We start from the raw sequence: 144,179 nt of genomic DNA on the forward strand, positions 1-144,179 counted from the left end.
TCTAATAGTTTGCCATTTTTATTTTTTCATGTATTGTAAGACTTGTTTTCTAGTCCGTATATTGAGAGGCTTGTCATTTTTGTTGCTTCTTTTGCAAGTACGTCAACCATTTTGATGTCTACATGGTTGGAAAGTCATGCCAGTACTACCCGATTTGTGAAGGTTCGAATCCCAATATTTTATGCATGTAAGGATGATTTTTAATTTTCCCTCATCACTATCAGATTAAACGTCTGAAAAATGATGTATTTTCATAGGCCATTAATCGTTTCTAGCTTATAGTTGAGCTGTATAGATGGAAGCATTGCTTGCAATCTGATTTGCGTAGTTTGATTTTTTATTCATTTGTGTAAAGAGCAGAAAAATCATGGTATTTGCCAGATTTGGAATTACAAAGACCAGGCTTTCATATATATATATAAAAAAAAAAGTAAGATTGTCAAAAATCACTTGTTTATATTAAGAATCTTTGCTAATTTAGTCAGATCAAAACTAATGTGGTCTGAATAAATTCTTAATCCACACAGATATCTATTATATTAAAGCAGTGAATTAACATCCGTTTCACATATTTTAATAACTATTCGTTAGTTCTGAGATTGAGATAAAAAAAAAAAAAAAAAATCATTGTCTAGTCTGATTTAGCTGAAATTTGCAATTAACTCTTGCTGTATACTGATTGAAAGCACTTCAAAAGCTTTTAATGTTTGGGAGAATTTAGAGACAGATGACGCTCTTCAGCTAATTCACAGTAAGTTTGTAAATACATGTAAATTAGATCAGTTTCTACTTTTATATTATCTATATAAATAAAACATGTGTGTAAATATTTAACTGATAAACTCTTAAACTACTGGTCACATAACATTGAAATTAACAGGAAATAGTAATCATACACAAAGGATGGTTTATAACAAATGAAATCTTTAGATGGATGAATAACATGTACAGAAATATGCCGACAAGTTGAGATGCAAAATGTTCATTTATTTCTATTAGTTTTGCACGTGCACAAATTCAATCGCAGCTTTAATTTTAAGTCTTTCTTATCTGTTGGGTTAACCCAAACAGTAGGGAATATGGCTAGAGCACTAAATGTTTGGATTTCAATTCTAGCTGAAGGCATCCAAATCATTTTTTTTTAACTTTTGAAATCAGTAGATATTAAGTACAATAAAAGATTCAATACAGAATTATCTCTGTAATAATAAATACAAAATCTGTATGAATTAAAATATATTTAAGCGTATTTTACAACCAGCAAAGATGTGCCCCCCTCCCTTGCTAGTGCATAACATCTTTTCTACTTTTTGTGGTGACATACCAAGAATCTAAGTGCTCACATAAATGTTGTCACACTGATGAAGACTGCAGATATTGAAGAGTCTTGTTTTCTCAGAATATCACTCTGTCCACGTTGTGTAGATCATGAAAGTACTCTTCCGGCATTACTCATCAGTTGTATCAATGAAAAGCAGAAGTCATTCTTTTTAAGCGATTATTCCTTTTTTGTATAAAAATAATTCTTTGAATAAATGTTAAAATATTGAGGTGAGGGGGGAAAAAAATGCATAATTATACTTTCTAAAGTGTTTTTTAAATTGGCTTTTTGGTTTTTAAGTATTCAAGTTCTAGACAATTTTAGATAGCGACAGCAACCCCAAATCCAGGGGCTATCTCGGCACGACACGGATTACTCAAGCAAGCAAATTTTTTCTTTGCTTTTGCTGATACTTTCTGCGACTTGTTCTTCCCCTTTGCATACAGAAATTACAACCTCTCTTTTCCAATTCAGAGATATGCCAGTGTTCTCAGACTCTACTTTTTGACAGTCATCCATCATGGTGTTTATTGACTTCGGTGACCCTATGTATAAACAATTTTAGCAGGATCACAGGTCACAAGTGTTATTCAATATATCTCCATTGTTGGGAAGAATTACATTTTGCATTATGTCTAACACATTTGCAGATTTCTTTTCTTTTTTTTTTTTTTTTTTTCAATCTAACAATATCGTCACAGGCCACCGGCATTGTCCAGGGCACAAATCTTGTTATAGAAATAAAGCAGAAAGAATTTAAGATCAATCAGTTTATCAATTTTTAAAAAAATAGTGGAACAAATAAATGAAATAGAAATTGATTTAAACAAACAACAAAAAAAAGAAACCAAGTCAAATCAGGGTTTTCAACTTTTTATTTTCATCTCTTTTTGGTAGAAGCATTTAACAGAATCTAAAGCCAATCTGGGGAAATTGTAAGATTTCTATTAGGTGAACTTAAAAATTATACATGTTTATCCCAGATGTTTGTTCTTAAATCATCATGGAGTTCTTTGGTTAAATCATATATAGTTCTTAGTTCAGGTTTAGCTCTTTTCCAAACGGATGATCTCGTTGACTCCTCTCATCATTTCTGTCACAGCCTCAAACTCTGTAAGACCCATCCTACGTTTGTTGGAGATATCATAGACACCACCAACACTTTCTGTGTGTTCACCATGGATACCTGTAAACAATGGAGGAATCATTAGTAATTTTTTTGTAGCAAGAAAAAGTTTGACAATACAGATAAATGAAGCCAATGCTACAAAAGAGAGGGGGGGGGTAATATTTAATTTACTCACCTCTGGCTTGGAGATTGAACTTGTCGCAGATTTCCTTAAAGTCAGGCATCTGTGAAACTTTGGGGATCCTGATATGCACACTAGCTCTCATGGTAGTACCCAAGTTGCTAGGGCAGAAAGTAAGATAACCCATGTTGTCCTTCTTAGCAAAGGTCAACTTCTTCTCCATCTGCTCAATAGCCTTAAAAACAAAAAACAAAAAACATTATTAATATTTTTTTTCTCCCTCTCTTGAAAAGAAATCTACATATCCGAATTTATTAGTACCCAATCATAACTTCGGAGTAAGGTGGAAAAGTCATTTCAGTTAACAAAAATAGATTTTAATTTTATCTTATTAAAAAAATAAAATCCCACTCATATATGAATCCTCTTTCCTTCTCGTAAGCACTTTGCAGCATATTTCATCTATACATTATGCATGTACGACAAAAATGGAAGATAATTGTCAAAAGATAGATAGTACCTATTTACAATGTCTCCCCACGGGACAGTTAAATACCAGGGTCGTTTTTTAACGTGGAGAAAAGGTACAAAAAAAATTGTCTCAGTCGTGAAGGATTTCTCCTCCACTGAAAGAGAACAAGAAATGGAAATGCCGCATCTGAAGAACAGATACTACACTTTGATTTTGGCCAAAAGGCCAAAGAGAGTAGCCGGTAAGATTGCTAACCATAATTGGTAAAATGAAAAAAAGTTACATGAAAATGTTGAAGTGAAAGAAAGCAATTTTGTCAACTAAAGTAAAGAACCGTCTTTTTTGCATCATTTATTTACTTCAAAAACTTCAGAAAAATGGTTGAAAAGAAATTAAGGGGGGGGGGGAACAGAGGCCATTAATATCTAAACTAACATGAATCCTTTGGATGTAATTTTTTTTTTAAATATACATATTTTGGAAATGGCTACTTTTAATGTCGTCTACATAAAATTTATACCAAATTTGTTAAATTGTTATTATACATTAACCAAAATAGAGTGGATCTGTGCTATTTACTAATTTGATTTTTTTTGTGTAGATTTTGTTCCAAGCAACTAAATATTTGATTCTACATTGTCTTTCGATAATTCACTTATAACCAATCTTTTTCACAAAATAGAAACTAACAAGAATCCAAGAATCACTTCTGAAGTATTTGATTACATGGATAATTTTGGTAACGTTCAAACTTTTAATAGAAAAGTAGTTACACTATGTAGGACCCTACCAATAATAAAAAAAAAAATTAAAAAAAAAAAAAAAAAATTCAAATATCACCAAAATGAAAAGATATAACAGAAATGAATAAATCTATTAATGAAACTGCAATCAGTGTGTTCACATCTCTTCTGAATGCCGCTTATATTCATTGACTGTTATGTAAATAAAAAAATCAGATCAGATATACCTTTTTGAAGGTATTTAAATTGTCGAATGGAAAAAGTTTTAAAACTCTTTAGACCCAATAATTTTATAGAAAGTAAAACATTAGCTTAATAAAATTATAGCTATATAACAATTTCATCCAATTTATCTAATGACTAAACAATATAATTGTATTTAACTGAAAATCTTAAAAAAAAAAAAAAAAAATGAATAAAAAAAATAAACAGAAAAATAAAAGCTCACTTACTTTGACCAACCTCTTGTAAACTTCAGCAAGGTTGCCTCCCTTTTGCATGGAGATCAATCTAAGATGATCTTCCTCATTCACCCAGCACAAGAAGGTCTTGTCGTTATTGAAGTAAATTCCTCTGCCAGTGGGCCAATCGTCGTAGCCACTAGCAGCCTTCAAAAACCTGAAAGAGACAAGTTTTTGTATAATTTGGATTGTTCAGACAACTGTTATCTTGATTGGTGAATGGTGCAAAAAATGTTTTTTTTTTTTTTTTTCTGATAAACCATAGTGGTTAGAATTCAAAGTGCTATGTTCTTATGTAATGAAAAGAACATGGTTTCCATTTTTTGGTATTAATTCAGAAACAGGTTTTTCTTATTTTTATTTTAATGCATGCCAACAAAAATTCCAGGTGATCTATTTGTGATAAGGGCAGATTTTCAAACAGCAAGGTTTGAGTATTTCTTGTGAGTTTTTTTTTTTAAATCATAGTCTATTAGAATGCTTGACTGAAAGGAGGTGCACATGTGCAGCTTCTACTTTGAGTACATGTATGTTAGATGTGTATGTCAGATTCTGACTACTTAATACTAGATGATGTGACTGGTCACATTTTCTTTTCCAACTGTTTGTTCATATAGTGCAAGGTGGTGTATGGAGGGAAGAAAGATTAAGGGACTTAGTATGACATTTGTAGATGTTAGATATAGAAATGTGTGCAAATTACATGGTATTATGTCTGTTTTTTTTTTGTTTTTTTTTGTTTTTTTTTTATAAATCTTAATGAAGTACAAAGCTTCACTCAATGTAATCAAATGCATTTAAATGTTTGCCAATAAATGATTGGGATTATTAATCTTAGTTGTTGCTTTAATTGTAACAATATTTTTTTTAAATAGCTATAAAAACAAAAAACTAGTTCTTGTGCACAATTTTTAGCTTATTTTATGTTGTAGCATCCTGTTCTAGGATAGGCAAGAACAGAGCGGTTTTGTACCACTTTTGTGTCCTGTTACTAAGATTAAAAATCAAAACAATACTTAATCTACTAACAAATCCTTATTTCAATTTTGATCAAAATCCATCACATGATTTTGATTCTAAAAAATGCCTAAAATCTAAGGCTTTAGCTGAAGAGATTTTAAAATTTGAAATGCAGGAAATGTTTTTTTAATTACTGTCGAATGCATTAAATCAATGGAATCTAATACTTAAATTCTTAAATGAGAGTTTGTGCCATAACTAATCGACTAAAATATCTTAGCTCAGCTTTACTAATGTGTTTGTGTTATTTTTTACTGATCTGTTTTCATATTTACCCATTATTCCATCAATAGTTCACACATATACTAAAATTAAACCAGAATATTTCAGTCAATTTGTTTAACAATTTTCATTTGGCATAAATTTAATTTATATCAAATATATATTTGAGTCTTTTCAACTACCAGGTTAAATAGTATTACTGGTTGTGGTTATATAACCATTTTCTTTTAATGGACTTAGTAGTTCAATTTGATTATGTTTGTACCCATATTAATTATTAATCTATTGCCATGCTTAGTTACTATTCCATATACTAACATTTTCATTCAGTCTAAAATTTAATATTTTATCTTCGAATCATTTTACATATATATATATATATATATATATATACACACACACACACACACACACTGTGATTAGGTCTGAATCTTTTGATCAGCAATAATTATCACTTTCTACACTGATATGGAAGCATGAAACAGTAGTGTTTGTACATAGTATAAAAATATTTAGTTTAAAATATTGCAGTCATAGAAGCTCCTTTAAGAAAATAAATGCAATTAAGAAAAAAGCTGTCAACTTTAGCGTGAATGGAAAATTCAGACTTTTGGTTGTTGAACCATGACTATTTACTATGAATGTCCATTGACATGACATTTTTAGATATTTAATTTCCTTCAATTTTTGTGTTAATCGCTGGTGGCCTTGAGCTAGCCTACAAAGTCTAGAATGTCTTTGTGACTGAGTTTGAAACTCTTGACCAGCAGTAATTATCACTTCCCACACTAATGATTGCAGAAGTATGAAATGCTAGTGTCTAAGTAGAAAAATAATTGTTAATGTTTATTTGAAAAATATTGTGTAAAAGAGCAGAAACGTGCTAATTTTGAATTTTGTTTGACGTTTAACTGGTTTTACAAACCTTTTCCTGATTAAAACTATTTAAATTTCAATGGGTAACTTAGAAGGTAATAACTTTGGAATTTCCATGGTGCTTTCTAAAATAAGAAAAAAATCTGTCAACTAAATATTCTTTAAATTAAATGAAAATCTTTTATTTAAAATTGTAACAATTCTTTTTACAACAAATATTTCCTGTTTTCTTACCATAAAGATACTATTAACTAGATATTTAATTCAATAAATTGAATGTCACTCCAATGAAATATATATATACAAAATTCTACTGCTTTAATCGACAGGATGACAATTTAATTTTGGGAGAATTCATCTTAAAAATGGCTAAAGTTAAAGTATTTTGTATCTTAATAACATCAAATTAATATTACTTATTGTGTTACCTAGAATATATATTCCAAAAAACAGATTTGTTCATTAGTTTAGGATATTATCCCGTACATAGAAATATGTACATATACCTAACCATATATGGGTATATATTATGATTGTAATTCTACTGTTAATAGAAATTTGTATTTGTTTGTTTGTAGTTGAATCTATACAATTCTAATAATTGTACTATTTTTAATGCTCAATTCTCCTTTTCTTTGGCAAGATGTTAGTGTCTGTTATTTTGTTATAAGAACACTCTCCCAGGCATTACCTCCTCCTTTGGTACCTGTTCTGTTGTAATGATACCATCCTCCCAGGCATTACCTTCTCATTGAAGAGGGGATAGTTTATCATCATAAATATACAAGACAATTTTTTTACCTCTGATATCAGATTAATCAATCATATTTTTGCCTTCTATCCAATTACCTACTATACTACTAAATGTGTCAAAGCATTGATGACTTATGACTGAATTAACTGAGAAATTGTTACTGATGATGATGTAATTTCATTTGAGAACTTACCTATCAGAGTCGTTGAAGAGAAAATGGTCAGCAGTCAGCTGCATTTGAGTAGCGGAGTCCATTCCTGCGAGAGGATGGTATTTACCAGACAATTCACCTTCCAAGGATTTCAGAGCTTCAACTGAAACCTTCTCCATCTGGACACGATCCTACAAGAGAAGAAACACATTTTTATTTTTTCAAGATAAATAATTATGTCAACTAAAAATAATTTATTATATTAAATGTAAATTAATCAACAATTGTTTCCGTAAGGTGCTTTTTGTGTATACTTCAATAACATGTTAAATATAATTTAATCCTGGGATTGAGTTATGTTTGTAAAAAAATAAAAGTTTAATTATTCTAATTAACCATCATTTCTAATTAAATGAACAAATCGGTCATCTATTAGTTATCTATATTGATACTACTGCCACCAACTAAGTTAAGCTGTCTGAAGATTTCCTAACCTAAAAATTGTTTTCCCTACCTAAAACTCAATCATTTTTTGAAGTCAAAAATAAAAATTTTCCTCTGCAAAACAACCAAACCAACCACCATGAATAAATATTTGAAGATATAAAGAATTTGAGGCGTAAATTTTTTTTTACAAAACTAACTAGTTCCAGCATTAAATAGCCCGAAAAGGGTTGATATGCTGTACAACAAAATCAACCAATCACAATATCAGTTCAACTACTCTCTCATATTTCTATCTCTGAGCATCAAGAGAAAGAAAACAGGTCTTCATATCATTTGGATTCTTCAAACAACTGTTCTCATCTTGAGTGCTATTTTCACGTTTCGGTTGATGTAACCTCCAAATATCTTCAGGTGTATTTTGTTGAACTTAGGAATCTTTCTGTTGAAAAATCCCACATTCGGCAAGATACACTTTAAAAAGTTAAAGGCTGCATTAACCACAATGTGAAAATAACAGTAGTCCGAATAATCAATCCTCATCTCTAAACTTCAGAAACAAAGAAAACTAGTATGTAAAATAATCGGAATCTTTGCTTGTACGGATAATATAGAAGTAAAGAGATTAATTGTTTAAAAAACATATTGCAGTTTATACATTTCTAAATTAAATCTAAGTGGAAAAAATAGTATTTGTGACCTAATGTGTCACAGGTCACCTAATAATTCCGTTCTAACCTTATCCACTTTTGTAAAGAGTAATGCCAGCTTAAAAAAAAAAAAAAAAAAAAAAGTGTTTGTTTTGATACACTAAATATTATACAAAATTTCTTAACAAAAAATGTACTCCAATTAAATTTCTTTGAAGTAATTAATCCGCCCAGAAAGATTCTAAAAATGAAACCATTTTTCAACAATGAGCTAGATAGCATCAACCAAGTTACAAAATTGCTTCAAACTACAAAATGTCAACTATAATAGGTCAGTTAGAAGAGGATGAGATCAACAATTTAAAGGATTTTGTCCTCAATTGAAGACCTCAATATTTTTTCTTATAGATCTATTATATACTATTTCTACATTTTTTTTTTATTAAAATTAAAAATGACAAGGTACAAGAACAATGCATTTCAGTTTCTCCAGAAGTCAGTGATTTTTATGTTAGTTAGAAAAAGTGTTTGAATTTAATAAATTCAAATCAAAATTTCAGTATTTCTCAATTTTATTGCTTACTAGCAGTTCAGCCCAGCTTTGCTCGAGCCCTAGGTACTGTTCATAACTTTGTATTAAACCCCCACCCCCCAAAAAAAACACCCGATCTCCAATATCGTTGAAAAAAAAAAAAGAAATCAACAAAATCTGTGTGAGTGTGTGTGTGTGTGTATATATATATATATATATATATATATATATATATATGTTTGACTCATGTTCAGGTAACCTACATCTAAAATTTCAAGTGTTTAGACCCAAAATTGGCGGAGGAGTTTGGTAGAATCTGCAAAGGTCAACTCTTTCAACTTTGACCTCTTGGCAGCCAAATTTTCGCCCAAAAACTGATTAAAAAGCTTGTTTGAATACCCTTAATGTAAAATTTCAAATGTTTAGACCCAAAATTGGTTGAATAGTTTGCTAGAGACTACAAAAGTAAAATCTTTAGAACTTTAACTCCTTGGCAGCCAAATTTTCGTTCAAAAACCGATTAAAAAAGCTTGCCCTATGTCTGAATACACTTTATGTAAAATTTCAAAAGTTTAGACCAAAAATTGGCTGAGTAATTTGGTAGAGACTGCAGAGGTCAAATTTTAAAAAATTTTGACCCCCATAACATTTGTTTTAGGCTTAAACCAAATTAAAAAGTTTGATCCATAAGTAACCTACATCTAAAATTTCAAGTGTTTAGACCCAAAATTGGCGGAGGAGTTTGGTAGAGTTTCAAAGGTCAAATCGTTGAACTTTGACTCCTTGACAGCCAAATTTCTGACTGAAAACTGATTAAAAAGATTTTCCCAAATCTCAATACCTCTTATGTCAAAAATTTTTTTTTGTCCCCTGATTTTTCAGTGGCATCCGTCCATGCATCCGTTAGTCCGGACAATTGCCAGATAAACCGTCCATTAGTTTTTTTCTGAAATTTTGGTACAAATTGTATTTTATTAAATAGATGTGCACAGTAAAAAAAATCTTTTTGCAAAAATTCCTGTTGCGTCCCCAAGAGATAAAAAAAAAAAAAAAAGGCCAAAAATGACATGTTTTGCCCCATAACTTTTGATCCATCCATTAGATTTTTGTGAAACTTGGCCAAAATGTGGATCCCATTGTTCTTAATATAAATCCAGTATGGGTGACCCTGGCAAAATTCTGCTAGTGCTAAAAGTGCCCCTTTTTGTCGCTCTTTTTTTTAATTTTTTTTATTATATATTTCTCAACAAAAACTTTATGTCTGACTCGTGGTCAACTCGAATATACACGTGTTAAGGCCTGAAACTGCATGGTTATCTATTTACACTGGGATTCGGCATCCTCAGGGGCTCAAAAGAGGTCCAAAATGGTCAGAAATGACACATTTTTTTTGCCCCATAGCGTTTGATCCATCCATTAGATTTCCCTGAAACTTGACCAAAATGTGATGGCCATTGTTCTTATGGGTGACTCTGGCAAAATTCTGGTTTGCATCCCTCTAGGACTTTTAGGGCTAAAAAAACATGCCTTTCTGGAGCTCTTTTTTCATATTACTCAAAAATTTTATATGTATGTTATATAATGATTTTCCATGGTTCTGAATTCAAATATACATGGCAAAGCTGGCATGACTCTTGCCGAAACGGACACAGGTGGAGACACACCGGTTCTCGCTGGATCACCAAAGTTAAGCAATGTTGAACCTGGTCAGTACTAAATAGGTGACCATTTGGGATTTCCAGGTGCCGTATGTGCTCTCCGCTTATCTCGGCATTGTTTCCAGTCATCCTGGATTTTTCCTTGCCACTGGACTCAAACAGTGCCGATTCAGAAGAGGTGTGGTTGGAGATTGCGCAATCCTTGCCTCACAATTACACGCCCAACTGCCCCTACAGGGGGTATCCTTTGTCTTTTGAGACTGAACGGAGGCATCACGAATACATGTCTTAAGGCGCGAAACTGCACCGTTTGTCCATTTTCACTGGGATTTGCCATTCCCAGGAGCTTAAAAGGGTCACAATTGCCCCCAAATTGTAAAAAATGACACTTTTTACCCCATAACTTTTGCCCCATCCATTAGATTTATCTGAAACTTGGCAAAAATGTGAAGGCAATGTTGGCCCTTCACACTTCTCACATTCATCATTTCTTTACTATTTTTTGTGGCATCATCTTACATGCACATACTGTCACATACATACTGTCTTATTATTACAATGATGAAAGTTCTTGTATTGTTCTTTGTGAGAGTCTTATGAGAGATTAGTGTTGAGTAAGAGATGTTTATGTTGTAAGAAGAGATGGAGATATTAACATATTGTTAGAGAAGAGATGTGGACATTAACGCGTATATACAAAGAGAGTGCTTACATATAAATACGCTTTGAGAGGTGTTTTCATATCTAGATAGATAGACCGATAGGTTGGCATTTATGCTTTGACAGTTCGTATGAACGGGGGGAGTGTTTATATAACATAAATAGAATGACATATACTTTCTAAACATACATTTTTTAGATGATGAATTTCGGATAGTTCTTATATATAAATTGACAATACCTTTTTCATGTAATGATGGGCACAGGAGACGGCAGTTATAAAAACATGATCATTTATTCCTTCAATTGACCGGCCAATGGCTTTGCATCCAGGAATTCAAAGTTTCTTACATTTTCTTTCTCTGTTTAAAACCCTCTCGCTTCCAGACGGGCCAAGATTCGAACTGGTCGGACTCTCGTCTGACTCCCTTCTGACTTCTTCCTCTTAACTAACTCTCACTTCCTATATTGAGAAATCCATGCATGTCCGGCCAACGTGACCACAACTCACATGACCTGCACGCTTCGAAACATTCTGATTTCCCATTTTCCTTTGTTGTTCTCACAAAGGAATTCAACCTACATATCTAACTCATTTAACCCATTTTTTATCTAACATTCTTTCTACAATGAACAGATTCCAGCCAAAATTATATTTAATATTTATTTTATCAGAATCAACAATTTACTGGGCATTCCATTTAAAACCTATTGTTCTTTAAAACTTATCTCCAGGGTTCGATTCCCGTTTTCTCTGATTTTATTTTCATTTACTAATTCTCTTTATTTTTAATTACATGAAAAAGGGAACACGCCTTTTCATGTAACACACACAGCTTGTTTTTATCATATTTTTGCAGAAAATGGTTGACATAGAACTAAGCTATTTAGAAGTAATTTTTAAACCCATTTGACCCATAGGATTTAAGAGGCTGGGGATTATTTTATGTAAATATTGGAGTTGCAGACTTAGTTTTAGTTTTTCTTCTGTAATTTATGGACATTATGTAGTGATAATATAGAAACAGTTCAGGGTTATTAGGGAGATAGAGAAAAAAAAAGTCAAGCCTAAAGAATATTCTTTTTCTTTATCTTTTTCCCACAGTGGTGGGAAGATTGACACAAAGTTATGAAAGTGGGATTTAAAAAGTCAGCACCATAATAAAAGTTGGTTGGGCAACTCTGTTAGCATTTCTCAGTAGGGGTGCCTCAAGACAACTGCTAATATAAATCCTTTTAAAATAATCATCTAAAAATAAAAATCAGCAAGCAGAAAAATTCACTTTAAGTTGTCAACCATAATATAAGTTTAGAGGAAACTGATATAAAATGTCACTGCCTCCTAGGCAACACCAGATAGACAGCTTCTATATATTATTTACCGAAGCCACACAAAGCACGCTGTGGCCAACAACAAAAAAATGTCTGAACAGTCTCATGTGCATTCTCTGGTAGGTGTGTTTCAGGCAAATAACCTGAAACCCCTTCTGAGAGAGAAAGTGAAACCTGGGAGGGTGGTAAATAAAAATATCAGAAATATAATGTCGGAGATGTAGAACTTAAAAAAATAACTTTGCTACTAGATATGAAGTTATTTTTAGAACAGATACAAGTTGCCAATTGCAAATATGCTTCTGGCCCACTATATGTGTAGAGAGAAGCACAAAAAATAAGTAAAATCATGGACGAGTGGGAGGCAAGAGGTTGTCAGATGTTTGAAGTTAACACTCAATTTTCAGAGACCTGTCAGGAGAGGGAAAAGGAAATATAGCCAGGATGGGAAGAGGAGGGGGGGGGAGCTAGTGGAGTAAGAAAGAAAAGGCAAACAAATAAAACAGCTAAATCGTAACAGAAAAAATAAGCAAGGCTTTTTGACAGAAATCAGCCTTTTCTTCATTAAAAAAAAAAAAATTATGAAACTAAGATCTCTTAACATCTTATTAAAATAAAAAGTTGGAGAACATTACCTCCTTGGTGAGGACGGGAGGGAAGCCAAAGCTGGCATGACTCCTGCCGACACGGACACGGGTGGAGACAATCAATTGTCCACTTGGATCAAGATCACCAAAACCCAAGTTATTGACATCGCCAAAGCTGGGAGATGGATGCTCAACTTTGTCAATTTTGTGGTAGTCCATGATGACAGCATCAAGGACTTCAGCAAAGGTGGTGTATGCATCAGGGTCACAGGCATAGATTCCAACACCACTGTCTGGGTTTTTACAACCTGCAAGTAGAAAAGACAAGAAAAGGGTTGTAAATTTAAGTTATCCATCTCCCTTAGCTAGCTTCAATTTATTTTACTCTAAATAATATACATGATTGAAAAAGGAACACCACTATCACTTGATTTACTATAATGAAAGTACATGTTAAATTTTTGTTAAACTTAAAGAAAACTGCTCCCTCCAACAATAAATTATTATTAAATAAAAATCTTGAATTTCTTTTACAGATTACCTATTTATTCAAATATTAAAAAAATGATCTAATCTTAAATTTTGCAAAAGGAAAAAATTTCAAAATAAAAAGATAAAGTAGCTTCCATTTGTCATAGGAATCAGTTTAAGGTAAATTCGTAAATTCAACTTCAACGTAACAACTTTAGTGAAATCAGTATTCTCCTTCACTGACTTAATACATAAAACAAAGTACAGTATTCAGAACAGATACTACACTGATAATTTTTTTTTGAAAAGAAAAAAAAAAAAAGAAAAATGTTTTAAAACTGGCAAATATTCAGAGTAAATAGATTTTCTTTAATTTCAAATGATTGTCATTGGTTGGTTGAGTCACATGAGAGAAGTCTTTGATAATTGGTGGCGGGCATAAAAAGTGCTAGACTTTATTGTTTAGATTTTACATTTGTTGAAATAAAATTAGAACACAAGAAGTCTCTATTCTATAAAAGTTTCACTCTTTCCAAATTAGTAATTTTGCTCCCCCATCATCCCCAAACTCGGCTAAGAACAACGATTTTTGAAATATTTGGAAAAAATTGTGAAAACTAGTGTAAATAACAAGTAGGCATGTTCAGCCGTGTTAACAAATAATAAATTAAAAGTACTTTGTGGCATTAAAAAAAGTTTTAAAGGGTTTTGAAATGGTGTCAAGCAATATTTTATGATTTTCCTCAAATTGAATGGAAATTACTTTCAAATTTAGTAGTCACAGACATTAAAGTGTAGTATCTATTTTTTTGTCAGCGAAAATCTGTGGGAAGGCAAGTGTATGTAAGAACATTAGCGCAACATTCAGGGTAATTTCTCTGCTGCCAATGGAACAAAACACGTTTCATTTAAATTTATTCACTTGCGACAAACTCGCATGAATTTTTGTATTTTTCTCCCTCATACAATGAGAATGAATCAGTTCTATGGCTACTACTCGGTAAAGTCCGCTAACAAGACAACCGAAAGGAAACCACAAAATGAAACCTAGGTTCCTGAAAAGAATAGCTATGGCCTTGTTTTGCATTTTATTTTACCAATATATTTACATTGATGCATTATTTTTTGTAAATTATTGCTTTTAGTACTTCTACAGAATTTGAACCTGTTTTATTCAAACATAAATTAAAACATTTTAGTTTGGCAAAAGTCGGCTTGGTAGGAACACTCTGATTTTTTTTAAAATGCTTTTATTTTATTTCTACTGTAATTTTTTTCTATTTTATTTACTTTTTCAGTAACTATAAAAACAAAAATATGTACGTGATTAAAATTTTTTTTTAAAAATGCAGTGATTAAAATTTTGTACAAGTCGCCTTTCGACTAACTTGTTTTCAAATTTTATTGAACCAATATGAAAAGCCACTTTTCTAGCCAGGAATCCACATCGACTTGAAAGTTTCAAATTGCAGTACTTATGCAGTTTATGTTATAGCAAGTTTTGGAAATGTGTAGACAGAGCTGCCTAGAAAAGTGATAGTTCTGTAAAAACTGAAAAATCCTTACTCTACATATAAATTATATAGATAATTGATCATAAGTTTACTTCACCCCCCCCCCCCAAAAAAATGTTTGTATTAAATGATGAAATCTATATTTTGATCATTTCCATCTTCAACCATCAATTGATTGCGAATAACAGTTCAATGCACTTGGTGAATTACAGATTTCATATTTCCAAGAATTGACTATTAACCGATGCTTGGACATCTACTGAATAGTTTTGAAATTGTCAGCCAGCTTCATGACAAATTGGAATATTGTTTGTCTTCAATTTGCATAAAATCATTGTCATAAACATCATTTAAAAAACTTGTTCAATGCATTCTAAGAACTCAGCGACCATTTTGTTTCTACATATTACCCAAGTTTTCATCTATGTGAAATGCTGAAATGAAAACAATGACTGAAAAAAATTTCCACCTTTTTATAAACAAGGTAAGGAAGAATAACTTGTTCATAGCTCAGTACATTAATAATAGTCTGCTTTGAATATTAAAAAATCTTTAATTTTATTTTTATGTCTTTGAATATTTGTCGATTATATAATATTTGTGCTGTATTACTTTTCAAAATACAATTAATGCTAGTGTTTTGATACTATAATTTTTTTGTCTTCTGTCAGTGAAGGAGAAATCCTCAGAATGTGGTGATTTAAATTTTTTTCACAATCTTACTTTTGTAAACGTTAATTCTATTTTGAAAAGTAGAAAAATGTAAAATCGACAAATATTTAAATCGAAGAGATATACAAGGTCGGTTTTTAATGTGGGAAACATCTATCCTCAAAGGGGCACACTAGATTGGAAGAAAATAAAATTTGAGTACTAGTTTATTTTACTTTTTTTTTTTTTTTAATTGTACAACAGTTATGATATTTTTAATTGAATAATCTATGTATCTAAAAGCGAAAATGTGTATGTATGTTCGCTTTTTGTGTATGTCCGCAAAAGGATTTTTTTTGGCGGCTTCTTGAGGCTGTCACTCATTTTTAAAACTTTTTATATCACGTCAAAATCATAATATCTATGAGTTACGAACGGGGATCGCGTGCGTATTTAATTTGCCCGACTTTCAAAAGCTAAATATTCAACATTTTTTGATCAGCACATGTAGATTCGCCTTTTTCGTATAATAAAAGCGAAACTAATACGAAAGTTGTTGCATCGTTCCCAGTGCGATCGGCAGGAATGTCCAAAAGCAATCAGCTTTGATCAATGCGGTTTTTCCTTATATCAAACAACTGCTATTAAGTTTGGACAATCCCCTTTCAATGGGGAGTTGCCCCCCTCCCATCATCTTGGGGAAGCCCAAACTGCCCCACAGTAAATGAAAAAACGGTCCCGCAATGAAAGAAAGTAAACAAGCGCCAAAAAACTGCCCCGTCATCATAACGCTCCCGCGATGACCTCATTAAGCGGCCACCTGTCAATCAAACCTCCTTGACAACGAATCTGATATTCAAACCCGTCGCAAATTTACCGTTTGTATGGTATTAACCTCTGAATCCAGAAACTATTTTTCGCCATTTTACAGCTTCCGTTTACGCTACGCGCATGCGTGCGGTAGCATAAACGATGGCTGTTAAATGTGCCTTCGCGTAGCGAACTGCCTTTTCACATGGCGTACGAATCTTCCATGGACAGTTTAAAATTATATAAAAAAAGAAATAAAAACAAAAGAAAAGCACTCCAAGTGGGAGGGGGGATGTCGGAAAGACTTTGTTTTTTTGTTTTTGTTAAACAGAATTTTCGATTTCTTTTTCATTATCGGAGAATTTAAAATTAGAAAAAGTTGTCTAAAACGAAATTTTTAGAAATAGCACTTGGGGGGGGGGTTGTCTTAAGTAGTTTTTAATACATTTTAAATGATCTAAAACAGTTTTCACGTGCGGTTTACAAAAACATAAGCACCAAACATTGGGGGGAGGGGGAAGGGGGGGATCAATTATAAAAAAAAAAGGTACTTGCTTGTACAGTTTCATCAAGACATTCAAAAATGAAAATATCAAAAAAAAAAAAAAAAAAAAAAAAAAAAAAAAGTTGTACGCATCCGTTTTGGACTGAAGATCTAAAAAAAAAAAAAAAAAAATAATTTAATTTCGAGTATTTTTTTTTTTTTTTTACAGCGGAAAAACTTTCTTATGAGAAAGCATTAAGCACGGCCACCAGGCACGGTTGAAGTCAGCCATTATGGAATTTGTTGAACACTCCATGGGAGATGATTCCATGTAATACGCCGAGACTCCCTCCCCATCTTTATTACTAGCTTTTCTTCATAAAAATCGAACCTTTTGCTCGGCATCATAACAAATTGTTTTTTTTTTTTCGCTATAAAAAAAAAAACAAACAAAAAAACTACTTGATGAAATTAGGTGAATTTTTTTTTTTTTTTTTCGGAGAACTTCGTTCCATAACGGATACGTGCAATATAACCTTTTTCGATATTTTCATTTTTTTAATGTCTTGATTAAACTGTACAAGTACCAAAACATTTTATTATTCTGTTGTAGTTAAAGTAAACATTTACCGAATTAAAAAAAAATTAATAGTTCTATGAGGTTATTCCATAGAATGTTGAAAGGGTTATTTATTTATTTTTTTTTTTTTTTGCCCCTACACCGATCACAAAGTATGAAGTAACCCACATTTACCCCGAACTCAAAACGAGGCTGGATCGTTAAGTCCGACAAAGTTTTTTTGTTAAATTTTCACGACGTGCCCCCGCGTATTATCAACGCCCCATCCTCCCCATGTTAAGAACAGCTTTCGGAATACCCCCTCCCCCAACATCGAAAGTAGTTCTTAACATGGGGAGATTGGGGGGGGGGTATTCCGAAAGCCGTTTTTAACATGGGTGGTTGGGGTGTTTATACTACGCTGGGGCAGGTCCTAAAAAAATCTTTTTCTTTTGTTTCTGATAATTTTTTTTTCTTTTGCAAAATTATAGAAAATTTTTTTTTTTTTTTTACGCTGATGTTTACACGTTCATGCGTGCAAGGAAAATATTGAAATATTACATGTAAAATTTACGCTAAAAATGTTACCTTGTTACCCTAACATGAAATATTTTTTGCAATAATTTTTTGTGTGAAAATATTGAATAAATAATGGTTACTTTGATGATAATGATATCATTAGTTCAAGAAAATCAATTTTTTGTTACTCTTGCATAATTTGACCCAAATCCTCGTGATTTCCCGTAAAGCCCGGATCAGGCGAGACCAGCAATCATCGGCGTCCGCCGAGCGTTGTTCAAATGTTGAAACGCTAATCCGACTTTAGTTTTAACTGTAAGCAGACGACAATCGAATTAGAAGAAAGTAACTACTGAAAAGAAAAAAAAATGACAACCATGGAAATAAATCTGTGCAGGCATGATTGAAAAACAAATGGAAACGTCGATGCAGACAATTTCCTGTCAGTGGGTGTCATTGTGCTCAGGAGCGTTTTTGCACGTTTCAATTTGGATATGACAACTATAGTGAAAATCATCTATTTATGGGCCTTTGAAATGGCGACACTAAAAAATATTAAGAGAGAATGCGGTGTTATATCCCAACACACGTACACGGATTGGAAGAACTTTCCGAGGGAAATTTGTCAGGAGTATTCCTTGAGGAATCCCCGGCAGATTCACAGGGGCAGGGCACATTGTAGAAATAGACGAATCCTTATTCAACCGGAGGAAACGTAACGTTGGGAGAATCTTCGAACCACTCTGGGTCTTTGGTGGCTATGATATCACCGACAAGGAGGGTTTTGGGTCACTGTCCTAAATCGAAACGCTGAAACCCTCCTTCCAATGATAATAAAAATATATTCTGGAAGGTACAACAGTCGTTTCCGAATAAAAACAGTCCTCTCGTGACGTCGTGACCTGATTTACTTTAAATAGTTGAAAAACCAAACAAATTTCATGTACGTCGCGTTAGCTCAGTTGGTTAAGGCCTTGGTTCATTATCTAAATGTTTTAGGTTCGAATCGTGGTGTGAGATTTTTTTTTTTTTTTTTTTCGATTTTTTAAACTTAAATATTGAACCAGTGTTATTTAAGCCATTTTTCATGTAAGTTCGTTTTTCTGCTTTTTTTTTTTTTTTTATACTTCGCTTAGTCTTAGCGACACCCAAAAACACCCGGGTACTCACCGATTTTTAAAATTTTAAGATCGAAACAGGCTTATTTAAGCCATTTTTCACGTGTTCGTTTTTCTGTTTTCATCGTTCGTTTGCCTTACGTTAGTTTTTTTTTGTGTTTTGTTTGTTTGATCGCCGCATAGCGGGGAAAACAAACTGGCTTCCGCAACTTGACGTTGTCGCACCTGCTAATTTCAGTTTATAAACGTCAACTTAACACACTCCTCAATTCATCTGTTCCCGTAGTCAAGATGGTTAGGTCGCAGGTTTTTTTTTTTTTTTTTTCCTATTTCCTTTCCACCTCTGCGTCAAACGTTCGGGATTCAAGCCTACCTTTATGCTAAAATCATTTTTTTTTTCTTTTACACCTCCAAACAACCGGCCAACGTTTTTTTTTTTTAATTTTTTTAACAGGGTTATTTTAATCTACACACAAAAAAAACACCAACACACACCTCCAAACACTCTGGCAACGCCGGGTACCCCCTCTAGTATTTCTGAAAGCTCCTCCCATTTCCTCTGCCCCATCACCTCTTTCTTTGCTGTTGATGGCCGATCAACAGTCGAACGAAGCAAAAAATTTCTAAGGAAATATCCTCCTCTCCAGAAAGTTCTTCCGCCAGCAAATAACAACGGTTAAAAAAAAAAAAAAACAATTAAACAAAAAAAATTGTACTTACACCTAACAATTATACGGGTAAACAACCCTCTTTTTTTTTTTTTTTTTTTTTTTTTTTTTTTTTTTCAGATAAAGTAAAAAAAAAAAAAAAAAAAAAAAAAAAACTGGTAAATATCCAGATACGCCGACCACTGGTCGGCGTATCTGGATATTTACCGGGTTTTTACTCTAATTTGTTTTGTTTTTTTCTTATAGGTAATTGAGGTCGCTGACAACGAATCTGATAGTCAAACTTGGGGCAAATTTATTGTGTGCATGGTATTAACCCCTGAACCCACCAACTATTTGCAGCTCCCGTTTACGCTACGCACGTGCGCTGTAGCATAAACGACGGCTTGCTTCACCAAGCAAACTACCTTCTCACATGGCGTATCAATCAAAAAATTACGGACAGCAATTTTTTAATTGCTTACAATTAAAGAAAAGTACAACAAATTGGGGGGGCTTTTTTTTTTTTTTTTGTCTCACGTAGTTTTTAATGCGGTTTACAAAAACCTAAGCACCAAACATTTTTATGTTTTTCTTTCTTTATTTTGTGGGAGGGGGATTCAATTATAGAACTTATGTGGCTTAATAGGTGCACTGCTTCTGCAGTTTAGTTAATCGTTTTTCCGTAAGTAACGCACCGACATTTACCATTTAGAACACCATTTAACATTTTTCGAAGATTTTACTGTTTACATTAGGAGCGCCCCCCCCCCCCCCGCTCGCGCTCCTAATGTAAACAGTAAAATCTTCGAAAAATGTTAAATGGTGTTCTAAATGGTAAATGTCGGTGCGCTACTTTTTGAAAATTTGAAAATTCTCTTCCAGGAAAAAAAAACAAATTACCCCCCTCCTCTCTCCCCAACTTGGAGTGCTTTCCTTTTCTTGTTTTTATTTCTTTTTCAGCTAATTTTAAACTTTCCACCCAAAAAGTGCTATAATATATTTTTGAAAATTAGAAAATTCTATGTTCTGGCAAAAAAAAAAAAAAAAAAAATTAAATCCCCACCCCACCCCATGGTGTGCTTTTCTTTTCTTGCTTTATTTCTTTTTCATCTAATTTCAAATTTTCCACGGAAGATTTGTACGTCATGTGAGAAGGCAGTTTGCTTGGTGAAGCAAGCCGTCGTTTATGCTGTAGCCTACGCGCGTGCGCTGCAGCACAAAAGAGCAAGGACCAAGGTTTCATTAAAAAAAAAAAAAAAAAAAAAAAACGTTTTAAACTTCGGACTTTACAGGTAAATTTCTAAAAAAACAGTTCTTTTTTGTTGTTTTAAATTTGAATATATTATTTATTGAACTTTTCTCTTCAATTTATGATATATAAGACTTTGGTACATAAATTAATTATTTACTTTTTAATAGACATTTCAAAATGGGAGGCGTGAATTATTCGACACCCTGTCTTTCCAAGCTTATAACTCCTCGAAAAATGTAATTCAAGTCCTAATTTTTTTTTCAATTAAAGGAGCAAGGACCAAGGTTCCATTAAAAAAAAAAAATAAAAACAAATAACGTGGTTTAAAAAAAAGGTTTTAAACTTAAAACTTTACAGGTAAAATTCTAAAAAAAACACTACTTGTTTTTTTGTTTTAAATTTGAATATATTATTTATTGACCTTTTCTCTTCAATTTGTGAGTAAATTAATTATTTACTTTTTAATAGAAACTTGAAAATGGGGGGGGGCGTGAATTAAAAAAAAAAAAAAAAAAAAGTTATATATTCGGTTTATTGGAAAGAACATAAAATTTCACATTGACCCTGAAAATATCGTAAAAAATAGAATCAATAGAAAAATTTTGATAGATTTTTAAAGTTTAAAAATTGAAAAATATTGAGTTCGGAAAATTCATTAAAAAAAAAATATTTCTATTACTTTTAAAACAACTTTAATAGTTTATTTTGGAAGTATAATCCATAAAGAAAATAAATAATCCACTTATAACAGAAATTACGAGATTTTTATATTTTATTTGCAGTTTCGTGTTAGGGGTGTCAAAATTTCCTACAAAAATTCTGATAACCTCGCGTAGCGTAAACGGAGGCTGCAAAATGGTGGAAAGTAGTTCGTGGGTTCAGGGGTTAATACCATGCAAACGGTAAATTTGCCCCAAGTTTGCCTATCAGATTCGTTGTCAGCGACCTCAATTACCTACAAAAACAAATTAGTGGTCGGTGTTCTGTTGTAGCGTACCTGGATATTTACCAAAAAAACTTGTTGAAAAATATTATGCAAAAACAAATAATAAAATGAAAAAAAAAATCGTACTTACACCTAACAGTTATACCGGTAATCAACCTTTTTTTGCAGATAAATTATAAAAAAAAAAGATTCTTGTTGATAATTATAAAATAAAAAATACTACAATAAATTAAATAAACATATTTGTTTTTTAAAAGGTAGGTTTCTTGTTATTTGAAAATTTTCAGTTTTTTTGTGTTTTTTGTTTTGTTTTTTTTCCTTAGCCTGCGTCTGTTACGCCGCTCGGCTGTCACCGACGATGCTGGTCTCGCCCGATCCGGGCTTGATGGGAAATCACGAGGATCCGGGTCAAATTATGCAAGAGTAAATAGTTATAACGACATAGACTTCAGAGGCTTTTTTCGCAATGTTCCTGATAATTTTTTGTTACAAGCTACGATGCTCTATTTTCACACACAAAAAAATAATTTAATGCATTTTTTTTTTTTAAAGCATTTAAAGCTATAACTTTAGTAAAGGTGTTAATTGTCTACACAAAATATTTTCAGTCAGATCTAAAAATAATGGGTTCATTATATTCCGTGATCATTAATTAATAAATATTGAAATATTGTTCAAATAATTAAAAAAAATTTTTTAATTAAACAGTTCAAAGAATTATGTATATTTTTTAATTCAACGGTTCAAACCATTAGACTTTTTTTGTCAATTCTAATTTTAAACAGTTCAAATAATTAGAATATTTTTTAAAAAATCATACAGTTCCAAGAGATTAGTTTAACCCGAAAAATTCTGTTATTTTAAGAATAAATTAAAAAATTTTTGGGTTTGTATTACCGTACACATAGATTCGAAAAAGTTGTCAAAAAACAAATATATAACAAATAAATGTTATCAAAGGAAAGATAAGTTACTTTTCTACCTAACTGGATATATTTTTCGTGTTTTTATTCAATGTAACATGTTTATTCAGCTCGAAAATCATACAGTGTTTACCGATGTATTGGAAAATTCAAAATGGCGCCCGACACTCTCTTTAACACGGTAAGTTCAGGAAAAGATGTTATAAATAATAAACTAGACAAAATACTGTTAGAAATTCGCTCATTATATGTTACCGTGACATAAGTTGACATATATTCGGTGTTTTTAATAGTATTTTGTCTAGTTTATTATTTATAACACCTTTTCCCAAACTTGCCATGTTAAAGAGAGTGTCGGGCGCCATTTTGAATTTTCCAATACATCGGTAAACACTGCATGTTTTTCGATCTGAATAAACATGTTACATTGAATAAAAACAAAAAAATACATCCAGTTAGGTAGAAAAGTAACTTATCTTGCTTTTGATAACATTTATTTGTTATATATTTGTTTTTTGACAACTTTTTCGAATCTGTGTACAGTAATACAAACCTAAAATCTTTTTAGAAAAATAAAAAGTTCAAAAATTAGAATTTTTAAAAAATTAAACAGTTAAAGAATTATATATATATTTTTTAAATTCAACGGTTCAATCAATTAGACTTTTTTTTTACAATTAAAACATTAAACAGTTCCATGAGGTTAGTTACTTCTAAGGCACCGCCAAAACAGGGGGGGGGGGAAGTACTTTTTGACGGACCGTCTTTTTAAAAAATCTACCAAAAATCAGTTAATTATCCAATCAATACGAAATTTTCAGCGATTATTAACTGTACTTATTTTTCATAAACGATATATATATATATATATATATATATAATTTTGCTTACACCCCTTCGTTTTGAGGGGGTTCCAAATATGCTTAAATAATCATCTGAAATTGAATAAAACATATTGTCTTGTTATAAGGGACAGGATTATAGTAAAAAAAAAAAAAAAAAAAAAAAAAACAGCCTTGTTTGCATACCTTATTTTGACGTCTGAATTCAATGCTTTAGTTTGAAGAATCGATACAAAAAAAAAAAACGATTTTGATCCCGTTTGAAAACGTTTGCCGCCTTTCGACTACAGTGGACCAAACGCGCTGAAATAATTTTTTTTTATTCTGCTTTAACCCCCCCCCCCATTTGGGGAGCCTGACCCCAACACACATACATATTAAAAACCAAACTGATACAAATGGTCACCCAAATGTTGAAAGGGTTAATTTTTTTGCCTCGACACCGGTTAAAGTGGATGACGTAACACACCTTTACCCAAACTCAGAACGAGGCTGGATCATCGGACCCCATTATCTTCTCCTCTCCCATTGAATTTGGGCCAAAGAGGACAAGTCTTATTTATGACCCCCCCCCCCCCTCCAAACGTACATTCACATTTACTTGCATCCCCACTCAGGCAGGCGCAGAATAAACTTAGTCCTCCAAAAAGAAAAACTTTGAACTTTGAACAGATAATTACCTAAGCCAAGAATTTCTCCGTCATTGATCGTGACCATAAAAAGCTATGCTTATATATATATATATATATATGGCCATTCGGAATCTTTACTCGTTGCCAAAAAGAGGTAACTATTTTACTAGTTGAACATTTTTTTACAATTACTCGAATGTTTTTAAGAAAAATTATAATATCGTCGCGTTTTATATTTTTATTATTAATGTTATTGTTATAAACTTTGTTCAGATTAAATAAAATAGTGCTTATTAAAATAGTTGACAGATTTTTTTTGTGGGGTTTAAGCAAAAACAACAGTACTTATTTAAAAAATAATAATATATCCCAAAATTCATCGAAAAGAAAATTGTTTATTGTTGTATTGTATGTAATTTTAGGGGAAATTGCATTTTACGTAAATGTGAACATCTTGAAGATTGTAAATACAGGGAGCACTTATCTCCCTTTATAGCGATAGACTTTTTTTTTTTTTTTTACTAAAAGCACAAAAGCAGTTGTTTTACTCATTTTTGGCTCTATTAATATTTCCATGAAAATTTTTAAGTACTGTTGTTTTTGCTTAAAACCACACATTCAAATCATCGATTTTAGTTCATATTATTTCCATTATTCTCATCATTCTCTTAAAATGGAGCTTCAAACTTTAAAGCAAAAGATGCAAAAATACAAGAAGATATTAATCGCTGCCAACACCCACAACAGGACAACTTTTCTGCTTAAATGTATACAAGAAAAAATATTTACATATTTTCCAGGATTATATTTCTAATGTCCTTCATTTGTGATCGTAGGTTGAAAATGGGGAAATGGTTTAATATTGGTTCACGGCAGGACCGGTGTCTGTATTTTTTTTCTGTTCCTTTATTGGTTTATACAATTTCCATTACGATCATCATAAGGGTCTAAACATAAGATTTTCGGTATTATGCAGAATATGGGATGTGTTAAAATAACATTATTTAGAAACCCATTCTTAACATGACTAGTGGAGAGGGCGTTTTTTTAACTATTCTGTACTTTCACTTTACAATTTAATAAACATTGCATCCATGTTTACTTTTTCAGGCGATTACGCGTTTTTTTTGTTTTTTTTACCTTTCCTGTCGGACTTAGGGTTAGTGATAAAACAATAGTAAATAAGATCGAATGCTTAAACAGAATGTCAAACAAATGTGTATATGCGATAAAGATTTATTTGAAATATTATTACATAGGGCACCATTTTAAGTTCAGATATATTTAGTATTGTGCATGAGCACGTAATCCGAAGAAAAACACGTTTGAAATGTCTATAAATATAGAGCGCCATTTTGTTAAAAAAAAAAAAAAAAAAAAAACAGGAAAAAAATTTGACAGCGTTTTATATAAAAATAGCTTATTTTAGTAGTATTTGCACATTTTAAACCTGATTTTTTTTTTAGATTACGTGCGTAATAACTAAATAGATGTTAAATTTAAATAGTTTCATAAAAACAAAATATTGCCTATACACAATCATTTGATCACATTGTGTTTTAATCTCATTATTTACCCCCCCCCTCCAGGCTATCTTCAAACTTTAGAGTGGCCCAAAAATGAGGAATCATTTTACGTTACATTTATTTACGTAATTGATCCTTCACTATAAATTGTAAAACAATTATTTTCGTATTCTTTCAGCAAGTTTTTTTTCAGGATGCTCATACATAATCGCTGATTGTGTATAAGCGATTATGATAATCGCCTAAAAGTTTTTGCAGACACGGCTGAGAGTAACTGAAGGCGTGTTAATCTACAAATTTACTCATTTTTCAAACTTCAGAAATTTAATTTTAAAAATTAAGCAAAATTAAATTTTTAAATCTCTGAGTGTCCCTTATTTACTTGTCTCCCAATGAGATAAAGACAAAAGATCAAATTTTATCGTGAAGGTAAGACAAAAAATGTAATTTCATCTCGGCTTTCTATTTCATTCAATGTGTGTGTGTGTGTGTGTGTGTTTTTTTTTTTTTTTGAATCCTTGTTTAAAAAAGTATTTTATTTAATTAAAAAGAACATGGAATATAAGTATAAATATGGATAAATTCATAACAATGAACAATGGAAGTACACATTGAATAGTATTTTTTATAGGTAAGTGATTTTTTGGAATTTATATATTTTTATAATCGAAGTAAGTAAAATTTCGTTGATTTTCTTTAAATCTTTTTTTTTTTTTTTTTTTAAAGAAAACCGATTTAAAAAAAAAACAAATATTGCATAATTTGCTATTAAACCTGTTATTTTTTTTAATTTGGTGTTTGCCCCTTTAATTGAAAACAAAAATTAAGGTTTGAATTACATTTTTCAAGTAGTTATATACTTCGAAAGATAGTAAGTTGATTTATTCAAGTTCATATACGGCATTCTTAATGGCGGCTTCTGATACACCCAGCCAAAGTATGCACTTTTTCACTTAAAACTTGATGCTTATTTCTATTCAATATCACTTGAAAACTGTAGAGTTTGATTTTTTTTAATGTAGAAAAGCTATAATAAAAGTGTAAAGTTTTTTTCATTTTTGAATAAGGAGTAAGATTAGAATTCAGTGGCCGACTGGCCGGGTGAAGTGGATCATCCTGCGTTCGAATCTAGCACGAGAATGGTATACAAACTTCAAAGCTGCATAATTTCCATTCCCAACTAAAACGGGTTTGTATTACTGTACACATAGATTCGAAAAAGTTGTCAAAAACAAATATAGAACAAATAAATGTTATCAAAGGCAAGATAAGTTACTTTTCTACCTAACTGGATATATTTTTTGTGTTTTTATTCAGTGTAACATGTTTATTCAGCTCGAAAAACATGTAGTGTTTACCGATGTATTGGAAAATTCAAAATGGCAGCCGACTCTCTCTCGGAGAGGATACGTTTGGGAAAAGGTATTATAAATAATAAACTAGACAAAATACTGTTAGAAATTCGCTCAATATATGTTACCGTGACATAAGTTGACATGTATTCGGTTGTTTTCTAACAGTATTTTGTCTAGTTTATTATTTATAATACCTTTTCCCACACGTATCCCCTCTGAGAGAGAGTCGGCTGCCATTTTGAATTTTCCAATACATCGGTAAACACTGCATGTTTTTCGAGCTGAATAAACATGTTACACTGAATAAAAACACAAAAAATATATCCAGTGGCAGTTAGGTAGAAAAGTAACTTATCTTGCCTTTGATAACATTTATTTGTTCTATATTTGTTTTTTGATAACTTTTTCGAATCTGTGTACAGTAATACAAACCCACCAAAACTCCGAATTGAAGGAGTTTTGTTTTTATTTATTTTATACAAGTCACCCCTTATCAAGGACCTGAATGCCAATCGAGGATAAGGATTAATGAATGTACGGTGGTCAACAATGGAACTTCGTTAATCAATGGAAACTTGAAGACGACCATATTGTAGTTAGCTAGAAAGCAGGCCAGCGCCGCCAGCGGAACAAAGTACCACAGACGGTCAGTTCTAGGAAAGATTTGTTCATGAAATCTGCGTTTAGATTTAGGCACAAATAATTGGAGAAATCGTAGATAGTGGTTGTAGAAGATGAGTGATTCTTGGAAAAGTTTAGCGAGAGGGGGGCATCTCAGACGAGTATTGTTATTGAATATTCTAGGTATGACTGTATTATTAGTTCATTTTTACGTTTCACTGTGACGACTATGTGTAATACTGATTTTTTTTTTAATAGGATTTAATGTATGCAAAAAGTAACTTCACCTAACATACATGTGTTGAAAAAATACTTCATGCTTTTCTTTAATAAGTTTGAAATTTTTTACCATAGGTGACAATTCACGTAGGTATATATTTTTAAGATACCTCATAAAAGTTCATACATTTTAATTAGCGACGAACAAAATGGAAGGGTTGGTTCAGGTTTGTTTTGACGGAGTCTCTTTTTTAAAATCTACCAAAAAATCAGGTAATTATCTAATCAATGTGAACTTTTCACCGATTAAGTGAAGAATTAACGTTATAAAGGTGTATTGTTTTTTCAAAATCTCTCTCCGAGATATATATATATATATATATATATATATATATATATATATACACATACACAAACACACCTAAATACGCCCTCATTATAGAAAAAGCTATTTTTAATGATAAACTGCAAGGTTTTTATCTTTCTGGAAAAAATAAGTTGTTCGGAAAGAATACCTTTTAATTAAACCAAATTTTTTTTCTTGGTCTATTGGTCGTCGGTAATTTTAATGCTATTTTCTTCGAGTGCTGTGGTGTGATCTCATTTACTAGCCTGAGCAGAGCACATTTCCACCTTCACGCGTGCAGAAAGATGTCAGATGTAAAAAAAAAACTACCTCCCCAAATTGTCCATTTCAGTATTTCACCCCGTTTTAACCTCTTTGTTTTAAAAAGTATTGATATTTATGAAATTAAATTGTATTTCGACTAAAAAAAATAATAAAAAAAAACATACGGACGTCGAATTCAATGACCTTTACCCTATATATTCACCGCGCACGCTGCATGACGTCAAGAGATGTATTACGTCATAAAGCCATTACCATTTCTTTGACGTAAATATAAGAAATGTCTTAAAAAATGGTTGATGTCGTCATCCATTAAACACTGACCCAAGGTGTCACAAGTAGTCTAGTTAAATATTAAAAATTAGTATAGTAGTAGTAGTAATAATAATAATAATAATAATAATAATAATATGCCAGAAAAATGACCTTGGAAATCATTATCCGAGACTTTACTCCACTTGACCTTTAAATTGTACTATTTGAAAAAAGAAAAAAAAAAAAAAAAAAATGTTAAAAAATTGCGAATGTCTCCGCACAGAAATTGAGTTATTTGTAGGAGATAAATTTTAAAAGGTAAAAAGACAAAAAATTAATTGGTAAAATTTTACTTAATTATTTCGTAAAAAACCAAACGAAATAACAATTACAATTTTTACTTAATGTACTTAAATTATGAAAATTTTTAGACTGCTAAAATAAGTTATTTTTTTTATTTTATTTTTATTTTTGTAAGTGGTTTTGAGAAAGTAAAATTTTATTTTTTTTAAAGAAATCAACCAAAGTTTCATTTTTGACAGAACGGTGGTAAAAGAAAGCTTTCAATGGAAATTTTTTTTTTTTTTTTAGCTATTTTCTTTTAAAAAGAAAAAAGGAAACTTTCATTTTCGCCACATCCACAAAACCTTTCAGTCTCCCCGAATGGGTGAGGAGGGGATGGCAAAGTGAACACTGAGAAGGAGGGGCTGTGTGAAAGAAGAAATGGGATTTATTTAGACAATGAATTTGCAGAGGAAATTCAGAAAATGTCGATTAAAACAAACGCACACAGATATGCTAACTGTCAGAAAAATAAAATCAGAAATGGCTTGTTAAAAATTAAAACGCTTCGAAAAGAACAAAAACGCTACTTAAAAATATCGACATTAATTCAACCCTACTTTTTGCCTTTCACTAACAGCAATTTAGTTGTTTTTTTTTGTACAATCCGATTCGTGCTGCAATAATAACGTTATTATTTAAAACTCCATTTAACATGACGATGGGAGAGCATTTTTTATTTTTTTTATAACTATTATGCACTTTCACCTAACAATTTAACAAAAAAGATATACAAAATAGGCGACACGAAGTCGGCAGCAAACGGTGTCAGATAAAATATTCGCATTATACTTACTTTTTGCATAAAATAAATAAAATGTTATTGTTTCATTGTTTTGAATTTTTTTTACTATTATAAAAAATGTAATTATAAATCCAATGAAACTACTCTATGGATTAAGTAGAATTAATGAAATGTGGGTTTATTCAAAATATATACACGCGAAATATACACACATTTGTGATAACTAATGGAGTTTGTATTAAATAACCAGAAAAAAGTTATGTCGTAAAATAAAAAAATGTTATTTCAAAGTATATAAAAGAACTATTTTTGTATTTTTTTCTAGAAGAAACATGGAATTGCTATTGAAAGACCGTTAAAAAAAGTTTCAGAATTTGCGATGAGTCTTTACTCTTTATCTGAGTAATATTCTCATCTGAATCGTTATATTGGCAACTTTTGTTAGTCGCAGATTTCAGAATCTAAAAAAAAAAAAAAAAATCTGCACCAAGGTAGCGTGGAGGTTAAAGCGGCAGAAACGTCGTGAATATAAAACGCAGATGAAAATATTAATAAAAATGCTAATCACGAGTTTTTTTTTTTTTTTTAATATTATGGTGAGATGGTCCCGTTTTTTCTTTCTTTGGTGGGAGAAAAAGGAATGATATTATCATGAACAAACGAATGAATTCATTTTTAGGGATTGGTTATTTAATTCTGGAATGCTGTATCATTAAAATACAAAAATGGAATGCTGTATCATTAAAATACAAAAATCTTTCTCAAGAAACCCTCACCCTTTACCTTCTTCTCGGATCTTGATCGCCCATACTGAAATAATCGCCATAATTTACATAATTTTTTTTTTAAGATGGATTCGTTTAAGAACCTTTTTTTTAATGTAGAATAAAACGGCATATTTTAGGGGGGGGGTTACTACAGATGAGAAGGGCAGACTGCTAATACCAATTTCACGAGGAGTTAGATCATAGATTGGATTTATTATGGAGCTATTTATTTTCTTACCGGAACGAATACAATCTGCTAGGGTTCCTCCAAATTTGGACTTTAGGCCCTTCAACTTTTCATACCTAGCAGGCGTTAAATGTTTTTTTAGCAATGATTTGCTAGTGATGGCTTCTTGTAAATTTTTCCAGAGCTCTTCACAATCAGACATTTTGCTTGTTTTAAATGAATGACAGTTAGTGTAAGTCCTTTCCTTTGTGATGGAGAAAATTGGTGATCTGATAATGGACGTCTCTTGAATTCGACTACCACACGGCACGATTTGGAAAAGGCTTTTAACCGAAAACGTCATAGGAAATGGACGCATTTGGTTGGTTGATGCGATTAATCGGACACTTTTGATTGGTTAACTTGATCACAGACTCTAAGTTGATTGGTCAGTTGAACTACTGTCGGTGTTTCTTTTTCTTTCTTTTTCTCTTTTGAAATGTTTTTGCAATAAAAAAACACTTTTACTAATCTCTTATACGCAAGCCTTATTTTCTTTTGATATTAATTAATCCACTAACTTGTGTTTTCTACAACTGCCTCATCCAGTGTCTTGCTTGATCTTCAAGTTGTTCTCAAGGACATCCTCTCTTTTCAATACAACTTGAAGAAAAAGCAAGTGAAAGATAATTCCTATTTTAGTCACGTAAATTAGTTATAGTCAAATGTGTAAACATTATGTACCTATGCCTCCCCACGGGACAGAGTTAGACACCAGGGTCGTTTTTTAACGTGGAGAAAAGGTACAAAAATAAAAAATTGTCTCAGTCGTGAAGGATTTCTCCTCCACCGAAAGAGAACAAAAACATTATGTACATAAACCATGTTTTAACGTGTTAATTTCGAATAATAATATTGTAGTATCGGCGTCGAGAAGGATGGAAAAATTGAGACCCCCCCCTCTCCCACTGGATGCGTGCAGCGTGCGAAGAGGACTGGGGGGGGGGGGTTATTGCTATTTAAATTCCAGTGATAATCAATGCCAGCCAGCGCGGAACTGTTTTTGCGATCATGCAAATTAATTTGCAAAGGTAATTGAAAGGGGGAAAGGGGTGCAGAGATGGGGAGACTTGTCATTCAGACCCAAGGAATACCAACGGTTGTTGTCAGTGAGTAATCTCTGCCTGTACTCACACTAAGAGTTTTTCTTCACGAAAAAAAAAAAAAAAAAAAAAAGTACAAATAATAATAAAGCTCAGAAACTCTGAGGGTATTAGTATCTTGTCACCGTTCACACTTCACTTGTTTAATGAAAGCTTTAGATTGAGACAAAGTGCTAAGAATGTCATTAAAAGGTGAATGATAAGAGAAATGGAATGATGCAAATTTATAAGAGGGTGCCTAATTCTGGCTTAGTAAAATTCTTGTAGAAATATGATTATCAACCAATTTCCAAGTTAAAGTATATATTTAATAATATACTAAACCACCAGTTACGTGTTAGGTCAGTCTTGTTACATTATTAAGTATATAATTCCTTAACTTTGGTTTGGAAAAAGCAGCAGCAGGCATTTACGGCTTTTGATGCTGCTTTCGACCACACATCCTATTTACAATGCCTCCCCACGGGATAGAGTTAGACACCAGGGTCGTTTTTTTTAATGTGGAGAAAAGGAACAAAAATAAAAATTGTCTCCGTCGTGAAGATCCAGCTTTCGTCACCCACCATTATCTTTTATGACGTTAGACTGCTTTGACAAACAAAATAAATAACAAAAATAACAAATGTATAGGCATTAAAAAAACCCATTTTTTTTTCATCCCAAATATGGCATATTCAATATGTCATATGGGGATAATACTGTCTAACAGGAAACTATGGGGAGTTGAGCAGCGAGATATCTGTTCACTGTTCAGTGTTCACAGTACGCTTAAACTTTTGCAGTTTAATACAGTCAGCTAAATAGGAAACAAGGCGGGAATTCCAAAGTAGTCCGAAGGCTTTCTGGCTCAATAGTGAAGGTGTGGAAGTTTGCTGCTTGTGGGGAGTATGCACGTCGAGGAGGCGCAAGTGCTATGAGTTCATAACATTCCATAAAAGTACCTGTATGTGACATTGCGGTGATGATGAGCCACCGAGCCAGGTTTTAGCCGGGGCCTATTAGATTTGAGACTTTTGGACGTTTTTGTCAGTAGTTTAATTTAATAATTTTCGTTTTTAATTATATTAGAAATTTAAAAAAAAAAAAAAAAAAAATTCAATGCTCTGAGCGAACTTTAGTTAGATATGCAGCTTATATTCCCCCCCCCCCCTTAAGTCTTTGTGTCCTTCTAAAAAGAAAGAAAGCAAGTTTTATTTACTTCTCTCCCGGGTCAAGTTTTATGGTACTCAGTTTGAACAAACGAAACTCTCCCAGTAGTGGACCTTGTTTATGTTTACTTTCTGACAACTTTGTGACTTCATTTGGTGCTTATTCAGATTGGCAAAGAAAATATAGAAAAGTCTGTATGATGTATGTACCGGTCGGTCACGGAACGAGGATGAATTTGATCAAGTAGTTTAAAAAAAAAAATTTTTTTTCTTTTATTATTCGAGCAAATCAAATTTTATGACAGAGCAAGTTGTAGTGTTTTCGTCGGTCATGATTAAATTCGATGAAATAAAAAAAAAAAAAGGGGGGGGCACTCAAATCGAAGCTGAGAGGTCGAAAATCAACCTTCTGTTAAAACAGATTAATATAGTAAAATCGTAAAAATTCGTAAATTTTTATTTTCTTATGAAAATAAATTAAACTACTTGATCGATTTACGTAATTTTTGGAATATGACATCTTCGTTCTGTAACGAGTTCGTACATCATACAGATATTTATGCATTTTCTTTACTTTTAATTACCGCCATAAGTGCCAATGTGAATAAGTACCCTTTTCCTATAAACTCTCGCTTACCCCTTATTTTTTCTTTTGGTATTCTCATTTCCATCAATAATTACCTAGCACTGGCCAGGATATTTTTGCCTGCTTCAAGATTGCCCCCACACGCACATTAAAATCGACCTTGTATCACATTTGTTTTAGTGGGGTAGCAAATAAATACATTCATTTTCATCAGCGATGTTTTCGGAAGAATTGCTGTTTTCCGATTCCGCTATTGTATGTGAAGATTTTTAACTCTCTGCACCAGTACAGTGCACCAGTGCACCACTAGTGCACCACTGCACCACTAGTGCACCACTGCACCACCACTATTCAACTGTCAATCAATCGACTTCGTTAATTTTTATCCTCGAGTGGTTTTACTCCCTGATAGATCATTAGTTGAAAAATAAATAAATAAATAAATAAATACTAGTTTTGTTCTGTTTCCGGGTTGATCGGCGATCTAGTAAAGAAATTTTTGTCTTCATCCGTTGTCCCTTTTTGAAGAGTTGGGTGTTCTCCGACATTAAAAACAGACCTTGTAATCTATCTCTGCCTTCGTTGGAGGCAAATAAATAAAGGATCTTCTGACCGAGGATAGAACACTGAGAACATACACTACACTTTAATCATAACCTGAAGACCGAGAAATAAGCTGGAAGCAACCCCTTTTAAACATGCTTCCATTTGTACCTATTATATACTTTAACCTTACAATTGAATAAAAAACAAAGCTTTAATTAAACTTGGAAATACGATTTAAAAAAATAGCGCGGATCAGCACCATAAAAATTGCCTTAGTCATGAGGGATTTTTGCTTCACTGACCGAGGACAGGAAAGATGAAGTATAGTATCAGAACAGATACTACACTTTGCTCTTAGCCAAAAGGCCAAGTGCATTTTTCAATAAATATTTGATTACTGATAAATAAAATTTCCGTTGTAAAAAGAAATTAAATAAAAAGTAAAAACGAAACTAAATACAATGGCTAAAGAAGATTGCGTGTGCGTTCTTCACTGTGATATCTTTTTTTTTTTTTTTTGTAAGAATAGGTTTTTCTTGATTAAAAAAATCTATATTACTGGGTGGACGCGGGGGAGGAAAAATCTATAAAATTATCGAAACGACAATTTGTTTAATCGTAATGAATGAAATAGTACATAAAATAGTTATATATTATTGCCTTCTTTCTATTTTTCTATGTAACTCTAGATAAGCCCCTACCTCAAAAAGCAAAGTGTTCTCCCTCACAGATATTCTTTGTCTCCCTCTTTCTTGTCTGGTTATATCCGCTGTCTCTTTACCTCCCCCTCACTTTCTCTTTCTCTCTCTCTCTCTCTCTCCTTCTCTCTGTACCATACCTCTCCTTCTTTTCTGTACCTCTTCTTCCCTATCTCTCACTAATTCTCATTCTCTCGTTACATCTCCCTGTCCCGCTCTTTTTCTCTTTATCTTCGCCTCTCTCTTTTAACTATTCCCCCTTCTCTCTGTACCCCCGACCCCTTTCTCTCGCTAATTCTCCTCCTCTCTTTACTCTTTGTAACTCCTTCTTCCGCCCTCTTCTTATACCTCTCTACCCACATTCACTCACATCATCCATTTCTAGATGTCCTTTCTTTTCCCGTCCGATGCGTTTTTCTTCTTCAATGTTCCCTTTTTGTATGTCTCCTTTTTTAACCTCCATAACGAGAATTCCTCTTCAATTATTATTTAAGCTATCAGACAATAGCTTGTTTGTCTGTGTTTCTCGTCCTTTCGTAAATTTGACAAATACAATTGAATTATTTTATTAATTGAATTTTTAGCGAAATAAAAAATAAAATAAAGAACTAAAATAAACGTAAAAAAAAAAAAAAAAATTCAATTGTCAACACAGCTCGTTGTTTCGACTGTATTTTTGGGAGCGCCCGCCCGCCTCTCAAGAAAAAGTTCATCTCCATAAGACAATGTGTTTCGTGAAATACACAATAAATTTTATTTTTTTTATTATTATTAATGGTAGAAATGAAAATCTTACACTGCAGCCACGTCTTCTGTAGATGTGCAAAATGCCTGGAGATGCATGCAGGCCAACGCGTTTACCCTCTGAGCCAGTTTGCCCGCAACCGAGATTTAAAAAAAATTCCGTGCAATCCAAAATTCAACCTAATTAAAAATACAGAAAATTCGTTACTTACCTGTAACTGAATGAAAATGGCATATTCCAAAAAATCATATAAATTGATCGAGGAGTTTTTTAAGTGATAAAAATTTTATGAGGAAGTGAGACATTATGCTTTGATCACCATATTTAATAAGGGATAGACAACTCAATTCGAACTACCGATATCAAAAGCAGCCTTGTAATGGCTACAAGTTACTATTTAAATCGCTAAAAATCATAAAAATTTCTGTGTGTATATAACTACTTTTGATCAATTTTTGAAATATGACTTTTTCGTTTCTATATTTTTGCTTAGTAATTAGGTGGAATTCTAGATAAAAAAAAAAAAAAAACAACAGAATTACACATCGCTTTTAAACGATTTTTTTTGTTTTCGTATTTATTTATTTATTTTCACGACACTACCCGCAGAGGAAAACTTTATATATATATATATATATATATATATATATATATATATATATATATATATATATACTCGCTACTGCTTTTAATAACAAGGTTTTATTTGCATTCCATGGCAAGACAACATGGCATTCTTGCTAATCTGGAAGAAAGAGAGAGCCTGTTTCCTCCGTTTTACTATAGGTGGCGTATGTCCACCCAGTCACGGAAGCACAAAATGTATATAATGGCACCCTTGAAATAAAAATGTTTTTGTTATATTTTAATTTTAAACATGTTCTTTTTTTTTTTTTTTTTTTTTACGTTTCTAAGAGAACATGCTTTAAGGAATACTCAAGAAAACACACGTCACTTAGAGGTAAAATGTTATCAACAATTCCATCCATTATGTGATTTGGCCAGCAAAGATCGTAATAGATTGCGCATGTTTACAAAATAAAAAGATATAAAAAAAAACTATTTGAAAAAAAAAATAATAATAATAACAAAACAAAAAAATGTTTACAAAAAAAAAAGAAGAAAAAACGTAAATGTGTTCGGAAAAACAAAAAGAAACGTAAGTCTCCAAAACAAACAAAAAAAATATGAAAAACGAAAAAAAAAAACGTAAATGTTTGAAAATAAACAAGCAACAAAACGTAAATGTTTGAAAAAAAAAAAAACTTAAATATGTTTGCAAAAAAAAAAATGTTTAAAATTAAAATATAACAAAAACATTTATTTTTATTTCAAGGGTGCCATTATATACATTTGTGCTTTCATAACTGGGTGGACAGACAGTAACACCACCTATAGTTAAACGGAGGAAACAGGCTCTCTCTTTCTTCCAGATTACCACATTATTTTGATAAAGAATAATAAGTCGATTATTCCTAATTAAAAAAAATATCCCTGAACGCCCAGTCGCTTTCTTTCCTTCCTTTTTAGGTTCTTCTTCACACAGACAGTAGTCATACAGAAAGAAATCAGTGCAGATACCGAGACAAACGGTTGGCGGACATTTTGGGCAGCGGACACGCCGGACAATGTACCATTTCAGAATGATATATCCAAGAATAATCGATTTTATCCAACATTTTTGCGAATAACAAGCGGAATAAGTGAAACATTCCAACAGACTCGTTAGTACACTTGAATCCGATAATTTAATGACTGTAAAGTTGTACATTAACACCCTCAACTAAACCACTTCTTCAAAACGATATTTCTGTCTTTCTTTCTTTTTTTTTTTAACGTGTAAATAGTAACATCCTGTAAAACTTGTGGGAAAAAAGAAAAAAATATTTTTAGAATTTAGAATGGAAGATCAGTTTTTATAGAAATTTAACGTAAAATGAGCCTTAATTTCTGGACAATTCTAACTTTTCAGAATAGTCTATTTTTTTCATCCCTAACCCTAAAAAGATCGTAAAACACCGCACGCGGCACGTGCCTTAAAAAATAGATTTCTCTCTCTCTCTCTCTCTCTCTCTCTCTCTCTCTCTCTCTCTCTCTCTCTCTCTCTCTCTCTCTCTCTCTCTCTCACACACACAATAAATAAATAAATTCTAGTTAACTGTCCTAAAATGCTTGAACGGCTCGGAAATGGGGGACCATTTTATGTTGAATTATATATATACATACTAGCATGGGTACCCAGCGTCCAGCGACGCCAGGGTCGACATGAAGTTAAGTTCGATTTGGTCACACCTCTGCTATACTAAGAATATTGATCAGTCAGTTTTTCATTATTATGTCAACTCCATCGTTATCCCAACAAAAATAAAAATAAATAAAAAATAAGAGAACGAATGAAAACACGAAAATGTACCCCCCCCCGGAAAAAAGCAGAAGTACGTGACAAACCCTCCACCAGATATTTCGGCAGAAGGAATACGAAGAGAAGCTATTCTCCGGATATTGAGCACCTTTTTATGACTATCTTCCAGTTTAAGCGAATTTCTTTTATGCTACCTCAGTCTAGAAAGATTTGTAAACGGTTTGTTGCAACGAAAACAAAATGTAAATAATTCAGTTTCAAAAATACCAAAATAGAATTTGTGTTAACCGAAATACACGTTTTTATGCTATAAAATGATGAGTTATGACTTATTGTGTTATTAAAAAAAAAAAAAAAATAGCAGTTACGATGTCAAAAAAAAAAAAAAAAATGTGAAGAAAAAAAACGGGTAAAAAACGTAAATGAAAGTCTTTTGTTTGTTTTTGTTTTAAATAAAGAATCGTAGTTAAATTGGATTGTTTGTTTATTTTAAAATAAAAATCCACTGGACCAAAAGTTAATTGCAAAATCACGTAAATTATTTTATTTGAACTGATTCCAAAAATAATGCTTGAAAGTTTGTGTGAATTATTTTTAGTTTAATTATCCACCGAAAAAGAAAACAAAAAGAATAAAGTTAGCGTCCAAGGGAAATGACTTAAACCGTTTTATATATAAAAAAAAATCTATGTTGGTAAAAATAAATTAGATTAAATACGTTATCAATATAAATCAAATTTGAATAATAAACTTAAATAGAACACTTAAAACCATTCTCTCACTATGAACAACAATAACTAACACACCGCTATTTAATAAATCGATTTCCCTTAATATTATATGGAAATGACGTCATCTCTCAATCGTCTATTTTACAAGAATCATACTATGTATAGAAATGAATGAAGCATTAAAGTAATGCCCCTTTTGTATATATCAGTCAAATCGTGAACAAACAAACAGGAATACGAATTTATATATATATATATATATATATATATATATATATATATATATATATATATATATATATATATATATATATATATATATATATATATATATATATATACGAAATTGATCCTCAACTCTAAATTTTTAAATAATTGTACTTTGTAACCAAGTTTTTCAGAGTATTCACATATAATTGCATAAAGCATATTGTGGAGGTGGGGCGATTTAACTGAGAGTGTTAATCTTCAATAATACCTTAATAGTATTTGCAAAAAAAAAAAAAAAAAAAAAAAAATTGTAATCGACAACAAATTTTAGTAAAAGTAGTAATTTTTATACATTAATAGCAAACTAATTTTATTTCTGTACAAAACCAATATATTTTATCCAAAAATGTATGCGAAATAGACAAATATTTTGTCGATCCCTATAGTGGAATTGAACCAAGAATTTAAAGATTATAAGTTTTGAAATCACTTTGTACAAACTTTGGGCGATTGTGCAGTCTAGTTAACTAAAAACAAAAGGGGTTGAAAAAAAATAAATAAATAAAAAATAAAATGAAATAACTGTTACCAAACGCAACGAAACTTGCTATATGATATTCATGTGTACATACTGATTATACAATTTATTATCAATGCATTCGTTATCTTTATTTGTACTTAGGCAAGCAAACGTAGTTTCCAACATGGCCGCTAAGTTTTGGTAAACTTGGTCGCAAATTTCAGATTTAAAAGATAATAATAAAATAAAAAAACCTTGCCTTAATTCGATTGGTAACTACTCTCAAACTTAGGATTACCGTTTAAGTAACTCCCTTAAAATTTTTTTCGTTATTATTTTTTAAGCCTGAAATTTGTGACCACATTCCACCCTCCCCCTATTGGCGGCCATGTTAGAAACCATGCTTGCTTGGCTAAGTAAAAGTCACGATAACAAATGCATAAATAATAAATCATACACGCAATAAACACCCATGAAAATTATGGCGGTAAGTAGAAAAGTAAATTTTCTTGCGTTTGGTTACAGTTATTTGTTTATTTATTTCCTTTTCATCTCTTTTATTTTCTCTTGTTAACTATACTGCCAAACTTTGTATGTTTTTAATTAATTCATTATTAATGACTAAAAAAAGTTAAAAATGAACACTTTTAGCATTTACATGTAATAAGCTTATTTTAGTATTAAAAAAAAATAATTTAAATATTATTTTACTTATTTCACTCACAAAAAAATAATTGGCTAAAACGTGAGATGGCCCAAGTTGTCCTAATCTTTTGTATTCACATGAGCGAGAGTAGATATTTATGACCTTCCCACCACAAGATGTGACACTAGCTCATAAGGTGGGCATTGAAAAGCCAGTGTGCAAGAGGCGCATGCACTGTGGCCTATAAAAATACCTGAGCAACACCATAGACATTCTTCAGCATAGGCATAACAGACAATTAGCAATAAACTAACCTATTTTCAAAGTGAGTAGATCAAGCCTGGATGGGTGGACCTCCTAGAACTGCACAGAACAATACTTCATCCCAATAAATGACCCAGACTCTGTCAAGGACACATACTCGATGGGTATGAACAATGCTTACTTAGGCTGTGCCGGGTTAAACAAAAAGAACATTCCAAAAATAGACACACAGATAAACCAATAATACTTTGTCTTCCCAAACCTGCATAGACATGAATTAATTTTTTGTTATTGCTTTTTTTTTTCTTTCCTCTGGAAAAAATAAGCTCTTAAAAATGATAACAGTACGTATCATCATTTGCCTTTCAGTCTGTTGGGCCAGGATCAATCGTGTAGCATTTTGTCTGTCCTCAGTTAGAGTAGGAGAAATCCTCCTGGACTGAGGAATTTTTTTTTTATTTTTGTTCTCTGGCTGTCCCACCCCCGCCTCTTTTTAAGTGTGAGGGAGGGGTGAGCTGGATTTTATTTTCCCCACATTAAAAAAACAAACAAACAATAAAAAACAACGATTTTGTGTCAAACTTTTTTTTTTATCATAGTAGAATTTGGGCATCCAAATTGGGAGAAGGATTCAATCATATTCAAACTATCTCCCTTTCTCTTAATATTTCTCAGTACTAGAACTTATACTTGAGACTTTAGAGTTTACTGTTTAGGAGTTGATCCTGGACATCGCCAGACTTCTGAACGTCACTGCCTCATCAGTAGAGGCAAGTAATTAGAAACACCGTACAGCAAAATTGGCTAGGATTAAAGTCTAGTATCTGTTTGGTCTCAGAGGGCCATCCTCCAAGGCATTATCTTCTTGTGTTTTTTCAAAGATCTTAATTCTTTGTTTTAACAAATTATTTCTGAATTCATCAGATCATAGAGAAATGAATAGAAGAGAAACAAAGTTGGTTGGCTACCGAAAGTCTTCTTGGGGTGACATATATATATAATGTCTATATTAATATATTTAATATACTATAGGACGTTCCAAAAATAATGCCTCCTATTTTTTTTCATCAGAGGGGATTACAAATTATATTGTTATGATGACTGAATTTATGCATTCATCACCAGAAAGTTTCATCTCTCTGTTGCAGAGATTGATGGTGTGAGACTCTAAGAAAGCAACCCCTGTCATGAACGCACATCAGAAACAGAGATACGTCATTGAATTCCTACATACAGAAAAAAAATTGAACCGATCAACATTCACTGTAGCCTGTTGAACGTTTATGAAGCTGATGCAGTTAATGCTAACACTGTTAGGTCGATTCCAGAGTGGCAACAAAGCAAGCTCAGGACTTTTACAACTGAGACATCAAAAGAGGCTGGCAAGACTGCATTGAGAATGGTAGTAACTTATGTAGAAAAATATATTCTGGAGCACAAAGATTGCTCGTTTTAACGTTACTACTCCCGTTTTCATAGTTGTTTAATGTTTTAGTTTTAGAGTTAAAAAATAGAATGCCTTACTTTTGGAACAACCCTCATATAAGTGAATATTCGTTCTGTGTCTGGGTGACGTAGGCAGGACAGAGGACGTCTTTCTTTGTTGATGCCTGGAAACTCTATGAGGCTTCTGTCTAAATCCCTAGAGGTCTGAAAGTAGTTCTTCAAAGGTTCAGTAGAAATTATTATGCCCTAGAATTTGATTCATCCTCCTGTGACCAAACCACCTCGCAAGGGCTGCTCTCCACCAGAGGAAATAAATATGACTGATACACACCATAGTCAGAAATCCTTATAAGTGCCAATTAAATCTCATTGAACCAGAAACTTACTTTTTTATCTATGCATAAATTATTCTCTGCAGAATAGTCATAAATCACTTATTATGCAAATTCTTTATATTGTAATCATATTCAGTTTAACGTCCGTTTACATCCGGGCATGTGTTGCATGACTTTCAGAAATTCCTTCAAAATTAATCTATCTTTGGTCAAGTCTTTATTTATCTTTCTTTCTCTCAAGTCCATCTTTATCATTTCCTCCCGTGTTTTCTTTCTTTTTCTTTGAAGTTCTGTTGCCAGCTAGTCCTGCTAACTCAACGGTTTTATGCATACTCACTCTCATCCATTCTTTCAATGTGGCCATACCATCAAAGTCTCCTGTTCTGTAGATATTTTCTATACTGCACAGATTTAATTTTTCTCTGAGGTTATCAGATCTAAACCTATTTTTAAGACTCACATTCATTTTATCATTCTCTTATCATTACTATCCATGCAACACATGTCCTCAACACTCACTGGCCAGGTTTCACTTCCATACATCATCACACTGTGTACACATGCCTGACAGACTCTTCCCTTGGTTAACAATGCTTACGCTGTTGATTCTTTGGCATTTTGGTTAAATATTTGCGACCAAGGATGACCAATGACATCCATTTTTCCCCACATTTTTTAATGGTCTTGCGCCTGATTTGTTTAAATGTTATTTTTTTTTAAAAATATTTCTGCAAATAAATATTGCAAATTGTAGTATCTGTTCTGATACTATACTTCATCATTTTTGTCTTCAGTTAGTGAAGGAAAAATTATTCTAAACTGAGTCGGTTTTTATTTATTTATTTTTTTACTTACATTCACCCCTAACAAGCCATATCACGACTTAGACGTAAGGGGCTACTATTTGCAACCATGCCTAGGAAAGATTAACAAGATGTCAGTTCACATTTCATTTAAACTTCTGCATATCAGTACAGTCAGGGAAGCGGGTAGCAGGAAGATAATTCCAAAGTCTAGCTGTTCGAGGGAAGAAACTATTAGAGTAGGAAGCTTTCTTGCATTTAGCCGCCTCAACAGTAAAGGGGTGAGATTTTGTTGCTAAGCAGGTTTGTTGGAGATATGCACATTGAGAGAGCACAAGTGCAACAAGTTCATCAGAGCACATTCCATTAAAATATTTGTAAAACAGGCACAAAGATGCAATATTGCAGTGATGGGACAAGGGTTAGAGCTTGGTTGACAAAGTGGGACCTATGAGATTAAAGACTCTTTTTTTTTTTTTTTTTGGACCCTATCAAAGAGGGAGAGACTAGTAGTAGCCAAGATCAGCCAACAATAAGTACAGGATACTCTGAAGTCTTCTAGCATGATAGAGGGAACCCACCTTCTTTGCAGCAATCTTTGCAATGTCCTCAATGTATTTGTTCCAGTTCATATTGCTCGTGAACGTTTAGCAGAGGAGTTTGAAGAAAGAATTCTCAGGTAGAATGTTATTTGTCATGGATATTGGTAGTTGGAGAGGCATCTTGTAATTGTTAAAGGAAAGCATCTTAGTCTTACTAACATTAAATGTTACCATTTATTTACGGCCCTATTCCACTACGGTTTGGAGATCATTTTTTAATGATTCTGTCATTGTCTTAGATTTGTGTACATCTGTTCTTCCCTTGTGCATGTTATAGTGCTGTATCAGCAATAAATATACCCATCTCAGACAATATTGTCAGGGAGGTCATAAATGAATATCAGGAATAATAGTGGTTCGAGGATCAACGCCTGAGACATTTCCACATTAATGTACTGCTTGGATGTATGTCCATCAATGATAACTTGGATGGTCCTATTGTCTTGGTTTCATCCATCTTATCCAGTGTATGGTAAATGCATTCAGAGATGGCTGTTAAAATATCTGCAGTAGAATGACATTGCCTAAATCCATACTTCTTCCAATCCAGAGTACTTCATTTGGGAGTGCTATGAATTTTTCCCACAATAAAAACTGTAAAGAGGAACACTGTTGGTTGGTTCAGAGAACTATTACTAATTTCGTTTCATTTAATATTTTCTCATGCTCTGTTGATTTTTAAAACAAGAACAATAATATAATGAAAACATAACACAAATATACTCAATCTGAATAGTCTCCCATTGTTTTTAATGTTGGAGGATGAGTCTCGTTGCTGCTTTGGTTCCTTAGAAACTGAGTAGAAAGTACCAGTCAAGAATCTGTTTTTGGCAATCAATCCGACAGATGCAGAGCCAGGAACTAACCCAGTACCTGTCGGACTGAGATGCGCCATCTGGGTATTACCAAGAAGGTCCACCTTTCCAAGCCTTGCCAGTTAGCTTTTGGGTGGGGCATATTTATTGCTTACTGCCTAAGGCGCCCCTATTGGGAAATACCCTTGTTTATGGGCGCTGACTGAACATTTCCACTTTCCAGCCTGGTGTCACATCTTGCTGAGGTGGGTTGCAAATCAATATCTACTCAATCTGAATTGGATACAACTGAAACGATTACTGGGTAGCACTTATTTCAGCTAAGTGTTGGGAGTGAAAAACTTCTCCAAAGGTAGATTCATGTTCCTGTTGATTATGTTGTATGCTATAATCAGGTCTTCCTTGCATCCTTTGCTGCTTAAGTGGGGACAGATTTAGTCTTTGTGGCTATTCTTTGAAGGTAGGTATAAAGAATGTCATCATCATCTTGGCCATCAAGTGTTGAACAGATGCTCCAGATGCCTCTTATTTCTGTGGTGTTCTAGATGAACAAAAAGCTCTTTGTAAAGACATGAAACAAAACTGAACCTCACAGGCAACTGCGGTTGTCAGTGAAGAATTTGACGATCCAGATGATCACAATCCATCCATGGATTATGTTGACACCAACATCAGTGCAGAATGACTAAGAAGAAATGTAAGTGCAATAAAACTTTCTGTTCTTTCTTAAACTTTATTACAATATTGATACACGCAATAATAACCCATTGCATTGTAACCGTTCTCATAATAATCATCATTGCATCACAACCATCATCATTATTGAAATGAACATGACATGATATGATAGCTTAGGTGTTAAACTTCATTTTAAAGCAAGCCCCAAACAAATATCCCTATTTATTCTTGAGATACACGGATTACAAAGTTGCAAGACTTTGAACTCCTTTTCTGCCTTTTTTAAATGCGTCATTTAGTGCTGTATGATTCTGGAAACCTCATATCAACTAATGACTAAAAAAAAATTAGTCTACAAGCCATTTGTATCCAAAACAGAATTCATTAAATATTTTCAAATATTAAGAACTTGAAGCATCAACTTTTTTACTAAAATAATAGGATTCAGCTTTCAATAACATGAAAAAGGGTTAATTGTTGTGCTATTTCAATTAATTCCTTCTATCCAACTATGGATGGCTAACCTTGCACTTTTGGTTATAAAATGGCTGCACACCTCCCCCTTTCTGTCTCTACAACCTTTTTTTCTCTCTATTATTTGCTGACCACCAATTTAAATCATTGACCTTAAATTGAGACAACGTCCTTATGTTCTGAATGTCAATTGAGGACCACTTCTGTGCCGGCTATAATGTCAATTAGATTCTGACAATGACCCTCTGGTAAATATCACGCCAGTTGACCAATCTAATTAACTGATGTCAGATTTCTTAAGGCATGGTAAACCTAGGTTCAGGTTTTGTGTTTTACGGCATATCAGCCTCTTTTCAACCCCCCAAAAACAAAACACAACTTTATATAGATATATGCTAGTGTGTGTGTGTGTGTGTGCCATAAAAAAAAAGTATCATACCTTTTATATTGATTCCTAACTTTATAATCCAAATCACTTGAAACATCCTCCAAAAAAAACCGTTGTTGTCTTATTTACAAATAATACTAATATTTCAGTCAGCTGCTGCTAATTGATGTTAGCGTTTGCTTGAATATAAACCGGATTACCTCCCTTAGAGTTACATGTTATAAGAGATGTTGGAGCAGACACAAAGCTTATTTTAGTCGAGATAAGAGGAGTTAAGACATTTATGATTAAAACTGGCACCAAATCTTAGACTTCCACTTTTTACAATCATTTTAGTAAATATGATGATGAAAAATAAATAGGATTAGATTGATGAATTTGATTGAAATGTTTTTTTTTAAAAAACATGGACCGATATTTGACATATCAATCTACTGAAACATATTGTTCTATGTAGTAATAAATCTATTCCTGTCAAAAAAAAAAGAAAAAACTTAAAAAAACAAAGGAAATTTTTACTTTATACATAATATAACGTTAGTCCAGATATCGTTACAAGTAATACTACACTTTCTATCTTGAGTTAATGAAGGAGAAATTCTATCCTTTTAGACTCAGTCAATTTAAATTTTTGTTCGTAGATAACATTGCTTATTGTTGAAATCGACAAAAAATGTAAGTAGTTAATATTGTGTTTTTAATGAAAAATCAACTATTCGACTGTTGGATTTCGCTACAGTAACAAAGAAGCACCTTTTTTATCGGGCGATCAGTACAATGAACACCCCCACCTAAAATATTTTTGGTACTCTTACAGAAGTTGACCTGGATCATCAAGATTTTCCGTCAATTATTGTTCAGGCTCGACCGGCAGTCATCCAATGAAGCCGAGCAAAGTAACAGATGCAGACAAACAACACTAACCAAAAAAAAAAAAAAAAAAATAGAAATACACTAAGTAGAAAATTAAAATCTGTAAATTTACTGAATATATATATATTCATTTTTCTCAAGAAAAGTTGCATTTTGCATTGTTTATTTACATTTCAACTGAACACATGCACACAAGAACCGTTAGTGAAGGGAAATACGTGCAGTGAAAGAAAGAGGGGTGAAGAGTAATCCCTGTACACACAGAATAATAAGGAAAAGCAGGCTGACAGTTACAAAGCAAGTAATAGAGTGATTTGTATCATACACAAGAACACACACACACACACACACACACACACACACACACAAACGATGGTAATAATCTAAGCATTAAATGAACTTGATGCTGAGAGAAATAATGTTTCTTAGTGATGCCATAATTTAATTTTAGTAACCGTTTGTTTATAAAGGGAAGAATTGGATTCCAGAATATGAAAATTTTCAGAGCTCAGCCAATCAGAATGCGCAGACTTTGGCGAGAGAGCCTTTATTATTTATGGATTTTAAATTGGAAAGATTATGTTAGGTCTATGTATTTATTAGCCAGTTATGGTCAGGGAAATCACAGAATCTGTGGAACGTGTAGAATTCGTCCTGGTGACAACTGGTAGCAATGGTAGTACTAAATATTTAGAGAGAAAAATAGGGACTCCTTCCTCTATAGATGTTGTGATTGTGATGGTGTTGCTCATAAGATGCAATGTAGCATTTTAATATCACTACTGAATGGTGTTCGAAAGCTACATAAGATAGTGGCTATTAGGCTAGATATATTGAATTTGTATGTGTCATCTGTTATTGCAAACCTACTATATCTTGGCCCAGAGAGGGATTTCTGCAACCATTTTATTATATATGGAGATACATGATAACATTGGTACAGTTACCATTATAAGTAATACTGCAATTCTGTCTTTAGTCAGTGAAAGAGAAATCCTTCTAGACTGAGACAATTAAAATTTTTGTTCCGATCCAAAGTGCCCCTTTTTTTTGAGGAAGCTGTATTTTCCCCACATTAGAAACCGACCTTGTGTCTAACTCTGCCCTCATGGAGAAATGAGTAAATAGGAACACTACAATAATATCAAATAAGGGGAACATTTCAATGATTAAATTAATTTCTTTTTCTCATATATCAATTACTTATCCAGGCATGTGATTCTAATATATATATATATATATTAGTAATGAGACGATTACAATATTTTTCTTGATTCCGATACAATTGCCGATTCCAATTCTCTATAAATGTCTAAATATTTAATTATAAAGCTGCGTTTTTTTCCGATTACTGTAAAACATGTGTTAAATGTGCACATATTCTCTCAAACATAAAAATGCACTTATGCAGTTGTTTGTGGGGGGGGGTGATCTATAGATTTTAGTGTCACTATTAGTTTTAAAATAAGTATTTATTATTTTATTATTACTGCCAGCAATGGAGGATTTTGTTTTAAACAGAATCAAATCAAAGCAAAGAAAAGAAGATAATTAAAAGAATCGTTTTGGCATCGGAAAATATGCACAAATTTTTCTGACACCTATTCCGATACCCCAAGAAGTTCCGATTTTTCCAATTTCGATTAATCACCCTAACACTAATATATATATATATATATATATATATATATATATATATATATATATATATATATATATATATATATATATATGTATAAGCGAGATAAGTCACAGATTAAAAGTCAAGTGAAATATCCTGCTAGATATTACACTGAGGTAATACTTTCAGGGTCATCCTAGCCATAAAGGTAAAGCTCAATATTTAAAGTGTTTATATGTGTTTATATTTCGATTTATTTTGATTTATTATAATTATGTTTATATGTGTTTATATTTCGATTTATTTTGATTTATTATAATTATGTTTATATGTGTTTATATTTTGATTTATTTTGATTTATTATAATTATGTTTATATGTGTTTATATTTCGATTTATTTTGATTTATTATAATTATGTTTATATGTGTTTATATTTTGATTTCCAGAATTTAACTTTAACCACTAAACTATATATATATATTGAGTATAAAGTATAAAGATTAAATGTAAATTATGAATCAGTTTCATAAAAGATAAACAAACAAAATCAAAGTCAAAATCAAATTGATTTTGTTTGTTTATCTTTTATGAAACTGATTCATAATTTACAATTATGAATCTTTATATTCAATATTGATATAGCGCTAGGATACATATACCTATTGAGCTTATTATATATCTACAGTACTATGGGCAATGTTCTTTTAAAAGTATTAATGCATTAGAATAAACCTTGCTCTTTTTTGACTCCAGGTCTAATTCGCTCGATGATATATATATATATATATATATATATATATATATATATATATATATATATATAATTTCTTCTCTCTATTGATACAAACATTACATACATGTGCATACATGTTTCAGCTGTGATTTCTTTCAAAATCCAGCATCATCTGGTCAATTAAGACTAAGTACCTGATGATGCTGAATTTTGAAAGCAATCACAACTGAAACGTACATAGTTGCGGTAAAAAAAGATTTTATCTTGACCACTTTGAAATTTGAAAATAATTTGGAAGTAACTAATTGCCGAATAGAAAGTAATTTTTGGCTTTAAAATTCTTAACAAGTTTATTTTATTTCTCACTAATAATTCATCATGTATCAAGGTTAGAAGACACTCGAGTATAAGGGTTAATCAAATGGATAGACTGACAGTTGAATGATACTGTGAGAAAATTGAAAAATTTCCACCTACCACCCATTCAAAAACAGCAGCCGAATGAGAAAATAACAATTCTTCCCCCTTTGTCAGAAACATTGTGTATAGAATGCCAGGATTAAAGGATAAAATAAAGGGGAAAGTGAGTTATGGGACTGCTAAAAGTAAACCCAAGGCTTTTTTTTTTTTTTTTAACTCTCCACGCATTAAAAGATTAAAAAAAAACATCTTCCAAACCTTTACAATCATTTCATAACTGATTTAAACAGGAGTGAAATAATAAATTGAATTATATATATATTGTGACGTAATCCTTAAATTGGATTACATATTTAAATAAAAATTGAAATGTTCAATTTTAGGCCAACGAGAAATGTATAATTTTTTTTGGTATTCTTATATTATTTGGTATTATTATATTACCGAGGGAAAATGTATAGAGAGAGAGAAAGAGGCAGTAAAGAAGAAAGAGGGGAAAGTAAGAAAATATATATGAAGAGAGAGAGGTGAGAAAGACGTTCAACGGAAAAATCAGCTAGCGAACTGATTGGGTCATTTTCTCAGAAACATATTTTATGACCTCTGCTAGTTGCTTAGTTGCTAAGCAACAAAGCAAAGAAAGATAAGAAATGTATAGAGGAGAGAGAGAGAGAGAGAGAGAGAGAGAGAGAGAGAGAGAGACAGACAGACAGACAGACAGACAGACAGACAGACAGAGACAGAGACAGAGAGACAGAGAGAAAAGGGAGGAAGAGAGACATTTTGGTACAACAGTGACCGCCTGGCCACTGTGCTGGGCAAAAAAAATTCCCACCCCAGCGACAGAGAGAGCCATGTCGTCGAGATAGAAGATGTTGACACCCCCCTCCCCATCAACAACGAAAGAAAAGAGATAATGCCAGGGAGAACAAACCAGCATCGTCGAAATACACAATATTAATTCCACGGACACAGGAGACACGATACTGCAAGAATCACCAAAACGTCGGATGGATATGATATAGGAATATCGCGTGTCATGAACTGTCACTCGAGGCGAATAAAATGATGGTTAAAGTTCACTTTAAAAGTTAAAAGAAGAAAAAAAAAAAAGGAGAAAAGAAACACAAAAACCGTGAGTTACCTCTCTCTCATATATTTAAGTCAACGAGTTCATATTGCCATTGTTTCATTTGGACTAATATATTTTTTTTGTATTGATGTATTTCTCATTGGTATTTTCAGATAGTAGATGAAGACACCTCTTCCATATCCTCGTAATTTGTTTTATTTTTTATTCTATTTGATCCCATCCCCTCCCTACCATAGTTTAAATTATTATAATAAAGTTGATTTTGAAAATATTATTACTGGTGTTTCTTGTTTCGTTCTTTCTCGTGTTTTTGCTTGGGTTCGCCCTTGTGTCTCATTCCTTTATTTTTATCCGTGTCACATGTGCGATAAAATACTGGGATTTTGCTTTTCCGTAAATTCCCTTATACCCCCCCCCCTTTGGTAACATGTTACAAAGATAAACGATATTTGCTTTTATCGTAAGTTTCCTTTCATACCATTACGTCTATTTGTTACTTAATTCCCCACCTTTTATCACATATGTTACAATATATATATATATATATATATATATATATATATATATATATATATATAAATTCAATAAATAATTTAATAACAAACGATATCGAAATAATTAAATTTAACTTTCAAAAATAATATTTTAAAATTTGATAAAATAAACAAGCGGCATAGTTCAAAGTAATAACTAAAAAAAAAAAATATGAAAGTAGAAAGGACTTCCGAGCAATGCTGAATAAGTATAGCTAGTCATAATGATAACCGTAAAATATTTAATCAATACTAGAAGGTCACCCAGCGTTGCCTGGTGGTAAGATACGCTTATGATTAAATATGATATTTTAATTTATGCAAATTTTGTATTTCTTATTATAGAATCAATTCTATATATAGTATTGCCCCCTCCCCTGGTATGACCCGGTTGTAAAATATGATTAGATATATTTTAATTTGTGCAGATTTCGTATTTAATATTATAGAGCCAATACTCCATTGATTATCATATTGTACCCAATATATATTAGCGATTTCATTTCAGAAGTTAAAATAGAAAAATGTGATTTGGATGCCATCAACTAGAATCGAAACCAAAACATGTAACGTTCCAGCCTTAGTCGTTAAGTTTTAAAAGTTTGCTAGAAATGACGTCATGGCTTTCAAATTTGACAAACAAATTTAGACTTTTAGTATAATAATAGAAGATAGATAATTGGGATACTTAGTCCAACTATAAATTACTCCCCCTTCCCCTTGAATGTTTATCAAATCTTAAGAGAGGTTTTGGAATCTTTTTTTGGTAAACTATGGAACATAGTTTGAAAGAAAAATAGCAACCAAATGGTACATATTCTTACTAGCGTGTCTGATAAATGAGCATATATTACAAGGTAGAGGTAATGCCAAGGATTGTATCATGATGAACGAACATATACTACACTATTTCCCTCTCTAAAAAAAAAAAAATGAAAAAGAGGTCATTCTTGGGAAGACAGAGAAGTGAGAGAATTCTTAGGGAGACAAAGCAGATGCTACACTAAATCCCCAAAGATGGTAATGCCCATATTATGTATTATAACCACAAAACAGAAACTATGTTAGCCCCTTCCAAATAGGATGAGGTAAAGCGTGGGAGAACGGTACTCTGACCACTGACCAAATACTATTCTACTCTCCAAAGATTGAAGCAATCTTTGTGAGGTTGGTGTCATGTGTACTACACTAATCTGCACAAAACCTGTGAAAAGGTTTGTTTAGACAATCTGACATGAGGATACATCACTCTATAAATAAACCTTGAACAAATATTCAAAATAACAATATTCAAATCCCAAAATAAGATCCTCTCTACACGGCAATACAATGACTCATACAAGGAATGGTGCACCATTCTCCTAGTAATGTTACATCAAGTAACAGCACTTAGCTAGACACTCCACCAGACTAGATGAATTCTTGTCCTGGAATCCAGCAAAATTCAGAAATGACCACAATAAAAATAAACTATTACATAATTAAGTGGTCAATTAAGGAAGGGAAAATTAGTATCATTCACTGCTTTAATAACTCAGTGTTTGAGATGCGAAGAGAATATTGACTGAATACTAGGATATCTATGTATCTCACATATATATATCAAGTGTAAGCCCGGAAAGAGGTGCCCCAATTTCTGCAAACTTATTGAAGTAAAATGAAATATATATATATATATATATATATATATATATATATATATATATATATATATATATATATATACTAGCCTAGGTTCCCGACGTTGCCCGGGTGTTTGGATGTGTGTGTTGAGCAAAAAAAAAAAAGAAAGTAGTTGTAGACAGGCAGGCTCGAACCTGTACTGCAAAGGAGGAAAAGAACATGGAAAAAAACACGGCATCTTTGCTGTTTCACCCATTGCCAAACCGGAAGTAATGTAGGTTTAAATTAAAGCTAATCAATCGAAAAGAGAGGATGGCTTTTGAAAACATCGACGAAAAAGTGCCCAGTTGAGAGTGAAGTGATTAATGTTTTTAGCCAATTTTTACGTATTTGTCGTCCGAAGGGTCGGCTTCCTAACGATACCAATCTCGTGCAAATCCGTCGCCTGTTGAAAATTTTAGATGGACAAACATACACACATATATACATTTTAACAAACAGGTGAGATTTATATTATGGATTATATTGGATGCAATATATAGTAATGATTTAAATAGTTAAAAAATAAATTAATTAAAGACTCGTGTGCCACCACCGAGAATCGAAACCAAAACCTTCAGCTTATGACTTATTTTTGCTTCTGCCGCGAATGGCTGGGTCATAAAGACATATTTACTGCAAGGTTTTAAACCATGAACCAATAGCTACTACGGTAGGCATTCGTAATGGCGGCAAATATTATGCAAGTATAAATCATGTAGAACATCTGCATTAATATAATTACACATAATAGTTAACTAAAGATGATCATCCCACAAAAAACGAAGAAACTAATAGGGAATTAATCAAAATGAATGTTTAAAAGAATATGCAAATTTGCTAGATCTTCTGCTAGTGAATGCAATTCCACGCTCCATACATAACAAAATTGTATTTTCTTTTTAAATAAATAGAGAAAGGGATTTTAATATGAATATCAATACACACGCTTGAAAAACAAATTTATAGGAGTGTATATATATATATATATATATATATATATATATATATATATATATACTAGCAAAAGTACCCGTCGTTGACTGGGTTCAAAAACAGTCTACATAAAATAGGCTCTGATTTATGAAAGTATGATAGGTTATGAAAAGGAAGGGTTGTAAAGAGATAGCTTCCAATTTGGGGGTATCAAAACCATAGCAAAATATGATGAAAGTAAAAATAAAATAGATAAACCCCATAATTTATCATACCATACCTGTTCACACTGAAACACTTATCACAATATTCTGTGGATCTATATTAAAAAAAACTTGCTAAACTTTGTGACATATTTGCATTCTATGGAGGTCAGGTGTGAACGAACACCCAATAATTTTATTATACTATATTTCTTCAAACTGAAACATAATTATACTTACGCAGATAGATATGAAAAGTCTTTATTAAAGTTTGTGCCTATTTCCATTCTATGGAGGCCAGGCGCGAATGCAGACCCCACAATTTTATTATACCATCTCTATTTAAGTTGAAACATACTTATCAAAGTATTATTATGTACATCTATATCAAAAACACTTGTAAACGTTTTTTTTTTAATTTATAAATTTTTTATTTCCATATTTTATTTGTGGACCATGTGCGTACACAGACCCCACAATTTTAATGAACCACCGTTCTGCCAGATCAAACATACCCATTCCTGTGTCTCGATACATCTTCTATCATTATATGTAATCAGTTTTTTAAAATAGTCATCCATATAGGAGCCTATTCGTGACCAGACACATACATACACACACATACACACACAGACATTCAGCTTTATATATATATATATATATATATATATATATATATATATATATATAAAATCATGTTAACACTGATTGAATTTCTGCATTAATAAAACTATCAAACTATCATGTGTCTCACATATAGATTATTCTGATATTATCATCTATTAGTTTTGTTGTTGTTTTTTTTTTACAATTAATTGAGTATTTATTGAAATAAAAAATAAAATAAATAGAAAAAATAGAAAAAAATGTAAGCATGACTATATTTTGAATAATCTTACACTAAGGCCCCAGCAACCAATATCTTCAGCCGAGCAACTCCAGCTAAATACAGCTAGTTGATAATGAAGGATATTACCATATTTGGTAATGAGGTAACTAATATGATTCAAAAGTTCTCAATACTGTGAAAAATAGAGCAATAATAATGATAATAATGATAATAATAATAATAATTTGTATGGCTCATATTAAAACTGTTATGGCTTCGATCTAATGGCCTCTTCAGAGCAATTTCGAAAAATTAGGTGAAGGATCTGAAAAGTTTATTAGGTGTAAACCTTAGTATCGCTTTAAGTCATATATATATATATATATATATATATATATATATATATATATATATATATATATATATATGATTCACAAATGAATATGATAAAATTGACAGATGTACAATCAGCATCTACCTCAACAGATTTGATCGACATGTGATGCAGTAGGAAATTCAAAGGTAGGTAGTTTTTCACATCATTATGTTTTTTTTTTAATTACTTATCTATCTATCTATCTATCTATATATATATATATATATATATATATATATATATATATATATATATATATATATATATATATATATATATATACTAGCAAATCCACCCGTCGTTGACTGGGTTCAAAAACAGCCTACAGAAAATGGACTATGATTTATGAAAGTATGATAGGTTATGAAATGAAAGGGTTATAAAGAAATAGCTTCGAATTTGAGGGTATCAAAACTAAAGCAAAATATGATGAAAGTAAAAATAAAATAGATAAACCCCATAATTTATTATACCATACCTGTTCACACTGAAACACTTATATCAATATTCTGTGGATCTTTATTAAAAAATTTGTTAAATTTTGTGACATATTTCCATTCTATCGAGGTCAAGGCGCGAACAAATACCCCATAATTTAATTATAATATATTTCTTCAAACTGAAACATAATTATCAAAGTATACTTACGCAGATAGATATGAAAAGTCTTTATTAAAGTTTGTGCCTATTTCCATTCTTTGGAGGCCAGGTGCGAACACAGACCCCACAATTTTATTATACCATCCCTATTTAAGTTGAAACATACTTATCAAAGTATTATTATGTACATCTATATCAAAAACACTTGTAAACGTTTTTTTTTTAATTTATAAATTTTTTATTTCCATACTTTGTGGACCATGTGCGTACACAGACCCCACAATTTTAATGAATCATCATTATGCCAGATCAAACATACCCATTCCTGTGTCTCAATACATCTTCTATCAATTTATATGTGATCAGTTTTCTATAATAGGAGCCTATTCGTGACCAGACACACACACAGACGTTCAGCTTTATATATATATATATATATATATATATATATATATATATATATATATATATATATATATATATATATAAATAAACAAATCGAGCTTAGATATTTCGGATGATGTTAAAACATTGTTAAACTCCCGATTCGCACAGCAGCTGCGATAGCGTAATGGTTAGGACCCTTGATTGTAGTACAGGCGGTCGGGTTTCAATCCTGGCTTGAGGTAGTTGCCTGACTAACCACACTGATGAACTGTGAAACAGCGAAACAGTACTGCATGTGGATGACTATATATATATATATATATATACTGTTTTGTTTTTGAATCCCCAAAACAGTGTTTTATGGTTGGCCACTAATAATCCCTTATTTAACATTAGGACTATTGTGAATTCGAGAAAGCAAGTTGATGCAGAGATTGTATGTGATAAAATGACTTACTGACTAAATAGTTTTCCAACGAATGATAAAAAAATAAAAAAAAATTTTTCTTCTAGTTTTAAAGATTTAAAAACTACCAAGACACACACACACACACACACACACACACACACACACACACACACACAAATATATATATATATATATATATATATATATATATATATATATATATATATATATATATATATATATATTATGTAAACCTCAGCAAGTGTAAGGGACAAATTATGTATATAGTCAGTCACAGACATCTGTTTTGTCATATCACAGCTCTTCATTATAGCTAGACATGGCAAGTGTTTCAAGATGAGATTTGAAACCTGACCGTTTATACAGCAGTCAGATATCTTACTCATTCGCTATTAGGTTCGCCATGAAAGTAAGATAAATTATATAAATTTTTTGTACTTTTGTTTGCATTAATGACTATAAGAGTGCTCAATTCTTTCACGAGCAGCAATGCTTTATGAAAGTTTTAAGAAAAGAACATAAAAAATGCAAAGTTAAAAAAATGAATTCCAACATTAAATAAAGGATTCGAAGCAAAGTAAATGAAGCAAAAAATATATATTTTTTTTTTTGTCTTACCTGAACGGATGCAATCAGCTAAGGTACCACCGAACTTGGATTTCAAACCCTTCAGTTTTTCAAAACGCTCAGGGGTAAGATTTTTCTTGAGCAGAGAATGACATTCCTTGGCATCCTGCAAAGCCTTAAAGAGCTCTTCAGTATCAGCCATGGTGCGTAGCTGTTAAGTCTAATATCCTAAGTCGCAAAGGAAAAATAGCTTGATTGCAGCACCAAAAAATGGTCACGCACTAGCTTATATACTCCTCATCATGTAAAGCTGGCTTCCTATTGGTCGAAGACGAAAAGGTATGAAGTGAGAAGGTAAATCTATACTTAGAGTCTCCATGACCTTCTGGTATCTGTGTTTGTATTTATTTCCATGACGAAGACAAGGAGAAAAGAATAAAAAGGAAGGAGGGGGAAGCGGGAGGCATGAAAGAAAATGAAGAAAGAAAGAAATTCTATATCTTTTTTTCCCTCTTTTAATGAAGGTTGGGTTCACTGTGAAGGGAAGGTTCTGCCATGATTGAGAGGCGGCTCTTCTTGCGTTTGTATATACATTTAGGTTTTTTAAGAATGTACGTACTTATTGCTTAGTAAAGCCCTCCTACAGTATTCTCATCTTTGTATATATGTACATTAGTGTGCTAGTAACTTACATAACTTCTGTTACAGAGCTGTGGGTAACATTCTTGGCCTTCGGGCCAAGATCAACGTGTAGTATCTGCTCCGGCAGATACTGCAATCAAAGACCCTATGTGGAGGCGACCCAACAGATAAGACCTTGGTCAATTTAGGGGCAACCCTTCATACCAATTGTCACTATCCAGCTCCCCTACTCCCCGGAGAGTTGGTCCTCATTTCCTCTTCACTCCTCACATTAAAAATCGGCCTTGTGCCTAATTTGCTCGGTGGGGGAACAAATAAATACTTCTTCAGATGCTGCACTTCAATTTCTTGTTCTCTGTCAGTGGAGGAGAAATCCTTCACGACTGAGACAATTTTAATTTTTGTTTCTTTTCTCCACATTAAAAAACGACCCTGGTGTCTAACTCTGTCCCGTGGGGAGGCATTGTAAATAGGAACATCTTAGCACCTTTTATTCTGTCCTCTCTCTCTCTCTCTCTCTCTCTCTCTCTCTATCTCTCTCTCTCTCTCTCTCTCTCTCTCTCTATATATATATATATATATATATATATATATATATACATACATATATATATATACTAGCAGGGACAACCGACGTTGCCCGGGATTAAATAAGGATCAATAAATGTTTCACCCTTCCATATCTTATTGTCATCGAAAGCGGCGAAATCGCCCATTTTTCAATCAAATCGATTAATTCTCTACTTGAGGACCAACCACAATGTACTGCGAGGAAACCTTACATGCCTTTCCGCAGTGAGTTAGTCCACAATACATTGTAGTTTAAATTGCACTGTAGAGAACCTACTATTGATTTTATGGAATTCTTTTTATATAATGGCTTGAATTTAAGTTAAAATGCAAAAGTCAAGTATCGTGCTTCAGTTGTGCTCGAAATGGAAACATTCATTTTGAACATGCCCTTGTCATATCAAAGAACCTACTGTTGATTTTATATGCTGTGCCTTCCTGCTTGTGCAGTAATAAAACTCCTCAAATGTACTTGTGATGTTAGGCTGTATAAAGGGTTAACTTTAGTCAAAATCGCTTGTTCCTTCTTTCATCAGATTTTTTTCAATTATCAATACTTATTGGAGACATTCCAATACAAAACCTATTCTAAAACACTGCCAGGTACATAAAGTAAATTTATGTGAAATTTCAAAACAATTGATCCAGATGTTCAGAAGTCCATAGGGAATGAACTCGACAAAATGTTGCATCCCTCTGCCTGTCCTACAAATATTTTAATGGTGAATGCTCCGATGAACTACAAGCACTTGTACCCCCCTCAATGTAAATACTTCTGACAAACCTGACAAGCACAAAATCCCTCTCCTACACAGTAGAGATTCCTAGATGTAAGAAAGCCTTTACTCCAATAGTTTCTTCTCCAGAACTGCTAGACTTTGGAACTCCCTTCCGGGATTCTGCTTTCCCAACTGTACTGATATGCAGAAGTTCAAGAGCAATGTGAACAGACATCTTGCTGCTCAACTTCCTACATAGTATCCCTGCAACTTATGTCCTTGATAGTAGCACCTACATCAAAGTGGCAACTGTGCCTTGTTTGGGGTGAAAATGGAAATTTAAAACAAAAAAGAATTGGGATTATTCTCATCTTGATAGATATTGGTAGAGAAACTTTACCAATATGGCATTTTTACATTTGGCACCAAAATCAACAAAGTCCAGGCCATTTCTGAAATGACCTTTTCCCTGTTGATTGCGATATGTTGCTAGTCCTGTGCAATTCTAGGATGTCCACCCTTCCAGGCTTTGCCTTCTCTTGTTCAGAAGGGATTAGTTTATTGCTAATCGCCTGAGATACCTCTATTGGAGGATGATGATGGGGCTGTCCAGACATCTTTTGCAAATCAGAGTGTTTCTCCTCTGGAGTGCTGACTCTTCAATCCCACTTTCTGACACTAGTATCATATTTCTTGCTGTGAGTAAAGAGATAAATACCGAGAGAGAAGAATGCTGGAGAGTAAAATAACTCAAAGAAGCAGCACATATGTTGGTTGACGGTACTTACTAAGCATATTACCCCATATTGAATTTAATACAATGTGGTAACATTTAATTATAAATAATAAAGTCACAATTTAAAATGTGTGCGCACACACACACACACACACACACACACACACACACACACACACACATATATATAATATAATAATCTGTAGTAATAAGTATTGATCTATAATAAGTAGTGAGATTGCACATCTAAAAATAAGAATAGGTTTAACGCTCCCAAAATCCATACTAGAATTGTCTGCATAAAGTACTTGGTATAATTCACTTATAAGTGACACTCTTCTGGGGGTTAAAGGTTCAATCCTCAGTGCGGCCAATACTCAAACGCAATTGTGAATTATTTAGAAGTTCTACCTTGTCATGGCTGATGAAACAAGAGCATGCTACCTCCGTGGATGAAGTAAAGAGTTCTGTTGAAAAAAATATCATATTCTAAAAAAATCATATAAATTGATCAAGTAGTTTTTTTTTAACTAAAAAAAAAAAAAAAAACTTTATGAGGAAGCGAGGATGGTGTGTCTCGCTCTGCTATCTTCAATGAATAAAAGGAGACAAGTCAATCCGAACTACCGAGATCAAAATCAGCCTTGTAATGGCTATTATTTACTATTAAAATCACTAAAAATCGTAAAAAGTGATTACAACTTTTTGATAAATTTACGTGATTTTCGGAATATGACATTTTCGTTCCGTAGCGGATACGTACAGCATAAAGATTTTCCTGTAAATACTGTTCTTTTAATTAGGTTGAATTTTGGACAACACCATTTTTTTTTTTTTATTTTGAAAATGTATTTCAAAATTGCATCTTTCATACTCGCCACCCTTAGACTGGACAGGAACTGATGGAGAGTGGAGGAGCGGAGTGGCGCAAATAACCCGTTCTCACCCATGGGTGTATGTGCTTAAATCCACATCGGAATGTCAACGAATGGGAATGCGTGTTTAGATCCTCAAATGAATGCAAATGTGCTTCTATCTGTATGCTTGTATACAAGACTTTGGGGTAAAGAAAGATATTGAGGGTGAGATGAGATGAGATGAGAGAGAGAGAGAGAGAGAGAGAGAGAGAGAGAGAGAGAGAGAGAGAACACGTTTTATGGTACCAAGAAAATATGTTTACCAACAGGACCCTTTCGGGTGGATGGGGAGTCGTCATTCCCTCCTCCCCTTTTTTTTTCTCGTCTACATACGGTGAGGTCTGCCCCATGAAAAATAGGAGAAAAATCACAGCCGTCTATTCTATAAAAATAAAGAGAAAGAGGGGGGGGCGTGTAAATAGAAGTAAGGATGAATGGAAAGAAATAGGAGTGACAAACATTATAGAACTAGCGAAAAAGCCCGGCATTGTCTAAGAAGAGTAACTTAAAAATTTAGTAGCGTTTCTTTCTTTCCACATCAACACATCTCGTCAGGAGGTCCCATCTGTCACGTTCATTGGACAGATGATTATTGAAAATATTTACTAACTAGCAGTCCCGTACCCCCGGCGTTGCCCAGAGGAATTAAAAAGTGTTAACTGAAATTATTAAGTATTCTTTCTGAATGAATATATGCTTAAAAATAATTTCTTTGTGTTTACATGTACAAAATAATTTATGAGCCTTATTTCCGTTTTAATTCATATTAGAGCCTCATAAATTAATAAAATTGTATTCTTTTGTATTAAGGGATCCTTGCCTTTTGCTGGAGGGGATGAAAAAACTCAATGACTTGACTCACATACCAGCCTACTTCATCTCGTGCACACATTCTTACACACTAGCGACAGTCAGACAAACAGAAACAAACCACTACGCACATCTATACACGCACTTACAGAACACCAACACATACACAATACCATGCCACAATACTAAATATGAGTTGATCAATGTTTGTTTCCTTAAGGCTTTTTTTCCTATATACTTTAGCAACAAAAAATACATTTTCAAATATGTTTTAGTTCTTAGATTGAGCTACATATGAAAAAAACAAAAAAAACAAAAAAAAAACTGTATATAATATTAGCCAAAATTTATAATTAACTGAATAAGATACTCGTTTCTTTCTCTTAACTATCTCTCATTTTATGTTGGTTAGATCACTCTTGAATATACTCACTCTAATGTCTCGAGCATTAAGAGAAAGAGTGACTCTCTTTTTTCAGTGCGGCAATTTAATTTACTTAGACGTTTCTATACACACCACAAACAAGTATATCAATTATCAGGCAAAATAATGTCTCTTTGCCTTTATATTATAATAATAATAATAATAATAATAATAATAATAATAATAATAATAATAATAATAATAATAATAAAAAAACATGAAGAAAGTCCGTATAATATCAATAATTGTAGGAGCACTAGGAACAGTCCTGAAAAACTTAGAAAAAAGACAAAGAGAAATTGGAATCAAAGGGAAGACTGATACTATACAATGGATGGTAATGCTGAAAACAGCTAAAATCTTTCGGTAAAAACATTGTATACAGAAACTAGCCAGTCACATGGAAACTGCAACAGAAAACAAAAAGATGGAAGGAACACCACATGAAACCAAGGGAATTGAAACTTCAAGGAATTTTATAAACTATGCCTCCTCCCCACCAAAAAAGAAAATGTATTAAAAAGAGTTGTGAAGGGTCTAAGAGAATAGAAGAACCAAGAAGGGGGAGTACTAAGCAAACCTCCACTGGGTGAGTTCAAAGAGTACTGGGGCCTTAGGAAGGTTTATTGCGACCCAAATTCCAGTAAAGGTTATTATCAGCAGAAAAATCACCGGTAAGCTGATGTTGCGATAATGCAAAGATCATTTGCAAAGTTTATCAAAAGAGGTGGAGAGTACTGGAAATCTGAGGAGTCATGTCACTCAGACTACAGATAACAGGAAGCAATATCTGATGATCACCTGTTTGAGAACTCATAGTGAGTGCAAAATAATAATAAAAGCTAGTGGGATCTGTGGAAATTCCACAGCAGCATCTTTCATATGTAATATATTGCTGCTGGGACGTTCAGCATAATAGAGACCCTGTGATATTGCAGTCTTTTTGTTAAAACTGTAAAAGTATTTATCTAAGTAATCTGATTAATGTAGTGCCAGAATATATCTGATTATTACAGTTTATCTCCAATATCCTCAGAGGAGTCTCTGACATATTTCTATTCTATGGACGCCCAGCGTGAACGGAAACCCCACGATATCATCATACCATCTTTAGACAGAACAGATACTACCACTGGATTATAGCCAGAAGACCAAGAAGATATATTTTAGTTTCACGTACGGCCCAAAAGTGACATTATTTAAAAAAAAAAAAAAAAAAAAAAAAAAAGGAGAAGATTTTTTTTACATTGCGTCTTCTGTGATCGGGCGATCGTATCAAAAAAGGCGGATGGAATGTGATAACATACTACGAACATTAAATTAACGCATCTATATACTAATTTAATATTCGTAGTATGTTATCACCGTCTACCCTGCTTTTTTTCATCTCTTCCGTGGGTTTTATTCAAGAGATTGTAGGTTTGTATAACATTATGCGTTTCAGCTGTTTTAAAACGTGAAATATATCCCTTCGTCTTCCAGTTAGTGTCGGATAATCAGGAGAGAAATAGGGATCGTTTTGTTACTTTCTTATTGTAGTTATTGCATTCGTAAATTAGTTTGTAGGCTTTTATTCTATTTTATTTGTTTTTATTGGTTTCCAGATAATGTCGAGTAATCAGGAGAGAATATACACAGTTTCGGGACCAACTTCCTGACAGCTTTTTTTATGCGTATCTGATAAAAGACCCTGTTATCTGAATTGCAAGTAAGCGAACAGTTTAAAACAGTAAAAACTGGACGTTTAATAATTATTAAAAAAAGAAAAAAAGAAATTAGCCAACACTAATTAGAAACCGAAAGTAAATATTCCACATCTGAAAACAGCCGAAAAACATAATTATATCCAAATCTACAATCCACGGAACAGACGAATCATCGAGCATTTTGTTTCTTTCTATTCATTTTATATTCATATGAAATCCGATTCAGTTTTTAAACATTTATTATACATATCGAAATCAGTTTGTTGTTGGTGGAAACAAACGCTAATGCGTTACAAATTAAAAAAAAAAATAAGCAATAAAAAGTACAACATTCTTCTTTTACAAACAAGAAAATCACGTAAACTCTTTCGGACTTTCAAGGAATAAACGCAGCTCAACAAACAAATTTCCAATTTTTCCAATGTATTTCATTTTCATTTAGCTACATTTTGTGATCAAGAGCGGAGGACCGCTTGAAATATCAAAATGCAAAATATTAAATATAAAAACCAACATCCTTTTTATATATATATATATATATATATATATATATATATATATATATATATATATATATATATATATATATAATCCTTATCCTCGAGTGGCTTCCGGACCTTGATAAGTGGTAACTACCATGTAATATATATATATATATATATATATATATATATATATATATATATAATGAAAATTACAATTTACAATTGGATTTACCAAAATGATCCAAGATGGTAAAATTAAAGTAAATTATAAATATTAAAGAATTAATATTTATAAAATTATCTCAGCCACATATAAAAGCTCGATAATACCAAATAGGAAATAGAGCTTATAATATGAGCAAACAGTTAATAAAATATGTTAAAAAACACTTTGAAATGAGTTAAAAACATATTTAATCTGAAAAGGAAACAGTAGATAAATGGATAGTCCTTAATCCGCAGAGTTTCAAAGAAATACTCTCCCTCTCATCAGAGGGTAGGACCATCTTCTTCCAATTACGGGATTTCCTTGGATTTTACTTGTACAAATGGAAATTCTTTTAACCTTTTTGAAGTTTTACATTTGGATTTTACCATCACTGGATTTTTTATCTTCCATCAGACTATCCATTCATGTGTAATCACCTTTTTCTTTACCATATTCCCTCTGCTTAACTTATTTTGTTTTCAAGTAAGATCTTTGACTTACTTGTTGTTTCATCAAATACTTCTGCATGCAAAATTCGATCCCGCATTTTGCTAATTCCTACTCTCTGATGAGAAGGAGAGTATTTCTTCGAAACTCTGCGGATTAAGGGCTATCCATTTATCTAGTGTTTCCTTTTCAGATTAAATATGTTTTTAACTCATTTCAAAGTGTTTTTTAACATATTTTATTAACTGTTTGCTCATATATATATATATATATATATATATATATATATATATATATATATATATATATATATATATATAATTATTTTTTTTTACTATAATAATTAAATACCTACAGACACTAGTGTTTCATCCTTTTGGGATTCTTCAGTGCAGGGTGTCACGATTACTACCAGTCGAACGATTCGAACCCCGCGACACGAGACATCTCTGGCTCGATTAGCGGAGGCCGTATCACGTATATATATATATATATATATATATATATATATATATATATATATATATATATATATATAAGAACAAGGAGTTAATAAAACATGTTAAAAAACACTTTGGAAAAGAGTTAAAAACATTTAATTTTAAAAAGGAAACACTAAATAAATGGATAGTCCTTAATCCACGGAGTTTCGAAAAATACTTAACTTCTCATCAGAGGGTAGGATTTAGCAAAATGCGGGATCGGATTTTGCTTGCAAAAGTATTAAATGAAACTACAAGTAAGTCATAGATCTTACTTGATAACATAAAGTGAAGCAGAGGGAATAAGGTGAATAAAAAAGTGATTTCACTCTATATGAGATACATAGATATTCGAATGTTCCATTAAAGTTCTTTATCTCTCAGCACTGAGTTAGTAAGTCTGGTGAAGGGTAAAATTTCCAATGGCGGTAAAATCCGAAGATGCAGAATCCAAGAAAGTTAGTTAAAATTCCATTCGCACAAGTAAAATCCAAGGGAACCGCATAATTGGAAGATGATCCAAAGTAATCCAAAAGGCAGAATCCGTGGAATAATTCACAAATAGGTACAAGGAAATGCGAAAGAATTCCAATATATTATTAAAAGAAACTACTTGTTCTTATAAGTTCTATCTCCTATTTGGCTTTATCGAGCTTTTACATCTGGTTGAGATTACTTTATAAATATTAATTCTTTAATATTTATAATTTACTTTAGTTTTGCCATCTTGGATCATTTTGGTAAACTTAACTGTAATTCTTTATATATATATATATATATATATATATATATATATATATATATATATATTAGAAATGGTAATTAATAAAAACCTGAAGAAAGTGCTCAATACTGTTGTAGAGCAAATATGCGTTTTATTTTTTATTACCGTATTTTTCTGTTAAGTTACATTATTGTTTCGGCTACACGGCCGTTTTTTGGCCGTCATGTAGCTTAGGAAGCACGGTAATAAAAAATAAAACGTATATATATATATATATTAGGTTGAGAAGAAAATCGTTGCATGATTTTTAATTTTGATTTCAAATAAAGTATTTTCAAATAAGTTTTGTTAAAATACCTTTACTTTATATATCATTCTTAAGAGCGTTTTTCGTTCTATCTAATCGTTTTAATTACAATCGTTTTAAAACAATTATGTCTTCTTTTCAGAACGTTGAATACAAGATGGAAAAAAAGCAAATTCGCAGAATTTTCTTATTTTATTTCAAGCTAGGCCAAAAAAACTGCTGAAATAGCTCGCTATACTAAGGAAGCATTTGGCCCACTATTGAACGCACAACACAATGGTGGTTTAAGTATTTTTGTGGCGGCGACGAGAGTCTTAAAAATGATGAGCGTAGTGGTCGGCCATCGGATGTTGACAACGATCAATTAAGAGCCTTTGTTGAAGGCCATCAACGCACAACTGTTCGAGAACTTGCTTCTGAACTAGATGTAACGTATACGATGATTTACACCCACTTGAGAGAGATTGGAAGACCAAAAACTTGATAAATGGGTGCCTCACGAATTGAATGACAACCAAAGCAAACGCCGTTATGAAGTGTCATCTTCTCTTCTTTTACGCAAACAGAACGAACTGTTTCTCAATTGGGTTGTGACTTGCGATGAAAAGTGGGTTCTTTACGACATTCAGCGACGCTCAGCTCAGTGATTAGACGCCGACGAAGATCCACAACATTTCCCAAAATCAAAATTGTACCAAAAGAAGGTTATGCTGACTGTTTGGTGGTCTGTGACCGGTCTCACCCATGACAGTTTTTAGAATGCAGGCGAAACCATTACGACGGTGAAGTACTGTCAACAAATGGATGAAATGGACCAGAAACTTCAACAATAACACTCAGCATTAGTCAACACAAAAGGCCCTATTCTCCTCCATGACAATGTCCGACTGCACTTTGCTAAACCGACCTTGCAAAAGTTGAACAAACTGGACTACGAAACTCTGCCTCACCCGCCATACTCTCCCGACCTCTTACCTACAGACATTCGCTTTTTCAAGCATCTCAATAACGTTCTGCATGAGAAATGCTTCAAAAACCTAAGCGGTATCAGAAACGCCTTCATCGACTTCATCGCCACCAGAACGCAAGATTTTTACATTACTGATATGAATCCACTTGTTTTGCGTTGGCGAAAGTATGCTGATTCTGATGATGCTTACTTCGATCAATAAATTTTTGTGTGAGCCGTAATATGGTCATCTGAAGTTAAAAGTTAAAAACCGTAAGAACTTTCTTGTCTGCCTGATATATATTACTACTTGATCAATTTAGGTAATTATGGCAATACGACATTTTCGTTATGACGGGTAAGTACGGCATATATATATATATATATATATATATATATATATATATATATATATATATATATATATATATATCCACACACACACACACACACACACACATATAGAAAAACGAAAGTAATAGTTAAAAACTGAATGTTTGTTATCTTTGTGACATAATCGAAACAGGATGCATCGCATGCTGTTCAGATCAAACAACAAACGCCTGCAGGAGGCACAAATCTTGTAATATATATATATATATATATATATATATATATATATATATATATATATATATATATACATTATATATATATATATATATATATATATATATATATATATATATATATATATATATATATATATATATATATATACTGTAGGGTGAAACAACAGTTATGGCGATTAGTAGGATGTAAACGTACTCTTACATATTATTGAAACGGATACGTAAATTTGGTTTCCTTGATGAAGTTTTTTTTTTTTTTTTTCTGATGTGAAATGCATACGTGATTGATGTTAACGTATTTGCAGCATCCTTAATACTGAAAAAGAAGTGTCTTTGTGCTGCTTATTACTGTGAGGTTAAAACATGAAATTAAATTTCAGTGAAAATAAAGGTTATAAGTCTAGTATACGGAATAGTGGATAATCATAAAACAGACTAGTAAAACTCATAACCCAAACGCATCTCTAAATCCAACAATTATTTTAGTTGATTCCAATGACTTTAATCTTTGGTGTAAACGGGTTTTATTGAACAGAAACAGATACCATTATACAAGAAACAATTGATGATGATCCTGAAACTAAAGGAGAGAGTATGAGGAAAACAAGGGAATATGTCCACCCTCTCCTCTCTCTTCGCCTCATATCCTTTCCTTTCAAAAGTTAAGTAAAATAAGATTTTCAAAATTTTTATTCCAACTAGTGTTGGGTCGATTAATCGGAATCGGAATCGGGGAAAATCGGAACTTTTTTTGGGGTATCGGAATTGGAAAATTTTTTCTCCCTATTTTCCGATATCAAACATGATCCTTTTATATGTATTTTTAAAAATTTAATTTTACATTGCTGGTACTAAAATGCTGAATATTTATTGATTTTATATTCTCAGTAAAACTACAATCTATAGATCCAAGTATCAATGTAATGTTGGCGAAAATATAAGCACATATAATATTGGTATTTACGGTAATTCGGAAATTAAAAATAAAAATAATAAAACAACAACTTTATAGCTAAATATTTTAAGGTTTTAAAAGAATCAGAGTTGGAATCGGTAATTGCATCTGAAGCAGAAATTTAGTAAAGAATCAGTAATTGTATGGAAAACGAGAAAAATATTGGAATGGTTCCATCACTAATTTAAACATCTGTTCAAATATTTAATTTCGAGTATAAACATTATTATTCACAGGTTTAGTATTTCTTCACCCAGAAAGTCCACCTGTCTGTTTAAATGTATATATGTATGTTTATATGTTTGCCTAAGACTTTCAACAGATGTGATGGATTTTCACGAGATCAGTATTGTTTTGAAGCTTGACACTTTGGACGACAAATATTAAAAAAAATTGGCTAAAAACATTAAATCCTTCACCTTCAACTGGGCACTTTTCTACAGGGAGGGGCCGCTTTTTTCGCCGATATTTTCGAAAGTCATCTCCTCTTTTCGATTGTCTAGCCTTAATTTAAACCTACATCACTTTCGGTTTGGTGATGGACGCAACAGTAAAGATGTTACATTTTTTTTAAATTCTCTTTCTTTGCCTCCTTCGCAGTACAGGTCCTAGCCTGACTGCCAACTACGACTTTTTCTTTGCTCAATACACACCTTCAAACACCCGGGCAACTCCGGGCACCCAGGCTAGTCAATAATATAAATCCTACCTGTCTGTTTAAATGTATGTATGTATGTTTGCCTAAAACTTTAGACAGAGGCGACGGATTTTCACAAAATCAGTATCATTTTGAAGCTCGATCCTTCGGACGACAAATATCGAAAAATTGGCTAAAACATTAATTCCTTCACCCTCAACTGGACACTTTTCTACAGGGAGGGGTCGCTTTTTTGCCGATATTTACGAAAGTTATCCCCTCTTTTTGGTTGACTAACCTTAATTTAAACATTCACCACTTCTGGTTTGGCGATGGGCTCAACAGCAAAGACGTCACAATTTTTTTTTCAGGTTCTTTTCCTCCTTCACGGTATGGGTTCGAGCCTGCCTGCCTAATACCACTTTTGTTTTTCGCAACACACACCTCCAAACATCCGGGAAACATCGGGCACCCAGGCTAGTTTAGAATAATGGTTAAAATTTGAATCTGACCAGAAATGAAATGCATTCATTTCACATAAAACTTTCACTTTTATGCATCCAATAGTGAGACAGCGATGAAATTGTGGTGGCCATTAGCATTTTTCTTATTAATAACAAATGAAAGGAACGATGTGATTGGCTAAGACACATAGCTGATTAGTCAATGAAAAACTGTAAATCTAGAATTTTGTCTTACTAAAGGAAATGTTGGGCCGGATATAATATATAATCTATGAAATAGATTAGAATTACAAATTTGGTTTGCATATGTCAAATATTTAGGCAACATGCATAGACTATGCTTGAGTAAGAAGCTGGAAATAAAATTTTTTAAGATTCTCCCAAATTTACTAAACTGTAGAAGCAAAATAACACCTAACTGGAGATATAATATACTTCATTTTAGGATAACTATAGGCATAACAAATAAATAAAATAAAATAAATCAATATCTAAAGCAGCAACGAATAAAAAAAAAAAGAATAGAAAAAATATTTCAATCACGCACATAAGGTCACCTATCAATTTGACACCCTTACACAAAAGATGCACCACACTAAAGGAGAAGAAAATGTATCAGGTAGAGGTCGACCAGGTAAGTGTTCGAGAGAAGCTCAGCAATTGCTTACCAAACTCCTCTGTCAGTTTTTAGTCTACCGATATGAAACTTAATATATAAGGTATTTGAACCCATGTAAAACTTTATATTTTGGGTTTTAGCTGGGGAAAATCGGTGCAAAAGGTGCAAAACAAATGAAATTTGCCAGGTGAAGGTTCAACGACGATATTAGGAATATTCATGCATAATGTAATAGCTATTGGTTCATGTTTTAATTTTTAGCCTTGCAGCAAACATTTCTTTATAGCTCAGGCATTAAGGTCAAAGGAAAACGTAAATCATAAGCTAAACGTTTTGGTTTTGATTCTTGGTGGTGGTCATTTTTTTTTTTTTTAATTTTTAAATCATTACTATATATTGGATCCAATATAATATAATAATAAATACGAAATCTGCATTAATCAAAATATCATATTTAAGCGTATTTTATGACTGGGTAATGTCAGGCGGCCTACTAGTATATATATATATATATATATATATATATATATATATATATATATATATATATAAATATATATATATATATATTGCCTGGACAAAAAGTTTTGCAACACTTTTATGTTTTATTACGAAGGTTAAAATCAAGATATTTTAAAGGTACTACACCTCATGCCTAGAACCTTATTTCAATTTTGATCAAAACCCATTACATGATTTTCATTCTAGAAAATGTTTAAAATTAAAGCTTAATTGGTTTAATGGGTTGTTAAGAAGAAATTTAAAAATCTCGCTTAAATGACATTTAATGATTATGGATAAAATTTAATGCAAATCGGAAATATTTAAATTTTCAAATTAATACTTTCTTCACCTAGGTAAATAATATTTCTATTAAATCAATTTATTTTCTATTTTTTCTTTTTATTGAGTTATTGTGCATTTGCCTTAATTAGTTAATTTGATAAAAAAAAGTATGTTTTTTCATTTGTTGGAAACACAAGAAATTGATAATTTGCCATCATCGTCATTGTCGGTTTAATGATCATTTCACATGCTGACATGTGTTGAACGGCTTTTAGAAATCGACTTCCAAACTAATCTACCTCTGATCAGGTCTTTACTTTCTCTCAAGTCACTCCTTACCAATTTTTCCTGTCGTTTTCATTGGTCTTACCCTTCCAACGGATCCTGTTACCTCAACTGTACTAGATATACTAACTCATTCTTTCAAAGTAGCCATACCACCGAAATCTCCTGTTCTGCAAATATCTCCTCATGCTGTCCAGGTTTAATGTTCCTCTGAGATCAACAGACTTTAAGACTCACATTAGACATCTATTGTATCATTTTAATAAAAAAAGTAAAGTAAAAACATAAAGCCTCCTATTTTTTAATTAAAAAGATTGAAGAGCTACGAATACAGGAGTAGTACCATTAAAATGAGGGACTATTTGTGCTCCAAAATTTATTTTTCTACGTAATCTCAACTATTCTCACTACACTTTTAGTGGGGTAGTTGTACCCCAGCTAATTATTTATCTTTTAGAACCCTCGATAAAAACGACAAACTCCTTTTAACATTAAACATTTGCAAGTATTTATTCAACGGGATAATAGTGGTGGAGCTCGAAGTTATTGAGTCAGGTCCACGTCGGACTGTCGGTGCTGGGTGAGGAGGAGAGGAAGGTGTGTCTTCGCTCGCGGCTCTGTGCTGACTGTTGGATGTCCCCTGCACTCTTTTTGGGGACAGTAGGATCAATGCGTCCTGCCTGTCGATTGGCCAGTCTATGGCCGAAGAACTTACAGGGAAGCATTGATCCGCCAGAGAGTATAGTTCATTAGGGGGGGGGGGGTTGCTACATCACCCCCTGCTTAGGCGGAAAGCCGATAAAGAAGAAATGTAGCAGTTGTTAAGAGAGAAAAAAAATGTTCACAAAAGTTGTTTTTTATGAGAAAATGTTCTTGCTTTTCAGTGAAAAGCTGGGTTTTCATGCTGAGGATGAAGAAAAAGGATTTTATTTTATTTTTTTATAAAAGAAGAAAATGTCTTTGTGCAAAAAAAATTTTGTGTGAGGAAAAAAAATTTTTTTTTTTTATATATAAATTTTTTTTTTTTATATATAAAGTCTTGCACAACTTCTTTGGCCAATGCACTCTACGACTACTACGCGTGGTAGTAACGTAGTTGTCTGCATTGGGAGTACTTGCTTCAGGTGTATGTTGATGATGCATGTATGTAGGGGGAATGTGTGGCTCTTGCGTTTTCGTGTCCAGAAAGGCTTTTTTTTATTCTGTCAATAGAGACAGTTTCTCTTTTACCACTGATGTCTATGGTGAAAAGTTTGTTAGCACGTGATAAGGACCGGTATAAGGTGGAGTAAGAGGGGCTTTCACAGAGTCCTTCCTAAGGAAAACGTGAGTCCAAGACGAAATGTCCTTTGGGACCGAAGATTTTATGGTCTGTTCTCTAGTATGCATAGGTGGGAGCTTATTGAAATAAGCTCGTAGTCTGTCAATATACAGAGCTGAATCCATTTGTGCAGACTCTATCAGGCTCAGCATTTGACCTGGCAACGATAGAGGTGTACCATGAACTAGTTCGGCTGGAGAGTATCCCAGGTCCTCTTTAATGGCAGCACAACAGCCTAAGAGAACAACAGGTACGTATTTGTTCCATCTCTGTTGATCAGGATAAGCACGTAGTACAGCTTTTAATTGGCGATGGAAGCGCTCTATCATCCCGTTCGAAGCTGGATGATAGCTTGTTGTGCGAATACGTTGGATCCCTAGAATTCTGGAAAGTTCCTGGAATAGGTGGGATTCAAACTGTGCACCACGATCCGTGGTTACAGTGGTGGGAACTCCATAACGCGATATCCAGCCTGATATAAGGGCTCGCGCTACGGACTCAGCCGAAATGTCTGTGAGGGGAATGGCCTCAGGCCACCGTGTGAAACGGTCTATGCAGGTCAGGAGATAAGTAAATCCCTGACTGACCGGCCATGGTCCAACCAGATCTATGTGAACATGGCTGAACCGAGCGTCTGGGGTGCTGAATGTTCCTAGGGGTGCACGGATATGCTTGTGCACCTTTGACTTTTGGCAGGATACACAGGAACGTGTCCAGGCAGTGATATCACGCCTCATATTTGGCCAGAAAAATCTAGTTGTAATCAGCTTCACTGTGGCTTTGCATTCGGGGTGTGCCAGATTGTGTAGGGTGTCAAAAACAACTCTACGATGAGTCATTGGAACTAGTGGTCGAGGTGAATCCGTTGCAGTGTCACAAATGATCTGTGTGCCTGAAGTAGGCACAGACAGGTATGCGAATTTGCAAGTTGCAAATTCAGGTGACGATGGATTCAAAGTGTCCAGACTTGGCTGGTCTAGGGCCATTTGCTGTAAGTCGATATCCGATGGTGAGGACAGAGAATTAACGGGAAGGCGAGACAAAGCATCTGCCGCAGCATTCTGTTCACCGGTAATATGTCGGATATCGCTAGTAAATTGTGAAACAAAATCCAAGTGGCGAGTTTCACGGGGAGAATATTTGTCTGGCTTAGCACGCAGTGCGTATGTAAGCGGACGGTGATCGGTGTAGATCGCGAATTGACGGCCCTCGAGTGAATGTTGGAAGTGTTTCACTGTGAGGTACATTTCTAGGAGTTCGCGGCCAAACATGCTGTAACGTTGGATGTCCCCTGCGCTCTTTTTGGAGACAGTAGGATCAATGCGCCCTGCCTGTCGATTGGCCAGTCTATGGCCGAAGAACTTATAGGGAAGCATTGATCCGCCAGAGAGTATAGTTCATTAGGGGGGGGTGCTACACACTTTTGTCAAGAATTCAATGACACATATCTGTTTCTGATGCATGTCCATGACGGAGGTTGATTTCTAAAAGTTTCACACCGTCAATATCTGCAACAGAGAGATTAAAATTTAGGTGATTAATGCATAAGTTCAGCCACCATAACAATGCAATTTGCAATCCCCTCTGATCCATTTGAGTGGAATTAAAAAGTAGGAGGTATTACTTTTGGAACGCTGCTCGTAATATTATTTCTATACATGCAACGCATATCTCCACTCACACTGGCCAGGTTTTACTTCCATACACATTGACTCTCTTCCCACATGCCCAATAAACTCTTTTTTTTTTTGGTAGACAGTAGCCACTATGCTGGTTAGTAATGGCAGAAATTCTCTGACTTATTCCATCCTCTCCTAACTCTTGCAATTTCATCAGTATCTGCTAGTGTGCCTTAGTGTCACCTAGGTAACAAAACTTCTAAAAAACCTCGATAGTCTTTAATATTTAAAAACAGTGAATGTATGTATGTGTGTCTGTCTGTGTGTAAATATTTAACAGATAAACTATTAAACTACTGGTCACATAACACTGAAATTAACAGGAAATAGTAATCAAACACCAAAGACGGTTTATAATGAGTAAAATCTTTGTTTGGATGGATGAATAACGCGTACAGAAGTCGGCAAGTTGAAATGCAAAATGTTCATTTCTTCAACTTGCCGACATTTCTATTAGTTTGTGCATGCATTAACTAATCACTGCTAAAAGTGATTTAATTTTATAATTTTCTTATCTATTTGTTGAGCTAACTCAAACGGTAGAGAACGCGGCTGGAGTGCTAAATATTTTGGTTTCAATTCTAGCTGATGGCACTAAGTCATTTTATTACTTTTAAAATCAGTACTATATATATATATATATATATATATATATATATATATATAATATTCAATAGAGAATTTGCTTTGTAATAATAGATACAAAATCTGTGTGAATTAAACTATATTTAAGCATATTTTACGACCGACAATGATATTTAATTTTATCTTTAATATTTACTAAACTTTTATTAAAAATCTCTACTATTATATGAAAGGAACTTTGTCAATGTGTGTGTGGGTTTGTTCTTTAAGGACTCCAAAACGGCTGGGCTGATTTTTTTTATAGTTAACACGAAGGTACTTTATGTGCCTGGCAGTGTTCTCAGATAGTTTTTGTATTGGAATGCCTTCGATAAGTATCGATAATCAAAATAATCCAATGGAAGAAGGAACAGGTGATTTTGACCAAAGTTAACACCTTACACTTTACTAATATCACAAGTGCTTTTGAGAAGTTTTATTACCCCACAACCAGAAAGACCTAGCATATAAAATCAACAGTAGGCTTTTTGCTAGGACCGAGGCGCATTCAAAATATTTCTGTTTAGAACACAATTGAAGCATGATTCTTAAACGTTTGCATTTGAAACTTTAATTCAAGCGATTATATATAAAAAATAATTTTATGAAATTAACAGTAGGTTCTCTACAGTGCAATGAAAACTACAATGCAGGGTTTATAAAACTTTTTGGTGCAAGTCTATAAATGGTCCACAAGTAATCTTTTTTACTATAAAAATCTGAAAAAAAATCTTTATAAAGTACGTACTTGTCACTGCATGAAAATATATTTCAAATATTATGAGACATTTTATCGAAGAAAAACTTCATGCCATCTTGTTTTTGAATGATACACTGCTAGCGACACCTATTGGGAATGTTTGGAAGATAAGATGAGCAAGGGGCAGACAATCGACTGTCCACGCTATAGAAAAAAAAACTTGGAAAATTAAGACATTTATAAATTCTTGAGGATGTTGAAAACGAAAATAACGTTTAAAATTCCAGCAAATGAGTAGTTTCCAAGATATGAAGAATTTTACGTAAATTGAGCACCCACACGTTGACGCTACTCCAACAAAAATTCGGCAAATGTGTATTTCAGCAGCGTAAATTCAAGTTTTACACTAGTGGTGGCCATAAAGTAGGTGATCATTATATGTTAAATTATTATAGTAAAGTGATCCCCCACTTTCTTTAAACTAACATTTCTTCATATCTTGGAAACTACTTGTTTGCTGGAATTTTAAACGTTATTTTCGTTTTCAACATCCTCAAAAACTTATGTCTTAATTTTCCAAGTTTTTTTTTTTCTATAGCGTGAAAAATCAATTGTCTGCCCCTTGCTGATCTTATATTCCAAACATTCCCAATAGGTGTCGCTAGCAGTGTATCATTAAAAAACAAGATGGCGTGAAGTTTTTCTTCAATAAAATGTCTCATAATATTTGATTTTCTTAAATAAAAAAAAACTACTTGATCGATTTACGTGATTTTTGGAATATGACATTTTCATGCAGTGACAAGTACATACATTATAAAGATTTTTTTCAGATTTTTATAGTAAAAAAATTACTTGTGGACCACTTATAGACTTGCACCAACTTTTTTACTTTATAAAATTTTATTAACTCACGTCTTGTGATCTGATTTCAGAATTTTATTTTTTATTTTTTTACTCGTACGATCTGACTTCAATCTTGAACTTTTTGGAATTGTCATCTTGTCTTCAAAAATAACATGAAATGTTCGTATCCAGTTTAATCACATTTCTGAAACGTTCACAACCAGTTAAATAAAAATAAAGTAATATCTTTTGGAACTTGTTTTTTTGGTTCAAATTTACTCTATCTGAAATACCAAATATAATTATTATACCTTTTTTCTTTTTTTCAGCAGATGGATTTGATTAGTAAAGAAAACACAAGTCAAACATGTACTTCAATAGCAATTTCCTCTTCATGTCATGTGAGAAAGAGATGGGAACTAACTGGAATGAACTTCAAACATATTAGCTTCAAACATCTGCTTCTGTGAATTTTTGGATTTGAGTCTATTTATTAAATGAGATTGATTAGGAAATGAGGTTAATCTCATATTGTTACTAGCAGGACTACCCAGCGTTGCCCAGAGCAAAAATGTAACTTAACTTCTATCCTTCACTCTTTTTTCCCCCACCTTCTCTACCTCACCCCCTCTTTCTTCTTCGCTCAGCCCATTCCTTTCTATGGGCATACACACACATAACTCGGATCAGCATAAGGGAAATAACTTTGTGGAAAAATATCAGAGTTACTTCTCTTTACATGATAACATAAATAGATGCGAGTGCATCTTGCTAATCTTAAATGATATAAATGGTTATTTGATCTCCAAATAATGACTCTTTTTTTAAATTTTAGATATTATACATCCGGTGTTATGCTAATTTAAAAAATCCCAACTTTGTGGGTGTTTGTTGTATATTTTTCGGGTTTTAGCAGGACTAGAGTTAAAGATTGTTGATGATTTTCCTTAACATTTCGACTGTTTTCATAGTATCTTTGATTCTCCTATTTTCAGTTTGCATTTTGACAACTATTACTAGTTTCCTATGATTATTAACATTAGATTTATTTTATTTATGTCCATATGCTCTTCAGCATTTTGGCAAGCTTCATGTATTTACTGCTTTCATGGTCTTCATCCTGTAACTTGCTGGAATGGTAAAAAACCTACTATTTAAGAGTTTTTGTATGTTAACTTTTGTCAAATAAAGTGTGTCCTGCTGTATTTTCATGTTCCAAAAAATTTTATGATTGTACTATTTGCATATACGGCACAATCGTGTTTACACACTGATTCCCACCAGATCACCAAAGTTAAGCAACGATGAGCTCGGCCAGTAACCAGATGGGTAATCATTTAGGTTAGGCGCTGTGTGTACTGCACTGTCATAAGAAATTTCCAGGTTGGTATCTGGAGGCCCATTAATTCACTAGGAGAGATGCACCCCTAGTCATAGTAAAGACATTCATCTAAGAGAAGGCAACTCTGATGACGTCGGCAGCACGACGTTGGATGGCCATGAAGGAGGATGAATCTCTAGCTGATCAACGGTTCTATGGTATTAAAAGTTGCGTTATTCGACTGCAGCTATGTGGATAATCTAAGGACAACAGATAGGTGCAAACAGACGAGTCAGATGCCACTGCACTGTGGCAACCCACTCCATGTAATCTGCCAAGTTCAAAATCATGTGATGTCTTCAGAGGAATCAGACCAACAATCGACCAAAGCTTATGGAGAACACTAACCATGATTTCATCTATGGCATGAACATGCTACCATACAAGAAGAAGAGAAGACTATTTGTTCAAAGAGCACTCATATGCATAGTTCGCAGTATACCATTTTCCCAACGCAGTTGTTTTTGTTTTTGTATTCCTTTTGGGATAAGAGGCTGCATTCACTTATTATGCAATTTACTTTTTTGTCTCTTTCTCCACATAGTCCACATTTACTGTTTTCTTGGGTTTTGTTCATCTTGGCTCTTATATAGTTCATTCTGATTGTGTTGTCTATATATATTTGTTCATCATGATACCCACCTAAGGCATTACCTACTTCTTGGGGGGTGCAGTGTAATATGCGTTCGTTCGTCATGAAAGCATTCTCCCATGTATTATCTTCTTTTTTTAAAGGGAGGTAGAGTATTATCTACTTTGTACTCATTATACCATCCTCAGAGGGATTACCTGCTCTTCTTGGTAGTTATATACTAGCAAAAATATGCTACCTCTGATTTTGCTAGCATTTAATCATCATCATCATATTGTATGAATCTGAAGATTCTATTGTTGACATTAGTTTCACCGGTATTTTCCTAGTCAGAATTCTTTCTAGAAATGCATCAGGGATTACAGGAAGAACCACATGAAGGTTGCCAACATCCTAAGTGAAAGTGATTTTTGTGGAGCAAACTGGATTCGAACTTAAGACACCCAGATCGTCAGTCCATGTCGTTAACCACTGAACTACCGTCACCTCCCGCTAGAATTTAATAATTAACCATTATAGTTTTATTCAATAATGTTTCCCTTGCCAATTTATGCTTGCCTGTTAGTTGCAATTATCAGATAAAATAATATGAGAAAGAACAAGATTTGAATTTAATTCAGTTGTTATTGCCAAATTCTGGGTAAGGACATGCATTGTTTTGTCTTTCAGCCAACACACAAGAAACGTGTTGACTTTTCCAACTAGTGAAAATGTCAAAAAAAAACAACAAAAAAAAACAACACCTTATGTGGCTAGAAGCCAAACAGCACTACATTCTTTAATTGCTATTTCCTGCAATTTGACAATTCTGATCAGGTCAAGAATTGAGTTACACAAAAATTGAGGAACGAACGAGGGATATTTTTGAACTTCAGAAACGTGCAGGAACGAAAAACAGGAATAACATAAAAGATGGACATAAATAATATGCAGCAATGTTATATAGCGGGGTGCATGTATATAAACAGTGTGACATCTAGTTAACTGATTCTCTTTAACGTTGTGATATATACAGTGGGTCTTGTATATATACGTGTCTGTATTTCTTACATGTGTGTGACGTCTTCTAATATGTTATCATTTGGTGTATAAATGTTTCTCTTGTTGATGTGTGTGGAATAGTTATCTGTACATATCGACATACTAAACAGTTTATAAACAGAAGGACGGATAAACATCATTTACATTTGTGCTGAATGTCAAATCCGTTGCCAAGGCTGCTGGAAAAATGGTGGGATCGTTCAATCGATCCAGTAGATATCTCATTGCTGATGCAATTCTCGACATGTATAAGAGCCAAGTATGTCCAAGGATGGAGTACTGTTACCACATCTAGGCAGGAGCTGCTAGAAGCAGATAATCCTGCCTTGACAGAGTTAAAAAAAAAAAACTTTGTAACCTAGTGGATGATGCCCTTTTCTCCTCCTTGCAACCTCTTTCTCACAAAAGAAACCTTGCAAGCCTGTCTCCGCTTTATCGTTATTTTAATAGCAAGTGCTCGTCTGAGCTCTAATTTATGCTCCCTCTTCGCCAAACTTTCATGAAAAACACTCGTCTAGCTGAAACCACTATCAATAATTTCCCCCACTCTTTATCTGTGCCTAAACCTAAATGTAGATTCCATAAACAAAGCTTCTTTCTTAGAACCGCACACCTGTGGAACTCTGTTCCGTTTTCCTGATTTCCAACTAACTGCAATATAGTTGCCTATCAAGTTCAATGTGAACAAATTCTTGATGAGCCATCCCCTTAAGTAATCCACTACCAAATTTACACTACAACATGTTTCTTTTGACTACTGTACACTCATTAACCCTATCCTCTGATATCTTCCGGGCCTTGATAAGTGGTGACTCCTTTGTAAAAAATAAAAAAAGAACGACATACCTTGAATCACAACTATTTTCTCTGTTCTAACGTGCTCCTGAAATGTAGCCATGTCTCTCAAGAAAATCTCCAACAACCAAGTTCATATTTACATTTATCGTGGTTGCGAGTTGTTAGTTGTGAGTTCTTGGTTCAAGGTGGCGCGCCATTTTCTTCTCCCAACTACATATGTTCATATTCCTAGTTCAGTGCTTCCATGACTGCCCTCATCTGTCTCTACTACACAACTCTCAGTTACCAGCTGTTCAATCTAACTCTTTACATTCTACATGTAATCTAAAACTCACTTCCTTTTCTGACATCACTCTCTACGTAACATCAAAACACATCATCTGTTTTTTTCCAAAATGTATTTTGTTTATCCATTTTCGTTGTTCTAAATTCCCAAAATATTCCGATACATTCTTAGTGAAAAACATAACTATCAGAATGATATTCCATCCACCAAGTTACATTCCTGGAAACCATTTAATGTAAATATTTCAACTGTAAATTTTTATTTCGCTTTAATAACATTTCTTTTGATATTCTACTTTTACAATTATAATAAATGACCATTATAATACTCATCATAATAATCGATTATTTTGCTTTCCGGTGTTTTTGGTGTTTTCCGGTAGACTAATAACATAATCGTAACAGCAAGATGGTATGAGAGACAATTAGTAATAGAAATAATTTTTTTTACAAAGGACAGAATTTGAAGTATGACTAATAGCACGAAACATGAATTTACAAGAGATGTCAACACGACCATACGTCCCAGACATCCCTACCAACGAGCGAAATTTCAGCCATTTAATTATGCTTACAATGCCCAATAGCTGTTTGTGATTGCATAGCCAGTGACACGACACAACTAATTTGCATAAGTAATGACAAGGTTGACTTGACTATTTGCTTACATACAAGCATATTTGCATTTGTAACAACTTAGCTTGCTTTTTTTTTTAAATAAAAAAGAAAACGAAAAAACAGTCTTACTACCGCTGTAGACACATGGTGAAAGCATTTCACTCGACTATAGGTAGTTGACAGAACTGCTAATTAAATTCAACCGACTTGTTCTGATAACCATCATTGATTATGTAAATGAGATGCGGGTGGTAAAAGGCCAATATTTTTCTGCCCTACACGTGCCTTGTGCTTATTAGTGATATGTCAAGTTTCATAGATATCCTTTTAGACGATTTCTGGGTATTTTTGTGTGAGTGAGGTTGCATGAGTAGGGTTATAGAGTTGGGGAACCAAATTTGTAGCAGTGCAGACTGTAGCTTCGCCAAGGTGTAAACTTTTGTTGGGTCTTAGAAAAGATGCTAAAATCCATGCTGACAATTAAATTGTAATAAAATGTTTGAAAATAGATAAAAACAAATAAGATATAAATGTTAAATAATAGAGATTTTTTTTTTTTTTACACAGTGATCACCACTTATCAAGGCCCGGAAGCCACTCAGGGATAAGGGTTATTGCAAGTACATTACGTTAGTGTGGATATTTGATGAAGTGTTTAATTAAGGGGGCGGTTCATTAGGAATTTGTTAACATTGGACTTGAAGACATCCAAGTTGCAGTCCGGAGGGAAGCAGGCAGACGGAACAGAGTTCCACAGGCATGCAGTTCTAAGAAAGAAGCTTTGTTCATGGAATCCGCGTTTTGATTTAGGCACAGATATAGAGTGGGGGAAATTTTTCACAGTGGATTCAGCTAGACGGGTGTTTTTTGTGAAAGATTGGTGAGGGGGGACCAGAGATTGGAGTTCAGACGAGCACCTGCCATGAAAATAACGATAAAACAAGGATAGGCTCACAACGTCTCTTCTGTGGGAGAGAGGTTGCAGGGTAGAGAAAAGGGCATCCCCCACTAAGCCACGAAGTCTATTTTGTACTCTGTCAAGGCATGATAGGCTGTTTTTGGCCGCTCCTGCCCAGATATGGCAACAGTATTCCATCTTTGGACGTACTTGGCTTTTATATAGATAGAGAATTGCATCAGTAGTGAGATATCTTCTGGAGCGGTAGAAGGATCCCACCATTTTTCCAGCGACCTTGGCAACAGACTTGATGTACATGTTCCATTTCAGATCAGGAGTAAAGGTCAAACCCAGAAGCTTGTCAAAACATGGGGCCTCTCCCAGACGAGAGCCATCCATCACAATTGATGCCAGCTGGGGATCAGAGCGTTGATGATGTAAGGATAGGAGTTTGGTTTTGGATGCATTAAAGGTAACCAGCCACATCTTCCCCCACTGAACCACGCGCTTGAGATCAGAGGAGAGAGAATCCGAGAGAACTTTGTCATTTACAGCCTTTGATGTGTTGCCGTAGATGGTCGTGTCATCAGCATAGATGTCAACGAATGATTTAAGTATGTGTTTAGGGAGGTCATTGATGTAGATCAGGAAGAGAGTTGGGCCCAGGATTGACCCCTGAGGGACTCCAGCATTTATATTGCAGGCTCCTTATTTTTGTCCATCTACCACTACTCTTATGAACCTATCGGAGAGAAATGATTTAAAGATTGAGAAAACATTTCCAGTAATACCGTAGCTGGAAATCTTGTGAAGTAGACTCTTATGCCATACCTTGTCGAAGGCCTTTGATATGTCAAGAGCAATTGCCCTAGAAAGGAAGCCTTTGTCAATAGATTCACTAATCCTGTGAGATATAACCGTCAGCACATCTGCGGTAGATCTTGCAGAGCGGAAACCATATTGTGTGTCACTAAGAAGGTTGTTTCTGTTGAGGTGGTTGACTATTTCTCTATTTAATATGGATTCCAGCAACTTACTCATAACACACAGGAGACTTATAGGTCTGTACTGAGAGGGAGATGACTTATCACCTGAATTCTTAAATACAGGGCAAACTGATGAGGTCTTCCAGGGGGTCGGAGATAAAACATATCTAAAAAAAAACAATATATATATATATATATATATAAATTTACAATTACAATAATGAAGGACGTAAATAATTCCGGATGTGACCACCATATTTTTGCCTGCTTACAAATATTTCTGCAGGAGATAATAATGCAATTTTTTTTTTAGATACAATTTTTGGGCATGGCTTATGCATTTCCACATACGCCATTGGTCAATGTACTTTATGCATCTGGCAGTGTTTTTAGATACGGTTTGTATCAGAATGTCTTCGATAAGTATCGATAATCAAAAAAAATCCGATGAAAGAAGGAACAGGGGATTTTTACTAAAGTTAACATCTTATATCAACCCAATTCACAAGTGCATTTGAGGAGTTTTATTATCACACAAGCAGAAAGGCCAGACATGTGAAATCAACAGTAAGTTCTTTGATATCACAAAGGCGTGTTTGAAATGAATGTTTCTATTTAGAGCACATATGAAGCATGATACTTGATTTTTTCATTTTAAACCTTAATTCAAGCCATTACATATACAAACATAATTTTATAAAATCAACAGTTCTGTATAATGCAATGTAGACTACAATATATTGTGGACTAAGTTACTGCGTGGAGGCATGTTAAACTTCCTCCCGGTGCACCACGATGGATCCCCTACTAGAGCAGGCAATCAATCGATTTGACTAAAAAATGGCAATTTCACCAATTTTGATGACAATAAAAATGTGAGAGGGTGAAACATTCGTTGATCATTATTAAATCCCAGGCAAGGTAGGGTTTCCTTGCTAGTTATTTTATAACTGAAAATAGACATTAGATTAATTTACTCCCTGAGATTTCTTGATACAATAAAATGTTAATATGAAATGTCATAATAATAATAATAATAATAATAATAATAATAATAATAATAAAATATCTCATTAGAAAATTTATAACGAAACCTCCTGTGAGATATATCAGCAAACGCCACTCCCAAGTAATGTTCAAAACAAAACATGCTGATTTGAATGGTAATTATATATCAGAAATTTGGAATATCAAATTTCGAAACGCAACTTTTAAATATAGACTGCTGGGAATTTTATTGACAAAAGAACCTGTTTGGATTATATGTGTAGCAGTGTTGGATAGCCGGAGTCTCTCTCTCTCCCTCTCTCCCTCTCTCTCTCTCTGTATATATATATATATATATATATATATATATATATATATATATATATATATATTATTTTATTACCGTTTTATCTGTTTAGTTACACATGTTTCTGTTACCGAATCGTATCAATGATCCAGTAACTTCGTCAGACTGTTTAAGTCTGACGAAGTTACTGGATTGCTGATACGATTCGGTAACAGAAACATGTGTAACTAAACAGATAAAAAAATATATATTTGCTCTGCAATAGTATTGAGCACCTTCTTCAAGTTTTTACTATTTACCAGTTTTGCTATATATATATATACATATATATATATATATATATATATATATATATATATATATATATATATATATAATATATATATGCATATATATATATATATGCTACTCTTCCGATTTACCCCTATATGTTGTAACTACTTTTAATTACTATCTACCATATTATCCTATTCCTTCATTCTCATTTCATAACTAAATGTCATTAAACCAGTTTTTTCTATATTTGCATTTTGTATAATTATAGCTCTTCTCCTCTTCTGATGAGAAGCATTTAACTTCGAAATGCCATAGCCTAAATAGTTTTTTTTAATTTTCCCCTTAACGTTTCGTTATTGTTCTGATGATATAATAAACTTATATATAATTTTTATTTCTCATCTCTCATTGAATATATATATATATATGTGTGTGTGTTTTGCATATATATATATATATATATATATATATATATATATATATATATATATATATATATACGTGTGTGTATTTCTTACATCTGTTAATATATATTACATGGGTTCGCTTATTGTCGTGGTATATATAACAGTGTCTTTGATATCTAATGAATGCGTGTGTACAGAGTATAGAAATATTCATTGTGTCTTGCATGTATATAAACTGTTCATTCACAAATACACGTAGATAACAATCGTGACACATAAACTTTTCTGGACAGCTTTCTTTACAATCAAATGGATAACAATATGACTGAAGGCACATACCTTCTTATTTGCCCCCCCCCCCTAAAAAAACGCCATGACAATGAGTTATATTTTACACAAGCCTTTTCGTTGTTTGCCACGCCAAGTCTCTTTCTACATTTTCAATAGTACTTCCTTTTGGTGCTTTCACCAGGATCGTCCATACGTCAGCTTATTAATGCATGTCTTGCCAACTCATCTAGCTTGACCTCTGCTGACTAACTACCTATTTGGTCAGCAAAACTTCAATCACATGTTCAAGGACACAAATAGATGATCTCTCACGTAAGCCAAAATCTATTTTCTTCAAACAAAATTCCAGAACTACTCCCAAAATTCCTAAATCGACTTTATTTATTTTATTTCTAAGTTAAATTCTTAACTAAACATTCCAAGCTGTAAATCCACATTTCCCAAAATCTAATTGTTTTCTTTTTCTAATAATAATAATCGCCCAGGTTGCTTGGCGTTGCCCCAGCATTCTAATCTAATACTACAGGAGTTGCATAATTATATTAAATACAATAGCATGTTGTTTTACTATTCAAAAAGAAAAAAATAGAGTGATTGATCCGTTTGTTTCAGTCAGAAGACTTTTATGCAAGATAGTATTTCTGTCCAAACCTTTTCCCAGGATTTATAAACAGTGAGGTTTTCAGCATTGTTGTGACAAGACGTCATATCCCTTTTCTCGCCATGACTAGTCTCCTGACTCAACATATTTCATATTCCTGTTTTTTATTATTCTTTTTCGAACCATGTTTGTTGGTTTCAGGAAATTGTTTGAATAAAATAGATTGAATTTTAAGGGACGAATGGTTTATTTTTAAACCAAAACTTGGTAACCTGTTCTCTTCATGCACAACAAAGCCAGAAGGATGGATAACTACGCAGCAACCTCTAGTACAAAATGGCGACCCTGACATCTTCCCACTTTCTACATATGTTTTTTTTCTATCGCAGTGCTTAAAAATATGAAGCAGCTTTTTGCATATAGCCTGAACATAATTTTTGCTCAGATATACATTTATTCTTACTGCAAAATTTTCTCTAATCCGACCACACATTTCTCAAGAGATCATACTTACAAAAATATATAATTTTAACTACAGACAGCTATTTCACTATATCACTGGCTTTTTAGTGTGAGTAAACAGGGTGTTTTTTCATACTGAGATTCAAACCCAATCATTTCGTCAGCAGTTCAGAAATCCTACCCATAACCTATTAAGCTTGTCACGAAAGTAAGGGAAGTTATATATGAGGGGCGTGCAATAAGTAATGTCCCTGACCCACTTCCAATTGTCTGATCTAGCTGAAATTTTTCATGTGCAATGATTTATATCTCTACGAGTTATGTGGCAAATTACAGCTCTGAACTAATTGTGGCTTTTGTTTTACAGGTGTTTGAACAGAGTCAGATGTGAAATAGAGCCTGTTGAATACCAAGCAGTCATCCGGTTTTTGTATTTGAAAGGATGCACACCACAGGAGACTTTTGATGAAATGAAAGCAACTTATGGTGAAAATGCCCCATCATATGATCTTGTAAAACGCTGGCATCGTGAATTCAAACATGGCCGGAAGTCTGTGGAAACAGCTCCCAGACCTGGTCGCCCCCTTCTGCAATTAATGAGGCATCTGTCCGTCATGTTGAGGCTGCGCATTACTATTCGCCAAATAGACCAAGATGTCAAGATTAGTACAGGGTCTGTAGAAACTATCATTCATGACCATTTGCATATGCATAAGGTGTCTGCCAGATGGATTCCCAGGTTGCTCACACCATACCAGAAGCAAGAACGCATTGAGTGCTCGAGGATGAATTTGGAGATGTGCCAAGAAGATGAGTCAAAGTTTTTCAAAAGACTGATTACACAGGATAAAACCTGGGTCCATCACTATGATCCAGAGACCAAAGCACAGTCAATGCAGTGGAAGCACTTGGACTCATCACCTCCAAAGAAGGCAAGGGTACAGCCCTCTGTTGGCAAGGTCATGCTCACAGTCTTCTGGGACCAGGAAGGAGTAGTGATGACAGATTTCCTGGCAAAGAGTACCAAAAGTATAGGAGCCTATTATGCTTCCCTTTTGAGAAAATTAAGGGAAGCTATCAAAATCAAGAGGCAGGGCAAGATCAGCAAAGGTACCCTCCTCCTGCAGGACAACGCTCCGGTCCACAACTCGCATGTCGCCAGATCAGAAGCACGGGTGTGTGGTTATGAAATTCCTCCCCATCCTCCCTACTCTCCTGACCTTGCACCCTCTGACTTTCACTTCTTCCCAGCCATTGAAAGGAAAGCGTTTCCCAGATGATGAAGCCTTGATTTCTGAAGTCACATCGTGGTTGGAGAAGCAACCTGGAGTGTTCTACAAAAACGGTCTCCAGAGCTGCATCAAACGATGGAAAAAATGCATAACTCTGGATGGCTCCTATGTAGAGAAAGACTAATAACTGTGCCAAGTTTCGTTGCTCTACTGCTATAAGAAGTGGGTGAGGGGCATTACTTATTGCACGCCCTCGTATATTTTAAAACATATTTATTTAGATCACTGATTGCTTAGAGAGCTCAGTTCCCCTACTTTAAGTTAATAAAAGTATGTAATTCTTTAAAAAAATATTCATTGTAGGAAAGAAGACGTTTGAAGTCAGATATTTGCAAATACCTTATTTTATTTACCTGCTTTCAAGGAGTCAAGTATACGTTTGATGTATGTGAATTTGTGGAACGAACTGGATTCGAACTTGGAAAACTCAGGTTTTCAGTTCGTGTCGTTATCTACTGTCGTTACCAATTTTGAAATAAATTTATAGTTGAACCCTGAAAAGAAAGAAGAAATATTTGCTGAAAAATTTGCACCAAACGATGAAATTTGAAAACATTACTCCCCGAACAACACTGAATTTTCTTCATTGGTTTAAATAAATAATAATAAAAAATAAGTGTGTAAAAAAAAATCATAAAGACTACTTTCTTTAATTACCCATGAAATTTCTATGAATCTCGTTTGTACAAATTAAAAATCAACATATCTTGATGTGTTGATACTTGCCTTTTGATGACAGATTGTCCGCGCTCAAATTGAATGAATAATACTTGAAGGTCAATGCGCACATATATTTGGGGCAAGGACTTAGCGCGGTGATCACCTGATTGGTAAATGTGTGACAGATAAAGAAAAGGCTGCTTTTTCGAACAAGAAGCATTTAATCTCACATGGCGTTGTATGCCTTGCAGAAATATTGAAAATATCATTTTACATCAATGTTATTTATTGACTAATGCGTATTGGTTTAAAAAAAAAAAGAAGAAACTCATCAGTTACAATGTTCCATTTTATGAAATTGATTGGGTACCTCAACTAGTGTTCATTTGGTCGAATTAGATTCGTAGGGGAGTTTAACTCGAGTTTAGTCGTAAACCATATGCATCATAAATAGGGTCTAGGTTGTTAACCTTTTGGGGCAATCGGCAAGAGAACCAACGAAGAGCTTTAGAACACGAGATTCTCACAGTCTGGTTAGAAATCACAAAGTAACTGGACGTCTTTCAAGATCTCCTAAAAAACATTCTTTTCCGGTTTACCCCCCCCCCCCTTCAACTCTGCGTTGCTTTACAGCTCAAAGATGAACACGGCCAAATAAATCATCTATTTTCATATGGTAATGTTCCTGAAACAACTTTTGATTGCATGATTATATTTTTAGTGTGAGAGGACATGGAGATAACATGTGGAGGCACTTAGACACTGATCAAGAGAACCAGATATGTCTTTTGATTAATAAATGAACTGTATTATAGGAGGCTAGTAACATGAGTATCTCAGAGTCCCATCAACTCCTTGCTTATGTAACAAACCTACACTTTGTAGTGAATTAATTAACTTCCAACTATTATTGTATTACTTATATTGAAAGACAGTGGGGATACTTCTTGTGGCTATGATGTCAGGGGCGAAAAATGAGAAACTTTAACGCTCTCTGTACCCGGATAAACTAAAAAGAAAGTAGACATAATAGGAGTAATCATAAGGCAGACCTCCCACCCACCCAGTGTGAAGACAGGAAAATTTGAGTACATCTACACTGATTAATATTATGGTTTATAAAATGTTTTCTTTTTTTCTGTCCAGTGGAATAATAAAAGAGTTGAACCATGAAACCATATTGAATATTCTTTTTAATAAACGATCCAACTGCAACAAGCGTAACAGAGTCACTGACGTGTGTTAGCAGCAGCAGCAGCAGCAGCAGCAGCAACCATATGACACAAATGCAAATGACCAAGCCAGTGCGCGGTCACAGCGGAGGAAGTGGATGGAAAGAAAAAGGAGAGAAAAAATACATCATTTAGTGAAGACCAGAGAAAGCTCATGCAAGGATAAGATGAATGTGTGGCCCGTGGCAGTGAGAGACTTTTATGTGCCGAGATGGCAGGGTTTTGTTAACTACATGACAAAACAAGAGACTTTTAAAACAATATGCAATGTATTGTTGGAAAGCACCGGTAATAAATGCCTTTTGTTAAAACTGAAAAAAAAAAAACCCGTGTCGAATTTCTTCGTCTGTTTGTTTTCTTGCGACTGTCTCAGACACAAACATGTTAGATCTGAATGTTAAAATGTAACGACACCGTTGAAGAAGATTAACGACTACTTTACACAAGCAGAGAAAACCAAATATTGAAAACAGCAGCGAGTGGATACAACGTCTTCTAGAAATTTTAACAGTTTTAAATTTATCATAGAAACGGTCTCATATTACAATTTTCAATCATGGTATTTTTCCATATCACTATCAATGTCTTAAAACATGTACGCTGCAATTTACGTTTTTTTTTACTTAAAAATGTAATGGTGAAATCATCAGGAATGATCTGCTTTAGATCATATCCAAGTTATCTTCCCTGAACATTGCTAGCAATGAGAGAATGCACTCTCCAATTTCCAGAAATATATAATAGTTAATTCCAAAATATAAAAAACTTCTTTCAATGATTTGTCTGTCATGCTGAAGTTTCAGAATTTTTTAGATGAGGATTGATAATTTGTATTATTTAGATTGTTCGGACTACTGTTCTCATCTTGGATATTATTTTGATAATTTTTCAGATAATGCCTTGAACGTAAATAACTATTTATACAGAAAAGTATTTTACCTAAATTCTAGGTGGAAATAATTTTTCAATTCACCCACCTGCGTGAGTAAAGCTGCAACTGCGCTTATATATAATAAAAACAACAACGTGAATTGCATACTTTCTCCAGAGAGATTCGCCACATAATCAAGAACAAAACTTTCGCTTTGCTGCTTTATCAACACACGTGCATTAGCATTGTTATACTAAAGTACCCACTAAAGGTAACATCATAATTTAATTTTTTTGCAAGGAAGTTTAACCGTTCTTCCCACATACAACACCTGGTACTCCGAACTGGTCACCCATCTCATATTTGAGAGGATATAAATAAAATGACCATTTAAATTGACTTTGAATTGTATAAAACCTTATTCAATTAATTTAAAACAAAATGTTATGTTAATAAATTTCATTTAAATTTTGCACTTAAAAAAATCTAATTTAAAAGAAAACGATAATTTAATAACATTTTCTTAAAAAACAACTCCAACAGTTTTTACTATTTTTAATTTATTTGTTTACAAGGGGCTCACCGCTTCTCAAGGCCCGGAGGCCACTCGAGGATAAGGATTACTGAGTGTAAGGCGATCACTGAAACAACAGTTTAGTGATCGTTGGTGGGAGAAGGGTAGAATTTTAATATTTAAGGAGCCGAGACACCAGGAGCTTGTTTACATTGGACTTGAAGACGACCATATTGTAGTCAACTGGAAAGCATACCAGGGGAACATAATTCCACAGGCGGGCAGTTCTAGGAAAGAAGCTTTGTTCATAGAATCTGTGTTCAGATTTAGGTACAGATAGAGAGAAGGGGTAATTTTTGGTAGTGATTGTGGCTAGGAGAGTGCTTTTAGTGAATATTTGGCATGGGGGACTATAGATTGAAGCTCAGGCGAGCACATGTCATAAAAATAACAATAGAGAAGAGACAAGCTTGCAATATCTCTTCTGTGGGAAAGAGGTTGCAAGGAGGAGAAAAGGGAATCACCTAGTATCACCAGTACTGCTGCCATATCTGGGCAGGAGCTGCTAAAAACAGCCTATTCTGCCTTGACAGAGTACAAAATAGACTTCGTAGCCTAGTGGGGATGCCCTTTTCTCTTCTCTGCAACTTGCGAGCCTGTTATTGTTTTATCGTTATTTCCATAACAAGTGCTCGTCTGGTCCCCCTTGCCAATCTTTCACGAAAAACACCCGTCTAGCTGAAACCACTGTCAGTAATTTTCCCCACTTTATCTGTGCCTAAATCAAAACGTAGATTCCATGAACAAAGCTTCTTTCTTAGAAGTGCTCGCCTGTGGAACTCTCTTCCGTTTGCCTGTTTCCCACCTAACTACAACCTGGATGTCTTCAAGTTCAACATAAACAAGTTCCTGATAAACCGCCCCCTTAAGTAAGACACTTTATCAGATCTCCATTACTAACGATTACTGCGATATTGTCCCATTGATTACTGTACACGCAATAACAATTATCCCCGAGTGGCCTCCGGGCCTTGATAAGTGGTGACTTCCATGTAAAAAAAACAAAAAACTCATAGACTTTGAAGCCGGTTCTGAATTCTGTCAAAGCACGATAGGGTACTCCGAGCAGCTCCTACTCCTACTTAGTACTCTTATGGTGCATCTTGCTTGTATACAGGTAGAGGATTGCATTGGGAGTGAGATACCTTCTGGTGTGGTAGAACGATGCATCAACAACATTCTTTTGTGGGAACTACACATTTGTTTTTATTTCACTTGTTTTTCCTTGGTGAAACACAGATGATTGATTGCTTTGTTTTACAGCATATCAACTCTTTTCGAGTCATTTAATGGTGAATCCAGTAAGTTTGAAAAAAAAAAAAAATGATGTTTCAAGTTCTTTATATCTTCAAATATATATTTATGGTTTTTAGTTTGATTGTTTTGTTTTATGGCAGATCAACACTCTTCAAATTATTTAATGCCGAATCCAGTAATTTTGGAAAGAGTTTTTATGCTGCAATTTTTTTTTTTATATCTTCAAATATTTATTCATGGCGTTTGGTTTGGTTGTTTTGTAGAGGAAAATTATTGTTTTTGTTTTTGAATTTGCCGAACATGATTGAGTTTTACAAAGCGAAAGAAACAAAAAGAATAACATCAATGTTTGGTGCATTTTATGTCAGGAAGCTAGTATCTTCAGACAGCCTGATCTGGTAGCACCAGGAAAACACAAATCAACTTAAAAGGCTCCCGGGTAGACCCGGGTAGAGACAACTAGTATCCTGTGTTTCAATCTCGTCTTGTTGAAGTGAAGCAATAAACTGTTTTATTTTAGCTTAGCATCAGCTTTTAGTATATGGCTTCCTGACAATGCCGGCTCTCCCCTGGGCAAACATTAAAAGATTCAAGTGGCGCCATGTGACTTGTTCATAAAATTTTTCCATAGGAAAGCCAGTCCTTCAAAGTCGTCACTTGAAGAAAGAAAAAAGTGACTTGAATGTCAAGTTGGGTGATTTGTTATGACAATAATCCCATAACAGGTTAGAAAGATAAATAACATATTTTTAGAATGACGAAGACAAAACTGGATACTGTTGAAGTGAATGTTTTTAGTTTGTTTTTTTTAATTAATATTCACCCCAAAGAGGGAAAAATTGTCACCATACCGTAAATTAGGAATAATGCCTACATGGACACTCTAAGTGCATAGTTGAGCAGTGAGATGTCTGTTTACATTACATTAAAATTTTTGCATGTTAGTACAATCAAGAAAGCAGGAAAAAGGGAAGGAATTTCAAAGTCTAGCAGTTTGAGGGAAGAAACTATTAGAGTTGAAGGCTTTCCGGTACATGAGGATCTTTACAGTGAAGAGGAGGGGTTTTGCTGCTTGTCGTGTTATACGGGGTATTTACTCTGCAGGGGCACCAGTGCTATGAGTTCGTTGTAGCACATTCCATTAAAGCACATCTAGAACAAGCGTAGGGATGCAACATTGCAGTGATGTGACAGCGCTTGGCACTTAGCTTACAGTGAAGGCTTATTAAATTGCAGACTTTATTTTTGGATCCTGTCTAATAGAGAGAGACTAGTGGTTGATTCCCCAGCCCATATGTGACAACAATACTCCATGCATGAACAAATGGTGTCTTTGTAGAGTGCATTTGAAATGATAATGGAGTATTAGCAACAAATGAACAGGACAAGAGGGCTGTTTGGAAATGTCACAATAAGGATTGCTTCATACTGAGAATCTAGAAGTTGCAGAAGCAGTATCTGGTTCAGTAATAAGAATTGAAAAAGAAGAATGGTACGGGAATCTTTGAGTAAACTGAAGAAGGGCAAGGCTGGAGAATCCTCAGGCATTATTGCAAAAATAGTGAAGTCTGCGGATAAAATAGGCATTGAGATGATCGTAGACTTGACAAATCAGATCATAGAAGAAATCACAAAAGACTTGGAACTTAGTAGGATTATGAATTCTTCCAAGGACAAAAGGGAAGCACTAGATAGAGATTAAAGTTGATGTATCAGGTCTTAAAAATGATTGAACGGCAAATAAAGAAGTCAAATGGATATAGATAAAATGCAGTTTGGTTTTCACTAATGCGATATTTATCCTTACATAAATAGAAGACAAGTACTTTGATAAGAAAAGAACCTTGCTTTTGTGGATCTTTAGAAAGTTTTTGACAGAATGCCAATAGAGGTTGTCTAACGGACTTTGCATAAATTAGAGGTAAACGAGTGTTTGATGAAGGTTGTTCAAGTAATGCACAGAAATGTACACTGTAGAGATCCCTGGATGCTGAAAAACCTTCTACTTAAATAGTTTCTTCCCTTAAACTGCTAGACTTTGGAATTCCCGCCCTAACCTTTGCTTCCCTGACTGTACTGACATGTAGCAATTCAAATGTAATGTAAACAGACATCTCGATGCCCAACTCTTTACATAGTATCCCTGAAAATTTAGTCCTAAATAATAGCCTCTTACGACATAGTGCCTTGTTGGCGTGAAAAATTTGTTAAAAAATGCTCAAAATAGTATTAGAATTAATAGCACATTTAGTCACAGCTTTAAGGTTAAGGTAGGAGTATAGGGAGGAACGATAAAATGGGCGCCCTAGAAAAAAAACGACATGATTCCATTTTCGTTTAATGAAAACCGGTTTTCTTTCTTTTTTTTTTTTGTTGCAGACCATCTACTAGTTAACCAGTTATGTACAAATCCCAAGAGCGATAGGAGTCTTCTATCATGTCTGAAAGTGACACAATGTTCAACGGACGAGATTGGAGATGTGCCACTGTACTACTCATGCTCGCTATCAATACAAGTTATGACAACAGGACCATTGCCAACACCTTCAAAATGCAAATCCGGACAGTTCAACACTTGAGAGCATAGTTCAATGTATCGACCGACCCATGGTTATGATCTTTGGTGTGGTTCCACATCTTTGAAGTTGGCTTCAAAGTCAACACCAACGTGTACCTGGATCTGTTTAAGAATGTGATGATCCTTGGGTGCAAGCAGGTGGCCGCTGGCAAACCCTGGGTGTGGCAGCTGGACTTGGCGCTGGTCTACAAGTCCAAGGAGACCCAGGCTTGGCTTCAAAAGGAGTGCTACAACTTTGTACCCTTCTCTCACTGGCCCCCTCTTCCTCGACCTGAACCCACTGGACTATTTCGTTTAGTCATATGTCGAGAACATCACCAACATGACCTCCCACAACACCAAAGCCAGTCTGGTTGACGTCATCTGCCGAGTATTCGCTGAGCTCTTGCTGGTGCTAGTGGAAAAGGCATGCTCTCAGTTCCAGACCTGTATGGTGATTGAAGCTGAAGGCGGCTACATTAAATAGATGTCAGCTTTACTACATAATCAAGTTACTTGAAATGATATTTTCAATAAAAGTTTTAAAATAAAGCTGTAGTGTTTTCTTTAGGACGAAAATTTTATCGTTCCACACTGTATATGTTTATCATTTGTGTATAGGTTGTCTTGAAGAGATGCTGTATGCTGATGATTTAGTACTTTATTAGGAATCAGTAGACGACATACTTGTTAAGTTAAAGATTTGGAGAAATGCTATGAAAAGTAAAGATTTAAAGTGTAAATTAAGGTATGTATTCGGTTTTTTTTTTTAGTTTTTCTTTTTTTTTTGTAATTTTAAATTTTCTCTAATTGCTCATTTACTTATAATTCAATGTTTGTTAAAATCTTGATGAGTTTATTCAAGTAAAATATTAAAATGATGTTATACTTTGATTTATAATTGGAGTTAATGTTTTGATACTATGTTTTATCGTGTCGTAATTCCTTATATTCCTCGCACTGTTACAAATATCTGGCTGAAAGCATCTCGTAGGAGCAGTCTCCTATTGTTACATTAGAGATGGCCTCTATATCAGATACTGATTACATGAGCCAGTGTTAATCTTGACAAAGGTCCAACTAAGAACAAAGGTCCAACTAAGTTTCTTAGCAACGCCGGGAAGCCTGCTAGTGCACAATAAAACTGAAAAGTAAGTTATCAAATTGAATATGAATTTCATTGTCTGAACATCAATTTACGCATCTGATTAAATATGACTGCATGTAATTAAAGGAACGTAGGAATGAAATTAGCATGATATAGGTAAGGATAACAAAGACAATAATAATCCTTAATTTTTGTTCATTTGAAATAAAACCATTGTTTTCATTATGGATGTTATTCTTACAAGGTTTCGACCGATGTAACTTCCCATCTTCTTCGGGTATATCTTGACGATAACTCCTATTAGTAAATAGTAGAAAGTTTTAGGTTTTAGCCCTGGCAAAATGGAAGAAAACCGAACAGAATTACAGCAGGCTCACCCTTTAAACTTCAACGTAAATTTTATTAAAGCAAAAAAATCCAAGTTGCAAAAGATGCATCATCTTCAGCTATCTGCCACTATGGGCTGATAACATCCCCAAAGGATAATAGTTCATCTTTAATGAAAGCTGGGTACAAAACTTCTGCTGACGAAGAACTGCACAGGTTGAAGAGTTAAGTGATATCTTCCAAGATGGAGATTGCAAGTCGGATAGTCTCGAGGAGTCCACTGTAGATAACTGTCCAATGGCGGACAAATGACAGGTCAAACTGTAGACCTTTATTTCGTCTCTGACAGCCATTATATTGTAATGAAGAAATTCAATTGATTCACAGAGCACAACAGTGTGTGAAGAATATAATAATTCGCCCAACATAAGGGCATTGGTGTTTGCAAATGATAATAACATTTGCCCCCCCTCCATTTGGGCATTAAACGTCTCAAAGGGACAAAGGATAAACACCCATCTAGCTGAAACTACTGTCAAAAATTTTCCCTACTCCTTATCTGTGCCAAAAACGTAGATTCCATGAACAAAGCTTCTTTCTTAGAAGTGAACGCCTGTGGAACTCTGTTCTGGTTGCTTGTTTCTCACCTGACTACAATCTTGATGTCTTCAAGTCCAATGTAAACAAATTCCTGATGAACCGCCTCCTTAAGTAAGGCACTTTATCAAATCTCCAATACTAACATATTGTACACGCAATAACCCTTATCCCCGAGTGGCTTCCGGGCCTTGATAAGTGGTGACTACCTTGTAAAAAAAAAAAGAAAAGATAATATGAAAGATAATATTAGGGGAAATTAAATAGGTCAACATACAGTAAAAACAAAGGAACGCCAGTCAACATGACACATGACGTCATAAATATCGAGGTTGACGAAGAAATGAAGGTTTCAAATCAGTTGGTTTATGGAATATGTGTGGAATACTATAAATAATGCTGCAATAACTGAAAGGAAAACTTTGATGATCGCCAAGAGTGAAATGTCCCCTTAAGATCCATGTTCGCAGTGTCCGTCCATTTATCATTAATAAGATAGTTAATTAATTAGTTAAGAGAATACTAGTATTTCTCTCGTGTGTGAAGTATATTTTTTTTCAAAATAAACTTTTAACTAAAACTTACAACGAACGTCTTAGGTTTCCTTTCTGTACACGTTAAGAAGTAGTATTTGATTAGCTCCAGTGATGACGAATTACAACCATGCAGACGAGGAAGAAGAAAAAAATTAATGTAGAACTCACAAGACGAAACTGTGATGACAGCAAAGAAGAAGAAGAAGAAGAAGAAGAAGAAGAAGAAGAAGAAGAAGAAGAGACAGCGAGAAAAAGATAATTCAGGCACTATAAATATAAAAACATTTAAGTTGCTCCCTTGGCGATTAAAAAGACAGAAGCAGAGAATTAAGGAACTAATGAATGTACGAAAGAGGTATAAAAGAAAGTGACTAAAAATAATCATGTATAAAGGCATGAAAACATTATACAGTTTACTTTCCTAACCATAACGGTAAAGTTAGACACAAGGTTGTTATTTATGTTGTGGATGTTCAGATCGCCCCAAAAAGTGGTACTTTGGATAGGACAAAAATAAAAAAAATTGCCCCAGTCAAAAAGGATTTTTTCTCCTTTGATTGAGGACAGAGCAGATGCTATATTTTGATCCTAGCTTGAATGATAGCAGAGGTCTTGTTGACACGTAGTAGCAATAGCAGCAGTCATAATTGTGATGTGTATTAATTCTGCTCCTATCTCACCCTTTCTCTCTCTCTTCCCCTGATTGGAAAAGGGAGCAGATCTTTCAAGCAAGTCTCCTCTCCTTTTAGATTCAAACTCAAGAAAGGTAGATTAGACTAGTTTATGTGTTACATCTCACTTCATGTATGTAACGTCATTTCCTTAAACACGTCAACTTAAATTATAACCTTGACTTCTAGTGGAAATTCCTTATTCTTATGTACTCTAATTTAAATGTGGAAAGTTGATTTTTTTTGTGTGTGTGCGATTTAGCACATGTTACTATAACGATAGTACATTTCTGAGATGAGGACTGGGTATTTGTATTATTTGGATCTTTTGAACTATTGCTCTCATCTTGAGTGTCACTTTCACGACGTTTCGATCGATGTAACCTCCGACCTTCTTCAGGTGTATCTTGTTGAAATTGGTAATGTTTCTGTTGAACCCGGAAATCTGCACAGAATTTTGAAATAAAACTCAATATTTACTTCATGGATATAGCATGCTCTCGTTCCATCAGCCATGACTGATAGAGGTTTTTAAGTAATTCAGAATTGTAAATTTTCGGTCGTCCACACTGAAGAGTGAACCTTCAAGAGAATATCGCTTTACAATTGAATTTTTACAAGTCCTTTAACCACTGCGGCACAGGTCCTTTGTGGAAAATTCTAGTACAAATTTTTAGGAACCTTAAACCTATTTTATTTCTAGATGAAAGTTATCCCCATAATCTCTGGCCCTCGTCGAAGGAAGACTAAAACTTGCTACTATGGTTTCAAAAGATCGGAAATAACAGCAAGGTAGCAAGTTTTAGTCACCCCCTCCATCAAGGCCAGAGGTTTTAGAGAAATATGAGATATCTTGTAATTTATATGCTAAACAAATAACTATGATTGAAACATTTTATGGCTGTAAAATGTGCCAAAAATAGGCACTGGATGATGGATGATCCCCTTAATGTGCGATAGTAAGGGCAAATGTCACATAGGCTGTTATACAATTCAGCTCATTAGCTTTCCAACGAGCCTTCATTCGTTACATTCTGATCAATAATCACTGAGATTTGGAACTTATAAAATCCCCAAAAAGGTAGTACATTTATGTCTCTCTCTCTCTCTTTATATATATATATATATATATATATATATATATATATATATATATATATATATATATATATATATATTATGTAAATACAGTCATATCTTGCTATGATGTGCAGACCGTTTCAATCATATTAGATATCGTCAGGCAAGAAAAATTAAGGTACAAAAACTGAAAAGGTTTAACACCTTTTCAAATTTTGAAAAGAGAAAGTTTGCCATGTGTGGCGATGGGCGAAATTTAAGTTCTTATGAGTATATATTAATTCAGAAGATTCTTCAGTTTTAGTTAAGAGGAGGGGTAGTTTAAAGTTAAGGAATTAGTAATGAGGGGGGTAATATAGTAATACTGAGATGGGATGTGAGGGCAGTGGAGGAAGAGAATGGAGGGTAGAGTAGCAAGGTTCGTATGGCTACCGATGGAGCCTGATAGTGAGGATCAAATTTGAGGTCATTTAGGGGTGTTCCAGCTATGGCCAAATGTCACTAAATTTGGGTCAGCTGGTCAGTTGATAAGGATTTGATGGTTTTTAGCAGGGTTGCGGGTTGGAGTCGGAGTTGGAGTCGGATTTCTAAGAATACAATGAGTCGGAGTCGGAATTTTTTATCTGACTCCAACTCCTTAAGTCCAATGAATTTATTTTTTACATGGTTTCCCTGTTTGGTTTTACTAGTTTTATTTTTATTACATTTTCTAACCAATCAAGGCACATTGCCACTTTGATGTAGAGGACTACTATCAGGGATCTAGGTTTCAGGGGTACTATGTAGGGAGTTTAGCAGCAAGATGTTTGTTTACATTACACTTGAACTTCTGCATATCAGTACAGTTGGGCAAGCACATCTAAGACCGTAAACGACTAAGTTCTCTCTGATTCTCTCTCCTCTGATCTTGAGCAAGTGGTACAATGGGGAAAGAGGTGGCTTGTTACTTTTAATGCATCTAAAACCAAGCTTTTATCTTTACATCATCAACGTTCTGATCCACATCTGGCATCAATTGAAATGAATGGCTCTCGTCTTGGGGAGGCCTCATGTTTTGACAAGCTTCTGGGCTTGACCTTTACTCCTGATCTTAAATGGAACACATACATTAAATCCGTTGCCAAGGCCACTGGAAAATGGTGGGATCTTTCTACCGATCCAGTAGATATCTCACTTCTGATGCAATTCTCTATCTATATAAGAGCCAGATACTTCCAAGGATGGAGTTCTGTTGCCACATTTGGGCATAAGCTGCTAGAAAGGACATCCTGCCTTGATAGAGTTCAAAATAGACTTTGTAGCCTCGTAGGGGATATCCTTTTCTCTTCCTTTTCTCACAGAAGAGATGTTGCGAGTTTGTCTCTGTTTTATCGTTATTTCTTGGCAAGAGCTTGGCTGAGTTCCAATCTATGGTCCCTCCTCGCCAAACTTTCACAAGAAACACCCGTCTAGCAGAAAACACTAATACTAATTTCCCCCACTCTTTATCTGTGCCTAAACCTAAACGTAGATTTCATGAGCAAAGCTTCTTTCTTATAACTGCACTCCTATGGAATTGTCTTCTGTTTTCCTGCTTTCCAGCTGACTACAATATGGTTGTCTTCAAGTCTAACGTAAACAAGTTTTTGATGAGCCATTCTATATAAGTCAACAAATTTACCGAATTTCCATTACTAACGATTACTATATTGTCCAATTTCTACTGTACCCTCTTTAACCCTTATCCTTGAGTGGCCTCTTGGTCTTGATAAGTGGTGATGCACATGTAAAAAAAAAAAAAAGGAACCCGGAAGAAAATTCCAAAGTCTAGCACTTCTGAGGAAGAAGCTATTAGAGTAGAAGGCTTTCTTACCTCTGGGGATCTCTACTGTGTAGGGGTGGGATTTTTCTTGTCGGGTTTGTCGGGGTATTTTCATTGAGAGGGTACAAGAGCTTGGAGTTCGTCAGAGCATCCACCATTAAAATACTTGTAAAATAAGCAGAGGGATGCAACATTTCGTCGATGGGACAGGGGCTGAAGCTTAGATAACAGTTAAAGACCTATCAGGTTGGCGACTCTCTTTTGAACACTGTCCAGGAGCGTGAGACTAGTAGCAGATGCACTAGCCGAAATGTTACAGAAGTACTCGATACATGGGCGGATGGTAGCTTTGTAGAGGTACAGGATACTTTCAGACGTAAGTAACTTTCTAGCGTGGTAGAGAGCGCCCATCTTCTTTGCAGCAGCCTTAGCAATGATCTGAATGTATTTATTCCAACTCATGTTCCCTCTGAACGTTAAGCCGAGGAGTTTAAACGAAATACTTTTAGGTAATGTATCTTTAGCCATAGCTATTGGTGGTTGGTAAGGTTTCATGTAATTATTAAAGGAAATGAGCTTTGTTTTGGCAGCTTTGAACATTACCATCCATTTAAGACCCCATTACAATACAGACTGAAGGTCTTCCTCTGGGGTTTCTGCCATTGCCTTAGATATGTGCTCATTAGTTTTCCCCTCGTGCCTGCTATAGAGCGTGTTGTCATCGGCAAATATACCCATGTCAGAGACAATTTTATCAGATAAGGATTGGTCCCGGAGGTATACCTGCATTTATATCATATTGTTTGGACGTACGCCGATCGAGGACAACCTGGATTCTTCTTTCATTTAAGAAGGATTTAATTATTTTTATTTATTTATTTTTTTTATTACATTTTCACCCCAAACAAGGCGCATTGCCACTTTGGTGTAGCAGGGGCAGCAACTACTGGGGCACTATGTTGGGATTTGGGCAGCAAAATGTCGGTTCATGTTGCACTTGAACTTCTGCATGTCAGTACAGTTAGGGAAGCAGGAACCTGGAATGGAATTCCAGAGTCTAGCGGTTCTGGGGAAGAAACTACTGGAGTAGAAAGATCTATTACATCTAGGGATCTCTACTGTGTGGGGGTGGGATTTAGCTGCCTGTTGGGTTTGTCGAGGGTGTCTACGTCGTGGGGGCACAAGTGTCTGCAGTTCGTCAGAGCATTCACCATTAAAATACTTGTAGAACAGGCAGAGGGATGCAACGTTTCGTCGATATGACAGAGGCTGAAGCTTAGATGCCAGTTCAGGGCCTATCAGATTGGTGACTCTTTTTTTAACCTTGTCTAGGAGTAAGAGACTAGTAGCAGATGCACCAGCCCAAATGTGACAACAATACTCCATACATGGGCGAATGGTGGCCTTATAGCGGTACAGGATACTTTCAGGTGTCAGTAGTTTTCTAGCACGGTAGAGAGAGCCTACCTTTTTCGCAGCGGTCCTAGCAATGTTTTTAATATAATTGTTCCAGCTCATGTTTCCTGTGAACATTAGGCCAAGCAGTTTGAAAGATGTACTCTCAGACAGGGAGTCACTGGCCATTGCTATTGGTGGCAGAGAAGGTTTCTTGTAATGATTGAATGAAACCAGTTTAGTCTTGGCAGCATTGAATGTGACCATCAATTTAAGTCCCCATTCCACTACAGATTGGAGGTCATCCTCTAGTGTTTTTGCCATTTCTTTAGATATGTGTTCATTTGTTTTCCTGTCATGCCTGTTATAGAGTGTAGTGTCATCAGCATATATACCCATCTCAGAGGCAGTTTTGTCGGGGAGGTCATTAATAAATATTAGGAACAAAAGAGGTCCAAGGATAGACCCCTGAGGCACTCCCGCATTTATATCACACTGTTTAGATGTACGACCGTCGAGGACAACCTGGATTTTTCTCTTATCTAAGAAGGATTTATTTATGTTAAGTATTCTACCAGTTATACCGTATGATTTAATTTTCCTGAGGAGACCCTTGTGCCATACCTTGTCAAAAGCCTTAGATATATCTAGGTTAAGCATTCGTCCAGTAATACCATAGATTTTATTTTCATGAGAAGACCATCGTGCCCTACCCTGTCAAAAGCCTTAGATATATATAGGGCTACTGCCCTCCCCTCTCCTCCCTAATCCAGTGCTTGGTATATACGTTCAGAGATTACAGTTAGAATATCTGCAGTAGAACGGGCTTGCCTAAATCCATATTGATGGTCAAACAGAAGTTTAGCAGCTGCAAGGTGGTGGAATAGAGCTTGATTAATTAAGGACTTAAACATTTTGGCGAAAAGCGGGAGGAGGTTAATTGGGCAATAAGTTAATGCGTCATTTCGTTCGCCAGAGTTTTTGTAAACTGGTATCACAGAAGCAGTATTCCAGCTGTCAGGAAAGCAAGATTCGTTAAGACATTTATTAAAGAGTTTAGAGAGAACTGAAGCAGTCTTAGTGGAGCATTTTTTTAATAGCACAGCTGGGATGAGATCAGGTCCATATGCTTTTGAAGTGTTTAGGTTTTTATGATGTCATGATTTTCAGATCATCTAGTGTGGTTTCTGCCCACAGAGGAAAATCAGGAAGGGAATGGTTTGCTGGGTCCAAGGTAGAGTTTGAGAGAAAATAACGGGAAAACATGTTAGCTTTCTCAGTTGCTGTACAAATAACCTCATGATTGTTGGATAGTGGGGGAATTATTGATTGCCCATTATTTACTACACTATTGTAGATTTTCCAGAAATCACGAGTTCTTAATTTCTGATTTCAATGCATTTCCTGATGATTTCAGTATATTCACTCTTAGCTGTTGCTGCTTCTTTCTTACAATTACTTCTAGCTTCTATATACTCTGTCTGTTTGTACAGGATTTATGCTGGATAAATCTACAGTATGCATGTTGCCTCTAAGCAATGGCAGCTGCGCAAGTAGACGTAAACAATTGGGGAGAGTGGGGTTTGCGATAGAACTTCCATGTAGGAACATATGCTTCAATTGCTGCTTTGAAATATTCAGTAGTCTCATATGCGCACTATTCTGCAGGAAGAAAAAAGATATTTCTTCATGCGATCGCTAATGGCATCCCAATCAGCCTTATTTTAGTATGTCGTCATTTTGAGCAATGGCTCTTCAACTTGGGGTCGAGAGTTTAGAATGATTCTATCATTATCACAGCATGATCAGCATTCCTAAGTGGGCAATCAGCATTTGTTACACAATTCTCAGGATCTCTTGTCAGAAATAGATCCACAAGTGAGGCTTGCTGTTCCTGGCGATCTGGGAGACGGGTAGGGAATGTTACTGTCTTTGTCAAGGAATGAGATATAGCAAAGTTATGGATGATGCTATTAGCTGTGTCAGTGTAGTTAGAGAAGCCAAGCAAATTTTTGTGGTGGGCATTAGAGTCACTAAATACATGTATTTTGGCACTAGTGTCAAGGGAGAGTGCTACATCTATACTGTCAGAGACATGATTGATTATAGTTCAGTCCTGGTTTGATGGAGAGCAATAAAGAAAATACTGGTAGCTAACGCTATGTTGTAAATTTAGTTTAAAGCACGTGAAGGCCTGGTCACCTGATTCTAGTTTAGATTCCCTAAACGTGGGGAGGGGGTTACAAATATAGACTTCAAGTCCGTTTCTGTTAAAGTCCTTATGAAAAAATGGAAGATAACTAGATATGTTAAAGATGTTAGAGGGATTGGAGGAGTGCAAGTTAGTTTCACTTAGTGCTAAGATATCCGGGAAGTTTGCTAGGAGAAATGATTCTATATCATCTAAGTTAGTCCTCGGATATGTGTAAATGCAAGCCCCATCATGCAACACGAGTAGACCATCAGAATGGCCACCAGAGATGAGTGCAGGGTGCCTTTCCATGCGTGACATGGCACTACAAATATCCCAATATTACACAATTGATGACAGAACAGTCGCTCTAAGCGCTATCAACGAGTTAGGGCTTCTGTACTGTCAGTTGGAAACAGCAACCAGCAACTGTCAAACCGGTACCCTCAAACCTGTCCGATAGGAGTGGCCCGGTCCAATCATGTTAGCATATATGGTAAATTAGCACCTCCAAGATGCCCAGTTATAGGAGAAGGGAATAAAGCAAATGTGGAGGGCGGCATTCATTGCCCTAGTCAGGAAACAAGGCCAAGCACTGGGCATCTCTAATGAGTCCTTCTGGTTGCACTTCTGCTCCTGACTAATAGGCAAAAAAGGAGTATGAAGTATAGATAGACAGAGCCTATCTACTCTTTAAGCAGTTTAGGTTTGCAAACCGGTGATTTAATCAAGTCACCAGCTCTAGGGAGGCTGTTGTCCTGGAATGAGGGGGCCTCCCTCCCCTGTTTGATGCCAAGACGTATGAGGTCAGTGGCACACGTTTACAAATCGGAGGTTTCCTTATCCTAGATGGATAACCTAACCAAATCTACTGGTTCATCAGCATTGAGAGGGTTTTCCCTGCACCTGGTTTCAAAGCCAGATATTTCTATGCTCCCGCATGGATAGTAAGGATTGATAGAGTTAGTATTAAAGAATTAGTATCTGCTTTGAAGTTATACTCCTCAGAATAGGATTAAGATTGGTTTTAAAGAGGTATGTATGAGTGTGGAGTGTAGATTAAAGGTGAATATCTACTAGGGTTAAGAAAAGATCAAATATGGTTTGTGGATTAGAGACTAATTGGAAAATTATAGTATAAGGGGTATGATCTGTTTCGAAATGTACTTTAGGTGTTAGTTTTCAAGTAAAGATAATCACCAGCACTTTATCCCATCTAATGTAAGAAAAAGATAAAGTTGCTAGTTAATACAGATCACTTAGAATCTGGGCACAAACTGTCGCTATTAGTTATCTATTTTATAGATATTCTATAGAGTATAAATATAGATTAAGCTAATGCATGCTTTAGCAATAGAAATCTATAGATGTTTAGTATTTATCGATTTTGAAAAGGTCAGCCTACTGAGGTTTAAGGCCGGAAGCTAAACCCTCTTCCCAAAGTACATGCAAAGTTTGTGATTTTATATCAGCTTGGGGAGAAGAACAACAATTGTTTTTTTGTCCAGTTGAAACAGGGGAGATACTATCTTACAAGAATACAGCATTAATATACAATATACAATATACAATATACAATATAGATATACAGGGATTTGGGGAGGATTTAAGAGTATAAGGATTTTTAATGTTTATCATGCAAAACAGACAGGAAGGAGTCTTGGAGGCAAAGCATTATCCCTTTGAAGCAGACATTTAGAAATGACATTTGTGCCAGTTATTTTAGTAACATACATCAGTAACAATATATATGTGGCCAGTATAGGCCTTATACTTAAACATTGCACTTAGTCATAGAATGAGAAATTAAGAGGGAAGCAATATAAGTAAATAAGAGCAGGAAAACCGGTTTGGTGAATAAGCAATAACTTAATTACTTCCTAAGCAGTGGTTTGCACAATTTAGCAGATTTTGCATGGTTTTACTTTTACTTTTGGAGATATCTCATATTTTGTACTGTACTGTAATGCTTCCACTTCATCAAGATATTTCGGTCTGTCAGATCACTGCAAATCCAATCAGAACAGCTGTTTTCATTTTGGTTGTGATGTCACACAAAATCAATGAAAGTTCTGTCTTTGAGTAGGATCACTGTGGATTACATTGGATAATAATCGGATTGTAATGTGAAAGTTATCCAGTTACTGAATCAAATGGAATTTAGTAATTGGATTAGTCCGGGATCAATCCAGAATTACAATCTTATAAAAAATAACAGGCATAAATCAATAAGGAGCAACCCATGGCACTATAGCCCTTTATAGCTTTTTTCTTTTTTACATAGGAGTCACCACTTATCAAGGCCCAAAGGTCACTCGAGGATAATGGTTAATGAGTGTACAGAGGTTAATGGAACAATATCCTAGTAATCCTAGTAATCGTTAGTAGTGGAAATTTGGTAAATTGGATTACTTAAGGAAATGGCTCATCAAGAATTTGTTTATGTTGGACTTGAATATGATCAAATTGTAGTCAACTGGAAAGCAGGCAAATGGAAGAGAGTTCCACAGGCGTGCATTTCTAAGAAAGAAGCTTTGTTCATGGAATCTACGTTTAGGATTAGGCACATAAAAAGAGTGGGGGAAATTATTGATAGTGGTTTCAGCGAGACAAATGTTTTTCATGAAAGTTTGGTGAGGAGGGACCATAGATTGGAGCTCAGACAGGCACCTGCCATGAAAATAGTGATAGAATAAAGACAGGCTCGTAACGTCTTTTCTGTGGGAAAGGGGTTGCAGGGAAGAGAAAAGGGCACCCCCACCAGGTTACAAAGTCTATTTTGAACTTTGTCGAAGCATGATAAGAGTTTTCCAGCAGCTCCTGCCCAGATGTGGCAACAGTACTCCATCTGTGGATGTACCTGACTCTTACTTAGGTAGAGAATTGCATCAGCAGTGAGATATTTACTGGAGCGCTAGAAGGATCCACCATTTTTCCAACCCAGAAGCTTGTCAAAACATGAGGTCTCCCCAAGACAAGAGCCATTCATTTCAATTGATGTCAGATAGGAGATCAGAGCGTTGATGATATAAAAATAAAGGCTTGGTTTTAGATGCATGAAAATTGACCAGCCACTTCTTTCCCCATTGCACCACGATCAGAGAGGAGAGAATCACGAGAACTTGGTCATTTACAGACTTTGATGTGTTGACATAAATGGTAATGTCATCAGCATAAATGTCTTCAAATGATCTTAGGATGAGATTTGTAAGATCATAGATGTATATCAGTAAGAGAGTTGGGCCAAAAATGGGCCCCTGAGGGACTCTGGCATTAATACTGTGAGCTTCTGATTTCTGCCCATCAACCACTACTCTTATGAGCCTATCAGAGAGAAATGATTTAATAATTGAGAAAACATTTCCAGCTATACCGTAGCTGGAGATCTTGTGAAGTAGGCCTTTATGCCATACCCTATCAAAGGTCTTTGATATGTCAAGAGCAATTGCCCTAGAAAGGAAGCCTCCATTGAGAGATTCGCTAATCCTATGAAATATAACCATTATCACATCTGCTGTAGATCTAATAGGACAGAAACCATATTGCATGTCACTAAGAAGGTTATTTTAGATAAGATGGTTAACTACTTCTCTATTTAACACAGATTCCAGTAACTTACTCATGACGTACAGGAGATTTATTGGTCTGTACTGAGAGGAAGATGACCGATCACCTGAATTTATAAATATAGGGCACACTGATGAGGTTTTCCAGGGTGTTGGGAAGCAATTCTCTTTAAGACGGTGCTTAAACAGCTTTGTAAGTATGGGAATTAGTTCTGGTTGAAGATTTTTCAGCACTATAACTGAAATGCCATCAGGATTAGTTGCTTTATTGAAATCAAAGTTTTTTATTAGCTTGGCAACATCACGCACAGATATTTGTATGACGCATAGTGTGTTTTCTGATAAAAGAGGAAATATGAGGGGTTGACAGCCTTAGTCGCATAGGTTATAATTAGTTGTAAAGTTCTTGGCAAAGAGTTTGGCTTTGTTTGATACTGACGAGATTACCTCAGGTCCATTGATGATGGTTGAGATAGAGCACAAGATTCTGTTCAGGATCCTGTTTTCTATTTGCCAAAACTGGTGGTAACCAAGCTGCTGCTTAGCTACTTTGGACTTAATGGACTGAGCATACACCTCTCTCGCATTCTTTATTACTCTTTTACAGTGATTGCTGGCAGTCCTAGAATCGGCTTTAATCTCAGTACAGCTTCATGTTTTTCCTTTGATCCTCTTTCCAGAAAGGCAATATTATCTTTTAAAATATTTCTTCTGTATAATATGTGTCTTTACTCCCCTCTTCTGAAGAGAAGCGTTTGGCTTCGAAATGCCATGGCCTAAAGAGGTTTCCCTATCCCGAAATATTGTAGTCCCTTTTGAACTGATAGCATAGGAAAATTTAATTGTACGGAATAGGGGAATGTAATTTATTACTGTATATATTATCTATTATTTATAATTAATGGTTCCTATATCGTGTTAAATTCTATACTAGGTCTATTTAATAACCACCAAACACATATGCTGGTTTTTTGAGTCGCCTTAGTCTCCACCGTTCTTCTCTTTCTATAATTGTTACTTCGTCCAATACGAATAGATGGTTTACCTTTTTCTTCCATATATAGTCAGCCATACCCAACTTTTGAATCTCTCCAAGTATTACGGCTTGTTGTTATTCTTCTGACCATACTACCTGTCTCACGTTTAAGGATCCTAAAATTTGTTCTAAAATTGTCTTTAAGTAACTCCGTACATCCCAGTGGCAATTTCCGGCGTAGACTTATCGGAAGCAGTGACAAGGAAAATCAGTTCCTTTACTTTTATTGTTCTGCAGTATTTCTATTATGAAGCGTTTTAGTAAAATAAAATATAAGAAAAGGATATTATTGAAAAGGATACCATAAAAATTAACAAAATTATACAGATAAAAATAACACAATCTTTTTTTATTTGCACTTTTAATAATGAAGTATGAAAGTTTGTTTTTTTTATTTATTTTAATTGAAATTTTATAAGAAATATATTTCTGAAATTATAAAAATAAGAAGTTGATTTTCTAATTTTGAAAATAAAAGTTTTTTATTTGAATTTATATAAATATGTCTATGAAAGTATATAAAAAAAAATAATAAAAAATTTATTGAAATAAAAAAATAAATAAATAAACGTGATAAAGAAGGGGTGCATGCACAGGGGAGATATAGGCGTGAGAGAAAAAAAGCGAAGACACTGATTTGCCTTGTCACTGCTTCCGGCAGCTCTACATGGAAAATTAGGAAGCACGTTATCTGACTATAACCGTCCAAAAAAGAAAACTTTAAAAACATGGGATGGGAGATAGTGATAAAAATTGTCTAGAGAGAAAAAAAAAAGCGATAAATAAAGACATGACGAGAGATAGATTAGTTTGGAAGTTATTTCCTTAAAGTCATCCAACGCATGCCAGCATGTAAAATGAATGTTACACCGATTATTATTATCATTATTATTATTATTTTTATTATTATTATTATTATTATTATTATTATTATTATTATTATTATTATTATTATTATTGCATTCTTTTTTATTTATTTCATTTGGTTGAACAAGTACTATTGATAAGATTTGATAACACGAATGATGTGAAAACTGTATAAAATTATGGAGTTTCACATTGACATCAAAGGTCAGTGAGAAATCGGCCAAATCACGACTATCTCTTGTTATCTTGATTCAACGTCGATTTATTTCTCCTATTGCAAATTTTCAATGTCATCTTCAACATGTTGAGTATACACTTTATTTTTTCTTTGCAAGTTGATTGTAAAACATGTTTATGCACAAACATGTGCATGGTTGATGGACGTTTAACTGATTAGACATTATTCACCATTAAACATGAAGAACCATAATATAGCATATTCCCTCTCCCCTTATACCACCCATGAAGTTGTTAATAAAAATTCATATTCCTTTATTCTATCTAACCAAATTTGTTCAAATGTACTTAAATCTGTGTATGACTTGTCCACCAAATTCTAGTTACGAACGTCCAATAGTCTTTGTTTTATCTTCATTCAAAGATAAAACACACCTTGATACGACGAGCACAATTTTTTAAAACTCTGACACACTCTTCTTTGGCCCCCAAAATAAAAAAAATTAGACCATTCCTGCAATGACTTGATCCCTGTTGATTACGGTGTAATGCTGGTTCTGTGCAGTTCTAAGCGGTTCACTCTCTCAGGCTTTGCTTTCTCTCTTTGAGAAGGGGGTTAGTTTATTGCTAAACGCCTGAGGTGCCCTTACGGGGAAATGCCGACGTCAACTTTCACAGATCAGAATACCTCTTTGCTGACTTCTCAATCCCACTTTCTGACTCTGGTGTTACAGTTCTTGCAATGGGAGAGAACTAAATCCTCCTTGATCCCCTCCCCACTTCTCTTGCTACTGCTCTGATTTGGGCTGTGATGGCCCTCTTCAATTCAGGAGTAATCTGGAGATTGTTTATACAGACATGATCCTTGCAATAACCCTAAAGATAAAAATTTGGAAGATTGTCTCATCAAGATCACACCTCCTACTGATGATACGATCAACAAAGTGTTTCCACAATAAAACAAAACCTGTAACCGCGATGGGATAGGAATAGTTACCACCTGACGAAGGTCAGAGGAATAGTTGGCCGAAACGTTGTGAAACAACTAAGAAAAGATGAGGATAATGGTCCGCAATAAATAAATTAATAAATAATACTCATCTCAATAATGAATTCCAATTAAATAATATATATATACCATTCGGTTCGGACTCGACCATGGAAGATCAGATTATGAATAAACGTGGATTTATAAGAAAAAAATATCCAACCTTGATCGCCCTTTGGAGTCCGTGGCGCAGTGGATAGACGTTAAATCTCGACGGTTCCAGGTGAGAATTGTCTGAAGATAGGCTTACTTGGCCAAAAACGTGGTGAGACGACAACAACTATGGATGGCAGTAATTGCTGAGAATGCAGTTAGAAGATTTGGAGTTTCTATCCCGTAGGAATAGTTGACCGAAACGTCGTGAAACAACAATTAAGAAAGATGAGGATAATAGTCCGCAATAAATAAATTAATAATACTCATCTCAATAATGAATTCCAGTTAAATAATATATCAAGTATCATGTTTCATGTTTTCCATTCTTTTAATACTAAACCAAAGTATATATATATATATATATATATATATATATATATATATATATATATATATATATATATAAGCGCAAGTAGTTAATAAAACATGTTAAAAAACACTAAAAAAGACTTAAGAACATATTTAATTTGAAAAGGAAACACTAAATAAGTGGATAGTTCTTAATGTGAATGAATAGTCTGGTGAAGGGTAAAGTATCCAATGACGGTAAAATTCAAAAATGCAGAATCCAGGAAAGTTGGTTAAATTTCCATTCGCACAAGTACGAGGGGCGTGCAATAAGTAATGCCCCTGACCCTCTTCCCATAGCAGTAGAGCAACGAAACTTCACACAGTTATTAGTCTTTCTCTACATAAGAACCACACAGAGTTATGCATTTCTTTCATCATTTGATGCAGCTCTGGAGACCATTTTTGTAGAACACTCTAGATTGGTTCTCCAACCATGACGTGACTTCAGAAATCAAGGCTGCATCATCTGGGAAACACTTTCCTTTCAAAAGCAACTTCATGGCTGGGAAGAGGTGAAAGTCAGAAGGTGCAAGGTCAGGAAAGTAGAGAGGATAGGGAGGGATTTCATAACCACACGCCCGTGCTTCTGATCTGGCGACATGTGAGTTGTGGACCAGAGCGTTGTCCTGCAGGAGGAGGGTACCTTTGCTGATCTTGCCCCACCTCTCGATTTTGATAGCTTCCCTTAATTTCCTCAAAAGTGAAGCATAATAGGCTCCTGTAATTGTGGTACCCTTTGCCAGGAAATCTGTCATCACTACTCCTTCCTGGTCCCAGAAAACTGTGAGCATGATCTTGCCAGCGGAGGGCTGTACCCTTGCCTTCTTTGGAAGTGGTGAGTCCAAGTGCTTCCACTGCATTGACTGGGCTTTGGTCTCTGGATCATAGTGATGGACCCAGGTTTCATCCTGTGTAATCAGTCTTTTGATAAACTTTGACTCATCTTCTTGGCACATCTCCAAATTCATCCTCGAGCACTCGACACGTTCTCGCTTCTGGAATGGTGTGAGCAACCTGGGAATCCATCTGACAGACACCTTATGCATATGCAAATGATCATGAATGATAGTTCAGAGCTGTAATTTGCCACATAACCCGTAGAGATGTAAATCATTGCATATGCAAAATTTCAGCTAGATTAGACAATTGGAAGTGGGTCAGGGGCATTACTTATTGCACGCCCCTCGTAAAATCCAAGGGAATCGCGTAATTGGAGGATGGTCCAAAATAACCCAAAAGGCAGAAATCTGTGGAATAATTCACAAATTGGTACAAGGAAAAGAGAATGAATTCCAATAATATTATTAAAAGAAAGATAAGATGTGCATAAAAAAATGGAAGAAATTTAAAACTCGACTGCCGAGGCAAGGCTAAATTAAGGAAAAATTATATATATATATATATATATATATATATATAATTTTTCCTTAATTTATGTATGTGTGTACACATAGGTATATTTATATGTAAAAAAAATAAATAAATAAAAAGGAGAACGTCTACCTAAAACCACTAACCTAGTTCTAAAACAGATCCTTTGTTTGATAAAATGCATGCCCATTGGCTGATAGGAAGGGGCGCGGTGGATACTAGAAAGCTGATTGGCCAACTAGAAATCCTCAACATATATAAAAACAAGAAGCAACCACAGAATTTGCGCATAAGCCTGACGAATCCTATAGTTGGATGAAACGCAGAATATTCAGTGTAGCTTAATCGCCATATATATTTTATAAATTACTATATATATATATATATATATATATATATATATATATATATATATATATATATATATATATATATATAAGGAATTTAATTGAAACTCTATAAATTAGAAGTTATAACAATTTATTATTCAACAAGAAACAAGAGTGGAAAAATTAAAATTTCCCTTATTCCATGAAGTTTCAAAAATGGCACTTATCCTCACATGAAAGTAGCTAACAAAATATTATTCTTAGGCAAGCTGTAATTTTGCTGGTTAGCACATAAATTGACAACTAGAAATTATGATGGAAGTCATATTTGTATAAAAGTTGATCATAATTCAGAAATATATTTGTTAAAAGGATATGCCATATAAAGTCCAGGCTCACTTAAGGAAAAGTTGAAAAAGGAAAAGTTGAAAAAGGAAAAGTTGAAAAATGTAGTACAATTCAAAGAAAATGTTGGTTAGGCATATATATATATATATATATATATATATATATATATATATATATATATATATATATATATATATATATATATATATATAAAGGGTGAGAGATTAATAATTGCGAAATTATCAATCAAGCTTTCATAGGAGGAAACATAACAAAATCATATGATATATATAAATATGATGATGATTTTCTTATGTTTCCTGCTATGGAAACTTGATTGATAATGTCACAATTCTCTAACACTTTCTATTTATATAGCTCTAGGTAATTACACCTTTTGAGCTAATCATAACTGCAATACTCCGAGCATAGCACCTTTAAATATATTTTACTGAGACTTTGCTCATTTAGACCCTGTCTATTACACTCTCTCCCCCCCCCTCTCTCTCTCTCTCTCTCTCTCTCTCTCTCTCTCTATATATATATATATATATATATATATATATATATATATATATATATATATATATACACACACTTTGAATGAATCAGATGATCATTGTTGGTATTCATTTCCCCGATATCTTTCTAGTTAGAATTCTTTGTAGAAAGACATTAGGTACTTACATGAAGGTTACCAACATCACTAAATGAAAGTGTTTACATGTTGCCAGTATGTGTCGTGAGCGATGCCCTTTTCTAGTCTCTGCGACTTCTTTCTCATAAAAGGGATGTTGTGGGCCTATCTCTGCTCTATCATTATTTTCATAGCAGCTGCTCGACTGAGCTTCACTCTATGGTTTCCCCCTTATAAGGCATTCATGGCAAATGCCTGCCTAGCTACAATTACTATCAGCAATTTCTCTTACTCTCTATCTGTGCCTAAAACCGAGCAAAATTCTTTCTTAGAACTGCTCATCTGTCGAACAAAATACTGGGGAGCTGCTTCCCAGCTATCTATAATATGGTCGTTTTCAAGTCCAAACTAAAGACGTTCTTAATGAGCCGCCCTCTAAAATAAATTAACTGATCCAATTTCCATCATCACTGATCATCACGGTATTTTATAACTTACTACCTAGCTCTACCTATGTATTGAGCACTGTTGAAATAAATACTTAAAGTTCATCCATAAATTTATACTTTCGTATATTAATTTTATGTGATTAAATGAAGTATATATATATATATATATATATATATATAGAGAGAGAGAGAGAGAGAGAGAGAGAGATAGAGAGAGAGAGAGAAAGTGAGGGAGAGAGATAGATAGAGAGAGAGAGACAGAGAGAGAGAGAGAGAGTACTGATTTCGAAAGTTAAAAAAAATGACTTCAGCTAGAATCGAAATCAAAACATTTAGCACTCCAGCTGCGCCCCCTTCCATTTAAACTATTGACAGATAGATAAAAAGATTTAAAACTAAACCACTTTTAGCTATGATTGAAATTTCCACATGCACAAAAGTAATAGAAATATGTCGGCAAATTGAAAAGAACATTTCGCATTTCAACTTGATAACATATTTCTATACGGATTATTCGTCCATTCAAACAAAGATTTTACTCGCTATAAACCATCCTTTGTGAATTCTATGAATTAAATCTTTTACTGTGACAAGCTAATACTTGAAGAATAAAATCAGATGTTGGTAAGAAAAAGATTCAAACCTTGTATAATGCCCCTAGCTTGGAGATTACTTTAAATGTGTGTTTTTTTTTAATATTAGTTTATATATATATATATATATATATATATATATATATATATATATTTAATTTAAATACCAAAAAAAAAAACAAGAAATGGGCAGGTGAAATTAAAATTTTCCCTAAGGCCTTATCGTCTGACCCTCTAAGAGGAAACGTCAGAATGATAGATTAAAAACTAAGAAAACGAATGAGGGAAGAGGGGAATTTTGGTTTCAGTTGGAAGAACAGTGGAGAAAAAAAAAAAAAAAAAAAAAAAAAATCTCACTGTTCAGGTGGTTTTAAATCAATGAATATCTCCAACTGATGTCTCAGAATCTTTTGTCTACACAGGCTAGGTCGAGAGTTGTTAATAACTAACGCCTCAATGATATTGAGATGATAGTTCGACCTAGCACTGTATAAAACAGAAAACCACCCATCGGAATATTGATCGGCACACCTATTTATACTCAACAGGTGATCGCCAATGGCAGACTCATGAGCCTGGGAGTGCCCGGATGCTCTCGAAACCTGGTGTAGTCGAATATCCCGAGGGATATGTTGGGATATTCTCATTTCTAATCTTTGGGATGTTTTTCCAACGTAGTCAGCTCCACACTGACAAACGAATTTATAAACAACAGAGTTCTTTTGAATGGTTGGCAAAACATCTTTACGAAAAGAAGAGAAAAAGGTTCGAGTTGTGTAAACTACTCTAAGCATAGTAGCTGGAAAACACCGTTGAGTAGCAGAAGAAATCCTTTTAACAATATGAAGGCCATCAGGACCCAACCATGGTAATTTTAGATAAATGGGACAACGTGATGGACCAATATGCTTACCGCTATTAAATGTAGTAATTTTACGTTCAATAGTAGATTTTATTATATTAATGGGATATCCATTATTAAGAAAAATATTTGTGATTTCACCAAGTTCCGTATCAAGACGGTTTGGTGAACAAATCATAAGTGCACGATGCGTTAGAAAACCTACATTTACAGGGCTCTATCTTAATTGGTTTTCTTTTGCCCCTCAGTCTAGAAAAATAAACCTCATCAGGGCTCTTACGCATCGTGCACTTATGATTTGTTCACCAAACCGTCTTGATACGGAACTTGGTGAAATCACAAATATTTTTCTTAATAATGGATATCCCATTAATATAATAAAATCTACTATTGAACGTAAAATTACTACATTTAATAGCGGTAAACATATTGGTCCATCACGTTGTCCCATTTATCTAAAATTGCCATGGTTGGGTCCTGATGGCCTTCATATTGTTAAAAGGATTTCTTCTGCTACTCAACGGTGTTTTCCAGCTACTATGCTTAGAGTAGTTTACACAACTCGAACCTTTTTCTCTTCTTTTCGTAAAGATGTTTTGCCAACCATTCAAAAGAACTCTGTTGTTTATAAATTCGTTTGTCAGTGTGGAGCTGACTACGTTGGCAAAACATCCCAAAGATTAGAAATGAGAATATCCCAACATATCCCTCGGGATATTCGACTACACCAGGTTTCGAGAGCATCCGGGCACTCCCAGGCTCATGAGTCTGCCATTGGCGATCACCTGTTGAGTATAAATAGGTGTGCCGATCAATATTCCGATGGGTGGTTTTCTGTTTTATACAGTGCTAGGTCGAACTATCATCTCAATATCATTGAGGCGTTAGTTATTAACAACTCTCGACCTAGCCTGTGTAGACAAAAGATTCTGAGACATCAGTTGGAGATATTCATTGATTTAAAACCACCTGAACAGTGAGATTTTTTTTTTTTTTTTTTTTTTTTTCTCCACTGTTCTTCCAACTGAAACCAAAATTCCCCTCTTCCCTCATTCGTTTTCTTAGTTTTTAATCTATCATTCTGACGTTTCCTCTTAGAGGGTCAGACGATAAGGCCTTAGGGAAAATTTTAATTTCACCTGCCCATTTCTTGTTTTTTTTTGGTATTTAAATTAAATTATGTTTCCTCTGAAATTTCTCCTTCCATTCTGCTGTACCAAAAATTTACTTACATATTTTCGAGGTCGGTACAACTCACAATTTATCAAAACGTTAAACAAAGTTATACGTATTAAAAATAAGTTAATCGTTTTGAAGTGTAGGATGGAATTTCTTAAATCTTGCCGCCTAAATCATGTTGCTCCCGGTTATATCTGCCATCGTATTTCTAAAATTAAATGTAGAAATACATTGGCAGTTCAACGTGTTTTCCTACAAGATGAAATCCTGTTTAATTCTGATACATATAATTCGTTACGTAGTAAACACCTTTTTCTTTGGGCCATGGTTTGGAAAGAACTATCTTTCTTTGATAAACTCCGTTTTTCTAGGTTTTTATCCATCGGCGATAATTTTACCCGTATTAAATGTACTTCTTCTTATGATAAATATTTAAAAAATTTAATTACTAGGAAGTTTGGGATTATAACAAATTTGGATAAACATATATTTAATTATTCTTCTCATGTTTTGTCCAATACAGAAGAATTTGTTTTATCTGCTGGCTTACAATTTTGCATTCCTCCCCCTTCTGTTGATAAAATCTCAGTATTTAGTGAAATTGAATTATTGTATACTCAATTAAAACACCATTCGCCTATCTCTACTGATGAATTAACTAGTGTTAAAATTTAGTTGGGCGAATTAGGTCGGAGGTTTTCTGCCATAAATACTAAATCTAGTGATTTTGTTTGGCAGAAAAATCATTTTGAAGCGGCAAAATTAATTAGGTCTAATCCCGACATTTACCTTTCTCGCCCGGATAAAGGATCGGGCGTTGTTATACTTAACAAAACGGATTATATCTCCAAAATGTTACAAATCTTGGACCATAAAAGTAAATTTCTCCGTTTGGGTGATTTAAGCCATGATGATACTTTTCGTATGGAAATAAAAATCCAGAAAAGATTTCTTCAACTTCATAAAAGCGGATTTATTTCTAAGGAGATTTATGATAGAATCCGACCCATCGGTTCTCAAAGGCCTAGAATGTACGGTTTACCCAAGGTCCATAAACCCAACATTCCTTTGCGACCCATTTTATCTATGTTGGGTTCTGCACAACACGAACTTGGTAAATGGCTAGTTGATCTTCTTAAACCTGTGCTTTCTTTTTATTCGGTCCATTGTATCTCTGATTCTTTTCAATTCGTATCTCAGATACAAAAATTACCTTTATCTAAAAATACCGAGTTCTTGGCTTCCTTTGACATTAATAGTCTTTTTACTAATATACCTTTGGATGAAACCATTGGTATTTGTGCTGACTATCTATACCGTGGCCCCTTAAAATCTCCACAATTTCCTGAACGAATTTTCGTTGAACTAATGGAACTTGCTACTAAATCAGTCTCCTTTAGTTTCAACAACATTATGTACCGTCAAATTGATGGGATATCAATGGGTAGCCCTCTTGGTCCTTCGTTAGCCAACATTTTCGTTGGATTTTTGGAAAACGAATTATTTTCCAAAATTACTAAGCCAGCATTCTACACACGCTACGTTGATGATACTTTTGCATGCTTTCCCTCTCGGAGCGAAGCTGAACAGTTTCTTCGTCTTCTTTGCAACCTGCATCCATCTTTACAATTTACTATGGAGGTTGAAGACTGTAGCTCTCTCCCATTCCTCGACGTTCGTGTTTCTAAAGTTGGTACTACGTTTGAGACCTCTGTTTATAGAAAACCTACATTTACAGGGCTCTATCTTAATTGGTTTTCTTTTGCCCCTCAGTCTTGATACGGAACTTGGTGAAATCACAAATATTTTTCTTAATAATGGATATCCCATTAATATAATAAAATCTACTATTGAACGTAAAATTACTACATTTAATAGCGGTAAACATATTGGTCCATCACGTTGTCCCATTTATCTAAAATTACCATGGTTGGGTCCTGATGGCCTTCATATTGTTAAAAGGATTTCTTCTGCTACTCAACGGTGTTTTCCAGCTACTATGCTTAGAGTAGTTTACACAACTCGAACCTTTTTCTCTTCTTTTCGTAAAGATGTTTTGCCAACCATTCAAAAGAACTCTGTTGTTTATAAATTCGTTTGTCAGTGTGGAGCTGACTACGTTGGCAAAACATCCCAAAGATTAGAAATGAGAATATCCCAACATATCCCTCGGGATATTCGACTACACCAGGTTTCGAGAGCATCCGGGCACTCCCAGGCTCATGAGTCTGCCATTGGCGATCACCTGTTGAGTATAAATAGGTGTGCCGATCAATATTCCGATGGGTGGTTTTCTGTTTTATACAGTGCTAGGTCGAACTATCATCTCAATATCATTGAGGCGTTAGTTATTAACAACTCTCGACCTAGCCTGTGTAGACAAAAGATTCTGAGACATCAGTTGGAGATATTCATTGATTTAAAACCACCTGAACAGTGAGATTTTTTTTTTTTTTTTTCTCCACTGTTCTTCCAACTGAAACCAAAATTCCCCTCTTCCCTCATTCGTTTTCTTAGTTTTTAATCTATCATTCTGACGTTTCCTCTTAGAGGGTCAGACGATAAGGCCTTAGGGAAAATTTTAATTTCACCTGCCCATTTCTTGTTTTTTTTTTGGTATTTAAATTAAATTATGTTTCCTCTGAAATTTCTCCTTCCATTCTGCTGTACCAAAAATTTACTTATATATATATATATATATATATATATATATATATATATATATATATATATATATATATATATATATAAAAACTAATATTAAAAAAAACACATAATATATGTATATATATATATATATATATATATATCGGTAAACTGAAAAGAAATATGTCGGCAAACTGAAAAGAAAATTTTGCAAAGAACACACACACACACACACACATATATATGTACATATACATATATATATATATATACATATATATATATATATATATATATATATATATATAACTACTTCATTTATTCGCATAAATTTAATATATGAAAGTATAGATTTATGCGTAAACTTTAAGTATTTACTTCAAAAGTGCTCAATACGTAGGTAGAGCTAGTTAGTAATTTATAAAATATATATGGCGATTAAGCTACACTGAATATTCTGCGTTTCATCCAACTATAGGATTCGTCAGGCTTATTATATATATATATAAACTAACATATATATTATAATATTTGTATATGTATGTTTATTTTATTTATTTATTTATTTTCTATTGTTATTGTTAATTTAAAAGTTATTTTGTATCTCTATCCTAGAGTAAAGTTTATTCTGTGTATTTTAAACAATTGAGTATATTTTCGGTAGGGTGATCCATTGAGTATATATGCTATAGTGGTAATTGTAATTATTGAAATATAAGTGATGGATCAATAGTAAAAGAATGTAAGGAATGCGTGGACAAATAGATCAAAATACGTTTAGTTAAGAGTGAGATAGTCAGAAGAGGATCCTCCTCCTCCTCCACCTCCTCCCCCAAATCCCAGCACCTTTGGAGGCCTTGTGCCTAATTTGTAAAATGTATTTATCTTTTTTCTAATAATATTTTTCAAATTTTAGTATCTATTTGTTTTCCATCAGAGGATGGGAAATCTTTCTAGATTGAGGCAATTTTTATTTCTTTCCTAATTCGGAGTTCCTTTTTTTGTGAGAGCTGGTTTTCCCCACATCAAAAACTGACCTCGTGTCTAACTTTGCCCTTATGTGTGTAGGTGTGGGTAGGTGGGCAAGTAAATAGCAATAAATAACACTGTTCGTCAGCTTTCAAACTAGGATCAAAGTGTTGTATCTGTTCGACTTTAGAAGGCCATCTTCTCATCCATTACCACCTTCTTTTGGAGGGGAGGAAGATAACTTTTGTTTTAATTAATAAGTCACCACTTAGCAAGAATAAAATACAACTCAAGCATAAGAATTAATGAGATGAATAGACAGAATGATGATGAATAGACAGAACGATGAAGAATAGTATGAGAGGATTGAACATTTCCACATACCATCCAACTCAAAACAACAATCAACCCAGAAAATATCAATTTGCATCCTTTTGTCTGAAACAAGTTCATGGAATGTGAGGTCTAAAGGACAAAATAAGGGAAGCAAGAGTTACAAGAGTGCTGAAAGTAAACACAAAGTCCATTCTCTACTGTCCATTAGTATGGACTTACAAGGCTACCCATAAAGTTGTAACATATTTCTATCTATCTATCTATCTATCTATCTATCTATCTATCTATCTATCTATCTATCTCTTTATAGCTGCCTTTCTATCTTTCTCGGTACTTCTATATTTACCAATCTGCAATTTCCATGAAGTTACTCGGGTGTGTCCGGCAAATGACGGAAATAACCAGAAACTGGCGATCGCAATGCAATGCGAGAAACGCTTAGACAGAGCTAACTAGTAGAAACGAATAAGCAATGAGAAAGCTATATCAAATGCCCTGCCTTTTGCATTTTCATGTTTTTCTGTTTAACATTTTATCATTTGCTTGTAATGGTTTAACAGTTAAAGAAGGTTCGGCTGGTTGTTTCCGGTTATTCATGTATCTGATGGGCACACCTCAGTAACTTTGTGGAAATCGCAGGTCAATAAATGCAGAAGTACCTCTTTCTCCTTTTCTCCCTTCTCGGTTTTCCCACCCCTCTTTCTAACTCGTCTTTCTCTTCTGACCAGTTCATTCTTCTCAAGCTGGACATGCACACAAAGGAATGAATCAGTATAAGGAAATTAACTCCTTGATAAAAAATCAGAATTACTTCCCTTCAAAATGATTGAATAAAATAACATAAAAACCAAGCTCCCTAAAGGAACCTTGGTCAGTTAACTCCCAAAACTGAATTTTTATTTTTTTTAAATTTTTAGATATGATTCATTCAAAGTAACACTGATCAAGAAAAATACCGACTTTGTGGGTCTTTGTTTTGTAGTTTTTGATTTTTATCTGAACATACACGCATACACACATACACAGACAGCTGCCTTTTATATAAAAGATGACTATTAGCTCCCAAGGAATTCATCCTCCATTTGACGGCTTAAGAGTTGCCTGAGCATTAGTGAGAAAATATTTATAAAATTATACAGTTATTTTTGTGCACTTTTTTTTTGTGTGTGTGTGTGGGGACGATCGGATTTTTTCTTTATATTAAAAACTAATCTTGTGTCTAAATTTACTCTCGTGGGGAGGCAAAGAAATAGGGACTAAATAAAGACCAGAAATGAAAAAAATGTTAAATCAGTAACAAAAAAAAAAAAAAAAAAAAATAGACAAGAAAAATTCCAACAGAAAAAAAAACTTAAGTTTCACATGTCCGCCCGCCTGATATGAGAACTTAAATCTTTAAATCTTATTATAGTTCTGAAAGAAGGGCCAGTTGAATATAATCCAAGATTAACAGGATTAGACATGGATTTACACTGATCGTTATTATGCGTTTGTTTTAGTTTTATGCTTGTTTAGGTGCATATAGATCGTCTTCGACGTTTTTATGTCGAACATGCTAGGGGGTGGGGAACGGGTCAATAAAAACAACAATATATGATTAGTTTAATGTGCAATCCAATAATAATTCACATCAGCGAAAAGGTCAGGGGGATTTAGTCAGAATTGATGTCATGCAAAATATCAATCTTAAAATTATTATCAACTAGCAGACCCGACCTGGCGCTGCCCGAGAATGTTGAAATCCGAGTAACTAAAGAATTACTGTTAATCTTAAATGTTAATACGTGTTACAGGTGGCAGTTAAAGCGCGCAGTTATTACCTTCAGTTTTTGCTTTTTTTTTTTTTTTAAACTTTCAACTTTATAATTCAGCGTTTATAACGAATAGAATGAAAACATATTGGAAATTAAACTCGGCATTAGGGTTTGTCGTAGATTGAAGACGACTTTGCTTGAATGCGTGAGAAGCAACATGATGATTATATGCAATAAGACTGATGTTAACTCATGGAGAGCAGACGTGAAACGTTGCCTGGTGTTGCTCACCATGAAGTCTGGAACATGTGCAGGAGCCCAATTACCAAAGCATGATGCTACCGTTGATGCTGCCGTTGATGCTGCCGTTGTTGTTCTGCTTGTTGAGCATCATTCTTTCGTCCCTTTCGTATGAATCATATGATCATTGTTGGCATTTGTTTCCCCGGTATCTTTCTAGTTAGAATTCTTTCTAGAAAGACATCAGGTACTTAGAGAAGGGACTATGTGAAGGTTGCCAACATGAGTGAAAGTGTTTCTGTGGAACGAACTGGATTCAAACTTGGCACGCTTAGTTAGTGTCATCAAATACTTAGCTGCCGTCACCTCTCTGATGATGATGATGATGATGATGATGATGATGATGATGATGATGATGATGATGATGATTTGGTACTTAATCGAGATGATTTGGTGCTTAAGTATTTAGAATAATTTAAAAAATTATACAATAAAATTTATTTTGGTGGTGGAGTGAATAGGATACCTTGCATATGTGATCAAAATAACAGCTTCAGGGAGGTGACTACACACACACACACACACACACACACACACACACACACACACACACACACACACACACACACACACACACACACAGAGCTTCCAACAAGAACATCCATGGACCTTCTCATTAGAATGAAGAATTAAACATGCTTTGGCCTGGATCTTTTACCATAGGATACCTTGCATATGCAATTGCAACAACAACTTAAGGAAGGTGACGGTGGTGAAGTGGTTAACAACACAAACTAACAACCTGAGTGTACCAAGTTCGAATCTAGTTTGTTCGCCAGAAACACTTCCATTTAGATATGTTGGCAACCTTCACGTGGTTAGTCCCTCGAGTATCCAATGTGTTTTTATTAATAATTTTAATCAGAAAGATATCAGGGGAAATGAACGCCAACAATAATAATCTGATTTATTTAAATAAATGAATGATGCCACACACACACACACATACACACACAACAGCTTCCAGTAAGAACTTCCATGAACCTTCTCTTTAGAATGAAGAACTAAACACTTAATCATGCTTTAGCTCGGATCTTTTACTACAGAAATATCTAAAGTTTAGCCGCAGCTTTAATTTGCTTGCATACTAAAGACGCCAGTATAATAATATGAAAAGAAACAAGGTTAACACCCATCACATGACCAGCTATCTATTGAATAAATGATTTTTGACTCCAGAGACTTAAAAATAAAAATCTCATTAGAGCTGATAGGCTTAGTATTTATCCAAAGGTAACAATGCTGTTGAGTTCAGTGTTTATCTAAAAGAACAATTTTATTGTTTAATGTTGATGTAAATTTTTATTGAGTTTAATTTTAATAAAAATGATAATACTATATTTTTTTTTACAAGGTGGTCACAACTTATCAAGGCCCGGAAGCCACTCAGGGATAAGGGTTATTGCATGTACAGTACGTTAGTGTTGAGATTTAATAAAGTGTCTACTTAAGGGGGTGGGTCATCAGGAATTTGTTTATGTTGGACTTGAAAACATCCAGGTTGTAATCAGGTGGTAAACAGGCAAATGGAACAGAGCTCCACAGGCGTGCACTTCTAAGAAAGAAGCTTTGGTCATGGAATCTACGTTTTGATTTAGGCACAGATAAAGAGTGGGGAAAATTTTTGACAGTGGTTTCAGCTAAACGGGTGTTTTTTGTGAAAGATTAGCGGGGGGGGGGGTCAGAGATTGGAGCTCAGACGACCACCTGCCATGGAAATAACGATAAAACAAAGATAGGCTCGCAATGTCTCTTCTGTGGGAGAAAGGTTACGGGGAAGAGAAAAGGGCATCCCCACTAAGCCACAAAGTCTATTTTGTACTCTGTCAAGGCAGGATAGGTTGTTTTTAGCAGCTCCTGCCCAGGTATGACAGCAGTATTCCATCCTTGGACGTACTTGGCTTTTATATAGATAGAGAATTGCATCAGTAGTGAGATATCTTCTGGAACGGTAGAAGGATCCCACCATTTTTCCAGCGACCTTGGCAACAGACTTGATGTACGCGTTCCATTTCAGATCAGGAGTAAAGGTCAAGCCCAGAAGCTTGTCAAAACATGGGGCTTCTCCTAGACGAGAGTCATCCATTTCAATTGATGCCAGATGGGGATCAGAGCGTTGATGATGTAAAGATAGGAGCTTGGTTTTAGATTCATTAAAGGTAACCAGCCACGTCTTCCCCCACTGTAACACGGACTCGAGATCAGAGGAGAGAGAATCAGAGAGAACTTTGTCATTTACAGCCTTTGATGTGTTGCCGTAGATAGTCGTGTCATCAGCATAAATGTCAATGAATGATTTAAGTATGTGTTTAGGAAGATCATTGATGTAGATCAGGAAGAGAGTTGGGCCCAGGATGGACCCCTGAGTGACTCCAGCATTAATACTGTGGGCCTCTGATTTTTGTCCATCGACCACTATTCTTATGAGCCTATAAGAGAGAAATGATTTAATGACTGAGATAACATTTCCAGTTATACCGTAGCTGCAAATCTTGTGAAGTAGGCCTTTATGCCATACCTTGTTGAAGGCCTTTGATATGTCAAGGGCAATTGCTCTAGAAAGGAAGCCTTTGTCAAGAGATTTGCTAATCCTATGAGATATAACCGTTAGCACATCTGCAGTAGATCTTGCAGAACGGAAACCATATTGCATGTCACTAAGAAGGTTATTTCTGCTGAGGTGGTTGACTAAGCATTTTCTTTTGTAGTGCAATGGCAAAAAATAGGAAGAATAATGTGTTATTATGAACAAGGAAATAAATTTAAAACAGGTTTTCTGCTGGAAGCAACGTGATTGTTTTTTTTTTTTTTTCCAGCTAAAAGGTCAAAATGCATTTAACATGAGTAAAACAAGAAACATATTGACTATTTTTGCAGAAAAAAATCAAACAAAAAAACGTCAAACAAAAATCGCTCACGTGATCATGGGTGTTAACAACTGCCTGCATCTATTTCGGAAGATGATGTTGAAAGTTATCAGCATCAATTGACACAGCAGTGCGTTTCCCTTTTCTCCTCGGTGTTTACATGGAAGTCCTGGACTGTTTTGAAGATGAGGAGGAGGTAGAAAAAAAGAAAGAGTAAGAGGAGGAGAAGCAGAAATGATTTAAAGAATAGTAGGTATAAAAATGACTATGATTGGACAGAAATCAAGTAGAAATAGAAAAATAAATGCATGTGTGTGCGTTTGTGTGTGTCAATATTGTATGTATGTATGTATGTATGCATGTATGTATGTATGCATGTATGTATGTATGTATGTATGTATGCATGTATGTATGCATGTATGTATGTATGCATGTATGTATGTATGTATGCATGTATGTATGCATGTATGTATGTATGCATGTATGTATGTATGTATGCATGTATGTATGTATGTATGTATGTATGCATGTATGTATGTATGCATGTATGTATGTATGTATGTATGTATGTATGTATGCATGTATGTATGTATGTATGTATGCATGTATGTATGTATGTATGAGACAGTGGTGGTTTGAAATCAGAGTTCTCTTCTGTTTTACTTTACTCATCTGCATGTTGAACAACACAACGTCGGCATTTGAAGCAACTCGAGAGATTTCCTCAGAAATGCTTTAGGTGAATTCTAGATGTGAAATGGCAGTCACTGATACCTGACAAGGAAAGCTGAGTTTTTGAGCATCGAAGCAATGGTGATGAGGAACCAATTACGCTGGGTAGGTCATGTTGTTCGAACGGAGGATGTGAGGCTGCTTAAGACTGGGAAATGTCCTCAATATCGGCCAAAGAGCGCTTTAAGGATTGCATAAAAGACAATCTTAAAGCTTTCAAGATTCCTGTTCAGAACTGGGAGACCCTGGCAAAATGCTGGCTTGAATGGAGGAGACTAGTTAGAGGGGGATCTAAAATTTTTGCGAGGGAAAGAATTGATCATGCTGAACTCAAAAGAAACCTTCGGAAAGACAATGCTTTTGTTCATTGAATTGAACAGTTCGAAATATGAGGATTGTAATCATGTGCTCCTCTCACTTGCATTAACTACAAAAAAACGCATACCATGAGCAGAGGGAGCAAAAAATCAGAACCAGAAATCAAACAAGTTTCAACACACAACTTTGTCTGCCATATGTGTGGCAAACTGTGCACGTCAAATGCTGGCCTGAAAAGTCATCTCCGGGCCTACAGACAGGGTTTGGGTGTCGCTGACGATTAATCTGAAAACTATGATGAGGTTGGTGGGGAGCATTGGGATGGCTAATGTTTATAAAGGCGAAGCAATTTCCATGTGTGTGTTAGTTTTTAATATGAGGAAAACCTAGCTCCTCAAAAGGGGCACTTGATTGGATCAAAAAATGAAAAATTGCATCAGTCCAGAAAAAATTCTCCTTTATCGAGTAAGAACAGAAAAAAATGAAGTACTATATCAGTAGAGATACTACCTTTTGCTCCTAGCCAAAAGGTCAAGAAGATGTTACTTATAATAACAATAGCACTCAAAGCAGAGACTTCTTTAGTAATCCTATAGATATGGAGTATCATTTGATGATATTACAGAAAATGGAAACTTGCTCGATCACAATTAACGAACACTGCATCGTCTGTCTGCAAAGTTCAAATGAGTTCAATTTCGTAGATAAAAAGCCGGCGCTTCTACACTATTAGGACGAAATTTCGGAAATCGTAATACTGAATTTCACATGAAAACAATGGTATCTACGTATTCCTCGCATATTTAAGATCATTATATAAAAAAATTACGAAAATCGTTAAGGTAGAAGATTATTTATTAAAGAAAACAAAAATAGAATTTGATGAAAACGATTGTAAGACACAGGAGAGTTCAGAAGGGAGGTAATTTTCCGTTTCGATTTAAACAAGATGGCTGCAATTTTTCACCTGCTAACACGATTAAAATTGTTCTTTTTTAATAATTCAGTAATATTCAAGTAATTTGGACTGCATAATTTCGAAGCTACCATTTTAATTTACCAGAATTGACCCCCCCCCCCAAAAAAAAATCAGCAGAAAACATTATTTTTTTTATCTGTAAACTCCATTCATCAGCTACAAAAATTAGTCCTAACAGTGTAAAAACGCCAAAAAGCCTATACAGAGGTTAGTTTCCTGTTTTTGTGGTTTTATATTCCTGAAAGAAAGATCAATTCTTGCATATTAGAAAATAGGGATTATACTAAAGAACAAGCACTGAAATTTGAATTAGGAGTGGTAGCTTTAGAAGGAAAAACAAACGTGTAGATTAATTTAAGTATTTTATTTGGGCAAATACTAAGGAATGATAATCAAGAGCAGAATGTAAATATACAGAATAATGGGTTACAAATACATGCTTTCACAAAGACATCTTCATGAAGATTGATTGGGTAACAGCTTTTTTAGGTTCCTTTTGTTGTGAAAGGAATGGCTTTTGCCACAAACTGCCTTCTGAGACTTTTGTCGCAATGCAGTCAGGCCGATGTCAACCAAAATGGGAAACTGAAAAAAAAAAAAAAGATAGAAATGGCTGTCTGCAACAACCTTCAGTGGACTTTGACACAATGCAGTTAAACTCTTGTCCAAAATGGTAGGTTAACTGGGAAAATACGAAAACGCAATAGGCATGTGAGTTTATATAGGCTGGCTTACATCACTTCTAAGGTCAATCCACATAATCCGTGAGGAGACAAGGGAGACAATCACTGGCCAATCTATGAGCTTCTTATAAATTCCAAATCTTTCAACGCTTCAATTAAAATAAAAGCTAGATGCCGTGAACGGACAGTTTGTGTCAGTAGTAGCATATAATAGATGCGTTTTAGATTTAAACCTTTAAATTTGAACTTTCTCTACAAACTTTTGACACCAATAGCAAAAAAAAAAAATAAGATAAAAACTACAGAAATTGCATGTAAGACATTGAAAACATAATAAAAATGCACAAGAGAAGAATTCTGACCAACAAACCAATCAATAACTATAACAGTTGCAATTGTACAAAAATCGCAACACAGTAGTGATGGGACACTACCAATATTTTTCCTGATGCCAATACGGTTACCAATTTAGTTTGGAATTCCTGATTCCGATACATTTACTGATTCCAATTCTGATTGTTTTTTAAATCTTTAAATATTTAGCTATAATGCTGTGTTTTATTTTAACTTTCGGATTACCATAAAAATCTATGTAATACACGCATAAGCTTTCGCAAACATAATAATACACTTGTGATCTATAGATTTTAGTTTTACTGGAAGCTTAAGATCAATAAATGTTTTCAGTTTTTCGTTACTGCCAGAAACAATAACCAAAAATTACAGCAGTATTCGCTCTACGTTGGTTGAACCGGCTTCAAGTTTTTAGATAGCATATAATTCCCAAGCGGTCTCCAGTCACATATATATCCTGGTTAGGGGAGATGGTGACGTTAGGTTTTTGCTGTTCTTGCAGAAAGGTGTTGACGTCCTCCTACGTCCTACATACAGCACCTTGTATTTCCAAATGGTCACCTATCTGGTATTGGCCAGGCTCAACATTGCTTAACTTCAGTAATCTCATGAGAACTGGTGCATCAACGTGATTATATTAGATCACCAAAGTGAAGCAATGATAAACCTGGCCAGTATCAGATAGGTGTCCATTTGGGAATACTAGGCGCTGTATGTGCTCTCAGTTTATCTCTGTAATGTTTCCAGTCAGCTTGAACTTATATGCTCTGAACAGGAATTAAAACAGTGCCAATTCAGAAGTGGTGTGGTTAGAGATTGCGCAACTCTTGCCACAAAAATTTCATGCACAGGCACCCTTCACAGCGGGTATCCATAGTCTGTGAAGACTGAACGAAACTCCTTTCTTTTTATTTAGAAAATATATGACCACAAAAAAATATAATCTACAAACTATTTATATTATATTTCTCATAGTCTATCTATCTGTTTGTATACCCATTCCAATTTTTTTAGGAAACTACTGGCCCGATCTGGCTGAAATTTTATATGGAACTTTGTTATAATAAGGTGCAGCGAACTAAGTATTATGGTATTTGCTTGAGTTACAGTTAGAGATTAATATAGATTAATAAGGATTAGTATTTAATGCAAAAATAGACACAAATTTAGCAATATTCAACTATAAAATTGATATAAAGTCAATTTTGCCACTTTTAACTAAACGCTAAAATTCTACTTCGTATATAAAAGACATGTATGCTGTTTAAGCATCATCTGAAAGGGTTGATATGACGTAACATTCAATGACTAAGTATTTTCACATTTTTTACCATAGCAGAATGTTTTCGATTGTTGAAAAATATTTTGGCATTCAACATCTGAAAGTTTATTTTATTTAACCATTAACTGATTTAATGGGCGAATGCTATGGAGAGGAAGAGTGGATGATAATGGAGGAGAGACAGAGGGAAGAAGCGAACATAAGATTTTGGAATTCGATCAAAATAGAATATCGAACTGAATGAAAAAGGTCATTGGAAATGAAGTCACCTTGTCTGAAAGTTAATTGGAAAAGAAAGAGAGGATGGGGGGGGGGGGAAGAAAAATAAGAAGAAGAGAGAGAAAAAAGATGATATAATGATAATAAGAACAAACAGAAGATAAAAAAAGAAATGTGGGAAGAGATTATAAATTTATTGATGCATTAAGAAATAAATATGTTGAAATATAAGCTAAAAGAAAAAAAAAATGAAGAAAGAAAAAGGAGATGAAATAGAGATATATGTAGAGGGTTAGGGAAAAAGAATCATACAAATATAGAGAGAGGCAAAAAATTGACAGAGAGAAAAACAGAGAGAGAGAATACGAGAAACATAAAGAAAGAAAAAAAAAGGAAAAGAAAGAGAAATAGAGAGGCAGGAAAAAAACAGGAATATAGAGGAAGAGAGACAGAGACCGAGAAAAAGATAGATAAAATACATAGAGACAAAGAAAATTATTATTATACTAAATATGAGTTAATCATTGTTTCTTTCCCTATTATTTTTCTATATACTTTGATACATACTAAAATATATGTTCGTCCCGAGATTGAGTTATATGTGAATAAAAATCTGCTTTAAATATTCCAATTAGCCATAATTTATAATTAATTGAACAAGTCACTCGTCTCTCTGTTAACTATGTATTTCTTTTGATACCTTTCACACTGTGTTGATTTAACTCCTCTCTAATATTAGTTATTGTCTCTGTGAGCATTTAGAGAAAGAGTAATTCTCTTTTTTAACATTGTCATTTAATTTACACATGGGTGCCTGTACCCATCACAAACACGCATGTAAATTAGGTAGCAAAATAATATGTCTCTTTAATTCTATACAATAATAATGATGATAATAATAATAATAACAATACTACTGCTACTACTACTACTACTACTACTACTACTACTACTACTACTAATAATAATAATAATAATAATAATAATAATAATAATAATAATAATAGTGAAGACCAATGGTGATTACCAGCGAGAAACCAATGGTAAGTGGCTGTTGCGATAACATAAAATTATTCATAAAGGTTATCGAAAGAAGTGGAAAGTACTGGAAATCTGGAGAGACTTGTTGTCACACAGACTCCAGGAAACACCGCCGGTTATTATCAGTGGACAATCTCTGATGATGACCTGTGTAGGAACTCCTAGCAAGTTGTTAATAATAAAAGTATAGAAAAGAAAGAGACTTATTATTTTAGTTATGCAAGAAGAATGTGTTAAAAGATATGTCAGAGTTTATAAATTTTCGAATCAAATCAGCATAAAATAAATAGTGATAGTTGTTATGACCCATCCAGGAGATGTATCCGTGAACCATCGAGTCATAACAACTACCATTATTTATTTTATGTTGATTTGATTAAAAAATTTATAAACTCTGACATATCTTAGCTCGTACATGTCGTAGCTCAGTAGAAAAAAAAAAACATCAGGCTGCCGATTAGGCAGTTACGAGTTCGATCCTTGTTAAAAGTTTAGCCATGCTGACGATGGGTGATACCCATAAACATATGTTCATGGATAACTTTTGCACACGTAAAAAATATTTAATAAATATTTAAATAAAAAATAAATAAAATTAATAATAATAATAATAATAATAATAATAATAATAATAATAATAACAACAAAAAATATCTAAAAAAAAGGCATACAAAAACAAAGGGTAGGTAACTTCCTCAACGCTTAACAATGTAAGCGTAGCAATTAAATAAAACAGAATCGCTAATAAAAATAAATAGAAAACAATAACAATAGATCTTATATATATATATATATATATATATATATATATATATATATAGTCATCCACATGCAGTACTGTTTCATTGACTAGGGCAGTTCTACCCACCGGTCCATGGGAGCGGTGCTTGTAAATGACCTCAACAAATGTCCATTTAAATAAACACTCGCCCACCAATTTTACAGTGCTAAAGCTGTTTGTTTATTTACAAACAAACAGCAAGCCACACTTTATAGCCATTTAAGTAACGGGTGAGATATATTTACGACACTGCCCTGCCCAAACTGGGGGGCTTAATATATAGTCATCCACATACACTGTTTCGTTGTATCACAACTCATCAGTGTGGCTAGACTAGCACCTTATATATATATATATATATATATATATATATATATATATATATCTGTGTGTGTGTGTGTGTGTGTGTGTGTGTGTGTGTGTGTGTGTGTGTGTGTGTGTGTGTGTGTAAGAACTAAAATTACATAAGAACTTTATTACATTATCACGCCAATGTGGTCAAAGACGATTACAATAAGTAATGGAGGAGAAATAAGGGTGGGAACCTCTTTTGGCATTTCAAAGCTGAATGCTTCTCATCAGAAGAAGAGAAAAAGTCAGCATTATACAAAAGTATGGGCGAAATAGATAACACCGATTTTAAATACATTTTAGATTAGAAATGGAAAAGTTCTGGTGGGGGAATATAATGCAAAGTGTAGGATGTGAGAGCATTAGAAAAATTTTAAAGGCAAAAGAAAAGGTTAGGGTGGGAGTTTGGTAGAAAAATATTTTATTAAAGAAGAAAAAAGTGTAAGAAAAATAAGGGATTGAAATAGGGAATTACTATGTTTATTGTGTTTTTACTTGTCTAAATTCTCTACCTTGCAAGTATTTATGACATTTTTTATCGCAAATAATCTGGCTAATTCCTCTTTCTGTATTTTCAAATAGTTTTTTTTTAGCGACCTTGAAACATATTAGGCCGGTTTTCATTTACTGTCATCTTCTTTGTGTAACAAAACTGCTCTCAAACTAAAATTACTTGCGTCATTTGCAACATATAATTTCTTGTTAGGGGTTGTAATGCACCAAAAGAAGGTTTGACTTTAACGCAAATTTTAGTTTTAGTCGTTTGTCCAACACCACTTTACATTTTTTAGTAAATGATTTAACGGACTCTTAAAATATGGATATTCCATATATAGCTATTGTAATAATTAACTAAACCCAACATTGGTTGTAATGATGGTACGTTAGTCGGTGCGGACATGTATTTTATCACGTCTGCTCGTTTTGAATGAAGAATCTTATCGTTGTCATCAATTACTTGTAGAAAATATCACATTTTTCCAAAATCAGGTTCAAACTAAATTATAGCATTTTTTAATGCCTTCATTACATATTTCGCATGCTCTTCACAATTTTCGCTTTTTATTAGAATATCATCTAAATAAGTGGTCGTGAAGTGCAGGTTCGCTAACATTGTATTCATCATTTGTTGGAAGATGGTGGGTGCCATCTTTATTCTATATTGCAGTCTTTTTGTTTTTTAAATAATCCTTTGTGTGTATTAATGGTTAATAATTCGACACACTTGTCTTCGATTCAGAGTCGCAAATACGCCTCTGACAAATCTAATTTAGAAAACATTCATCCACTACTTAGTTTTGGCAAAAAAATTTTACCGTTGTTGGAAAGGCTAATTTATTTCAAACAATCATTAAGACCTGTAGAATAATCAGTGCAAATTCTAATTTTATTACTATTTTTTTCCTTTACATACACAGGAGGCGCTGACCAAGAGCCGTAGTACGTTTTCTATATTACATCCTGCTATTTTAGTCGTCCTAGCTCCTTATAAATAGTTTCTACTAACGCACAGATTACTGATCTTTTGGGATTTCATTTTTTTTTTTTAACTTGAACATTGGCTTAGATTTAGAAAAAAAAAATCCTTAATTTTATAATAAGAATTTGGTTCTTTATCACGTGAATATTTGCTATGTCAAGTTTTTCGATTTTTGCATTGTCACTCTCAAGTTTATAATTCTTTGGCATTCTACTGTTAAATTTTGGAGAGTGATGTTTTAATTCTGCTCCATCTTTGTTAGTAAGAGAGTTTTGATTTCTTTTTCTGATTTGGATGTTAGATCTTGTATGAATATTAGACATTTAAACATGTCTGACGTTATCTCGTTTAACCGGAAGTCTTCACAGTATCTATTCACTAATTGACATAAGTTGTGTAATCCTCCAAATATTTTTTCCACCAGGTTTAAGCACTGCCAATGAGTATTAAATAGTGAGCTTTGTTCCCCAAATATCCCCATTAATATCTGTATTATTTCTTGGAACGTCACTTCACCTTGATAGGATAAATTTTGCATATTTTTCACGTTCTATTGGTACGAATGTTCATAGTAGGAATCGTATTTTCTTCTCGATGGCCCAATTTTTACGTTTTTTTTGCAAATAAATTCCAAGTATATTTTCTTATACTCATATTTAGAGAGTTTACAACCATTGGATATCATGTCACGTAATGCTTGTTAGTAATGGCAAAAGTTCTCCAAAATTACTCTATCGACTCCTAATACTTGCAATCACATTAGCATTAGCATCTCTATGTGCTTCTATTGTACTCTCTTGTTTTTACATTTTTTTACAATTGGGGCCACATGGGGGTTACAGCGATTATGATGAAAGGAGAGAAGCTTGGTTTTAGATGCATTAAAATTAACCATCCAAGTTTTTCCCCATTGCACCACATGTTCGAGATCAGAGAAGAGAGAATCAGAAAGGTCTTGGTCATTGTCAGCCTTTGAAGTGTTGCCATAGATTGTGGTGTTGTCCGCCTGCATAAATATCTACAAATGATCTAAGAATGTGATTTGGGAGATCATTCAGGATCAAGAAGAGAGATGAGAATTGGAACCCTGATGGATGCCATCATTAATACTGTGAGAGTTCTGCTCATCTCTATCAGACAAAAAGAATTTAATAATTGAGAGGACATTTCCAGTTATTCCATAACTGAAAATTTTGTGAAGTAAACCTTAATGCCATACCCTATCAAAAGCCTTGGATATGTCAAGAACTATTGCTCTAGAAACGAAGCCCTTGTTGAGAAATTCATTAATCCTATGTGATATTACAGCTGTAGATCTTGCAGAATGGAAACCCTATTGCATATCATCGAGTAGGTTATTTCTGCTGAGGTGGTTGACCACTTCTCTATCACATATTCCAGCAACTTATTCATGATACACAGGACGCTGATTGGTCTGTACTGAGAGACAGATGACCGATCTCCAGAATTTTTAAATACGAGACAAACTGATGAAGTTTTCGAGTGTGTTAGGAAGCATTTCCCCTTAAAGAAACAGCTTTTTAAGTATCTGGTTGAAGTTTTTTGAGCACTATGATTGGAATACCGTTGAGGCAAGTTAATTTACTAGAATCAAGGTCATGCACTGATATTTGTAGGTCGCATAGTGTATTTTCAGACACAGGAGGAAATACGGTGGGTAGGTGGCCATGGTCAAAAAGAGTAGAATTTGCTACAAAGTTCTTGGCAAAGAGTTTTGCTTTGTCAGATGCTGATGAAATTACTCAGATCCATTGGTGATGGTTGGGATAGAGGACATGCTTCGGTTTAGGATCGTTTTTGTTATTCGCCACAACTCATGAGAATCAAGCTGCTGCTCAGCTACTTTGGACTTGACGGACTGAGCATACAACTCTCACTCGTTTCTTATTACTCTTTTACAGTGGTTGCTGGCAGTCCTGAAGGCAGTTTTAGTCTCCGCATATCTATTTCACTGAAAGCAGTGGAAATATTGATTTCTGTGCTCAATGACAGCAGTCCATTCTGGAGTGAACCCCTGCTGGCTATTGGACTTTTACTGGAATTTCTTTGAGGGTATGAAGCGGTCTATACTGACAATTAAATATTGTGTCAGGTCAAATACTATAGAGGACACATTCTTTTTAAACATAGAGCACAGAGATATATCTGATATAAATGTTCAGAAGTTCTCCCAATCAGTCATAGAGTATCGTTATGCAGTACGATGTGGAGGTGCATATGAGGTACATTTGCTAACCAAATATAATATTTTCAGTTCTGAGTGCCCATCCATCTCTATTGTCTTGCATTCGTTGCACACAAACTAGTCATTATCTCTCAATCTGCCTGTAATTGCTTTGCACTTGCTGAGTAACAAGATTTCAGAAATTGTAATCCTTCAAGAAATTGACTCTGAACCTTATTTGAATGCATGCAATTTGATTTGTTTGAGCGTTGCGTAAAGTGAGCTTTCCAATAGTATCAATCATATAGTATTCTGAATTTATTCCAGGTTCCACCTTAATTTGATAGACTAATATGTACAATCCAGAGATACCCCTTACATTTTTGGAGAAAAATGAAGCATCACCTAGCTGCTCATTTGCAGGTGGCTCTTATATAAACTAAGAATGTTCCAAAAGTAATGCCTCCTATTTTCTTATTCTACCCCAGATAGATCAGAGGGAGATTGCAAAGTATATTGTCATGATGACTGAACTTATGCATTCATGATTTGAAAGTTTCATCTCTCTGCTGCAGATATTGACGGTGTGAGACTCTAAGAAAGCAACTCATGTCATAACATGTGTCAGAAGCAGAGATGCGACATCGGACAAAAGTTCATTGACAATGATGGTGTCCATGTAGAAAAATAAATTCTGGAACAGAAATAGTTGCTTGTTTTAATGGTACCACTCCCGTTTTCGTAGCTTTTCAACTTTTTGAGTAAAAACAATAGAAGGCTCTACTTTTGGAACGACCTTAGCATATCTCTCTCTCTCTCTCTCTCTCTCTCTCTCTCTCTCTCTATATATATATATATATATATATATATATATATATATATATATATATATAAGAATGCTAAAGGTCTACAATCTGCTTTTTAAACTTTGTGTATTGATTGTGTATAGTGTAGGGCAGTGTGCCATGAGAAAGGTCAGCCTTGTCTGATTTTTAGCTTAACAGTTAAGCAGATTAATATTATCATATAACACGAATAAACTTTGATCACCTATTTTCGCATTCTCATCTGATCTGAGCTAACAACCTTGAGTCACTAAAAAAGCATTGCTCAACTTTTCTACATTGAATTTTAATTTTCTATTCATCGAATAATAATTGAAATAAAAAATAAAACAAGTAAAGTATGCATGGTCCCTCGTGAGTGCACAGTAAACGAGGCATAAAAACATGACTAAGTTCAGCATTTACCCCCCCCCCTCCCCATTTAGCCACAAAAGTCCCCAGGGGACGTTGAATCTTGGTGAAAATGAACAAACGGTGCAGTTTAGGCCTTAAGATATATAAATTCGAGTTCTGCACCATGCAAAAAAAGAAATAATTAAGTCCATCATTCCCCCCTCCCCTATTTAGCTCCAAAAGTCCCCAAGGCCTTAACATAGTTAAATTTGAGTTTAGCACCATGCAAAGCTGCTAAATAGACATACACAGAAAATTTTGGAAAGAATAGAGTGGTTTTATTAACCCTAAAAGAGCCCCTGGGGCACAGCCAAGAGTTATCGCAAAGTATAGACAAACAAAATTATATAGAAATCAGTTAGTTACAACTTTTCAGAAAGTTGTATAAAAATCCAATTTTAGCCATTTTAACCCGAAAGGCACCCCTAGGGGGGCAACCGGAGTTTTCCCAGAAACTCTGTTCTGTTACTTTTTTACTCATATTATGTTTAATGTTTGTACAAAATTTTTAAAAATTACAAGGTGTAGTTATTTAGAAAAGTTCGTACAGATGAACGGACAAATAGACAAGGGTGAATTTACAGGGTCACCCTCCTTTTGTCGGGGGACCAATAAGGAAAACTAAAACGGAATTTTTTAAAAATCCTATAAAAAAATTGTAAACACAATTCACTGAAATTGAATAGGATTGTAACGTTGAATACGACTTCCAAGAAATGGTTCATTATTTTATAAAAAAAACAACATTTATGGTTATTTTTTTTCGTTTACTATTGATTCCATATTTGAATTTGGGTTTCCTTTTATTTTTTTTCAATCTTTCTTATTTCAAATGATTTTTTTTAGTAAATTAAATTTTGAATTAGTTTTTTTAGAATTTTCTTACATCATCACAAACAATTTTTTTTTCATTTAGATTTAGTAAAGAAATGGTTGAATATATGAGGATTATTCCAAAAGTTATGCATCCTATGTTTTTATTCCGTCTGAATGTATCAAAGGGAATTGCAAATTGCATTGTTATGATGACTGAACTTATACATTCATGACTTGAGAGTTTCATTTCTCTGTTGCAGATATTGACAGTGTGAGACTCTATGAAAGCAACCCCGTTCATAGATGTGCGTCAGAAGCAAAGATGTGTCATTGAATTCCTGGTAAAAGTGCATTGAGAATGGTAGTGACTATGTAGGAAAATACATCCTGGAGCACAAAAGGTAGCTCGTTTTAATGGTACCAGTCCCGTCTTCGTATCTATTCAAGTTTTGGAGTAAAAAAAAATAGGAGACTTTACTTTTACAACGACCCTCATATATTGAAGAAAAAGTTTTGCGTCTCATAAATAGGACGTCTGATGAGACATGCACCAGAGTTGTGCAAACCATAGAAAAGATTTGATGAAAACGAGTGCAGTATAATATTGTAGGACCATTTATCATGGCAGACGATTTCATCTTATTTCATTTATAATCTGAAAATAGAGATAGACTCCCATCACTAAGTTACTCAATATCAAGGTTTACTGTGTTTCTTTTGACAAGAGTTTCAATGCTCTTTGTTTTTTTTTTAAAACTTTTCTCATCAGTTTGTTTAAGCTGAGAATGGGGCATCCTACCAGATGCCAAACATTCACTCGCTAACTCAAATATTCCAATATTCCAATTGAGAGATCTTTTTAAGATTCTGACTGTCTCTTTTAGTGCGATTGTTTGAATCTCTCTTGCTCTTGGTTCTCCTGGTATATTTGCAAGATAGTTTTTCAAATTCTTTTTCATGAGTCCAGTTGCTCCTATAATTACTAGAATGACAAAGATCTTCCTAAGATTCCAGTTTCTCTTCATGTCGTACATAAGACCTTGGTATTTCGTTATCTTTTACCTCTCAGCTCTGTTTAATCCAGCATCATTGGCGACACTAACTTCTACTAAGGTTGCTTCTTTCTCCTTATTGTCCCATATCACTATGCCAAGTTTCATGGCTCCGTTTTCTAGGTGTGCAGCTGTATGAATTGCATAGTCATAATGGATGGTGTATGACTTATTTCCAACTGTTCTTTCTGGTAAACATGTTCCCAGAACTTACACCTGCATTCGTCCTTATGCAGTCTCCAGTGATTCCAATTGTAAGGATTAACTAAGTCCTTTTAACACTGCTTACAGTCTTGCCATATTCTTATTATGTCTTCTAAAGGCGCTCGGCCTCCTTTTTGCAGTCTTAGGTCACTATAAGTGCTGATATAACCCTTGATTCTTTCAACATGCTTGACAAGTAAAGAATCAAAAAGTCACAATCGCTCTCTTGTTCTTTTTTTTTTTTTTTTTTGTCCACTGGACGATTTTATTTTATCTTATATAACTTTAAAATCATAGAAATTTAAAAAGAAAAGAAATGGTAATATGAAATTCAGGGCTCTACAGGGCTTCTCATTAATTCTTGGGAAATGCTGGGTGTGTCTTAAAAGGGTTAAAATGTCACTCCCACCCGAACTGAGTACATCATTGGGCACCACCTCCAAAATTGAATATTATAAAATATAAAAACTAAGAATAAAAAAGAAAATATATTGTTAAGAGTCAGCGGTAGGAAGATATAGGCTTAATAAATATAAAACCCAGCAGCCAAAGTGATTACTCGTTATCTTGCCTTGGCGTGTTACGAAACTCAGAGAATGATACTCGTGTTGCATAAGCATTTTTAACAATGATCCAATGATGTGCAGATGTTTGTCTACGATACCACCAGTCACCCAAATATACTAAAAGTTCTTTGGAATGAAGGAGTGGCAAAGTATGCAGATAGAACCTGCAGATACGATTTTGCACACAAGAATATATCATAGCATCAATGTTGCATCTTCATTTTGAAAAAAAAAAAAACATATTTGGCGAAAGTTCTTGTAACTGGAAGATTGCTAAAAAAGGTGTTAAAATTTTTCTGTCACATTGTCTCCTACAACACATGGTGTATTTTGATGATGCCAATAGATAACGAGACGATATTGAATTTTCTTGCTCAAACGCCTTTATTCTGAATTCGTGGCCATGGGGCGTCATCAGTTGACTGTTTCTCATGTACCAAACAATCATAAACAATGCCTTTTCATTGTCTTTATTTAGAGTTATAGTAGTGAATACAAGTAACTTCATTTTCTCACATTTGCAGACGTATATTTTTCATTGACCTCTTGTCTGACCTTGTGTATCGACCTTCCTTAATCCACAACCTCCAATGGCTATGTATTGTTTTTAGCTTGATTTGAATGCTTTGTTATAAAACAAACTAAATTAAAGTACTATATTTTCCCGTTAACACCCGGCGTTACTTAAATGAAAACTGAATATTTAATTTTTAATTAAAATATTTATATAATAGAGGCAAATGCCAACTTCATGTAAAAACAGAAAAGAAGCATTTAGAAAATAAATTCTGTATGAACATCTATATCTAGACTTGCACTATAGCACTGTGGTTGTCCAATTCTCAAATCCCTCAAAATCACATCTTTCCATGTTCTTAATTTTTTCATTCTATAGGCGTATATTCGTCCTTTTGTGACCCAATGATCGTCTTCATGATCGCGCTATGTTATAATAACACAAGACGAGTACTTGACGTAAATAAGTTAAGATCTGGGTTTGTGTATGATACTGTCGTGCAAGGTTGAACTAGGAACCTCGATGTTGTCCGTTGATAATTATCTAGTCGTGTCAGACTCCAATGATTTTCTTTCCGACCTATCTATTAATGCTCTCGCTTGGCTTCCTCCAATCTCTCTGATTTCTCTCGGGGAAACGTCCGCGCTGTCAGCTGTCTCAAATTGGACACTGTCCTCAACTCATAACTGTCGTTAACCGTCGCAAACTTCTCATGTTCATAAACAACTCTAAATATACATACATTCATTGTTCGGTCTTTCTTTTTACCGTCATTGCTACACCTTGACAAGCAATTCCATGTCAGATTCCTTTTGTGTGCCTTTGTGAACAACTTCCAATCCATTGTCTTTCCACGAACATAATTTCCTATACTTTTGTTCCCCTGATAAACTTACTTCCTTTTATCTTTTGCCATACTTATTTGTCTCTTTCTTCATCGCTTCCAAACATTTGAGGTGGGGTGGGGAAATACAATTGACCTCCATTTTGTTTATTGCATCGACCTTCTCTAACCTCCAACCGTCCCATGGTCATGTATTCTTCAGCTTGTCCTTGAGGTTCTCAAGCGCATTCAATATATTACATATATATATTACATTACATATATATATATATATTACATAGATTTTTTGAAGTATCACACGCACAACATCAAATCGGAAGCCGCCATTACTCTAAAGCGGAACTGATTGAGTATCTCCATTTTTTTAAATGAAAGTTTAGACTTTAGATTTTCGAGATTGCTTATTGATCTGTTACATCATTAAATGCAAATTAAACCTATATTTTATTCTGATTTTTCTGTTTTGATTAGATTATAAATTATTTTTTTGTTTTGATTAGATTATAAATGATTTTTTGTTTTGATTAGATTATAAATGATGTTTTGGTTAGATTATAAATGAACTTGAGCAAGGCAGAATTTCTAAGTTAAAGTTTGCATTGAAATAATCGATATGATCATGATCATGATCTACTACTACTACTACTACTACTACTACTACTACTACTAAAGGTACAAGTTCAATCATGTCACTTAAGACATAAGTGAAAAAATAGCGATAATTAAAAAAAAATATCTCTTGATTTTAATTTTCATTACAAAAAGAAGACGATCACGTTAGAGATGTGGATGACATTTGAGAACACGTTCGAGAAGACGATCACGTGAGAGATGTCACAGCCGTAACGAGAAGTCATGCTTGGCAGGAGAATGAGAAAGTAAATGTCATTGCATAAGAAAAAAACAACAACAAAAAAGCGAGTTGAAGTTCTTTTCTATTCTTTGTCTACTTTGTCTGCGACTGAGACTGCAACGTGTTTAGTAAAGTTACAATGATGCAGTCGTTCATCTTTTAAGGAAAGACTGACAAAGATGCGATTTGAAACTTGAGTGCAACAAGGTGCTTACAGGAATACAAAACCGACTTTGAAATCTAGTGGGGATAATCTCTTCTCTTCCCTACAACCCCTTTTCTCACAGAAAATATGTTGTAAGTCTTTCTTTACATTATTTCTTTGGAAAGTGCTCGACTGAGCTCCAGTTTCTGGTTTCTCCTTGTAAAAACTCGTCTTTCTACCATAACAAAAAAAAGCTTTCTTTTCACCCTCTATATGTGCCTCCACAAGTCAAACGCAGAGCATACTGTTCATCGATGTTAACACTTTCATAGTTTTACTCATGTTTTGGCTGGTAATTATTTTTGTTTCATTAATCCTTATCCTCGAGTAGCTCTCAGCCTTGATGTGGTAATCACAATAGTAAAAAAATAACAATCTCTAATCCATATACGA

General features: G+C 34.0%; 1 protein-coding gene and 1 pseudogene across 2 annotated transcripts; both read right to left on the reverse strand.

Moving 5' to 3' along the window:
* Positions 1-2,178: 2,178 nt before the first annotated feature.
* LOC145239753 (arginine kinase Oct f 2-like) lies at positions 2,179-58,247 on the reverse strand. Of its 2 annotated transcripts, none has more exons than XM_080103160.1 (6): positions 57,604-58,247; positions 13,182-13,441; positions 7,313-7,461; positions 4,239-4,404; positions 2,626-2,806; positions 2,179-2,507 (listed from the first exon to the last, which is right to left on the reverse strand). In XM_080103160.1, the coding sequence occupies exons 1-6, from the start codon at positions 57,752-57,754 to the stop codon at positions 2,368-2,370; spliced, it is 1,047 nt and encodes a 348-aa protein (XP_079959286.1). In that variant the 5' UTR covers positions 57,755-58,247; the 3' UTR covers positions 2,179-2,367. The 2 variants fall into 2 exon arrangements, with proteins under 2 accessions (XP_079959286.1, XP_079959287.1); XM_080103161.1 differs by lacking the exon at positions 57,604-58,247 and adding an exon at positions 31,201-32,182.
* LOC145240490 (U2 spliceosomal RNA) lies at positions 3,063-3,280 on the reverse strand (annotated as a pseudogene).
* Positions 58,248-144,179: the final 85,932 nt, after the last annotated feature.

Source organism: Euprymna scolopes, chromosome 19 (assembly GCF_053919585.1).
Source record: "Euprymna scolopes isolate OS-2025 chromosome 19, ASM5391958v1, whole genome shotgun sequence".
NCBI classification, from domain to species: Eukaryota; Metazoa; Mollusca; class Cephalopoda; order Sepiida; family Sepiolidae; genus Euprymna; species Euprymna scolopes.

What these genes read in the sequence shown, in the direction of transcription:
- LOC145239753 (XM_080103161.1), bottom strand. Translation starts at nt 31,507, where the DNA reads ATGCGTCCATTTCCTATGACGTTTTCGGTTAAAAGCCTTTTCCAAATC. An exon ending in AGCAGATTGTATTCGTTCCG is followed by an intron (nt 13,442 to 31,200) that starts GTAAGAAAATAA and finishes TTCTACTTGCAG; the next exon opens with GTTGTAAAAACCCAGACAGT. An exon ending in CTCCCGTCCTCACCAAGGAG is followed by an intron (nt 7,462 to 13,181) that starts GTAATGTTCTCC and finishes CTTCTCTTGTAG; the next exon opens with GATCGTGTCCAGATGGAGAA.